Raw genomic sequence first — 144,179 nt, 5'->3', positions numbered from 1 at the left:
ACTGCCAGTGCCCTGCACACCCAACCCACAGTCACCCATCCTGTCCCCCGTGCCCTTTGCTCCTGATCTACAGCCCCCTGCATACCTGTTGTTGCTCCTTGCTTCAGACCTGCAGCCCCCTACCCCACAGCCTTACTGGTGCCACTCACTCCTGACCCATAACCCCCTGGCACTGCCAGTGTGCCACACACCCAACCCACAGTCACCCATTGCACCCCTCATGCCCCCTCACTCCTGATGTGCAGCCCCCTGCTCCCCTCCCAGCCCTGGCAGTGCCCCTCACCCCCTACCCACAGCCCCTGCCCACCCCTTCCCTGCTGGTGCCCCTCACTCCCAACCCACAGCCCCTGCCCCACAGCCCTGCCAGTGTCCTGCACTCTGGACCCACAGCCCCAGCTCCCCCAGCCCTGCCAGTGCCCCTCACTCCTGACCTGCATCCCCCTGCCCTGCCCCCCGCCCTGCTGGTACCCCTCGCTCCCAACCTGCAGGCTCCTACCCCCCCCAGCCCTGCTTCCCAAGTAGCTACCGCATTGTGTGGACGCAGGCTCACACACATGCACACACTCTCTCTCTCTTACCTGGCAGCTTGTCAGAGTCTATGAGGGGAGCCCGTGACGCCCAACAACCAATCATAGATTTATAGATTGTAAGGCTGGAAGGGACCTCGGAAGATCATCAGGATGCCCTGTGGGGTCAGGCCAACTCTCAGGATCTCAATATTGCACTGTTAGACAGGAGGGTGTGACACAATTGCATATATACAAACACACAAATCAATTAGGTGCATACACACACACACACACACTACCAGCTCAGGCGCACACACATCCAAACCAGCCTAGTTACATGCATACCTATCACCAAGCACATACACCCCAAAAGTTAGACACAGATCACTAATTCGTATATCATGTACACAATGACGTATACATATATATATACACACACACACTCACCAATTCACACACACACAACCCACCTACACATACACACAGGTAAGTTCCTAACTTGGATGGTACAGTGTGTATGTATGTGCTTGGGGTACCTGGGATACTTGGGGGAAGTTTCAGGAGAAAGACAGAGAGCGTTAAAGTATACGGAGTGAAAGTTGCCAGAACCAGTGGACTACAGAGAAGCTGGCTGAGGAACTGAGGCTTGGGTTTACTTAAGGTAGACTGTGGCTGGAAACTGAAGCAGACAGCTGAGATATTGCGGGGTGGGGGACAGATAAGTGGCGGCAAGGAGGAGACAGCCAGGAAAGAAACTGAGGCAGAAACCTGGTTGCTCAGGGGAAAAGGAAAAGGCAGTGGGAATAAGACAGTGGCAAAGAAACAGGGGGTTTGGAGGCAAAGAGGAGCTCAGGACAGGTGCTGGAGGTGGCAGTGAGCCAGAAGCAGGAGAGGGAAAAATCAAACAGAAGTTAGAGGGGTGAGGAGCAGGGCCAAACCATAGCAAAGCAAAACCCAACTTAGGGGTCCAAATAACAGTTTTATTAAACAGACAGCACACTACACAGCCCCATGAAGTTATTGGTTCACACATGCACTCACAATGGCAGCAGGAGAAAGAGATTCAGTGGAAGGGTTGCAGTCCAGGTAGGGAAGAGAAGCAGAGTCCAAATCCTTGGTTGAAGAGGGGGTGGGAGGTGATAGCTACCTATCCAGGCTGGAAAGGGGTCCTTGTCCAGTAGGTGTTATCCAGAGGGGGGTCTTTGGCAGGGCCTCTGGGTGGATAGGTGGTGTGGCACGGTGCTGGCCCAGATGGAGAGGGTGTCCCCACTGGATCTATCTTCACTGCCCCTTTTTATAGGGGCAGACCTTGTGTGACCCTAGTGACAGGAGGCATACCCAGACAAGGGTCAGCCCCTGGTATACTGAGCACATGTGCTCCATGCAGCGTTGTGCAGTTTCGGGTGTCTGTAACGGTGGGGTACAATGGTAGAGCTGCTGGTTCTGCAAGGTCCTTTGTCTTTCAAATGCTGGGTTCTTGTCTCTGTTCCTGGGTGAGATCTGTGGTTCCTGGATGAATCAATGCGAGGTAATAGCCTGGTCCTTACAGGCCATTCAGTAGAAGCCTGCTACCAATGTATTTCAATCATTCCCAATCACTCTCATTCATCCGGGAACCAATTTACATGGGAGGAGTACATGAATCATACAGTTGCAACATAGTGGATGCCCGGGCAGAGAACACAAATTGGAGGCTTGACATACAAAATGGAAACTTGACATGACTTATGCTAACTTATATATATAGGCCTAAAACAGTAATCACACAATATAAAGCAGTACAAAAATAATAATTATCACTTACAAAACAGTGGGGAGCAATATCAAAATAGCAGGGAATTCATTTGAAAAGAGGGGAGAGAAAAATAAAACTTACTCTCTAAAATAAAAGTTTATCAAAGTTAAAGTTTATCCTACATCTTAGCTTACTTATACTTATCTACAGGGAATAGGGAGGGAGAGAAAAAGTCAGAAATGGTTGGGGAAGGGGAAGGAATGCATTTTAAAATAAATAAAAAAAGAAAAACTGGGGGTTTTGCTACAATCGGGTCCAGCCCCTTACACCAACCAGGAAAAATAACTGGGAGTCAGGTGACCCCAACAAGGTAACTGTCTAGCCTCCTCTTGAAGATTTCCAAGGTAGGTGATTGCATCACATATGGAGGGAGCTTTTTCTAGTCTGAACACCCTGATTGTAAAGAAGTTTTTCCTGAAGTTGAGCCTGAATCGATCTTCCAGGAGTTTGTGGCCAATACTCCTGGTTTTCCCCTCTGGTGAACAGTTGCTCACCGAGCCCTTGAAGTACTCCCATAGTGTAGCAGTAAGCTGCTATCAGGTCCCCTCTCAGCCTTGTTTTCCTCAGGTTGAAGAATCCCATGTCCCTCAGCCTTTCCTTGTATGCCTTTCCTTTTAAGACTCTGATCATATGGGTGGCTCTTCTTTGGACACTCTCAAGCTTGTCCACATCCTTGTTAAAGTGCGGTGCCCAGAACTGGATGCAGTACTCCAGCTGCGGTCTCACCAGTGCTGATTAGAACGGAAGAATCACCTCCTTGGCTTTGCTGGAGATGCATCAATTGATGCATGCCAGAGTATTATTTGCTCTACTGGCTACAGCATCGCACTGCAGGCTCATATTCATACCGTGGTCTATAATTACTCCCAGGTCCCTTTCATTCTTAGTGCTAGACACTTTGGTGCCACCAGGCCTGTAGGTGTGTTGGGAGTTGCTTGTTCTGAAGTGGAACACATTACATTTCTCAATATTGAACTTGAGGTTCCGATCCGTCCAACTTGCCAGCCTACCTAGGTCTGCCTGTAACTGTAGCCTATCTTCACGTGTGACCACGCTGCCCCATAACTTGGTGTCATCCACGAATTTGGCCAGTGAGCACTTCACCCCACATACAAATCATTAATAAATGCTGAAAAGTACTGGACTGAGCACAGACCCCGGTGGGACACCACTGCCCACTTCTTGCCAGGATGACACAGATCTGTTCACTACAACTCTCCGGGACCTATCCTGCAGTCAGTTTCTCACCCACCTGACTGTCTTGGAGTTAAGCCCATAATCCTCCAATTTTCTCGCAAGGACATTGTAGGATACCAAATCAAAGGCCTTTTGGAAGTCTAGGTATACAATGTCAACCTGCTCTCTCATGTCCAGGTGGCAAGTTACCTGGTCATAGGAGATGAGGTTGGTACAGCAAGACCTGCCCGCGATGAAGTCACGCTGGCTGCCATTCAGAATCTTACCTTCTGCAAGCTTATCACAGATAGACTTCTTGATGAACTTTTCTAGGATGGAAGTTAGGCTGACTGGCCTGTAGTTACCAGGGTCCTCCTTCCTGCCCTGTAGTTACCAGGGTCCTCCTTCCTGCCCTTCTTGTGGATGGGCACAACATTGGCCCTCTTCCAGTCCTCAGGGACTTCTCCACAGCGCCACGAGTTGTGGAAAAGTTTTGCCAGCAGTTCCACAATGACTTCGGCCAGCTCCTTCAGCAATCGTGGATGAAGATCATCTAGTCCTGCTGATTTGTATACATCTAATTTTATTAATTGGTCATACACTAATCACATTGCCCACTGCGGGCAACAAGCCTGAAAGAGCAGAAAACCTGGACATTTGCTCTTATTTTAAAAACCTGCCCAGACGCAGCACAGGGGGCCAAAAAAGAGCACATGTCCAGGAAAACCTGGATGTATGGTAACCCTACTGAGAAAGGCAATCCAGCCATAGAGCTGCCCCGGCCCCGCTGTATGCCCAGGAGGCAGCAGAATGTGCCACAGCCAGGTGGCGCTTGGTCCAGGTGGGACCAAGGGACCCGCCACAGACTGGACAAAGCCCCTCCATGGGCTGGATCCAGCCCACAGGCTGTATTTTGCCCACCCCTGGGCAAGAGGGTACTTCAGCTACCTGCTGGCTCCTCCATAGTGAAGCACCCTTGTACCCCAACCAGCCCCTCTGCAGCATGCTGAGCCAGGTCAGAGCAACTCCAGGCAGATGGGCTGATCCCCCAGGCCTGCTGCCAGCTGGGGTTGCTCAGCTCAGCTCAACATGTTGTACTGCTTTTTTCTGGTGCGTGTTTTGTGTAAACCTACACATGTAAATGCAGAGCCTAGGAGCAATACACTCCAGCGTGATATGCACCAAAGCTTATTGCTTGGCATCCATCGCACATGTAGATGTACCCACTGGGCATCCCCACAAGTGCACACTAGCGGTTTGCAGCACCACATATCGTGCATGGCTAATTTCCAGTGTGGCAGGTTTTTTTGACACCAGGAGATCCTGGTGTCAAAAAAACCCACACCAGAAAAAAGTGGGGCAGCAGATGTGGCTGCAGATTGCACCACCCGCACCCGGAACCATGCTTTGATTGCTGGCTAGGCTCCACAGGCCCCAATCACTGCCGTTGCAGCCCCAGGGAGACCCCCGGTGAGGCTGCGGGGGCCAGCCCATATGCTGGCCACAGCCTCCCCTAACCCAACCAGGGCAACTCATCTCCTGCCAAAGCACCTGTGCAAGGCAGTTCCCAGGGGAACACCTGTCCCTGGGAAAACGCACGTTCCCACTCAAGAGAACACATCCACTGGATCCAGCGTCCAAGGGACATTTTTGAAGTTGCCATTCTGCACATTCCTCCAACTGCAGTACAGCAGGGCTGGTGAAGGCAGAGCGGCGTCCCTCACTTTAGCCAGGCAACACTAGGGTGTGCACGTCAAAATTGGGCCTGGTGGGGGTGGGGTCACTACCGTCTCTGGTAAATCAAGTTCTTGGCTTAGAGACGAAAGCCTTTACGTTGTGACGCACAACTCCCCCGAACGCCCAGGCCGCAAGCGCCTTCGGTCGCTGCCAGGTGCCAGGCTCGCTCACGCAAGCAACTGCAGTCACACACCCCGCGCATGCGCAGCCCGGCAGCGCACACGAAGCCGCACCCCTCCCCCGGCTTCGGAACCCCAGGCGGCTCCGCCCCCTCCCCCCGCCGGCGCATTTTGATTGGCCCAGCCCGCCGTCACTCCCAACACTCCCACCCGTCCTCCAATGGGCGCTAACCCCGCCTCTTCCCCTTCCGGCGGCGGGGGCCGTTGGGCGGCCGCGCGCCGCCATGGAGGCTAGCCTGACGTGCGCGGTGTGTCTGTCGCTGTTCGAGGAGCCGGTGACGCTGCCGCTCTGCTCTCATAACTTCTGCCGCGGCTGCGTGCTCGAGTGCCTGGCCTCCGCCGAGGGGCCGCCGCCGCCCGCCCGCGGCCCCGGCCCCGCGCGGGGCCAACGCTGCGCCGAGGAGGGCGCGGCGCGCGTGGCCTGCCCGCTGTGCCGCAAACTGTGCCCGCTGCCCAGGGGCGGCGCGGCCGCGCTGCCCGTCAACACCACGCTGGCCGAGGTGGTGAAGCTGTACCGGGCCGAGGCGGAGCGGGAGCCGGGGCGCGGCGAGGAGGCGGCGCGGGCGCTGGGGGGAGCCTGTCGCAAGCACCCAGCGCGGCCGCTGCAGCTGTACTGCCGCCTGTGCTGCCAGGCGGGTTGCGGGCAGTGCGTGTCTGAGCTGCACCAGGGCATCTTCCACTGCGTCAACCTGCTGGACACAGTGTATCAGGAGGAGAAAGTAAGGCCCTCCCCGAGGGGTCTGCCTGCCCAGGCACCCATTAAACTTATTGCTGTGTGATTGCCCTTGGACCCCCTGTGGGTCTGCTTTCTGGCTTCTGGCTGGGGCACTGGGACTGTGCCCAGGAGATTTGGGAAGAGCAATTCCCCACATAAGGACTAGACACCAGAGTGACTCTCTGGCTCTTCCAGCACCTGGTCTCGTAGTGGGTTTTGCCAAAGCAGCTGTCTTAACCAAAAGGAGCTATATTTTTCTTTACTCTCTAGTGTTCCTGGGCTGTGCACGCCCCACAGCTTGGAGGGAGTGCTGGTCACAGCCCTGTTGTTTTGTCAGGGATGGTCCACCTGCAGCATAGTGCCATGTGGGGTGGCACAAGCTGCATGTGTGTGTGTGGCACCTAGCAGGTCAAGAGGGAACAGAAAGGAAGGGAATAGTCTGGAGTACTGTGGCCAGTTTTGACACACCCCTCCCCTTGCAGGAGAGGTATGGACAAATGAGAGTCCAGCGGAGGACAACAAAAATGGTGAGGGAGTGGGGGACATGACTTATGAGGAAAGACTGAAGGAGCTGGGTTGATTTAGTCTAGAGGAGAAGAGGCTGAGAGGTGACTTAGTAGCCTTCAACTACCTGAAGGGTGGTTACAAAGAGGATGGAGCTGAACTGTTCTCAGTGGTAGCAGATAACAGAACAAGGAACAATGCTTTTACATTGCAGCAAGGGAAGTTTAGGTTAGATATTAGGAAGAATTTTCTCACTAGGAGTGTAATAAAGCACTGGAATAGGCTACCCTGAGGGGTTGTAGACTCTCCATCCTTGGAGGTTTTTAAGATCTGGCTAGACCAAGCCTTGTCTGGGATGATCTAGTTGGGGATGGTTCTGCTTTGAGCAGAGGGTTGGACTAGATGACCTCCTGAGGTCCTTTCCAACCCTCACTTTTTATGATTCTAGGGAGGAGAGGGCAGGGAGGAGTGTCTGTGAGGGATCAGGGCAATTTTGTGGCATGCCTGCCAAAGTGATTGACTCACTTCTTTACACACCAGTTTAAGTTCATCCACACACTATCCCTTAGGTTTGTGGTGTGGCCCGATGGAATGAGTACCTGGAGTGGCAAGAGTTTTGTGCTGGATCAAATCTAGGAATTGGTGCTGAAACTAGGGATATGCAAAAGCAGCTCACCACCTGTATACAGGAAACAAATTCATGATCTGATCATGAGGCTTTTAATTGTTTCATATGTATTGAGACTTACATGGATTGTGTTGCCTTTGACATAGTTAAAAGCCCTACTGTATGGTTAAAATACCCTATTTTAATGTAGAGTTATATCAGGTAATAACAATAACCAAGGGCATGGTCAAAAAAATTGGGTCTTCAGGAAAGTTTCAGGACCAGCACCATAGAGAAATAGACCTCTATTCCCATCAATTGGAAAAGATGGCTGAGCCAGGCCTCCCACTTCTTGCTTCAGATCATGCATTCCTTTATAAAGGTGTGCCTAATGTAACTTTTAAGTGCATCTTAGAAGTAGGGGGAAACATCCTTGCTGCTTTTCCCAATGGACCAAACAACAAACAAACAACCTTTTTCCTGGAAGAACCTCCACCTTAGCCTAATCAGGGAAATTATGGAAAACTTTTAGTATGAGTCAAAAATTGACAGGCAGTATAGTGCTTTTAAGTGTCAGTCTAACAATAACACCTCTGCCTGCCCCCAGCCCTTTTGTGTGGACCAAAGTATGCTTGTCATTGTGAAAGGTAATGCAATATAGCTATCATTGCTTGTAGCTTTCTAGCTCAGGGCCCTGGTCTAAGGTAGAAGAGATGTATCTGCTCAGATAGGTAACTTTGAAGTGCAATTTTTTAATTGATATGTTTATGCTAGCATAGCTTATTTGCTGTCTCAACCACAGTATAAGCATTTTAATTGGTATGTCTGCATCGATGAGGCATGAAGAGAGTGTTTGCCGCCTTAACTCGTATATAAAGTTACAACACTTTCAGGTGTAGAAAAGCCGAAGAAATATTATTTTTGAGAAGGAGCTACTAAATGCAAATTTCCCCTTTTTTTCTACACAGCATGCAGGGTTCTTTAAGTGATGTGTTAGAAGCTGAACAGGTGGCAAATACAGGGTTAAAGAGCATCATGTGTTTTTATTAAATTGCACAGATTAACTACATTTTTCAATTTTTATTCTGTAGTTAACCTTTTTCAGTAGTCTGAAAAAAGTAAGAGCAATTAATGAGAAGCTGGAAAAAGAAATATCAAGTCATCAAAAAGCTGCGGAGGTAAGCTAATTATAATGGTCTCTGTAGAGAGGGAGCACTGTTAATTTGCTGCTTAATTCAAGGGGGGTGTGAGAACATTAAAACTCTTGAAAAATGAATTCTGGAACTAACCATTTCACACGGTAGCTATGGCCTATGTTAATCATTTACCCCAAATTTGTAACTGTTGCTATCACCTGAAGGTGATAGTGTAGTCAATACCATAGCAAGGTTCTGGCACTAGTTCATCCAGCAAAGTGTAAAGATAGTAATCAAGGCTTTACTTTTGTAAATTGTTGTGTTTCTAGATGATGATGAACAATGAAGCAGAAATAATTACAATGGAATTTGAAGAAATTTTCAAAACTCTGGAAATGAAAAAAAAGCAATTGCTAGAAGACCTTGAAAATCAAAGAAGTAAGAGGGAGAAAGAGTTACAAATTTGGAAGAAAATGAAGGGAATTCACAAGATAACTATTGAAAATTTCCTGAAGGATTGTGAAAAGCTGGTCGATGAATGTGATCCTCAGCGTTTCTTGGAGGTGATAGCTTTTATATTAATTTTTGATAGTGGTTTTATAATGCTTTTAGAATGCCATGTATAGCTGCGATGTGTGGAGGGGGTGGAGTTTAGATTTTGCCATATTGGTTGGATTAAAGAGAACTATGTATTGTTGTTAAGTCAGTTATGTTTGCCAGTTGAAGAGTTACTATTTTTTTTCCTCCTTTTGTTGGGACAGCCCCTTGAGAAGTCTGTAGTGTGATCTACTCTTGAAAAGGATTTAAATGTTAGGACTCGGATATGTTTGAATCCCATGTTTTCTAGTATAAGATATCAAGGATCTCATTTTATTCAGCCTGTCAACTTTAAAAAACAGTTCTCATCATAACTAAACACTGGTAGATGTTTAAAGCCAGCTTGCTTTTCTTAGCCATTGGTGATGGCTGACATACCAAGAAGTGGTAAATTTAGCATAGACAGAATGGATATACACTGTTGTAGTTTTGCTGCAGTGTGTGGTGGTGTTTTTTTCCAGTCATTGCCAAATTTTTAATTCTATAATAAGCCCATTCTATATCAGATAAATATCTTTTTCACCAATCTCTAGTATTGCCAGATTCATTGTAAACAAAGCTCATTGTCTATAGAAAGAGGATGTTCCAAGTTTTGTGTTGGTTTCTGTTTGCTTTTGCTGCACCATAGCAAGGCTCCTTACTTTGTTTCTCAGAACACCTTATGTCTTTCATAATCTTTAAATTGACAGGACCTAGTCACTTTCAACAATGATGTAGTTATACCATGCCTTTATGTAATAACATAAATCGGGGCTGTCCAACTGGGCAGCTCACTATGGGCACCACTTCCCCCCCCCTGCCCAAATTGCTTTCCTGCTGCTGATACTGGCATCTGAGCTTTTTTACCCGCTTCCACTTCCTACCCGCTTGGGGCTACACAGTGCAGTCCAACATACTAAGAAAGCCCATGGCCCAGGAGACATAGGGCCGCTTCATGACACAGTGAGAGAGAAGTGTGTCTGTGGTGCTTGGAGCACATAGACCAAGCAGCGGGAGGAGGCCACATGGCCTCTCTGATGATGAGGCCACAGGCTACATCTGAAGTTTTGGGTGACACTACACATTTGCTAATTTATATCATTCTCTTTCTCTTGTTTTATTGTGTTCTTACTAACTTAGTTCTTTTTGCTGGTTTTGCTAGAACATCTCCTGAAATTCTGAAGTGTGGTCCGCTTCTTAAAAAGTTTAATTCTGGCAGGGATCTTTCAAAGGCTTGTGTGCTTCCTTCCATAACTTAAAAGAGAATGTGATTTTGAAAATATATTGTGGGGTGTGGGGAGGCTCCTTTCTTTTTGTGGTACCTCTTTTTAATGTTTTTACTTTTTGATAGACCTAGAGGGGGAGAGGGGGTATGGAGGCAGGAAAGTCATAGCCACACTGTGTAGCTCAGTTTTCTGTTACTTGGATTTGGCCTCTAGAAAGGAATCTTACTTTGGCCTAAATACAGAATGCTGCTGGATAAGCAGTTCCCTCAGACCTAGAATGCTGAATATCCCCTGTGCATACTTTTATAGGTAAGTGCTAAAAGGCTTTAATGATAATGAAAAAGTAAAGAATATAGTAAGTTAAATGGTTTACCTGTCACAGGTGTTCCAATAAAGTAATGATTTTCTTCTTCTGAATCTAAAAAACTTCCTTATCACTAATGCTTTTTTTAATTATAGGTGGCATGTGGATTAAATAAAAGGTATGATTTTCTTGTTCTTCTCGGTGTTTGTTTTATATTTTATTAAAGTAATAAGAAACAGCAAAATGATAATTATAGATATCGTGGTGGCAGATGTACACCAGGTACTACAGATGTACTACAGTATATTCATTTATCTGAGCCCTCAGTGTACTAACTAGTAACTACTGATGTTGTGTAACAAATTTGCCTCCTTAAATTTTACTGTATTAAATTTGTGTGCTGTTAAGTTTGGGATATTATCATCATGTTAATTCCTTACAACAGGCTGTGGTTTTGCTTATCTGAACAAATTAAGCTACCCAGATGACTTTTCAGACTATGCTTCCTAAATGAGTTTGGATAACTAAAGATGTTGTAATGTTTAGAAATTTGCCTTAACTGTCAGTTAAATAACAGCTCTTTAGTTGCAAAATATTAACATCATTGACAAATTCTGATATTAAAATTATGAAGTCATACTAAACCTGGACTTTTTGCAATAAGCATTAATTTCAAATTTATAGTGGTCCAATGCTTAGTTGTTTAGTCCTTACTGAAAATTGTGAACAGTGGTAATGATCTAAAATATTTTAACATGGTCATTACCTCCTAATTTTTACACTGTTTTTAGCGTTTTACTGGATTTGGTACATTAGCTTCACTCTTCTTATAACTGGTAAGAATTAAACAAATACTGCTTCAGACTTCTATAGAAATTGGGTTGCATAATTTATCAACCAATCTGGTTTGTTTTTAAGTGTTGATAATTTTATGTAACATTTGACTTTTAGGGCATGTCTGTACCCTCCAAAGGACTGTGCTAGCCAATACAGCCACACAATATATGCCACATTCCAGAACAGTTTTAACATAGCTGCCTTGGTGTGGCATTGAATGCTCACCAGTAAACTTATTTTATTGCACCAGAAAGAGAAAGTAATTACTTGCTGTCCTTGAACTGAAACACTTAACCCACATGAGCACGGCCTACCGTATCCTCTTAATATTAATACTAGTTTTCTTCTTTGTCCATGAATATCTTGTCAATACATCTCACTGCTCCATTTGAATATTTTGCAACCTGTTTCTAATTTAAAATCTGTACTTTAGCTTAGTAGATGTCAGGCTGCTCTGAGACTACAACATTTAGTTTCTGAGGGAACAGAGTGTTTTGGACCTATGTTGCCTGGTCATGCAGCCATTATCGATGAAATAACTATCAAGAACTTTGAATAAAGAAATTCTGAGATATGCAAAACAGAATTTTCTCCAATTCCATATAAAATTTACTTCAGAGCATCTAGAATTGCATATCTGGCATGCATCAATCAATGCATCTCCAGCAAAACCAAGGAAGAAAAACTTCCACTCTACTCGGCATTGGTGAGACCACAGGTGGAGTACTGCATCCAGTTTTGGGCACAGCACTTCAACAAGGACATTGAAAAGCTTAAGAGAGCCCAGAGAAGCCCATTTGATCAGAACCTTGCATAGCAAGCCATACAAGGAAAGGCTGAGTGATCTGGGACTCTTCAGCCTGAAGAAGAGACGGTTGAGAGGGGACTTGGTAGCATCTATATCGGGGGTGTACATCATGGGTTTGGTGAACAGTGGTTCACCTGGGCACCCTCGGGGAAAACCAGGTGCAATGGTCACAAACTCCTGGAAGACCATTTTCAGGCTCAGTGTTAGGAAAAACTTCTTCACATCTAGAGTGTCCAGACAGTTGAATAAGCTCCCTCCAGAGATGGTACAGTCAGTCACCTACCCTGAAAATCTTCAAGAGGAAACTGGACAGTCACCTTGCTGGGGTCACTTGATCCCAGTTGTCTTTCCTGCTTGGTGCAGGAGGGCTGACCAAGCGATTTTTTTCCGAGGTCCTTTCCAGCCTACATTCTATTAATCTATAAATTTCCTTTCACCTAATTTACTGAGCAGAGGGAGTATTTCTAGTCTTCTGGGTTATTGTTTTAATGAATTGGAACCCTGAATGTTGCAGTTCATACACATTTGTTCAATCAGTTGTAATGTATGGCATCGACAAGTTTGATGTTATGGAGTACATACAGTACCTTTGTTAATTTCAGGTTTGTATACACGCAAATACCATATAGCTCCTTAAAGTTTTGTATTAAAATGTTTGATACTTAAGAGGGTAATACATCTTTAAAAAAAAAAAGAGGTAAAAGTGAAAGTTGAAAATGGAACTGTTTACAATTCTGCTGTGATACCTTTAGCAATTACTTCTGAAGAGGTATGTGGAATTTGAGTTCAGGAACAGATTTAACTGTGCTGATTTCCTGAATTACCACTCCGAATACTGCACATTCAAAGAAAAGATATCAACTCTTTTGTTCTTGATGAATTGGTTGTTCCAGGAGAACTGAATTGTACATTCTGAGACTTGCAGTTTCTTTTTATTCATTGGTTGTATATTTAGCATTTCTCAGTAGAATGACAAGTTTCCTTGCTGTTTTGTGGTTTGGCAGAAGTAGTAATTCTAAAAAAATAACATTAAGAATAATGTAGTCTGACAGTAGGTATGTTAACCTGTTTGTGCCCAATTTCATTATGTCCCATCTTTAAGCATTGATGCATATGGTGAACAAAACTAAGTGCTTAAGTAATGAGATCATAACATTTCAAAGAAAAAAAAATCTCTCTTAGGCTGAAACTGTTGCCATGTATACAGCTAAAAGCACTAACCCTTTCAGACTCTGAAGCATGGTTTCTCTGAGGAATAGACAATCCATAACACATTATACAATCGTAGAAAACTAGGGTTGGCAGGGACCTCAGGGTGTTACGTAGTCCAGTCCCCTGCTTCGAGCAGGATTGTTCCCAAATATATCATCCTAACCAAGGCTTTCTCTATCTGGATCTGAAAAACCTCTAAAGCTTGAGACTCCATAGTTTCATAGTTTTATAGTTTCTAGGGTCGGAAGGGACCTGAGTAGATCATCTAGTCCGACCCCCTGCCATGGGAGGAAAGAGTACTGGGGTCAGACGACCCCAGCAAGGTGTACATCTAACCTCTTAAAGACCCCCAGGGTAGGAGCCAGCACCACTTCTCTTGGAAGTTGGTTCCAGATCCTAGCCGCCCTGACTGTGAAGTAGCGCCTCCTGATATCTAGCCTAAATCTACCCTCTGCCAGCTTGTGACCGTTATTCCTGGTCACTCCTGGCACTGCACGGGGGAACAGGGACTTCCCTAGTGCCTGCTGGTCCCCCCTGACTAGTTTGTAACAGGCCACTAGATTCCCCCCTCAGCCTTCTCTTTTGGAGGCTGAACAGGCTCAGGTCCCGTAGCCTCTCCTTGTAGGGCCTGCCCTGTTGCCCCCTGATCATGTGAGTGGCCCTCCTCTGGACCCTCTCCATGTTGTCCACATCCCTGTTAAAGTGTGGCGCCCAGAACTGGACACAGTACTCCAGCTGCGGCCTGACCAGTGCCTCTGAGTAGCCTGTTTCAGTGCTTTATGACTATCCTCCTCATGAGAGAGAAGTTTTTTCCTAGTAAACTTCTCCCCTGCGGCAACTTGAAATGATTGGTTCTTGTTCTATCATCTTTCATTACTGGATGCGTCTACATGTGATATTAATGCAACACAATAAACTGTGGTGTAGTTTGTGCTAGAGTTTATTGCTGCGGAGGGGCTAGCTGTGGCACAAAGGTGCTCCAGCGTGGGGCTAGCTGGCAGGCAGCCCCTGCACTGTAGTAGCCTCCTGCCCCAGCCAGCTCCAGTCACTGTCTGCATGTGTGTTGCAGTGGAGTAAATAACTCCATCCTACTTGGATCATACTTGTGTTGGGCAGTGCTATCCTACGGCAGAGTTTGTTTACTCTGGCCAAATAGGGGCGCACGTATAGACATGACACCTTTACTGCAGAGCTAATTAGTCAACTCTGCAGTAAAGTAAATGTGCCCACTGGGAACAGTCTGCCTCCATCCTCTTTGGAACCACCCTTCAGGTAATTGAAGCCCTCCAGGCTATTAAATCTCCCCATAGTCTTCTCTTACCCAGACTAAATAAGCCCTGTTCTGTCAGCCTCTCCTCACAAGTGTACCCCCTAGCCATTTTCACTGCCCTCTACTGGACTTTCCAGCCATATCCTTTATGTAGTGGGGGGCCCAAAACTGTACTTCAGTACTTCAGATATGGCCTCACCAGTGCTGAACAGAGGGAAGTAATCATTTCCCTCAATCTGCTGGCAACTCTCGTACTAATGCAGCCCACTATGCTGTTAGCCATCTTTGCAACAAGGGCACACTGTTGGATCATATTCAGCTTTTTCTCCACTAACCCCCGGGTCCTTTTTCTATAGGAAGATCTAAATTCTAAATCAAGATCTTCTCATTTATTTAGTCAACAGATCTTAAAAAAGAAATTCAGGATTTGCTTTCCATCTACAGACTGCTTCCTATTCATTTTATATTAAGTTCATATGAGCTTTTTATTTTCATTTATTTTCCAGAATGAAGACTCAGCTTGACCTGATGCACATAGCATCTAGCTATGAAAAAGAACCAGAGTATACCCAAAAGCAAATGGATATTAAATCTGTAGTTAAGGAAATACTGGCCTTGCAGCTAACTCCAGTTGAACACTGCATTGTTAAAGGTAGTCTCATTAACTGCGTTATTTTTGTATAGTGCATATTTTATCATCTTGCAGCACATATATGAGATTTCATACTAAAACAGTACTTCCTTTCATGCTGAAAAAGGAAAGTTATTTTAGTTGTCTGTCTTTGACAATTGTGTAATGAAAAATTAGCACGAATGTGCTTTATGTATCATACTGTATATTTTTTAATTGGTCTTATTTTTTCTCTACTCTTAGATGATTTTTCTTCTGGAGGAAATGAAAGCTTACCTGGGAATTTTGTATTTAAAAATAGTGTAAAACATTGGAAAGACCAGAAGACCATACACAAGACATTTTATGTAAGTTCTTGTGTACAAGATTTACAACATACTTTAATTTTAAAAGTCTTGCTGTGTTTTGGCCTTGTTTGTTAAAATGTGCTGTGTCTGTGATAAAACATTTTTACAGCCTGTAGCAGGACAAGAGGAAACATTCACTGATGGCGGTGGGATCTGTACTCGCTTGATGTCAATATCAGGAATGTTGGCGTTTCAAAATATGAGTCCTGAGGTAAGAATATACTGCTCAGTTATCAATTCCTGGGCTATTAAGCACACTGATTCAGACTTGTTCTGTGTCCATTCCACAGCCTTTTCCTGGAATGTGAAACAAGCTCCACTGCTTTTGTTCTTGTTTAATTGATCACCTAATCAATCTGTTCAGCTGCTCTTTGAAATATTAGGGATCTATTTTACTTCAGTCCACTGCCCATTACAGTTGCTCACTAGTAAAATCAAATGGCTTAATCGAGAGGGTAGTACAACTCTTTTTGTTCAGCTTTCACTTTCAAGTAATCTCAACTTAGGAAAGAAAGCCATGTTCATATGGCAGGATGAATGTATTACCTTTTAATATATTCAGATCTCTGTCTGTCTCCAGAAATATTTTTTTTAAAAAGATAAAGTTAATAGAGCATTTCTTTTTTGATGTCTTTCACTTTATGTAATCAAGGTTGTAACTCAAGCTACAGATTTTTAAACCACTGGTTCCAGTGATGGGACCATTGCATCACTTGTATAGTAGGTCAGGTATACACAGTATGCCAAGACCCAATTTCTTCTGACTGTAGTTATTTGAAAGGGTTTCTCTCAGTTGTACTCAGTTTCATCAGCTGCACTGAATTTTGGCTGATTCAAAAAGTTTTGCCCAACTTCTTTCTGTGGCGGATGGAAAAATGTTTTCCAATTTTGTTGTTCATTTGGCAAGAGATACTGCCTCTTCTGTTCCTTATTACTAAAGATTTTATTCGCCTTAAATTCCTACCCAGTAAAGAATTTATGTTGTGGATACTAATATATCCCTGCTTAACTTCATACTTCTGAGCTATCTACTTTGGCTTGCAGAATGAATGAACCTAAATGTAGATATGATCTGAAAGGTGGGTTTTGTCCCTTAATGACTTCTTCTAAATCAAATCTTTTCAGTGTGCAAGTAGAAAGGCATTTTCCAGAAACCCTATTTTACTCTCTGAATCCAGGTGTGTCTAAATCTGTCTTTTAAAATTGGTTGACATTTTATTGGCAATGTGTATGCCAGAATAAAACCAGTTCTACCCTAAAGCTGCTTATCAAAGGTATGTAAAGCACTAACTTTATTTTAGTCAGTAAAGTAGCACCTATGATGTGAGCTTCAGGGAGAGGTGTGAAGAGGGACTGGATAATGTCTAACCTGTGGCCTGCTGATTTAGAGCCAGGAGATGCAGGTTCAGACCCGCTCTCTGAACAAAGAAGCCCTAGAACTTGCGACTTCTGGGTATGTCCAGCCTTCCCCCCGCCCCCTCTCTTCTTTCCAACTGTCCTGCTAGTCATGGGCATTTACTTAGCTACAATACTGGGACTTGCCTAGAGTTGCATGTTAGACCTGAGCAAGTGAATGGGGCCATGTCTGTTCCTAGCCAGAGGACAGCCCTACTGCATGCTTAACAGCTATTTGAACACTTGCTTATTCACACATCACCTTGAATAGTGTTGTAAACTGCATGTAAATGCTAAAAATGTCTCTTGTCTGTCAGGGTAACTGTCGTGCATATAAAGTAAAATAGGATTAGCTGCTTTGGGCATCTTTACACGTGGCGGGGGACCCGGCCCTCAGGAGCTGCTCTAGGTAAAGCGTCCACAGTGTCTCGTATTCAGCATCCCATGCTTCAACATGGTGGTGGGGACACTTCAGCTAGCTTTAGTTAAAGCACCCCACTGCCATTTTGAAGCACAGGAACGCTGAAAACATGTGATGCCAAGTTGGAGTGTGCTAATTAGCATGGTCAACAGATTTGATTACTCAAGTCTGCTCTGGCACGTGCTAACTAGCAGGCGTCCAGCATGTATGAAGGTCGCCTTAGTTTTCAAACCAAGCCAACCTGGCCAGTGGTTGCGTGATTGATCAAATGAGTCTTCTGTGTGCAGTTTTGATTGTACACCTTGTTAATTTCTGAAGTGCTCCTTTCAGTTTTTGCCAAAGGTATCTCAAATAGTTCATCTAATTCTATCTACCAATATTTTAATTGCACCCATACACCCATTCTTGGGATACTTTTCTGTGGTTTCTTGATATAAAAAGGTTTTTATCAGGTAAAACATAACTTTAAAAATCGTTTGAAGCATCAAATAACAGTAAATTGGAATCAAGTTTTTCATTCACAAGTATTTTAGATTTAAGTATGCCAGAGCTTCTATTTGAAATTTATTGCGAAAATCAGAACTAGTTAGTACTTCAACTTCTGGTCAACATATTTGTATGTAGTCTCATAGTCAGGTATTTATCTTAGCTGCCCAGGACCCTATTGATCTTTATTTAGGTAGCTTAGATATTAGACTGTTTAAAAATATGGATGTCTTCTAAGCATACATTTACCTTCTGTTGCCCTTCATACACTACCATCAAAATGCTTAAAATGCTGAAAGTAGTCCTGTCCCTCTCAAAAGTGTCAAAGTATATAAACGCAATAAATTTAAAAAATAGCTGCAACATATTATTTAAAAAGTTTATAGTCTTAGCTGACTGCTTTTTCAGCATACTAAGCAATGTTATTCTTTTCTATTATTGTAGGAACTACGCTATAAACATTATATGGTCCATCGGAAAACATCAGATCAGATTAAGATGCCTACTGCACATGTGAATAAAAAGCATAAGTTTGTGATTGGCTCTTTGAAGAGTGCATCAGCAGCAGTTTCTCATTTTTGTTCATCTGCAAAAGTGAAAGATACAGAGAGAATGAAAACAGAAAAATTAGAAAGAGAAAAAGCTTTTGATAACTCTAGCGTTACCAGTTCCTGTAGTCAAGGATTCAGCATTCCACCTGTGAACAGGGATTTCCCTGTAGTATGCAGTGACTTCAAGTTACTTAATGGGACAGGATCTCAAGAAGTGAGCAAACACTCTCCACCATCAGACGAATCAACGAGCTCAGTAGCTAAAGACAAAGTACAAATGCCTCAATCATCTGAAAAGCAAACGTGTTTCAGTATTGCACATAGTTTACCACAGTTAGCAACAGCATCTGACACAATTTTAAATTCAACTGACAGACTTCAAGCTTCATCTTTTGTCCTTGGTTCAGGTGATGACTCGCTACCCAAGTTCAATAAGGCTGCAGCTACAGTGTCCTTCCAAAAGGCAAACAGTGAATCAGTTTTCCCTACTTTTTATTTGGGAAACTGTAACACCCAAGTTAAAATGGATAATCAAGAAGAAAATAAGGATACAAAGCTAAGTTTAACCAAGGCTAAAGATTCTGCTAGTTCTGCCAGTCATAACCTAGGATCAGCTGACAATGGAAAGCCATTTTTTTCATTTACCTTTGGCAATTCGGAAGACTTTTTTACAGTATCTAAACTCAACAGTTCATCAAAGGCTTCACCATTTTCTTCATGCTTTAATGAGAAGCTAGCTGAACAAAGTACAGTACTTCAGACAGGTACAGAGAAAAACAGTTCTGCAAACAAAACACTAGAACCTAAGTGGCTAAAATCACCAACATTATTTTCATGGGAACAGACTACTTTTAACACTCCAGAAGTTACCACAACTTGTATAACATCCAGTGTTGCCAGAGGGAAGAATGATGGTTCCAGGACTCCCCCTCCCTTTGATGATGATATATTTTCCTTCTCAAATAACTGTCCCCTAGAATGTAAATCTTCACCTCTCTTTACATTTGGAAGCACTGTCAAAAGTAGCCCAGATTCAGTAGCTTCTTCCTCAATGTTGTTTTTATCTCATAAGAATACAAATGAAAATGAAAAAATTAAACTGGGATCTGACAAAATGTGTCCTGTTGCAGAAGCTTCTATGCCTCCAGTATGTAAACTGGCCGTTTCTGAACTTAGTCCAAAGGGTAGCAGTACGTTTTTTTCTTTAGACATATCTGTGAAGACTGAAGAAGCAGTTGCTCAGCAAAATGCTCTGTGTAGTTCTCCTACAGCTAACCCTTTGTTTACAACAGACCTTTCTGTTAAAGGAGGCAAGACCTGTTCCACTCCAGGGGCTGCATCAGCACAATCACAAATAGAGCTGAAGGTTGCAGATGACAGCAGTGTAGTTGTTGCTAATAAATGTAAGTCACACCAAGATTTAGGAGAGATTTCTAAGAAGGAGGATGAACTTGAATCTCTTCTGCTTCAAAATGCAGCTCACCTTGACCCTGTCACAGCTCCGCTTGCAGTAGAAAAGGGAGGTGAAGCACCAAATGATGCATTCTCTGATATAGAAGAGCTAAGCCAAGCATCCATCTCCAGTGACTGTAGTAGCGCATCAGAATATTTTTCTGTTGCTGAAGACAAAGTATCTGTTAGTAGAAAGTCAGGCACATGCAACAGAGAATGAAGTACAAGAGACTTTCCTTCGAGGTAAATGATATTTAGGTATCTGTTGGTATATGATGGTATCAAGGAAATACTGCTGCTAGGATGCATAGCCAGTTAAAAAGGGGATATCCTAAGGGTTTTTAGTGCTTTTTTTCTCTGTTAATCTTACTGGAAATGGGGGTCTGTACTAAAGACACACATGCCATATTAACTAATAAATTCAAGTGAAATTATTAGTAGGGATATTGTTTTCAGGGTACGATTTAACACTACTGAATGTTAACCTTCAAGACAGTCTTCCTGTGTTTAAATATAATTAATTCCCAATGAAGACTCAATACTCTTAGGAGGCATTATCTGTACTTGAAGCTGGAATCTTGTAAAAGCATTAGACATATGGATTGTTCTCTCACTGTTGGTTCTCCATGCTATATTTAACATAAGATGTAGATAAAAACGTTTGAAGTATGTCACTGTATTTTACTGTAGTACTTACTAAAAAGAGCATTTTGACTTCTCCCAAGCCTTTCAGTAATAATGTGTCTGAATTAGTCTTTTAACATGATTCTCACTTTTGGTATATACTGGTGGAAAATATCTACTACACTCTTACAAAATGCAATCCTAAATCCACAGGAACTATTGTAGATACTGCAAGTGGAGTGTTTGATCTACATATCCTGTCAATATGTTGTCTAGAGAGAGAGAGTGGTTTTAACTGTTGTATCAAATTACTTACTGAGGCTAGAGTAATCTAATGAAATTGTAGTTAATATGATACTGGCTAGAGATAAAACCTATTACCTTCAGCTATATGCCACCTCCAAACAATTATTAACTATGAGAACCTAGAAACTTCCATACTGGGTCAAATCAGAGATCTGCTTAGCCAAGTAAATGATATCTAGTAAGGCTTATACCCAGTACTTCAAAGGAAAGATTAAGAACATTGTTGTGGGAAGATGTAGTTTAACAGCTGACTTAAGTCTTGAAACATATTCTGTCAGAATGGTTCATGTAAGCTGTCCTGAGCATTTGTTGGGAAGAACAGCACATACATTGAATAAATAAACTGTAGATATTCTTGTTATCCCTGTCTACTCCCTTTTTGAATCATGCAGAATTTCATTTTGGCCTTTGTCACTTAATACTTTTTCCACACAATACCTAATTATTACTGAGTTTAAATAAGAAATTCTAATTCTGAATTGATCATCTTTCAATCTCATTTGTTTTGTGTTCTAAGATCACAGAAATTCCCAATGCTATTTTATATATTTCTGTCATGTTCCATCCCATTCATCTCCTACTTAAAGTAAACAAACCCATTTTTTTCTCATCACTTGTTCCATTCTTACCCTTTAATCTCTCTTCTCTAAATCACTTTCTAATTCTGTGATATTATTTTGATGGGGAATGACTAGTAGTGGTCACCCCACCTGCTAGCTTTGCTTTATATAGTCATCTGTTGATTTTGCAGTCTATTTGTCAGAGATTACTGAAAGCTTCAAACTTGTTTAAAAAAAATGAAATCGCCATAGGCAGAGGAGTAATCATGGAGCTAGAGGGAGATATATGGGTACATAGAAGGAATATGTTTTAAGTTACAGAAGGAGTCAAATTGAGGTCTCTATTTCTGAGAGCTCCTTAAATCAGAATGCTAGCCTTATAATTAGAAGACTACATTCAGTTGCATCCAGCAACTGTCTTGGATTTAAACACTCATAGCAGGGAAAAATTGTAAGATGAATAACAAGTAAAATAAGGAATATAAAATATGTTTTGCATGTCTTTCTTCACAGGAGAGAATGTGAAGGCCAAAGCAGTTTATTCAGAAACCTAAATAAAGTGTTTGGTAAAAATGATCTAAGACTGGTTTTGTATTTATGATGTTTTGATAAACCATGCTATATATGGTACATGATTCTCCATTCATTTAAATAGCTATAATGACATACTTGTAATCGCTGGTTATTTTAAAACCACCAATTTGCCCCTTTCAAATTGGGATAATTTTTGCTCTGACACATTCTTTGATTCACTGCTGACAACACAGAGAGTTAGATCTGACATGCGTAGACGAGCCCTACGAATGGAAAATTCCAGAGCATGCCCAGCACGTGCCCCCTGGATGACTTGAAGGCTGTCAATCATGCCTGACCTACTTTTCTACCATACGCATGCTCAGTAGTGGCAGAGATGTGAAGCAATCTGACACGCACATGCTCAGTTCTAACCGCAGCATGACTTCATAAGACTAGAAAATTCTTCTGAGTAAGCAATCTGATTGGCCACTTGGTTGCCATAAAAGACATGGGGGCCCCTCCCAAGTGGGGGCGGTTAGCAAAAGAGAGAGTGAGCGAGAGTTTTTGGGTTCTGACAGCGGTGCTGACAGAAAAAGATTCGTCCTGAGAGCAGAGGCTGCGGCTGCAGGGACTGCTCTTTAGGAGGGCTTTAAGCCCACTGGTCTCCTGTCCAAACCTGAGAGCAGAGGCTGCTATCGCAGGGACTGCTTCTCAGGAGGGAGAACACGCTCAACCTGCAAACAGATACTGCCTTGGCAGAGACTGTCTCGCAGGGAAGAGACCCTGACCTGACCTGAGAGAAGAGGCTGCGGCTGCAGGGACTGCTCCTCAGGAGGGCTTTAAGCCCACCGGTCTTCTCACCATGTGGTTTCGCAATTCGTTTTCAACCTCGTATCGATTTTTGTATACTGATCTGGCTACCGACCCAATTTCTGTCTTCAGCCTCGACCACGATCCCAATTCTCGACCATTGGCTACGGTATCAACATCTCATCTCAGCTTTTGACCTTGGCACCGTCTTCGACCATCTCTTCTCGTTGTCCACGTTGGACTTGCGTCACAACGTTCTATGCATTACAGTTTTGTTATTCGTTCTTCCAATTAATAAGCTGTTGACCAGCCCTGGGACTATCGAGTTGGGCAGCCGCACCTATCCTTCGGGGTAGAACGCAAGGGCTCAGCTCGGGAACCCCGTGGGCCAACAGTCTCCTTTTGTTGTTCATGTTCGTTTATTGTAACTGAAGCAAGAATTCTGCCTACGCTCCAAAGCGTAAGTTAATAAATCCATCTACTTTGAAACCACACGAGTCCCATACCGCTCAGACTCCTCGCTGCTAATCCCACCTGTTCTGATCCAATACCACTCTCGGCCCACCGTGATCTTGGGGCCCTGTTCCCCAACATGGCATCACGAACAGGATCAATGGGAGGTGAGTTTGAGTCTGAGTTGCTTCAAAGCTGCCCATGGTGCAGCGAAGTCCATCCGACCAACGATCCGGACGACTTATGGGATCGCATCGTATTCTGCCAGGCCGCAGACCCGGCCGCAGGAACGATTAATGGTTACCTGTCCCTCCGAGGGATAAGCGGGAAGGAATGGGCTGTCCAGTTCACCCCGGGAGCTTTGGGTTGCATCATGCGGGACCCCCAGGCCGTCTGTCACTCAAGGGAGGAGACCGGGTCTGTATCCCTGGCCCCCATGAAACCCTCGGGCATGGTGAACTCCAGCCCGACTCAGGAGTTTGCCCAGTGTGTGAAATATGTAAAGGAGGGAGGCAAGGATACCCCTCCAGATAAGTTCAACTGTCCGAATCTCGAGGCCGGATCAAGGGGGCACAAGCTGCTGACCCAGCTCCAGAAGAAGCTGGAAAGTGATGGGAAAAAGGTAAAGTGGACAGGGCCCAAGTGGAAGAAAGGCAACATGTTAAACGTGCTCTTCTGCGAATATGTGGGCCTTCTGAGAGAGATCTCAGATATGGGAGTGCAGCTGGAAACCGCTGCCTGAGCTATGAACGAAAATTTGGCCGCCCTGCCATTACAACATGGAGCCGGCAAAGCAGCGAGCGTGCCGAAAGCCGCTCTTATGTCACGACGACTAGCTCCACCCACTCCAAGCCCACCTCCTGTCACAGCGCCACCCATGGTTCCACCCACCTGGAACCCGCCTCCCACAACAGCGCCACCCGTTGAGCATACATCACCACTCCCGTACATCAACCAGCGCCACCCGGAGGACGTACAGGAGAACAATCACGAAAGCGAGACGAGCACAACCGTAACCGACACAAAGGTATCAATGAAAACCAACGCAACCATAAGAAGAAATCCGAACAAAACCACAAGTGAAAGAAACAATACGAATGTGATAACAAACAACGAAGCCGAACTTGAACAATTGTCAATGGAACTTATAACCGCATACCCTATTGCAGTTCAGAAGCTTGTAACTGGCCCTCAAGGCCAAGGTACCCAGATTACAGTAACGACAAGAGCAAGAACCCGTTCAGAAATGAATGAGCTAAAAAAAGAAACAGGAATTCGCGACGACGTGACTCCGATCACGTGGCTTGGACGGCTTTGGCTAAGGCTGGCAATGAAATTGTCAATCAGGATGAGGCTCTGCAGTTGATTCGGAGTACAGCCTGGAGCCGAGCCGAGGTCATCGACCCAGTACCACTGCTAGCCAACTACTACTGGCCCATGCCAGTTCCAGCCCTAGCCGTTGAGGCCTTACAGCGTAAAGTACATGCTTGCCACGAGGGAGCAGTGAGCCATGCAAATGCTACCACCTTGATATATGCAGTCATTGGGGCGTCATACGCACTGTGGAACCCCACGCACTGAACCTGACACCCGTTCAGGTGCAAGGAGCGTGGCCCCACAGGTTTGCGACAACACCAGGGGATGTGCCCTGCCTTGCTGAAGCTATCGAGGCAGCGACCGAAATCTACGGCGGCAGTCAAAGTATCACCGCAAGGCTGCTGCTGAGTTCTTCTATAAACGGCCCCGCGATCCATACATTGGGGCAACTCGATCAGTTGCAGGGGGTGATGAAACCAAAGCCTCAGAAGAGTGCGTACCCCATCACTAATGGAGAACATGGAACCAAGTATGCATACCCGATTGAAAGTCCTGCCACCCATTCCCGATGGGTAGATCAAAAATCACGGAATCGAGTTTATCAACAGAAACCAACCTGGAACTCACCACCGACCACGAAACGATATCAGCCACGCAACTTGCATCCTCCGCAAATCAGGAACCGATCGAACCAAGCCAAATACTCACCACCACAAAGAACACCGCTAGAGAGAGCGATGTTTGTTTGGTTTTCTCCTAGAAAAATCTGGCCTGTCAAAAGAGAAGCTAAGACTCCTAGGAGACGAAAGTCAACGAGCCCTTGTGAAAGCCCTAGGCTTTAGCGAGAGAAGCAAGCCAAAAAACGAGTGACAGCCGTCGGTGCCAGTACGGTGACCGGCGGCGGCATGACATTCTTTACCGATAACAAACCGAGATGAAGCAGAGTGAGCCAAAACGACAGGAACCATAACGAGCCGACCCCAAACAAACTGACAAGTCACAGAGTAAAAAGAACCGAACTGAACCAAAACGAATCTGAACGAACTAAACCGAAGCAAAACGATCCAAAACAAACCGAACCAGAGCGTAATGAACCAAAACAGAATAACTTGAAACAAACCGAACTTAAGCAAAACGAAGCGAAGTGAATCGAAACCAAGTGAATTGGAACAAAACCTGAAGTGAAACAAACGAGAAACAAAACCCAAAATAATCGTACGAAACGAATTGAAACAGAACAAAGCGAACCAAAGACGAAACTTAAAGCAGCAGTAACTATTTCAACCGAAGGAGTGCAGGAGGGAGTTGGAGACAAAAGAAAAACCCGAAATACGAAAGTAATCGTAGCAACAAATGATACAAAACTCTTTGAGGACGATCTGCGACCGTACGCATCAACATCCTCAGTGTACACAGAATAAAAGCCTTAAACCTGAAGTATCGAGTTTTGGAGGCTTTGCTGATTTAACATTATCACAACCAAGGATCATCATAAACCCACGTTAAGAATCACTTCATCGCGGCGATATACACTTATTCCTACAAAGACGCACCTCCGTGAACCTTTGACGGCGTTGCTGAACTGACTGATCGACCAGAAGTCCATCACCCCAGTCCACGCAAGTAATAAATTGTCGCCAGGATGGGGAATTTCAAAACCAGGAAAACCCCATGAAGTCCGTTTTGTTGTCGATTACAGGGAAGTTAACAAAAGATGCACAACTCTTACACAAGCTTCACCTTGCACTTTTACTTCAGAGCTTTCAAGAAATGGCAGAGTACCAAGCCAAACCATGGTTAGGCACGACCTTGGATCTGAGGGACATGTTTTTCTCAATCCCCATAGATGACACCGAAGGGATTCTAAACATGTGCATAGGAGGGAGAATATACAAATGGAACATGTGTCCACAAGGATACTGTAATGCCCCGGCATTAGCCACCAACGCCATAAATGATAGCTTAAGAAAGTTCTCTGAAAACAATCTGGAGAGTGCTGCAGTACGAATATGGAGCTACATCGATAATATTGCTATTATGGGGCAAGAAAAGGACCTTGTACAACGAGTCACCCAAGACCTTGTACAGCACTTGACCAATGACGGATGGGTCTTGAATACGCAAAAGTCTAGTCTAGAGCCAGCTTCCAGCATCAACTTCTTAGGAACGACTTTCGACAAGGATACGCGGCATGGGATAACCCACGAAAAGGTCGGCATAAACACCAGGGAGAACAAAATCCCGACGACGAAAGCCGACTTTCAGTCGCTCCTAGGGAAGCTGAACTGGTTTAGGCACTATATAATGCCGGAACATCTATCAGTCCTATTGCGAATTCAATGCCAGATCCATGAGAAAACACAACAGAGAGCTCCGTGGACGTCCAGAGACGAAGGCGTTGAACAAGTTACTAGCCGCCGTGGAGAACACCTCCTTGCCGTGCCATTGACCTTGCCATGCCATTGATAGTGACAGTCGGCTTCACCAGAGAACACCTCTTTACTACCTTGAGGAATTCCGAGGGGAGCCTCGTATATATCGCACACCACACTATACAATCTGCATAACGTTGTTATGGCACAGTGGGAAAAGTTCTCCTGGCCACCCAGCTGGCCGAATCGTTGTCTGCTGGAAGAGGAAAACTGAACGCAGTAGGGGCAACCCTATTACCCCGACTCCTCCATGATCGACCAGACCCGTGCTTCCAGGGAGAACCGTCAACTTGGAGTGCCCTGATATTGAACCATCTGTACCAGTGGCACAAGTGGAAGCACGAGGACATATCACCTCCGTCAACCGTCACAGAGACATCGAAAATCGTCCTCTACAGAATGACACAACCAGCGTGGATGGCATCAGATGGCATCACCCGTGACAACGGGAAGTATGGATTTTACTGCCATCCATGCCACGTACACCAAATCCACCCTGGCTGTGAATCGGCTCAGGAGAACGAGCTTCTGGGATTTCGAGAATTAGTGTGTCACTGCTTACAACACCATAATGGGACACTTCCCGTGCCCATTATGGCAGTCGACTCACAGTACGTCTGTCGCTTCACCAATGGAGAATATTGATCTATGGCAGGAGATCTGCAACCTATTCTCTGAATTTACCACGCTGCCATTGATAAAACATACTCGATCACACAGGCTTGACACAGATCCAACCCATGAAGTAATTGATAAGCTATTAGAAGACCCTAACCGAACCGATTGTGTGTTTGCCGCTAAAGACATCAGCAATTGAAGTGTGTGTAGACCCGTAACTTGGCATGGCTTCACGAAAACTGGGGTGATCCAGGTCCTCAGGCGTGTCACCAAAAATGATGCCAGAATCAGATAACCCAAGGCATGGAACCCATACAGATTGGAAGAGGGTGATACAAGCTTGTTAGGCTCGTGCGACCAAAAAATGTCATCCAACGAGCAACTTCCGGGGCGCACTTAACCCGAAAACCTTTGAGCCCGGAAAATCATGGCAAGTTGATCTACTAGGCCCTCTACCTGGAGCTGCAGTCACGAACAAGGGGCTAATTGTGATAGATCTTGGAACCGGCCAAGTCACTGTGGTGCCTTTGCGGAAAACTCACGCGACCGCAGTGATAACTGTGTTAACAAGCGTGTTTGCAGTTTGGCAAATTCTGAAGGCTTTTTACAATCCAATGGAGGGCCACCCTTTACGTCTACGGCAATCGAACAATTTGCGCGATATAAATTGGAACCACCATCTACCATACCACCCCCAATCAAATGGAGTGGTAGAGCGAGCAGTGGGACTGTATAAAGAGGCCTTGCGCCTGAAAGGACAAGGATCCTATAAGAACTGGGTCAAAACAAATCACGAAGTGCTAACCACGTTAAACTCAGGAAAGGAATTATGGAACCAGCGGAACGTCGAACCAACAGAATCTTGGAAACAGAAGTTTAAAACGTTGGAACTTGTTTGAGTTACTTTACCGGACCCGAAAAATAGCCACCCGAAGGTCCTGAAGGGAGTGATCAGAGCAGCCGAATGATATCCATTCCTACCTACCTACCTACCTGGCGGAGCTTGTGGACAGAGCTTATTAGTCCATCATAACTCGCTGGCCAGGTGATCCATCACCAATGCTACTGAGTTAGGCCTGTAGATTAGTTTTGTATATAGTTATATCATAGAGTACGTCCTGTCTTGTTTACGTTCTGTCTTCTAGCACCGGTTAACGTTGAACAGCAGATGAAGGGGACGTGAGTCCACGCCACATCCCATTCGACTCGAGGCGACACGAAGCTCTGATCAACCTAACGAAGGAAGCCACAGACCCACCAGAACAGCATGGCAACGGAACTCAAGGACTCTAGAGTGACTTTGATCTTATGTTGTATATATTACATATGTTGCCAAATCGTCCGACAAATTAGCTGCCAAATTCATCAAATTTGGTTTTATATCTACTATAGCTCCGGGCCAATGCAACAGGGGATGACTGGACAGGTGACGGATTAACCGCCTGCCTTAAGGTTCCAATGTCTGCGGAGGACCAAATCCTCACCCCATATCTCAAACCAATTAATATCTCAGATTGGTTCGACAAGGTCACGAAAAGTCGAAATCCGTTTATAAACTTCACACAAGGCCCATTAGATGATGGTAGTTTCAGCACGACGCAATATGCTTGGAAATCCAACTTGACATTTTCTGATCTCCAGAAGGTCAAGGAGAAAAAGTGTAAAGAAAGTCTCTTGTGAGAGCCTCCATCTCATCCGGTAACCAAATTCATACCCTGTTCAAAAATCCCCTGGGAATTTAACCCAGAGAGCGGTGAGGACGACTGACGTGGGATCCCCATTCCATCATGCCTCCGTGGGTCTTATTACTTCCTCCGACCCCTGGTCCCAGGTATATAGCCTCCGTCACCCGGGTCCCACTTACAACCCCTTTACGTATAGTTAATTGGAACATTTCCTTATCTGTAAATTTAACCGAACCCGGTAATTCCTATTATCAATTTTTATTATCTCCTCCTTCGGGGAGCAGTGCTAAGCGCAGCTTGTCATGGGCTCAACAGTCCTCTGGACGATACTAGTGAACACTATCCAGAGCAGACTTTCATTCTCCCCTTGTACTTGGCCTTGGTGAGGCCGCAGCTGGAGTACTGCGTCCAGTTTTGGGCTCCACAATTCAAAAAGCATGTGGAGAAGCTTGAGAGAGTCCAGAGGAGAGCCACGCGCATGATCAGAGGTCAGGAAAACAGATCTTACGATGACAGGCTGAGAGCCATGGGACTCTTTAGCCTGGAAAAGCACAGGCTCAGGGGTGATCTGATGGCCACATATAAGTTTATCGGGGTGACCACCAGAATCTGGGGAACGTTCACCAGAGCGCCCCAAGGGATGACGAGGTCGAACGGTCACAAACTCCTGCAAGACCGTTTCAGGCTGGACGTAAGGAAGAATTTCTTTACTGTCCGAGCCCCCCAAGGTCTGGAACAGTCTGCCAGCGGAGGTGATTCAAGCACCTACATTGAACACCTTCAAGAGTAAATTGGATGCTTATCTTGCTGGGATCCTATGACCCCAGCTGACTTCCTGCCCTTTGGGCAGGGGGCTGGACTCGATCTCCCGAGGTCCCTTCCGGCCCTGATTATGAAATCCATGAAATTTGCAGGCAGCTGTTCCAAGCTAAATACGCCTGCCCCATTGGGACTTGTTTCGGCCTGTAACGATGGCCGGTTACGCACAAAAACTTCCAGCCACTCTTTCTGGGGTCCAGTGTTTTTTGAGTTCCATTTTGTTTTGTTCTCCAGTGTTAGCCTCAGCCGCGCATCCACCAAATCCCGTTGTTCTGCACCGCCACACCCGGTCCACCACTCCAGTGTGGAGTTCGCTTACCTGAGGAGAAAGAACAATCCAAGAGCTTACTCGGGCCGCTGAAAGGTTCTTTTTGTGGGGCTGTGGGATAGCCAGAGCCTGAATAGCATTGGTGGAGCTCTCAAAACAGATCAAGATCCTGGCCAACAACACAGCAGTGGGTTTCGAATTAATAAATGAGTAACTGCAGGCCACGTCAAAAATGACAATTCAAAACCAGTTAGCATCAGATGCCCTGCTGATCCAGCAAGGGGGGTTTGTGTCAATATTTGAACCTCTCTCGAGACATGTTGCATAGCCATCCCAAATGTTTTGATCCCCCTACAAAACCAGGTGACAAAGATCAGGAAAATCGCAGAGGAGCTTAATGCGGTTTCTGGTATCAGTCCAGGGTGGCTATCCCGAATATTCAAGTGGCTAGGATGGGACGCCTCGTCCTGGTTATTGAATTTTTTTAACCCCGCTAATATCGTTTTTACTTGTCCTAGTTATAGTTATTTCGTTAATTAGTTGTATATTTCACTGTTTAAGGAAGAAGTTATCGAATTTATTCGTTTTTGTGTATACCCGTATTCCCCCACATGTGAGATTCGAAGACGGAAACGAAAACGTATGCTAAGCCCGAATTCAAAACTCCTGTATTGACAGCAAGGGGGCGTGTCAGAGCAAAAATGTTGATTCACTGCTGACAACACAGAGAGTTAGATCTGACATGCGTAGACAAGCCCTACGAATAGAAAATTCCACAGCATGCCCAGCACGTGCCCCCTGGATGACCTGATGGCTTGTCAATCATGCCTGACCTACTTTTCCACCATACGCATGCTCAATACAGGCAGAGATATGAAGCAATCTGACACGCACGTGCTCAGTTCTAACCGCAGCATGACTTCATAAGACTAGAAAATTCTTCTGAGTAAGCAACCTGATTGGCCACTTGGTTGCCATAAAAGACTTGTGAGCCCAGGGGGGGAGACCGGAGAGACTGGGAAGAGACTCAGCCTGAGAGCAGAGACTGCTTTTAGCAGAGACTGTCTCGCAGGGAGAGATCAACCCGATCCTGAAAGCAGAGGCTGCGGGGACTGCTCCTCAGGAGGGCTTTAAGCCCACCGGTCTTCTCACCGTGCGGTTTTGCAATTCGTTTTCGACCTCGTATCGATTTTTCGTATACTGATCATCTGGCTACCGACCCAATTTCTGTCTTCGACCTCGACTACGATCTCAATTCTCGACCATTGGCTACGGCATCGACATTTCATCTCAGCTTTTGACCTCGGCACTGTCTTCGACCATCTCTTCTCGTTGTCCACTTTGGACTGGCGTCACGACGTTCTACATGTTACAGTTTTGTTATTCGTTCTTCCAGTTAATAAGCTGTTGACCAGCCCTGGGACTATCGAGTTGGGCAGCCGCACCTATCCTTCGGGGTAGAAAGCAAGGGCTCAGCTCGGGAACCCCGTGGGCCAACAGTCTCCTTTGTTGTTCATGTTCATTTATTGTAACTGTAACTGAAACAAGAATTCTGCCTACGCTTCAAAGCGTAAGTAAATAAATCCATCTACTTTGAAACCGCATGAGTCCCGTACCGCTCAGACTCCTCACCGCTAATCCCGCCTGTTCCAATCCGATACCACCCTCGGCCCACCGTGACCTTGGGGCCCTGTTCCCCGACAATGTAGCATGTGAATAAAATAAAAGGTGAGTAACCCAGATTTGATTATTTTCAATATATTGTCCAGTGCTAGCTTTTCCTATGTGGAGAGTTGTAGTCTTAGATGACAACTTAGTGGTGTCTTTGTATAAATTGCTTGTTTACAAAAATAAGGAAGTAATCAGGATAATTATTTTTCTGAAGTAACAATAAAGTGACACTAAATTATTAGAAATAATTTAAAATTTTCAGATTAACTACATGATCTTTATCAACCTTTTAGCAGGAAGAGAAAATTAAGGCATTGTTAAAAGTACATTATTAGTGGTGTTCTCACTATTTTTTAAAAACATGAACTTTTAGCTGCTTTGCCATGTATCACTAGTACCAAATTAAACCTCTTACTAGACATATTTATTAACATACTACACACACCTTTTCCTACAAAAATCACCCCCCAAAATTGGGGTGCGTGTTTTAAGTGGGAACACTTCTGTTTCTTAACTGTTCCTCATCTCTTCCATTTCACAGCCTTGTAAACTATTTTTAACTCTTCAAAATTGTAGATCCATCTGTAGACCCCAGTCTGCAGAAGCAGCTAATGTTTCAGTTTTTGATTAAGCAGGAAAGGGTGGATTCATCAGCTGAAGATTAGACTCTGTCCCTGTTCTCAGCAGCTGTAACTTTAGAAAAATCTTTTTTTCCTTGTTTGCCTTCCCAAAAACAAGGTGTGTGACTTATGTGGGGACATGTGATCAGTGTGAAAATACAGTATGTCTGTTTAATAAAGCATTGATCTTCATCTATAGTTTCATATATGACTAGATACAGAAGCTTCTTGAAATTTCTATAGAAACACCTGTATTTTCACTTATGTTTATACCTGATACAGACCAGATCTTGATCTGTGGTACAGCAAGTGTCCTCAGTCCATCAGATTTGGTCTGTTTTAGTATATTAGTGAAAAGTACAAGATAGAGGGGTCACACATTCTAAAAGCACTTGTATAGTTGCTATGCTCTTCCTAAAAAAAAAAACCCCCGAGTTTTGATGGATTCTTACTTCCTCTATTTAATATTAAATATATTGACTGTGTATGCCCCTTTTAGGTTGCTGTAGTGATTACTTCATTTTACAGAACTCCTTTCCTATTGTAGGAAGTTGGGAACAGCCTCTACAATGAGTAACAGTTTGGGGATATCCTGAATGACCAGAGCTGGTTGCCAGTTCTGAATTAGAGCTTCATTCATTCCCCAAAGAGTTTACTTACAACCCTCTTTTTCTTTTGGTTATTTAAACCTGGGAACCATGGTTAGGTCATCATAAAATTGGTACAGGGAAAAAGGAACAACTAATGAAGTAGTTTGAGGTGTATTTTTATTATTGAGCTGGCTTGCTGCACTTGATCTTAACATAATGCTATTTTCACTCTTCATTAATGCACTTAAACACTAGCAGAGGTTGCCAAAAGATGGAATTTTAAAATGTTCTTAATTATGATTTTAGATCCAACAGAATATGTAGAAATAACTTCCAGCAGCCAACATTACTGTTGCTCAGTAGTTATCTTACTATATTATGAGTTGGCTCTCTATACCACCACCTAAAATATTAAATACCAGAAGTCATTTGTTTTGTAACTTAAATTGGTCATTTGAACACTGTTGTCAGGACTCCTTGGGTACCACAACTGCTTTTAGTTTTAAAGAAAGACTAGTAGAGTGGTGCCCTTACCATTTCAGCTTATGGGCTGTCTGAGCAGTATCGTGTCTGTCCATGGGCAAGATCCAGTCTATGGGTCTGATCTGACACTTGACACTGGCCTGAGTGATGCAGCTGCACAGAAACAGGTTCCAGCTGGAGCCATTCCTACATGACTGCATCTCGTCCCAGTTAGATCTGGTCATGCAGGAATGGGGCCTGATCCCCTCCACATGAGGCTGGCTTACCAGGACCAATCCAGGCATGTAGGGGTTGGAATTGCCACCATTCCCCCACTGCTAAATTTCAGAACCCAGGGGAAAACCTACAGGCTGAATTAGATGGCTCTCTGGGCTGGATCTGGCCCACAGGCCAAGGGTTGAACACCCCTAGACTGGGGGGGGCAAGGGTGAGAGATTTCAAACTAAAAGTATAGGCAGTCCTTGGACTTGCAACACAATTGGTTCCTGAAAACTGCTTCTTAAGTCAAAACATTGCAACTTGGAACCAATTTTCTCATAAGAAACAAATAGGGTATCGGGCCTTGGTTCAGAAACAAATCCCCTATTTTCACTAAAAATACCCCACAATTTTGTACTTGATCAATTGTAGATTAGCAATAGCTACATTAATGTATCTATATTGTAAATACCAATCATTGTTTTGGAAGGACTTCTTTGAGATGACTTTATTGGACTTTTTGAAGGGCTCTTGGTTGGATTCTTCTCAGGAGTCTCGGCTGCAGGTTTTTCTGGAGTTTTGTCTGCTTTCTTAAAGTGTCCAAGGAAGTTTAGACAGATGATCTCCGGGGAGATGGGTGACACAGCAGACTTGTTCATGGGCATGGCATCACATCAGATCAAGCACTGTAAAGTCTAAACTGATGTCAGAAAGTTGAAATGGTGTCAATTTATGGCAGTTCTTCCTCCCTAGATGCAGCACCTTGTACTTGTCCTTATTGAATTGCATCCTGTTGCTCTCTGCCCACTTCCCCAGCCTGCCTAGGTCAGCCTGGATCTGGTTCCTCCTCTCCAGAGTGTTAGCTGTACCCCATAATTTTGTGTCTGTGAATTTGGACAGGGCACTTCCCACCCCCTCATCCAGATCACTGATGATGTTGAACAGTACTGGCCCCAGAACTGAGCTCTGAGGGACTCCACTGCCCACATCTTTCCAGGTTGACACCAACCCATCCACTACCACCTTCTGAGTGTGACCCTTGAGCCAGTTTGCTATCCAGTCTACTGTGTAATCATCCAAGGCAAATCCCCTCAGTTTATTTATAAGAATGATAAGAGATACCTTGTCAAAGGCCTTCTTGAAGTCCAGATAGATAATGTCTACCTCAACTGCTGCATCTAAACAACTGGTGGCCTTGTTGTAAAAGGAAACTAGGTTAGTCAGGCAGGATCTGCCTGCTGAAAATCCATGTTGGTTACCCTTCCGCATCACGTTAGGCAGTGGGATCCCACATATGCGCTCCTTTAACTTTTTCTAGGATTTTTCCAGAGATAAAGGTAAGGCTGACTGGTCTGTAGTTCCCCAGGTCCTCCTTCCCCCCCTTCTTAAAGACTGGGACGTCATAAGCCCTCTTCCAATCCTCTGGAACCTGACCCGAGCACCAGGAGTGCTCATGTATCCTTGCCAGTGGATAAGCTATGACCCCCGCTAATTCCTTCATTACCTGTGGGTGGAGTCCCTCCAGTCCTGGTGACTTTGAATACATCCAGTCACTCCAAGTGTCTTTCTACCGTGTCAGCACTGACTGTTGGTTGGCTGATGTTCCTTCCCTTTGTTGGTGTCCATGATGTATGTTGAGGGTTTGTCTAGATTCCCATTTAAGACGACAGAGGCAAAAAACTCATTGAAGAGCTCTGCCTTGCCCCTGCTATCCATCACTAAGCCCACCTGCCCATCCTGTATGGGCCTTATGCTACCCCACACCCTGTTTTTGCTCCCAACGTACCTAAAGAAGGACTTTTTATTGTCCCTAATCCCTGATGCTAGCCTGAGTTCGAGTTGCCTTGGTCTTCCTGGCCGACTCCCTGCAGGTGCAGGCCAAAGAAGTATACTCTTTCCTAGCTACCTCCTGCTTCCATTTCCTGTACACCTTTTTTTGCCTTTATAGTATCTTGGATGCCCCTGATTAGCCAAGGGGGCTTCCTGGCCCCTTGCCTCCTTTCCTCTGCCATGGGATTGACTCGCTCTGAGCCCAAAGAATGACTTCTTTGAGGCTTCCTGGACCCTCAATGCATCCAAGTTACTTTGAAGCCTTCATTCAGCCCCCAGAAGCTCTGCTGACTGTTGGGGACTATTGAGCCTGTCCCAGTGTTTGAAAAAAAATCACACAAGTACTGCTTGCTTAAAAGCACAGGAAGTCTACTTGCAGGAGTGCCACTGCTTCTTGTCTATACTGTCTCCAATTAAAACTAAGTGAAGAAGGTGAATCCAGTTGACTGCATGTGCTGTGCATACAGGGTGTACAGTGCAAATTAAAAACAAGCTGGAATATTATATGGGGATAAGGCACAATGCCACATTTATTGGAACATAAAACATGCAACTTGAATAAAGAACAGTAAGGTTATTTGCTTCACTCATTCCCATGCATACTTATTCAAAAGAAACAAGCACAAACACAGATAGCTAGACAGTTCTGCAAAGGTTAATGTGTTACGAAGTTCTAAGGTTACTAAGGTCAGTCTGGTGGCCAGCCAGACTGGCCAGAGTGATGGAGTCAAGTCTTGTTGGACACACCCAAAACTCCTTCTTGCAGGTGGAAAAGACCCAAAGCCTTGTCTTTGTGTTCATTCTTTATGGTGATAGTTGTCCATAAAAGCCTATGGATTCTGCTGCATCAGATGTGAAGGCCATCCTCCATATCCTGTTGGCAGGCTGGGATTTGGTAAGACGTGATCTGGCTTTGTGGCCTACAATCTTCAGGGGGGTGCTTGCTTGCAGTCTTCAGCCATCAAAGTGAAACGTGATCCAGTGTTTGGTAATCCTTGACTGCTGACTCGACATTGCTGCAGCCTTTAACCGTTAAACTGCAGAAGGTCATTTTCACCTGCTGCAAGAGGACTCTTTTCTTTCACATTGTCACATACGTACATCATTCACTCTTTCATTACCTCTTTCCACATACACCAGACGTACCGCAAATCCTTACACAAGCAATTTCCTTGTACTAAATTTAAGTTCGAAAGTCCTGAGACGATTAGGTCAAATATGTCTATTATGTCCAAGATATTAATACTAAGCAACAAGAAATTTAAAATAGATGATTAATGTCACAACAATAATAGTGACTAATAAAATTATTATAAAAAGTAGATCATAACAAGACTAACTTTTATCTTAATTGTTAAATTTTTTTTTATATAAAAAGAAAAATAACAATAACTGCTTTGGTTGCTTACAGTCACTGCAATACTACACATGCAGCTGCCACCAGGTAAGATGTAGTTGCAGGGAGGCATGGCTCCTTTGTCTTGGGTTAATTTTCAGTATTCCTAAGGATTGACCTTAAGTATCTGTTTAGATAGGCCCCAGTAGATCTCATAAGGGTACTTTGCCAAAGACTGCATATCTAAATGGCTACATAAAATATAAGATCAGGTAGAAGAAAAAGCAGTTTTAAATACAGCTGTAGCAGAGTTCAGTCAACAAACTCTGTTTAGAAAGGTATAAACCCTTGTTTATATACTCCTGAATAGGTTTAACTGATGATTCTAATCTGAATTAAGAGTTTCCACAGAAGTTTGTACCAGTTCAGATTGCTGCAACCTTTTCCAAGCATGTGTAGACAAAACCAGTATCTGCTGGCTGACATACAGCACTGTCTGTTGTAGACAATTTGTTTCATTACAGGATGTAGTTCTGCCTTCTGAAGATGCACCACATAAGTACCCCCACAGTGGTTCCTGGGACTTGGGAGGCTCTAATGACTGCAAGTGGAAGTAGCTGCCCAGAAAAATTCTCAAGTACAATGAAAACTGACTTCTTCCTGTTTGTTTTTTTAGCTGTGTCAGGATGTTTCAGAAAACTTGGTTGCCAAAACAAGCTTTTAATTTGAAAAATAGTCAACATACCTCACTATAAACAATAAGCAAACATAAGTATACTGCAGTATGGAATTTAGGACACTAAACATCGAGTCTAATGCAAACATTAACATTTTCTTACAGAGAGAAAAACAGGTTGATTTTTATAAATAAAATCCAATGTATTATAACTATTACAAAACATGGTTGAGGGGTTTTTTTAGATTTTTATCTTCTAATCACATATTAACTTAGACTACTAAAACTGATTACACAGAAAGCAGAACGTAATATGCCGTTAGTACCTTTTAGGGTATCGTATTCTTCACAATCTATGCCAGTCTTGTGACACTTAAACTTTATATAGTTTTGCTTCATAACTTTCACTCAGTTGTTGAAATGCCAGTACAACATTGTCATCTGGATTGTCACAAAGTTCACCAAGTGATACTCTGGTGAGTTAAAAAGAAAAAATGTTAAATTGATTTAAAGGCCTAAACAAAGTAAATTTAAAGATATAGAAGTATATATCATACCTGACAGATTTAATGACGAGCAAAAAATCCTTAAGCAGTTTATAAGCATCCCCTTCATGTAACCTAAAAAAAATTCTAAAGTTAGAGAAGGTTTAAGTGGGATAAATAAGTGGTATAATAACCCCAATCTTCTAGGGCAGTGGGGGCCACATTTTTCAGCAGGTATGACGCAAGTTAGCCCTGTACCCTCTGAGGGCCACTCTGATCTAGACAAACCTCTGAGTAAACAGCTCTCCAATCAGCAACCAACCAGTTCTGCAGGATCAGCATGGGGAAATATTTCAGTGCTGTAAACTCAGATCTAAAAGTGTGTTTTGCTATACAGATGGTAAGGCACATGCTTACAGAATGATTCTAAACCTATTGAAATATTCAAAGCTGTCACACTGTGAGAATGTAAATATGCTTTTTATGGGGAAAGCAATTAATATATTTGTGAACTTCAGCTCTTGAGACAGGTTGCTTTATTTCTGCATGACAGACTATAATGGAGAATAAACTGTAGACCAAGCTGTTGAGTTAATTAAGAATAGGATAGACCCAAAACTTGGCTATGTTCATTTGCCTATAAATAATGCCCTAATTTCTTCAGAAAAGGTCCTCCAGGTACAGTGCATTGGGCTGCCCATTTTGCAACAGTTCCTGTTTTTAGTCTGAAGTATGGAACAGGCCTTATGGAAAGTAATTATTATAATAAAAAAAAGTTCATGCTTCAGAATTTTTTATAGAAAATATTTGTTTATGACAGTGTTCACAGAATACTAGGTCCTTAAGGGTGTTTATACACGTGCTCTAGGGTGGAGGTTAAGAGGCACTTTAACTAGAGCAGCTCCAAGAGCCACTCTAATTAAAAGCACCCGGAACATCTTGTGTATCAGTGCCCCTGCACTTCAAAATGGTGGCATGGGGTGCTTTATCTAAATCTCAAAGAAATTTTAGATAAAGCACCCCCCACCGCCATTTTGAAGTGTGGGGATGCTGATACGTGAGGTGCTGGATTGCAGGAATTACCACGCTCCAATAGACTTGATTAATCAAGTCTGCTCATCTATAGGTGCCCTCAGAATTAAGAAAGGAATGGCCTTAAGAATCTACAATTTTACAAGGAAGACAGACAAATAGGCACAAGTTAGTGGAAAGGGAAGAAATACAGAATTTTTATACAAATTTCAACTAAATTCATCATAAGCTGCAGGAAGGAAGATTTTTTTTCTTCTAAGATGTAGTTTAAGTATGAGCAGTTAGGGATCATAAGTGAGATCAAACTCAATGGGACAAATGTACCTAAATGAGCTGACAGCATAAGAAGTAGTGCCTAGTCATAAGCCTCAGAAAAGACAACACAGGAGATGATACTACTGAGGACAGTAGATGGACATAGAAGAGCAATATTAATTCTAAAAAAAATCTAATTATGCCAATTCAGGTGTCATGTCTTGCTCAGATATTGTCTGCAGCCACAAGAAATCAACACATTATCTATGCATAGTGTTTAAGATGGACGTTTATTTGTGACCATAAAGGCTAGAAACATTGTTTATTAAAGGAAATTAACATAGGGCATAATATTGCGACCATATGTGGCACCACAAATACTGTGGCTGTAGAACTGAAAATATTTAAGTCCTAACTTATTTCCACAAACAACTATAACAAAACAATGACATTAAACAAAAGTGCATACCAGTTGTCTTTTACCAGAGCAACCAAGGAGCCATGCTTATAGAAATCAAGTGCATAAGCATTGAGTGGCATTCTTCTTCCTTGATAGTCAAGCTTCTCCCGCCAAAGCAAAGGAGCATTTCCAATATTAACACCAGCTGTACGTAAAACAGCCTAAGACAGAACACAGATTGTTGCACTGTTCAGTTTTAGACGCACCATTTTAGACAGTCTGAAAACATTTGAATATTCTAATATTATATATATAAAAGCCTTAGTCTGTTTGTTTGTCTATAATGCTTTATTTGCGTTCCGATTGGCTGTCTTGGGAGCCAACTGGAGTGCTCTACACAGACAGAGACAGATGGTGGAGTGCGGCAATGACAGTGGGGACTGAGTGGGGGGTGGGCAATGAGGCCACCTGGCTTCACCTCGCCTCGCCTCCCCTCCCCTCCCCTGCTTGAAGGCATTCCTCAAAGGGGGCCTTCATCAAAGGTCTTTATGGCTGCTGTTTAAATTAAAGCAAAGAAGCCAGAGAAAATGCACCACCACCATAAAATCCAGACCTGGAATCTGGTTTGAACCCCTCTACAAAAAAATTAACTTACTCTGTTAACCTTTTCAGCAGCAAATAAATCCTGATCAGTCATTCCAGATAGCCACATGAAAGGAGAGACTGCAGTTGCACTTTTTGTGCTGCTCGTCAAATAAGAAGCCAGTTTGGAGTGACCATATTCTTTTTGTGTAAAATCTAATGAAAACAAGCATTGAGTGGAATAAAAATAATTGTGCCCTTTGATCAATTAACCAAAAAGATACAGTCAATTTTTGGTTTGATATGGGGATCTTGGTGACTTTTATGGTTTTGAATTGGCAGAAGGGGAGGAAGTGTAGCAGTTAGTTCCACCCCATAGTTTATACCATTTTACTAAATATAATCTACAAAACAGTGTAATCTGTTTGCATGAATGCTACTAAATGCATCATTTGTTTCACTTCATAACACACTCAATCCCCATTCTGTGTCTGTTTGTTTACATTGTAACATACTCAGTTTATCAGTATGTCAGTTAAGTGCATAAACCATGTTAGTGCATCTTCTTTCAGCCTGTCTACTTTGTAACCTAATAGGACTGGACTTAACTGCATGTTAATTATAATAGTAGTCCCCTGTCTGCCCCAGATAGCACCCCTTTGACAACTGCTTCACTCTATTAGAATACAGTTTTGAGGCTGCTAATACAACAGTACTGACAGTGCTGTAAGCTCCCTAAGTACAGAGCAGTTTTGGTGCTATGGTATTAGCACCCTAGAAACTGGCTAGCACTCTCACTTTCAAGGCTATACATGAAAGCATGGAAACTGGGGGAGTTAGTCAGTTTTGAGTTTACTAATACCATAGTCCCAATAGTGCTGTATACTTAAGAAACCTTGTTTACAAGGGACTTTGAATAAGCACAAAAAAGGCTATATCCTGCTTTAGCTTTTTTTTGTTTTAAAGCTACAGTTAAACAGAGTGAACTGTACATCTCCTGTAAAAAAAAAGAAAAAAGACAAATGGAACTTATTAGCATAGCTGAATTCACAAGCCTTAAATGACAAATTGCTTGTTTCAATTAGTCAATCTATCAGGCATTCACAACACAACTTGTGTTCACAACAGATTAAAGTATAATATGCATAAGCAAATAATTAGTGATTAAAATGTATAGGTGTTCCCAGTGCTTACCTATCTTTGACAAAGGGAGTTTATATTCCTGTTCTGTGTCAGCCAGCTTAGCAACTGTTAGAAGAAAGCAAGCAAAATTTTTTTCTACTTTGCTGTTGTATTCATCAACTGCTGCAGCGAAGTCTTCTGGGAGATCTTCTAGAAACACCTGCAGTAGCATACAACATATTTAACTAAGCATTGATTTAGCTATTACCCTGGCATATCTAAAGAGGCCTTAGTCCAGGGGTGGGCAAAATCTGGCCAGCTGACTATTCAACCTGCAAGCAGGCGCCCACCAATTAATTGTATATGGCGTGGACCACTGCATTCCACATGGGGCTGATCCCCACCTGCTCCCGCTCGGGGCATCCTTACCTGCTGGAGGTCCCTAGCTTGAGCCCCAGCTACAGCCAGCGCATGTAACTTCTGGGCAGTGGTGATACTGCTGTTGAGCAGCAGCCACTCAGTGAGCTGCCTGGCTCCCCCTGCCTCCAGTGACCCCTCCTGTCCCTACTGCAGTACTGGGGAGCAGGTAGGGTAGGGAAGGAGCAGTGGGTGGGAGGGCGGTGGCAGCTGGGAGCACAGGGCCAGAGCTGGCAGGAGTGCAGGGTGGGAGCTGGGGAAGTGGCGGTGAACAGAGGGGGATGGATGAAGGGAAAGTGGCAGCAGCCCCTCAGGGTGCTTGTGGCCCACCAGAAGCCATGTGTGATGGAGCCCAGCTGTCTTGGCTTCACTCCCTGCCAGCACATGCAAGTCCTGGGACTCAGCCAAGGGGCTGTGCCTGTTGTGGGCCAAGAGCACTAGGGATGCTACCTGCTGCTGCCCCCAGTGGCAGTGCGGGCTGTGTGCCATAAGCTGGAGGCGGCCCCAATTCTGGTGGTGGGACTGGAGAGTGTCAGGTAAAGAGGGCAAGGGATGCCTGAATCCCTTTCTCCTGGGGAAGCAGTGCAGCAGGGGAAGCTGGGGAAATAGTGGCAAGCAGCCTGGGGCTCCTGGCCCAGCATACAGGGCTCTAGTTTCCAGCTCCCTTCCACCCACTCTGCCTGCCCAGCATGATCAACAGCCACCTGCATGCAGCCAAGTGGAAGGCAGCCCTGCCAACAAGCTGTGCGCCCTAGCTGGGGCCAGGGCCAGGGTCAGGGCCCGGGCAGTTGCAGGCTGGAGCATGGAGCAGAAGCACAGGCTAGCTGCAGGTGGGAATATGGGATGGACTGCTCTAGGTGGGGGGCAGGGGGGTTTCTCAGCCCCATGAACACCAGAAAGCAGTCACAGGCTGGGCTGTGGGGGGCAGACTGTACCTGCACCTCCCAGGCAAGCTCTGCTGCACGGGTGCACTGCACTTCCCTTCCTCCACCCCCCGCCCAAGCCACACACCCATCCCCCAACCACACACTCCCCCATGTACAGCCTCCTACCCCCACCATTTATGCACATAATATACAAGAGTAATACTTTATCTACTTCCTTAAAACTATCTCTTCTGAAAAATGTTGTGTGTGTGACCCTTGACTTTGTTGGTTTCGTGCTGTTCTTGGGGAATTCTGATGCCCCTGGAACCCCCACTGATTTGTCAAGGGTGGTGGAGAAGGTTGTTAGAGAGGTCACAACCCTCACTACTTGATATATTGTGCCTGTGCCTTGTGGCCTCGAGGGCAGAACTTCTGGGGCCTTAGGGGCAGGCCCTGTGGAGGGGCAGCGTTTCCCAGTCATGGGGTGGACCTTCTAATGTTGTGGCTCATGTGATGAAAGTAAGGGATTCCGAGACCAATGTGGCAGCAAGCCTGAGGCGAAGTTTGGTGTCAAGTGGGTGGACCTTCTTATGCCATGGACTGTGTGACAGGGCCAGACTTCCTGTTCCAAAATGACCTCCCCCCACCTCCAGGAGTAATGGGGCATGGGGAGGGATTTGTAGTGGCAAAGATCACAAAAATATTTCTTTATCAGTAGCACAACTGGATGGGATGGAGGGTATGCATGACCAGTGAAGCAGTCCTGGGCATTGTCTTAGGGTGGTGATTGCTGATGGGAACTAAACATATGAAAATGGCTGTTGCTGTACCTGGCTGTGGCTGTCTGCTCTGCAGTTGGTGATGTCCTATGGGCCAAAGCTTCTAGGGCATAGAGCTGCCCTATTACACCTTTTTTCCTAACTGTCTACATGCAGAGAATTCAACGAATCTATTTGGCAGGATTCAGGCTGGTGCAAAGAGGAGTTAGGTACTGAGTTTACAGAGTCCTAGAATCCACAGGGAACTCCAGTCATGCATATATATGACCCTCCACAGTTGTCCTATCACCCTGATGAGTGTTGGTCACAGTTTTTCAACATGCCCCCATGTGGGGGCTTGGGGATCCTGAGATATTAGAAACTGGTCAGAAAGCTAGAGCAGCTGCTCTGTATTTTTCTCACACCTGAGTTTGCCCCTAACTAAATGGGAATTGTCTGTGTGGAAGAGCTGCCAATGACTGTTATAAAGTTGTCACAAACTTACCCCCAAAGTAATAGTATTTTAAGGTGCCCATGAGATGTTAGGCATATATATTTTCATAAAGGAAGTTTACTAATCTATTTGGTTTCTATTTCTAGCTAATGTTAAGCTGCATTTAATTTTATCATTTTCATGTTTGTATGAACCATGATAGTTGATGTAAGTGTATTTATTCTGTTTTATAAGGCACTTGTATTACCTGGTCAAGTGGTTGGTGATTAGGCATCAAGACGGACAAAGGCTATTGCCGCTTAAGAGAAGCAGTAGCCTAGTTGGCTGAAGTATCATAGTGCTTAGCGTCGGAAGGGACCTAAGCAGATCATCAGGTCCAACCCCCTGCCCCAGGGCAGGAACAAGTGCCAGGGTCATATTACCCCAGCCAAATATCTGTCCAGCCTCCTCCTGAAGACCCCCAAGGTAGGAGAGTACCACCTCACTTGGGAGCCCATTCCAGAGCCTGGCAGCCCTAACTGTAAAATAATGCCTCCTGATGTCCAGCCTGAACCTTCTCTCTAACAATTTGTGGCCATTACTCCTAGTAACCCTGGGTGGTGTTCAAGGGAACAGAGCCTCCCCCAAATCCTGCTGTCTCCCCTGGTGAGTTTGTCAATGGCCACCAGATCCCCACTTAGCCTTCTCTTGTGGAAGCTGAATAGGTTCAGGCCCTTTAGCCTCTCTTTGTAGGGCCTGCCCCACTGCCCCTTGACCATACGAGTGACCCTCACCTGGACCCTCTCAATGCTAGCCACATCCCTCTTGAAGTGCAGTGCCCAGAACTGGACACAGTACTCTAACTGCAGCCTGACCAATACTGCACAGAGGGGAAAGATCACCTCCCTGGACCTGCTTGTGATGCATCTGTAGATGCATGACAAGGTGCGGTTAGCCTTACCTGACCTCTTCCTTGCATTGGTGGTTCATAGTTTCATAGTTTCTAGGGTCGGAAGGGACCTGAGTAGATCATTTACTCTGACCCCCTGCCATAGCAGGAAAGCGTACTGGGGTCAAATGACCCCATCAAGGTGTTCATCTAGCCTCCTCTTAAACACCCCCAGGGTAGGAGCCAGCACCACTTCTCTTGGAAGTTGGTTCCAGATCCTAGCTGCCCTGACAGTGAAGTAGCACCTCCTGATATCTAGCCTAAATCTACCCTCTGCCAGCTTGTGACTGTTATTCCTGGTCACTCCTGGTAGTGCATGGGGGAACAGAGACTCCCCCAGTGCCTGCTGCTTCCCCTCTGACTAGTTTGTAAGAGGCAACTAGATCCCTCCTCAGCCTTCTCTTGTGGAGGCTGAACAGGTTCAGGTCCCATAGCCTCTCCTCGTAGGGCCTGCCCTGCTGCCCCCTGATCATGCGAGTTGCCCTCCTCTGGACCCTCTCCATGTTGTCCAAGATCCCTTGCTGCCACTGTGTTAACAAGAAGCGTGTTCCCTAGCCTATAGGTGTGTTGCCAATTCTTTCTCCCTAGATATACAGTACCCTGCACCTGTCTGTATTGAATTTCATCCTATTCTCATCCACCCACCTCTGCAATTTGTCTAGATCTAGCTGGATTCTGTCCCTCTAGAAGGGAAACAGTTCCTGAGAATTCACGTGCAAGATGGCTACACACATTAGCCTGCCAAATGGTCAGGGTACATACATGACCTCACACCCATCTTCAGATTGACAATGATGGTGTATAGTTCTAACAGGAAGGCTATAGCAAGGCTTGTCAGATATTTAATCCAGGACTTTTTGTATCCAGTAGATTTAGGAAGCAAAGTTTGAATGCTCATCTACAAAAGGTGTTTTGTAAACTCCCTTTGAGGATTAGAACTGAGAAACTGGACAGAGAGCTTGTCTTGTGAGAAGTGTGCACCCACAGGTAATTGTACACTTTCGTCTTTGATAGATTTTCAGCGCGTGTTAATTTTGGTACAGTGTTGTTTGGTTTCTCCTCTGTATTTTCCATCAGGGCATTTAGTGCACTGGATAAAATGTAATACGTTTTTGGAGGTGCAGGTGTAAGATCCAGGAGTGGCGATGGTTCTGTTGTGGGGTGTAGTAGTGCATGGGCTGGCTTTACTTTTCTTGTCCTAGCATAGTGTGGATCAGTTCAGTGAGCTTTGGGCCATGGGAAGTTTGCCCAAAGTCTGCTTCTTATGATGAGGTTGGCAAGGTTCAGTGTTTGTTTAAAGCAGGGGTGGGCAAAATGTGGCCCATGGGCTGGATGTGGCCCACTAGGCCATTCTATCTGGCCTGCAGTGCCCCTGAACAATTTAGAAAATTAATGTACATCTGCCCCGACTGCCTGTCATGCAGTCCTCAATGGCTTGCCAAAGTTCAGTAAGCAGCCCTCCACCCAAAATAATTGCCCACCCCTGGTTTAAAGGCTAGGATGGATGATTCTGGAAACCTCTTTTTAAGAAGGGTCTTCTACTTTGGGTTGCAATTGCTTGACAATTTTCTATATGGGTTCCAGGGCAGGATGCTATGTTGTAACTAATAGTGTGCAATTCGTGGGGATTTTCTTTTTCTACCCAGCAATTCCTCATGTGGTATACATGGACTAAATATAAACATTGGATTTATGGCACATTGCCCTCCAATAATGCCAGGTAACCTCCCTCTATTTTACCAGCTACATTCTAACATCAGGAGATTGCACTTTAAAAGAGAAAGGTGGAAGCACTTTTAAACTTGGGGTAGGGATAAAGGAATAATGTTTAGAACCTCTTAGCCAAGAACTATTTATCAAATAAAAAAAAAAATTAAACAGGAGCTTACTAAGAATTATGTAAGCAGCCATGTTGTCTCTGTAATAAGTGCAGATAAGGTAATTTTTCACATAACATGGTCCTCAGGTATTTTAGTAGTAATGATTAGTACTTTCTGGCAGAGACCATCTTTTCATTATATGCATGTTCAGCACTTAAAACAATGAAATTTGAACCATAATTGGGACCTCTCTGCAACTGCAATACATATAATAGAAAAGAAAGTTGTTGCTTACCTTTGACTGACAAAACTTCTTCCTAAACTTCATAGTGCAAGCTGGTAAGTATGTCCTTCCAAACAGGTTTGCTAACACTAACACTAATTCTTCCATCACACTTTCAGAGAAAACGGTTGAACCTATTCAAACAAAGTACACTGATCAAATATGCAAAACAAGAAAAGGAGTACTTAAAACATAGTTCCAACTTGAAGCTGGTCATTTAAAAAAAAAGAAGCAGTTTCGGACTCTGTACACCTGCAAATTTTTTATGCCTTCTCAGTCATCCAATTTTTAAAGAAAGGTTTTGTTTTTTTTATTTCTGCAAGCAAGGCCTCCACAAGCAGTAAAGGAAACTGAATCAATTGTTATATACAAAATTCTGTGTTACTAGAATACCAAAATTAAGTCAAGATCCCATAGTTAGGAAATGACAGAAACATATAAGCAACCTTAATTTTTCTCCCTTGTGCATATGTATTACAATACAGTCCTCAACTACATGATCGTAAACTATATTTTCTGACCCCTACTTCAGTCAGCTCCCAAAATAAAGAATGCTCCTCTAATGATCAGATGGAAAACAAAAGATCTGACTTCTTTCAGTGTGTGGCCCTATACCTTATTGATGTGCACAATTCAAATCATGCTTTGAAAATGGACTTATTAATTTCCTCATAGGCTTCTTTCTTTAACACTTAGCACTTTTTCAGACTTGGTGCTTCCCAAGCAAGAATGTTTTGCTTCATGGCACCATTGTGAGATCAGGAAATTGTATCATCTCCACTTTGCATATGGGGAACAGACACAGGGAGCTTAAAATCAAAGTTAGCTACTTATTTCAGGTGTCTAATCCAAGGTACCCAGCACCTGATATCTTCAAGCACAGGTCCCAAGATTTCAGTTAAAGTATGGAGTGCTTGTCACATCTGCAAATCAAGTCTCAAATCAGATTTCCTGGCTGTAAGGTTTTAAACACTACAGCCTCCTTTGCAGGGGACACTCAAGCAGACTGTAGCAACTTGTAGCTCTGCTTCTTGCTTCCCCTGCCCCAACAGGGATAGAACGGGAGAGCTGAAAACCCAAAGAGGATCGGTTAAGGGAGATGGCAGAGGCTCCTAGACCTTCCAGCTGAGAGCCTGACGCTGCAGCTTCAGACCCTCCTACCTCTCCTTTCTCTGACTCAGCTAAGTAGGTAGAGGGGCATGGGGCTGGAGTGTCTGGCTGCAACAGTAGCAGGGGACCCAGAAGTCAGCAAGAGTCTGGTAGGGGGTAAGCCCAGCTGCAGGTCTGCCAGGGATGGAGATACAGGCTGTGAGGTTTGAGTCAGGAACTGACCGTGCCACAGGGACTTGAAGGGGGAATCTGGTGGCTGGCTCGCAAGCAAGCTAGCCACCCCAATCTCCCTCCCTGCAGGACACTGATTCTGTACAGATGTAACCAAAAGTGAAATGGTCAAAAATATTACTTAATTTAAAGTAGAACTATTTCAGAGCATTTCAGCTACTTTTACAGAACATTTTTTAAAAGTTGTATGTTTGTACAGTTGGCCCCCTGAATCATTCCAAAGGTGTTTTAAATGTTTCACCTGTTATATCTGTTCATACCCTTGGTTTTAGTCCACCAGGCAGGTACTACTAATAGTCCAGAAACCACCATTCAGATGCTGCTTATTTCCATAGGTGCCCAAGTGTCCTTCAGAGGACACTTGCAAAGCCATTTAAGTCCTGATACTGCCCCACAGCTACCAAGCTGCTCAAAATCCTGATCTATGTTAAACCATGAAGGTGCTTCCCTTATCAATTGTCACCAGGAGTCATAAGCATGCCCATGACAAAAGACAGTTGGCAGGCACCACTACATGGTAGTCTCCCTTGGTGGCTAGAACATTTTCCCTGGTATTGGATGTAGTTTTGTGAGTGTGAGAAGTGAGGAATCAAAATGAACTTATAATGGAACTCTGTTACAATCCATAGTGCACTAGAACTATGGCTACTCCACCACTACAGTATAATTTTATTTTTCTTACAATTTTTGTTAACTGTAGTGGGGCATCGGGCTAGCCTAGCACCACCAGGCTCAAATCAGTCCTTGAATCCTTGATCTAACTCCCATAATCTGGTCCCAACCAGTCTTTCTCTGCACTTAACAACACAGGCAATAATGCCCTGGGTTCTTCTGCACTACAGAGCTCAGCAGAAAATTTAAACAGCCCAACATAAGCTTCAAGTCCTGGGTTAATCCACACCACAGAGCTCAACAGAAAATACAAACAATCCACAATGAACACCCACAAGCATGGGTTAGTTCTCACCCTTTACTCTCCTTTCTTCTTTAGAGAGACCTGCCACTCCACACAAACAAGCCTACTTCCAGGTCCTCTCTCCCACTTCCTCTTCCAGGCCCCTTTTATTTCTGGATCAGCCAGCCAACTTTCCCTCATTTGCTAAGAGACTGATCCAGCTGCAGTCCCTTAGGTGGGCAGCCTGCTACTGGCTGGCTAAATGGTCCAGGCTGCAAGCCTGCACCCTGTCGCAACACTGATATCAGAAGTTATTCACTTGAAGCCAGCTTATATTTTCACTATCTGGACACATCTACACATACAATTAATGTGCATGAATAAACTCAGGCTTACTGCTCTTGAGTTTTTTGCTCCCAGGTGTGCCATTTGAACATGCACCCAGGAGCAAAACACTCCAGAATATATTGCTCCAGAGTTTATTTGTGTGCAGCACATTGAGCTCAGTCAGAGCAGCCTCAACTGGTAGTAACCCAGGCCTGCTCTGACCAGGCTGAACACACTGTGCAGTGGCTGGCTGGGGCATGACCAGGTTCCAGTGTGGGGCTAGCCAGCAGGCAGCCCCTGCACTGAAGCACCGTCGTGCCCCAGCCAGCCAGGTCAACATCTACACATGCTCTGGTGCACATGAAAAAACTCCAGAGTAGGTTAGAACTTTTATTTATTTTTATGAGCTTATTAGTTTTGTGCACCCTAGTAGGGCCACATGTAGACGCAAAGACATTTACTGCAGAGCTAATTAGGCAGCTCTGCAGTAAATGTCTCATGTAGGCGCACCCACTGGAATGGAACATGCAACTGTGTCACTCTTGAAACTTTATGAATACACAGCTGTTATTAATATTCTATTAATTGTATGTGTGCTGCATGTTCTATACTTGTACTAAGGCAACTATAGGTCACTTAAAACTCATAATCATCTGCAAGTGCAGTTTAATTAAGTGTATGGGAAATTAACTTACCTTTAATTGGCTGGCACAATTTGTGGAATAATCCTTTGACAAGAAAGCTGACTAGGACAAAATTTGAAGGCTCATGATAATGTAAATGGCATACAAGTCCAGCAAAGCCCATGGGGTTACATTCTTGATCCAGATATCCCTAGTTATTAAAATATTTTGTTAGCATCACATTTACATGAACTAAACTAAGTGCTGTTCTTGTGAAATCCCTTGTAAGGTGCAAAGAGGTATTTCACTTCACTGGGATAAACATCACAAAGCCATTACAGCTGTTTCCCACTGCCCATAGTTGTGGGATGCTGGCCAGGGCTGAAATTAACAACAGAATTCAGGAGATGCTGCCAAAATGGAAACGTTAGCATGCAGAGGTACACAACTCTTCTGTAGCCATTCCTCTTTAGTCCTTAACAGTTGTATTCTGGATTTTGCTACTATTGTAATTTTAATAACCTGTTATTTTCATAGTTCTTTCCATTTTCAGAAGGTTCAGAAACTCACCTTTTATGTGTGCACTTTTAGCAAGTCACAGGGGCAGATACCATATCTGATATTTTGCCTTGTATAACATTCTTGATCAGACCTATTACATATACAATAAGGTTACTACCTTTTTTTAAAAAAATTGAACAAACTTAATGTAAATTTAGGGATTTGGTAAACCACTGTGTTTTAAGGGCTATTTTCCTCTCTTCTCATCTTCATTTTTTTTAACTAGTGCCTGAATGCTGTTGCGGTGGAACATAAAATAAGTGGTACTATAATGACCTGAGTGGAACAGTACAGCTTGTAAGATTTCTGGGTTTATCACTATTACTGTTTAATAAAACAAGATAACTGAGTGTTATTCTAGTTCTTCTCTCTTAACCAAACAGAATGAAAGCTTACCTCTTTGAGAAGAAACTGCACAGAAAAGATGAAGTATATTTTTAACATTTTATTACAACTCTGTTGTTTGAATGATATCAATGGATGCTTCAACACTGACAGCACCTGTGGAAAAAGAAAAGAAAAATTAAAAATTGCAGGTTGGGGAGGGGGAGATTAGGGCACATTTATACCACAGGGACACAGCAGTGAACAGGAGTGCCTAAATTGCATTGTTCCAGGTTGTAGCACACATGGAGTAGGTATACCCTGATTGAATATGGCATTCCCTTGGCATGGTGCTTTGATGCTGCCAATGTGCCTTTAGGGCACAGCTCTTCTGGAATACTGTTTTCTTCTTTAATTGGGAATTGGGTACTGATTGGGTACTGTGCCTCACTACAGGTACCAACTTCCTTTAGGCGCTTTTGAAAATTTGACCTCACAGGCTGATCTTGCAAAGACTTGTGTGTACCTTGCTTATAGTTGCATATATTTGTCTGTCTGCAGGCTTAAGGCCTAAATATGTATTTGAATATTTAAACTGAACATTGTTTTAAAACTGAACATATTGCACACATTGCTAAGGGAACATCATGTTTAATGTCTTTAATAAGTATATTTACATTATTATTTTAAATAGTAGATTCAAGTTTCCTTTGAAAGGAAGAAAATGTCACCTTTATTAGTCTGAAGTTGGGCAGAAGGCAGGACAGGCTGGGGCTGTAGACACTAACTAGTTCAGAGCGGTTGCCTATGAAAGCTTTTGCTTCTTTGAACCAGTGCCACCCTGCCATGCCTTTTGAAAGGAAATTAATCTGTTTTTTTCCAATTTTAAGCCTTTAAAATTGTAGGATTTAACATTCACCATTCACTCTAATATAAAAACAAGCTCAATTAGAGACATGTCTGACAGTTCAATGTGCTGAAATTCAACTAAGGGTAACAAGCAACACTTGGCAGTCCATAACTAGCATGGCCATGGGTCATTTACATAAACACTGACAGCCAGAGATACTGGTCCCATGACGATCCTTCATCCCTGAGAGCTGTTCTGTTAAATAGCTTTGAGTGGGACATAGACTTGGATCAGCATAATACTTTTATTTTAAAAGACTAATTGCATTTTCTCATTGTTGAGTAAGGTAGTGCTTTATCTGTCTCGGCAGTTCATATACCATAAAACTTCCCATCTTCACTTCTGCTCATGCCATTTCCTCAGTTGTACCTGAAATCCTAAATCAAATCATACCAAATTGTTCCCATTAAATAAAATTAACATTAACAATAAGGAACAATAGGCAAAATAAACATGCAGCAATTCCCAATGCAGCTTGTACCAGGCAACTTAGTTCAAGCTTCCTAAGTAAAAAGCAATCTCAGAAGCATGGAAGTCTGTCTTAAGATCTTAAGATGGCTCCAGGGGCAGTAGCTGCACCCCACTGCTCATTCAGTACCCCTAGGCATTGAGGGTGTCATCCAACAATGGCCTGTGCGGTTTATATCCTGGACATTCTCCTTTGTTCTTAAGCCAGTATAATTCCTCCCCGCTCCCTGCCAGGTTTGTTCTGCATACCCTTAGTCCTTCCCACCACTTTTCCTTCCCTACCATCCTTACTACTTTGCCCCACAATAGTCTTCTTCCTTGCCTCCCTTTTGCTTCTTCACTTCTTCCTCACCTCCATTAAAAGTACAGTAACATGAAAACACAGAAAACTGTTGAGCTAATACTTTCCTAACCATCATTCTGCTATGTCTGTTTTCTTGCACATTTTGCCTGTGCTCCCTATTAATGCTGTAAACCCAGCACAGGGCTAGTTTGAATGGCTAGGGACATTCAAAAAGCCTGAGTTGATTCAATCTGGGACAAACAAGTTTGACCCAAATCAGTTGTCTGATATTCAACCAAGTTTATCTTAAACCATTTTGAAACTGGTTTATGTGCGCTGAACTTCTGTTCTGTTACAAGTTTAAATCAGTTTCTGATCACTTAAACCAGTTTGTGTGCAACTTCTGGCCCTAGCCAATAGGGCTATAACCTTAGTTGAGACCTCTGATGCCAAGATACAAAGTGATGGGACAAAAAAAGAGAAAGAAAATAGAATCAGCTGAAAAAGAGGACAAAACCCAAAGCAGGGACTGTTAAAAATACAGGAAAAATACATTTGAACTCTAAAATCTTTTCTACCAGTAACTTCCCTTTGCTTTTGGTCCAATCCCTACATTTTTTTTTTATTTGAAAGAAAAAACATCTAGTCATCTTGTTACCAGTGTCTTTTCTCCTACCAATGAGATTTTTTAACTTTATGGCAAAGGAACTTTAAAAGCTTTTCTGTGGGGGAACAAAATAGCAGTATTAGCACAGTGCTACATCTGGTCTTAACTGTCCTGACTGGGTGCGTCTATATGATGACACAGCTACAGCACTGTGCTCTAGTATTGCCCCTTGGAAGTACTAAAACAGTGCAATACATGCTGTTACTGTGCCATGCAGGCAGCACATGCTTAGTTTTTGCAGTTGCATTGCCATAGCAGCACACTATAGCTGGGGAGTGTGCTGCTACAGCAACGTAGCTGGTGATCATGTGTAGACATACGTGATTGCTACATCACTGTACAGTGACCTGTAGATGCACCCAGTGAGTAGTGTTTGTTTAGACCAGCCATGTAGCTATACCCTAAGGCTAAGTACAGACAGTCAAAAAGCCCTAGCAGAATTGATGCAATCTTTGCAGGTTTCCCTAAGCTGTATAGATTGAACTGATAAGGAACTGAACTGACATCCAATTTTCAGTTTGGAAAAGCAGGCAGAAGCCTGCACTAACCCAGGTCAGAAAGCAGAAGGTGCTGGACTATACTTCCCAACCTGCAGGCCAAGCTGAGGCTAGCTAAGCACATGCCCTCAACCCTCTGCTTCCTGCCCCCTCCTCCCCCACCACAGGGAGAGGAAGTAGCCCTGGTCCAGGTAAAAAGCCAGGCTCTGCCCCACTCTCCTGCCAGCCTCACAGAAGTATAGGGCTGAAAGGGACCTTGTGAGATCATTGGGTCCAGCCCCCCTGCCCTGGGAAGGAAAGACTGCTGAGGTCAAATAACCCCAGCAAGGTGTGCATCCAGTGCCTCCACTGCTGCTGGCTACTGTCTGAGCCAGATGAGCAGACCCAAGCTAGGGTGACTACCTGTCCCTAACTGGACAAGACAGTCCCACAATGGGAACATCAAATCCTGGTCCAGGGCTGTGTGACTCCAGGACAGCATTTGTCCTGGATTCCCAGCCTTGTGCAGGAATCTGTGAGAAACAGTGGGTTTCCCTTTGCAGACTGACAGCATTCCAGCCTGCAAGGGGCTGCTGGGAGTGAGATACAGGGGGCACTACATACATGTGCATGCCCACGCACATGGCCAGGAAATGGCAGTGGCTGGGATGTGTGGAGAGTAGCTCCCTGCAGGTAAGTCTATGGGAGGGAGGGGATTTAAGGGGACAGAAGTGGGGACAGATCAAGGTCCCCACAGTGAGGAAGGGAGTGGGGCAGGGGCTGGTCATGTCTAGCCAGGACAGTGCATGGGGCTGGGGAAGGGTGCAGAAAGGAGCTGTGGGCAGCTCATCTGGGGGGCTCGTGCCTCCCCAGATTTGTGCACAGGGTGGGGACAGATGCAGGCTGCCTGTTGTGAGCTTTGGATTCCCTGACCTGCAGGACCTGCTGCCTTGCTCCTGGGGGTCCTGCACTAGCTACATCCCCATGGCAAGGTACCCCCAGTCTGCCCAGCAGCAGCGGCGGCAGCGTGGAGTTGTGTCCCCTGCTGCTGCCAGGCAGGCAGGAGGTGCATGTCTGGAGCAGAAAGCTTTGGCCAAGGCTAACCTGCATGGTGTGGGTTTGCGGGGGAGGTGCAAAGCATCCTGGCATGCTGGGGGACTGTGAATTAACTTAAATCTGGAGGGGATCTAGGACAGAGGTGTGATAAACCAATTTAACCTAAATCAGTTAAATCTGATACTACAATCATCAAGGTTTACCTTAAACCAGTTTGTGCCATTTTGAAACTGGTTTATGTTCACTGAACTTCTATTCTATTACTGCAGAGGTTGGCAACCCCCAGCTCACATGCCAAGCATGGCACATGAGGCCATTTTGCTAGGCAAACCACAGCCAGCCCTGGCTCTGGGTAGCTGCTGCCAGCAACAGAGCCCAGGCTGCTCCCAGCAGGGCTTGCAGCATCCCAGCTGCCTGCTACTAACAGTAGTAGCAGCAGCCCAAATTAGCTGGGCTCAACAGCTCCAGCATCAGCTCCATGCTGGCAGTAACTGCTTTCTTTTGCACATGTGCACCTCGGAGAAGACAGTGGGGCAGCGCAGCCCATCCTAAGGTGCCCATGCAGTCACCGCCAGCATGGACCTGATGCTGGAGCTGTGGAGCCCAGTAAGCAGGCTGCACCAAGCTCTGGAACCCTGCCATCACCTCCGTGCCAGGAGCAGGGTAGAGAGCAGGGCTGCACTGCCTCAGGCCCTCCCCCCGCCTTCTCCGACATGCAGGTGCATGCGCCAGTACAGAGCCTCCTGGCTGTAGCCGGCCCTGGCTCTGGGTAGCTGCTGCCAGACAGGAGCCCAGGCAGCTCCCAGCAGGCAGCTGGGCTGCTGCAAACCCTGCTGGGAGCAGCCCAGGCTCTAGCAGCTACCCAGAGCCTAGGCTGGGGGGCAGGGGCAGCAGGCCTGGGGGGTCAGGGCACAAGCAGGGCATCCTGCCATGTACTCCTTGCCCTCATTTTGTTTTTCTGGCATGTGTGCACTCTGGCACCTTCCAAGGTAGATATTGTGGTGTTTTTCAGCACTCTGGCCAAAAAACATTGCCTACCCCTGTTAACAGGTTTAAATCGGTTTCCAGTCACTTATACCAGTTTATGTGCAACTTCTGTCCCTAGCTTAAGAGTCTCCATTTGAGGGAATATATATTTCATTTGGCATCAGACTGTGTTCACAACATACAGCTAATTAATTTTAATTGTGTCTGAGAGAGAACAGAGATTTAATGAAATTGGTACAAATATTTAGAACACGATTTCCCATACCTTTGCTTTGGCATCCTCTTTGTCATCTGCTTTTGCTGCCAATAGCATGAGTCTTAGCACCAGGGAAATACTGAAAGGGAAATTGCCTTTCAGTTGAGGCACATTGGATTTTATAAGTTTTTCAACCTTGGGCATCGGGATATCATAGAAGAATACATTTCCTATCAAATCTTGTCCACGTCTTCCAGCACGGCCAGACATCTAAAAAGGGTTTATTGGTAAAAATCTGAATATTGATAGTTCACAAACATTTAATTCTATTTTTTAAAGTTTTTATATAGTCCTTTCTATGGTATCTTTGGCTCAAAAGTACTTATACAGAGTTATGATATACAACCCAAGTTTTTAAAAAGATCTTGAGAAGACTACAATCAGGTAATACGAATGTCTATAATGCCAATTTCCTTGCCACCCAAACAATAATTACACAAAGTATTTTCCCCCTACAGTCACTTAAACATGTCTCATTATGATTATGAGATTACTTTGTACCTCTCCTGCCAAAGGATCCCAGAATATTTTATAAATGTAAAGTATGTTTGTTTTTTTAAAGGTCATCATGGGATATACCATTTCTTGTTGCTAAATAAATGTAAACAAATATAAACAGGTTATGTGATCTTTTTTCTTTAACATCAGTCTTTCAAACTAAATCTAACTGGACTTTTTCTTTTGCACATGCCACAACTTTTAATAAAGCTTCTCCAGGACAAATTATATTTTAATTTAGAACTGATCACCTCTGTCAGTTATGTCTGTACTCCCTCAGTGTACCTAAACAATCTTCCATTGGTTTGCACAGGTGTGCTGAGGACACACACAAATTCAACTAATCTTATAATTTGGGAACAGTGACAATATTACATTGCTAATGAAAGAACCAAATAGTAAACATCATTAACCATCAGGTGGCTCAGAGTATAGAGAAATACATCTGAAAAAGAAAATACTTTTTGCCCTTGCATGTAATGAAAAGCATGGGTTTACTAAACATACTGTACAAAGGATATATGGTATATTTTTATACCTGTCTGTAATTTAGTGCATCTAAATAGACAGAATTTTCAGAGAAGACAACAGATTTACATGGCATATTGATGCCTAAGGCCAATGTTGAAGTAGCTGTGACCACCTAGAAAAAAGGCAAATGCAAGTACATTGGTTATAAGTTGACAGTAGCAAGATGTTTTTCTTTTTAATTTTGAAAACTTGGTTAATCTTACATAAAAAGTAATCTTTAAAAACCAAGTTACACTGAAGTCAATGGGAGTTCAGATTGCTATAAAGGTTCTATAGCAATCAATTTACTGATATTGATTGGCTATGAACAGGGAGCCAGCAAACGGGGGACTGCAAACAGGGGAAGCAGTTTGCAGGTAGTTGCTGAAGGCAAGAGGACTACATCCTGCCCAGGAGAGATAAGTGATCCAGCTGCCTGTACCTTTGCTTTTGCTGAGTGTTTGTTTGGTGGGCTGTGTGTGTTTGGGAGGGGGTGTGCTCTGAGAAGCTGGGAGTGATTGCTGGCTGCTTTGTAACTGCTGATTGTTGTGGGATCACTGACTGGTCCTGACAGAAACCCTAACAAAGGGACTGAGTCAGCCCAGGCCCAGAACAGTATAAAAGGAAACTCCCCAGGCAACAAGGGAGACTGTGATCAAGGAGTTAGTGAACAGGGACTGCAAACAGGGGAAGCAGTTTGCAAGCAGTTCCTAGGCCAGTTCATGGATAGTAGCATAGCTTATTACCATACAATGGTGGGGACCGCCTTGGCCTCAACTGGTGCTCCCTTCCCTTGCACCACGGAGGCTTACACCGAGATGGAGCCCCTGGCACCAGGTTGTAGCAGCTGCCGGACATGGCTGCCAGCAACTGGATATAGGAGCAAGCCCCCCTCACCCCACCCCCTCCGCCATGTGTGGTGTATGTTCCTTAGTGAGGTCCCTGTAGTCCCAGGAGACTGACTTCATGCCATCAGGGCCCATGAGCAGGAGATTGATTACTACAGTCAGGGTCTTCTCCTGAAGAAGGAAGAAGAGAAGGTAGAGGAGAAGGTGGCCAACAAGAAGGCTAGATGAAAAGACCCAACCAAAGCTACTTGGAAGACAGTCGTTTCAGGCTCCAAGACATGCAGAGCTAGGGCTGCCCCTCTCCTGGCATTGCACAACAGGTATGCTCCCCTCACCACACATGATGAGGCTCTGAAGGAGACACCAGAGAAGGTGGGTAGTCAGTGAACTGCCACCCCCAAGAGGAGATGCAGGGTGGTGGGGGGGGAGACTCCCTTCTGCAGGGCACTGGGACCCAGACCCTCTAGCCCATGAGGTCTGATGCCTCCCTGGGGCCGGCTTCCATGATGTCACAGAGAGGATCCTCAGGCTTGTCCAGGCCTCCAACCACTACCCCATGCTCCTCATACACATGGGCATGAATGACATTGCCAGAAGTAATCTGGTCCTGGTCATGACTGACTACAGAGCTCTGGGTGCTGGGCTCAATGGTTCAGGGCCACAGGCAGTCTTTTCCTCTGTGCTCCTGGTTCTAGGCCACAAACCTAGGAGGGAAGGATGTGTCGAAGAATTGAACCAATTACTCCGGCGGTGGTGCTACCGAGAGGGCTTCGGTTTCTTTGACCACAGTGCACACTTCAGGGAGAATGGACTCCTGGGAAGGGACAGCAACTACCTCACGTGGAGGGATAAGTCCCTGTTCTCAGCCAGGATTTTCTTGATACGGCTTTAAACTAAGATTGCTAGGGGACGGGGAAACACTGACTGGAGCATACCTGGGGACTGGCGCACGAGAAAACTCCAACATTAGGGACACTAGGAGAGCCATTTTCACAAAAGCTAAGGAAATTGAGGGTCTCAGTTGGACCTGTACACTACTGTCAGGACTCAGGTGCTTGTACACTAACATCAGGAGCATGGGGAACAAGCAGGAGGAGCTAGCCCTCCTACTCTCCAGTAGGCAGTACGATCTATTAGGGATTACAGAGACCTGGTGGGACTCCTCACATGATTGGAACATAACCATAGAGAGCTACACCCTGCACAGAAGGGACCAAGTAGGAAAGAAAGGTGAAGGTGTAGCTCTCTCTGAGGGAGCAGTACACCTCCTTGGAGACTGACATCAGCTCCAAAGAAGAGTGGCTCAAAACCCTTTGGGTCAAACTATGGGGGGGAGCGGGGAGGAGGCACAGTGAGAGAGACCTTATTGTAGGTATATACTACAGACTTCAAAATCAGGGGGAGAAGCTTGATCTGGAGTTCTCTCAAACTGACAGAGGGCACGCACGCATGGGACATGGTTATCATGGTGACTTCAATTACCCAGACATCTCTTGGGAGGAACACTCAGCTAAGTTGGATCAGCCGCGCTGCTTCCTGACCTGTATCGAATAGCTCTACCCAATTTAGGAAGTGCACAGGCCAACCAGAGGTAACGCTCTCCTAAACTTGGTCTTGGCCAAATGAGATGATCTGGTGAGCAAATGGATATAGAAGATAGCCTGGGAAGCAGCAACCATGAAACCAACATGTTCACAAGCCATCAAAAGGCAGGTAATCAGCAGGATTGAAGTTTTGGACTTCAGAAAAGTGAATTTCAGCAGGCTTGGAGCAATGGTAGGGGAAGTGCTCCGGGACCAGGGACCAGAACTGAAAGGAAGTGCATAAAGAGTGGTCATCCCTCAAGTACATGCTCCTCGAAGCATAAAATAAGTCTATTTCCATGCAGACGAAAGGTGGCAGAATGGCTGGTAATCCCTCTTGTCTTAATAGGGATATGGTCCTCTTGAAAAAGAAGTGAAGCAAATAAACAATGGAAGCTTGGGACGATCCCCAAGGAGGACTATATAACAACAGCCCACACTTGTAGGGACCAAATTAGAAAGACTAAGGTGGCGACTGAACTTAAACTAGCTGCAGAAATCAAGGACAACAAGAAGTCCTACTTTAGGTATGTGGGGAATAGGAGGAAAACAAATGGAAGCATGGGGCCAGTGCTTAACTCAGAACAGCTGGTTATCAACACTCAGGAGAAAACCGAACTCCTGAATGACTACTTTGTTTTGGTATTTCACCGGACTAAGGAGAAAATCATACTAGCTAAGTTTCAGAATGGGCATGGCGGGAATGACCGCCTTCCTACTGTTGACATGCTGGTACATGATCAGTTAGAAAAGTTAGGCCTTTATAAGTCAGCATGACCAAATGAACTTCATCCAAGAGTCATAGAATCATAGAAGTAGGGTTGGAAGGGACCTTGTAGATCTTCAAGTCCGACCCCCCACCTGGGCGGGAGAAAAGACTGGACTCAAATGAGTCCAGCCAGGTAGTCATCAAGCCTCTTCTTAAAGATCCCCAGAGTAGGAGCCAGCACCACTTCCCCAGGAAGTTGGTTCCAGCTCCTAGCCGCCCTGACTGTGAAGCAGTTCTTGCAGATGTCTAATCTAAATCTACTTTCTAATAACTTGTGTCCATTGTTCCTTGTCATGCCAGGGGGCACTAGGGGAAACAGTGTCTCCCCTAAACCCTTCTGGTCCCCACTAGTGAGTTTATAGATGGTCACCAGGTCCCCCCTCAGCCTTCTCTTATGAAGGCTGAACAGGTTTAGGTCCCACAGTCTTTCTATGTAGGGTCTCCCTGTAGTCCCCTGATCATGCGGGTGGCCCTCCTCTGGACCCTTTCAATGTTGTCCACATCCCTCCTGAAATGGGGCGCACAGAACTGGACGCAGTACTCCAGCTGTGGTCTGACCAGCATCACATAGAGGGCGAGGATCACCTCCCTGGCTCTACCTGAGATGCACCTGTGGATGTACGACAAGGTCCGGTTAGCCCAGCCAACCGTGACCTCGCATTGTCGGCCCATGTTCATCTTGGAATCAATAATGACTCCAAGATCCCTTTCTGCCTCCGTGCTCTCAAGAAGGGAGTTTCCTATTTTATAAGTGTGCTGCTGGTTTCTACTGCCTAAGTGCAGCACCCTGCACTTTTCAGTATTGAAACGCATCCTGTTTATGTCAGCCCACTTCTGTAACCTATCCAGGTCTTGTTGCAGTCTTTCCCTCCCTACTACCATGCTCACCTCACCCCAAATTTGGTATCATCAGCGAATTTAAACAGGTTGCAATTCACCCCGTTGTCCAAATTGCTGATGAAGAAATTGAACAGCGCAGGCCCCAGGACCGAACCCTGGGAGACTCCGCTGCCCACTTCCCCCCAGGTCGAATATGACCCGTCCACCACCACCCTCTAGTATGACCCTTGAGCCAATCTGCAATCCATCTGATTGTGTAGGCATCAATACCACAGTCGCCTAGTTTTTTAATGAGTATGGGGTGGGAGACGGTGTCAAAGGCCTTGCTGAAGTCTAGAAAGACTACGTCCACGGTGACACCTGCTGCATCCATTGCCTTTGTGACCTGATCATAAAAGGCAATCAGGTTGGTCTGACATGACCTGCCCCTAATGAAACCATGCTGGTTGCCCTTGAGCATCATCCCTGAAGCCGGCCCATCACAGATGTGCTCCTTGAGGATCTTCTCAAAGGGTTTCCCAAGGACAAAGGTAAGACTGACAGGCCTATAGTTGCCCGGGTCCTCTCTCTTCCCTTTTTTGAAGATGGGGACCACGTTAGCTATCTTCCAGTCATCCAGCACCTGGCCGGAGCACCATGAGTGCTCGTAAAGCCATGCCAAGGGCCCTGCAATAACCCCAGCTAGCTCCCTCAACACCCTGGGGTGGAGAGCATCTGGACCCGCTGACTTGAACACGTCCAGCCCCTTCAGAAGCTCTCTAACCTGGTCCTCCCCAACCTGAGGTCTGGAGGCGTTCCCCTCGAGTCCATCTGGCATCACAGCAGGGAAGTCCGATGCCAGAGTGCTGAAGGAGCTGGCCAAAGTCATTGAAGGACCTCCACCAAAACTATTCCAAAACTTGTGGCACTCAGGGGAGGTCCCTGAATACTGGAAGAGGGCCAATGTTGTGCCCATCTTCAAGAAGGAGAGGAGAGGACCTGGGCAACTATAGGCCAGTTAGCCTAACTTCTGTCCCAGGGAAAATCCTGGAAAAGTTCATCAAGGAGTTAACGTGCAGTACACTTGCAGAAGGTAGGATTCTGAATGACAGTCAGCATGGCTTCATCACAGGCAGGTCTTGTCTTACCAACCTCATCTCCTTCTATGACCAGGAGGAGCCTGCAATCCTCCAATTTTCCTATGAGAACATCATGGGATACCAGATCAAGGCCTTTTGGAAGTCTAGGTATACAACATCAACCTGTGCTTTCGTGTCCAGGTGGCGAATCAACCTGTGCTTTCGTGTCCAGCCAATGTGTCTTGTATGCATACCAGCCCAGCCTCTGGCTTCTTTACTTTTCATCCCATCCAGGAAGAGCACACACCAACTGCTGAAGCTTCCTTAGCCTGACAGGGTTTTTGAACCCAAAAGCTTGCTTAATAATTGTTTTCCAACTATTTAAGTTGGTCTAATAAAAGATACCAGATTCACACAAAGAACCTTGTCTTCTTTACCATGGCATTTTATATTTTATACTTTTAAACCCTTAAGGAATGTACTTCCTATAGAATAAAATTATACCTTGGGCCACTATTAAAGACTGCATTGAAATTGTAACTTAAAGTGGTAAAATCTGCTATATTGGGCTGCACTCTTGAGTGAATACAAGCACATACAAGCCAGTAGGACAAAGCAAGAGCCTTTGGCTATTGATTGACAATAGCCTAGCCAGAAAAAACTTACCACTGCAAAACTCTATTCTACAAGCCATTTTAAGCTAATCAAGCCAAAGAATGGATTCCTGAAACCTGCAAGGACACAGTCATTGAATCAATCACGTCAAGGGTGGACTCCCAAAAATACATCATTGGGCGAAAACCCCAGGGACTGTGACTAACAGCTGTCATGAGCTACTCAAGACCCATGTGGGACAGCGACCTCCAGATTGGGCAGCCAAGATGATGCTGGGGGATCATGGAAGTCTGCCAAAAAGGCATAAGAAGCAGTGAAGCGTGACCCTCAGGGGTGCCCTCTCATCCAACACCTGACCTACCGAGACAGAAGGACAAGCAGGAGACCCTCTGCTGAATAAGACATTGCCTTGAAGGAAGCTTACCATTGACAACATACTCCAGGGCTTTGGACAAGTAGATATACTGACACCAGTGCTCTCACCATCACTACAGCAGCTACTATACTACATGGGTTTAAATGACATGGGTTTGAATGAGTGAGTGCGCTAAGGTGACCGGTACCCTTCATAACTCAAAGTTTGCATTTATGATTTTATTGGTAACTTCACATTCCATACTATATATTAGAATTTATTATGATCCTATGAGTTGGTTCTTTGTAGCCAACAATTCTGCCATTTCACTCAGCATTGGTGAGACCACAGCTGGAGTACTGTATCCAGTTCTGGGCACCACACTTCAACAAGCATGTGGAAAAGCTCAAAAAAGTTCAAAGAAGAGCCACTTGTATGATCAGAGACTTGCAAGGCAAGCCATACAAGGAAGGGCTGAGGGACTTGGGTCTCTTCAGCCTAAAATAGAGAAGGCTGAGAGGGGACTTAGTAGCAGCTTACCACTATATCAGGGGAATACATCAAGGTCTCAGTGAACAACTGTTCACCAGAGCCCCCTTGGGAAAACCAGGAGTAATGGCCACAAACTCCTGGAAGGCTGTTTCAGGCTTAACACTACGAAAAACTTCACAATTAGGGTGTCCAGACTGTGGAATAAACTCCCTCCAGAGGTGATACAATCACCTACCCGAGAAATCTTCAAGAGGAGACTTGACGGTCACCTCGCTGGGGTCACCTGACCCTAGTAGACTTTCCTGCCTAGTGCAGGGGGGCTGGACCTGATGATCTTGCAAGGTCCCTTCCAACCACTTGCAAGCCATGAATCTATTATATTTTTTTTTCCAATTCAGGATCTATCAAATTAATGTTGGGAAATCAAGTACAATATATTCTATTATAAAAACTGAAAATAATTTCATACTAAAAAATATGAATGAATGTCAAGCTGTGATTAAAACAGATATCATTAAAAATAAAATGTTCACTTGTTAAAAAAAATATTGGCCATAATGATGGCCATTATTCACTAACCTGGATATATCCCATCCTGAACAGCATTTCCACAAATTGTTTTTGTTTGGCAGTCATAGAAGCATGATGATATCCAATACCACGGTTTGCCAACAGTCTCTGACGAGAAGCGTGTCTCTGCCACCTTAGTCGTAAAAAGATATCCTTCAAGGTCTAGAAACATACAAAAAAGTTTAATATTTATCACAGTCATTTAAGCACTGCAGGTAAAAATAAGAAATCTATAACCTGATCATTTCTGCTGCACATTTTTTCTCCTTATTTTTCACTAATGTGCAGTACGTTTCATCCATATAATTCAAAAGTAGTCCAAAACTGCTGCTACAGGCTCAGGGACAAAAAGCTGGACACTCCAGCACCTAACTTTTAGGCACCTGCCCCCTGCAATTAATCAACCAAAATAAACTGGCTAGCTAATAACTGGTAGTAGGTAGGATAACAAGTTTCCAAAAACTCATGCATCTCAGCACTATGGGTGTCTGATGTTGTGTGCTATTGTTACAGTTCTTAAATGAACTCAACACAAGTAAACTGTCATCCTGAAATTTTGTCACTATTGTTGGCCATCTCAGAACTGTGGGACTATCTTTTCCCATCAGTCACTTTAATGCCTCAAGTCCAGAAATATTTCCTGAAGTGAAGCTATCCAAGAAAAAAGTTTAGTCACATGAGAATTATTTTCTTGTCTTGTATATAAAGTAGATCAACTCCTTATTGCTAGAGTAACTCCCACCCAAAACTCAGCAGGAGTGGCCCACCTTAAAAATAAAGTCACCTAGAACTTACGTATAAAGTTTATGAAAACAGAATATTTCCTGAAAAGTTAATCACAGAATTATGATTCTCAGGCACATCAATCCTACATTAAAAGCATCTACAACACTGATTCTCAAAAGGAGTGGCATAGTACCCCAGAGTGCCATGAGATTCTTTCAAGGGTGCCATTGTGCCCAGCTATCTGTGGACTTCTGTTCCTGCCACCTTATCCCCAGGTAGCCCCTGCAATTGTTGCCCCATGCTCTAAGCAGCATGTTCCACCCCACCCTTGCCTCTTCCCATGCTCTCAAAGCCAGCTCCTGAGCCAATCAGGACTCAGGACTGATTCAAATGGGCACATGCTCCTTGGCCTGTCCCTCCCCCTCTCCCAGACCTGTGTGTCCAGTTGCCTACCCACAGTGCCCCTCTGATCCCCTAAGTGCCACCCACATAGCAGCTCCTTGTCACTGCTAGCTGGTTGTCCCCAGACTGTCCAGTACAGTGGAGTTCGGGGGAGACTAAGGGCAAAAACTGGCCCAACCAAAGCCACATGTGCTGCTCAGAATGCAGGGTGGTTGACATGGGGGTGGATAAGGGAGAGGGGCAGTGACGACCTGGAGCCATTGACAGGGAGCCAATGTGATGGGGCTAGGCAGAGCTGGCCAACAGCCTGAAAGGGTGAATATTCTGTCCTTTTCTCTATTCATTACTATATATTATTCATATTCTATTCTTAACTATATATTATCAGTTATATAATTACGTTTCCATTATAATATTAATACTAAATTTATGTTTGTTTTTGAAATGTGATACCACTGAATTCTGAAAAGTTATGGAGGGTTGCCTTTAGGCTGAAATGGTTGAGAACCACTGGTCTAAATCAAAAGCCAGCTATGTTTTTAGACAGCAATTATTACTCACTTGTTCATCCACAGCTTGAGAATTAGCATAAGTATACTTCGGAGGGATTTTAGTAATGATTCCAAATCTCTTCTTTATTTGTTCCTTTTCCTCCAAGGCAATTAACATACTTTCTGCTTTCCTGGTGGTAGCCTGCCTTGCAGATTTACTGTATGGAATAAACATACAAAATTACTTAAAATTGTAATTCCAGTAGAGTTCTTAATTTACAATACTCTTGGGGCCAGATTATGTTCCAGTTATTTGGTGCACATTGGTCCAGACTTAGACTCCTGACTTCCATTCTATTCTACCATACTTGGGTAGGTCCTACCTTGCAGCTTTTGTCCATAGAAAAATAGAAAAGTAGGGTGGGTAGGAAGGGACCTTTGGTCATCTAGTTCAATTCCCCGCTACAGGTAGGATCATCCCTATCCAAACAATCCTATACAAATCGAATGTCTAGCCTATTAGTAAAACTACACAATCAACCCAGATTAAATCAGAAAACTTAATATGCTAACCCATCACAAGTAAAACAAGAGGACAGTAGCCAACAAGGGCTATTAAAATATGTTTGAGAGATCCAAGGAAGAGGGTCATGCTTCCCACAACAGAGGAAGGCAAACCCCCTCTCAGTCAGTACCAATCTGACCATGGGTAAAACCCTCTGGACAGGAACCTTTGAGTCAACAGGAGCATTAACATACAGAAAATCGCCAGCCTTGGCTGCAGCCAACCTCCAATGATTGTGAGGAAGGCAAGAAAACAAAAAACCAAACAAAAAACCCCCCAAAAATCCAAAAACCCTGACATGGCAATAAGGGGGGAAAAAATCCTTCCTAGCCCTATGTGGCAACCAGCAAAATCCAGAAGCTTGGGAAATACCCATAGCTACTCCTAGATTATTCCTGACTAATGCTTGCCCAACCTTTTCTTGAACACCTCCAGTGATGGAGTTTCTACAACTTTCCTAGGCAGCTTGTTGTACTGCCTTACTGTTCTAATAGTAAAGAAACTTTTCCTGACACCCAGTCTGAACCTACTTTGCTGCAGCTTCAACCATCCTGCTCTCTACAGCAAGAGAGAAAAGGAGGTCTTCTCACTTCTTTATGGCAGCCCTTCAGACATTTGAAGACTGCTATCATATCCCCTTGAGTGCCTTTTCCACAAACTGAACATATCTAACTCCTTTAACCTCTCCTCATACAGCTGACTCCAGGCTTTTTGTCATTTTTGTCACCCACTTCTGGACCCTCTCTAACTTCTGCATATCTTTTCTGAAATATGAAGCCCAAAACTGCACACAATACTCTAGATGAGGCCTAACTATTGCCAAGTAAAGATGCACTATCTCCTCACATCTCACACCTCATGCTTCTATTACTGCAGCCCAAAACCATTTGCCTTTTGTACAGCTATGTCATACTACAGACTCATGTTGAGTCAGTATACAATCCACCAGCTCTATGATCCAGTGTTGTCATCTAGCCTGGTGTCATCCATTTTGTAGTTGTGTTTTTGATTATTCTTCCTGAGGTGTAGCACCGTGTATTTCTCAGCCCTGAACTTCATCCTGTTAGCTCCACTTCAGCTTTCCAACAGTCCTTCTGAATTGCAGTCCTAGCCTCCAATATGTCTGCGATCCTTCCCAGCTTAGTGTCATCTGCAAATTTATTCAAGAAGCACTCCATTCCAGCATCCAAGTTATTAATAAACACACTGAACAGCACAGGACTGGTCAGATCCCCATGGAACTCCACTTGAAGCCTCCTGCCATTCTGATTTGGATCCATTTAGAATTACCCTTTGCTTGTGGTTATCAAGCCACTTTAGTCTGAAATCCACCTTTTTGAAATCTAGTGACTTCATGTTTTCCCAGTTCAAGATCAAGAATTCTATCATATTGTGATCACTTCCTTCCAAGTTTCCCATCACCTTCACATCCTCCATCACTTCTTCTTCCTTGGTCAGGACACAGTCCAAGATATAGGTATCCTCAACCTTCTGGAACAGAAAGTTGTCTCCACACAAGTTAGGAACTTGCTTGACATTTTACTAATGTTTTTTCAGCAGATGTCTGGAATACTGAAGTCTCCAATCAGTACCATATCATAACTTTAGGATAATACTGAAACTTCCATAAAGAGTATCTTATCCACTTCTTCTTGACTTCGTGGCCTATAACAAATCTCCACCATTGTATTGGTGCTATATCCTTACCTTTTATTTTCACCCAAATATATTCTGATCAGCTACCTTCTTCCTTCTGAACCAGGGAACAAGTGTGTGCATTTTTGACACACAAGGCAATGCTACTACCTTTTCTCCCAACCCTGTGTAAGGCAATGTTATGTGTTGGTGCCAGGCCTGTTAATTTTCAAGAGACTCAAGCCCAAACTACAGGATTGTAGCTAAAAGCAAAAGGTCTCAAAAAGCCTGCATCTGAGTGACTGTAGCATAGACCCTTGCAGATGCAATAGCTGGGTTAGCCCAGCAAAGAAAGCCATCTATATTCTTAATTAGGCACAATCAAACAGAGCACAAGGCCTAAACAGAAACACTATAAGGAAGAACTATATATTGAGTATTTGGATTATTTGATATTGTAGCTTCATATTAAAATAATTTGAAGTTGTAATCACTTTAATCAAATATATTGAGTGTAATTTTTTCTATAACAAATGTATTTTTGTTAAAATGCTTAGGTAAGTTGTAAAAACAAAGCATGTGACTACTCGCATGTAACAACGTAAAAGTCAAACCATAAACTAAAGAGGAGAGGTAACAGACAAGTGTTACCAGTATTCTACAATAGAAAGGAAAAGGAAATAAGGAATCCTCCCTGCTTTCCCAAGGATTTAAATCTCAACTAACTGACACTTCCAGGCAGGGCTAGATTAATGCATAAGCAAACCAAACACATGTGTAGGGCCCTAAGTGAAGAAGGGACCCAGTTGTGCTTATTTTACATATTATAATTACCGAGTAAAAAAAGTAATGTACATATTAAGTAGGGGTCCATGAGTTTATTTGCCTAGAGCCCACTATAGAGTTAATCTGGCCCTGCTTCCAGGTCTGCAAGGAATCTAGTTAAATCCAGTTCTTAAAGCTTCTGTAAAACAAAGAAATTTAAATAGAACTAATCAAGATTTAGTTATTAGAATACTGAACTGTGACTACCAGGCACCCATAATACCATGGCGGGGGGGGAGGGTTGGAGACCTCTACATGTTACCTGCTGAATCATTTGACAAAGCCCTTGCTGACAGTGACTGAAAGCCTGGCCGGCTTCACTTTGTGGCAATCAAGACCAGTCCCATAAGATTATGCTTTGCTATTACTCTTGCTTTGTCAATTAATCAATAAACATCTCACATTGGTTAGAATGAGTTTGAGTTTTTCACCTGCCCATCCTGTTTAAAGTTTAAACCTGTCTTTTCAAAACAAGGATGTAGCCCTCAGTGTTGACGTTCCAACTGTAAGCATGTCTCACCAGGTCTCTGTGATACTATCAGATTATAGTTCTTTTCATAGGCTGTGACTTCTAGCTCATCTTGTTTGTTCCCCATACTTATTACATTTGTATATAAACATTGGATGTATTTTGCCTTCCAACCCACTTGTTCCCCTTTTGCATCACTTTTTGCTGTCCTGTGGTTCTCTGGCCCTTTCCCAGAGTTGAGCTGCTTCTTCCAGTCCTTTCTCCTCTAGACTGTTTGTTATGTTGCTGAAGGGTTTTGTTCACCCTGTGGAAACTAGTTTAAATCCCTCCTTACTAGGTTGGCCAGACAATGTCCAAAGATCTCTTTCTGGTACTGGTTAGGTAAGAGGTGTCAAAACTATCTGGTCCTGCAGGCCAGATGAGCAGCACAGAACCAATCCACAGGCTGGAGGAATGGTGCACGAGTCTGTCCCAAAGGCAGAATCATGCCCACAGACCCCTCTGTCCCTGCCCCCCCACACACACATAGGATCTAGCACCCACTCCAGCTGGTTCAGAACTGTGACGAGAGTGGGTGGTGTCCAGTCCGGCTGGATCAGAATGTGAGCCAAGTCAGAGCTCACTACCCCACTATCCCTCTCCATGTACTGAATCAAGCACCCACTCTGGTCAATCTTGGACTGCACCACATACAGTGCCTGATCCAGGGCAAGCACTGTACACAGTGCCCACCCTGAAACAGCTGGAGCAGGCATATGTGGCTCAGGTGCCAGGACTGCCAGAGTGGGGGCCATATGGCTCACATCCTGGGTCTGACAATGCCCCAGGCTCGCCAGAGCAAACACCATGCACAGTGCAGTCCCAGGCCAGCCAGAGCAGGCACCACAGGCACTGGATCCAGCATGCAGGGAGAGAGGTCCTGGACTAGCCCTGCATGGGTGCTACATGCAGCACAGGTCCCAGCCCTGAGTCTGGTCAGGTGCCCACTACATGCTGCCAGCCCCTCCCCCCAGCAGCCCAGGGCCTGCCCTGCCTGCCGGCAGTTCACCCTCTCCTCCCCACCACCGAAGAGGCAGGTAAGACACAGGAGTACATGACATGGGAGTTTACTTAGCCCTAAATTGAAGCACTGTTTTTAAAAACTCACCCTTCAATTTAGGACCCCTGTTTCATCTACACACCCCCACTGTTCTCTTCCTTCTTGATGTAACGGTTTTAGAGTCCCTATCCCTAGGGCCCTGCGTTTCCTGCTCTCTAGACTCTGTAGCCCTGCACTTCCTGATGAGTCTTTTTGATATTACCTGATAATGTTTTTACCTCTGCTTTTCCTCTGATGTTCTACCATGGAGTGCCTGAAAGTAGCTACTGACTTCAATCTGTTCCTCTTGAATTATGGGGACTGTCCTTCTAATGGTCATAAGCTGCCACTTCTCTTTTTTCCTTTTAGCATCTCCAGTGCCAGCCTCTCATGACCCTTATCCAGAAAGCCTTCATTTGTCTTGATGCCATGCGGTATGGATACACAAGCTTCCCAGCATTCAATCTCCAAGATAGGCACCAGCTTACACTTGGTACAGATTACATGGTCTTGACCAAGAGCGCTCAACCTTTAGCCTGCAAGGCAGATCTGGCCTGTAGAACCATGTGATCCAGCCTGCAGACCTCTACACTGTACCACAGTGTTCTGGCATTGGGTGCCCCTCCACCAAGCTCCAAGGCTGTCTTCACTGTGCTACTGCATGTTTGTGTGGAACAGATTAGCTTCTGCCTTTGGGAAAACTCTTTTCAGCAGATCTCAGCTACTCCAGCTGCAGACCAGACCTTGAAGCTCCAGCAAAAGAAACCTTACTGCTTATGGGATGTGTACACACTTCCATCTGCAAAGTATCCTCTCATTTACAGAATAGAAATGCCCATGATTAGCAATTCCTCTGAAAAATCACCTTTCCACAAGCCAGCAAGGCATATAAAACAATCAAACAAAAGATTTATTACACAAGGAAGATAGAGCATGCAGATAAATGTAACTATAATAGAGGAAAAATGCAGGAAATAAACACAAAAAATATTTCTCTGTGTTTCTGTATCTTGAAACAACTTTTGAGACAGCACCTGCATACAGCAGTTTTTTTCAGACATTTCCCTCAGAGAGCAGCCCTGCTAACCCAACAGGTTAACCTGGGTTTCCCAGGCTGGGGGTTTAGATGAGCTTCCTAAGCCAAAGGATTGCTAGACAATGAGCCTTATCAAAAGATATCACTTATATACCTTATCTTTCTATTCAGCCCTTGGGGAGCATGTGTATTATGCAGATGATTTTCCTTCTCCAGAGAGGCCTCTCCATCTGTCATGTTAGATGAGAGGCAAGGGCTAGGGACAAAAGTTACACATAAACTAGCTTAAGTGATCAGAAACTGTCTTAAACCTATAACAGAACAGAAGTTTGTGCACATAAGCCAATTTCAAAATGGCCAAAATATCTCAAAGTTTGAGATAAACCTGGTGGAATATAGTATCAGATTTGACTGATTGAGATCAAACTGATTTATGGAACTTCTGTCCCTGTCCACTTCCTGGTTTAAGTTAGAGTCCCTCAGCATCCCAGCATGCTCTGCAGCCCTGAGCTGGGCTGTGCTATATGCTCTAGTGGAGCAGGACTGGCCCCCCTCCTCTGCTCTCTAGCTGAAGCAGGGTGGGGGCATGGCCAGATACTGCCCCCGCTAATGCAAAGGGGGCAGAGAAGAGGTTTATTCCCCCCTCCCTCCCCTGTCCCACCAGCATGGATCCCAGCTGAGGTCTTCCAGGCAGGGAGGCAGCAGCCCGTCAGGCATTTTGCCCCACTTGCTGCTCCAATGCCAGGGGCCATGACCAGCCCTGGCAGCAGCCCCAAGCAAATAAGGGATGGGGGGGTGTTAATGGCCCCTTTCCTCCCATGTTCCACTGGCATGAAGGCACAAACCCCAGCCAGGGTCTGCCTGGCTGGCAGGGACATAGCAACCTGTGTCAGGGCCACCCCTCCCCACCAGCCTTGCTGCTGCAGCAGCAGGAGTAGGGGAATAGCCAGACACCAGCCAGGCATGGCTTCTGAGATGAAGGGGGCAGGAAGGAGGTTTATTCCCCCCCCCATCCCCTTTCCCACCTGGGGGACCCCAGCAGGGGTCTGCCTGGTGAGGCAGAGCAGCCCCTGTCAGGCATTCCCCACCCCGCCACTGTCACCCAAGTGACGTGTCATGGCCAGCCCCAAAAGTAGCCTCAAGCAAACGGGGCGGGGGGGATGGGGATGGGGATGGAGAAGGATTTGATTCCTCCCTTCCTCCCCTGTCCTACTGGCAGGACCCAAGCTGGGGTCTGCCTGGCTGGAGTGCAGTAACCTGTGTCGGGGCACCCCCCACTGTGCTGCTGCAATAGCAGGGGAAGAAGTATAGCCAGATGCCAGCTTGGCATGGCCCCCTGAGGGGAAGGAGGCAAGGAAAGGGTTTATTCCTTACTTCATCCCCACTTCACTTCAGGGGACCATACTGGCCAGCATCTGGCCACACCCTCACCCCTGATGCTGAACCAGTGAAGGGGAGGGACACTGATGGTGCAGCAGCCCCTGTCATGGTGTCCCAGGGAACACAAAACTCTTCCTGGTCGGGGGGCTGTGCTGCAGGTGGCAGCAGGGTGGGCAGAACTGCCACAGCCTGTGTGGAGTAAGCAGCAACAGGGCTCAGAGGTGTGGCTATGGGGGGCTAAGTCACATTTTGGGGTGGCCATAGCCCTGCAAGACCTCCCTAGTACCACCACTGCTAGTGGCCCTGCACAGGCTATAGCAGCTCCTCCCATCCTGCTCCTGCCCACAGCACAGCCCCCAGACTGAGAAGAAGCTTGTGCTCTCCAGAACACCATAACAAGGGCTGCTGCCCCATCAGGCTCCTTCCACACCCCTGCAGCAGCAGGAGTGGGGTCATGACCAGGCTTCATCTGACATGGCCTCCTAAAGCAAAGTGGGTGGGGAGGTGATATATTCCCCGCTCCATCTCCTCCCAGGAAACCACAGCCAGGATCTGCCTGGCCAGGTGCGAGCAGTGAAGGGAGCAGCTGGGTGCTGGCAGACCCCAGCTGTAGTTCCCCATAGCGAGAGGGGACAGAGGGAGGAATAAACCCCCCCCTCTGCCCCCTTTGCATCAGGGACCCATGCAAGGCTGGCATCTGGCCACATCCCTGCCCCCACCAGTGCAGCAGTGAGTGGCGGGGGAAGATCCTGACAAGGGCAGATCCTAGCTGGGGTCCATGCCAGTGGGACAGGGGAAGGAGGGGAGGGGGCGAGTTAAACCCCACTCTGTCCCTGTTCACTTGAGCCTGCTGCTCCTGCCACTTGAGTGGCGAGGGAGGAGGGTGGGAAATGCCTAGCAGAGGCTGATTCCCCCTTCCCCCTCCAGCTGTACCTTGACTGGGGACTGTACAGGCCAGGTTTAAACCCCTTCCCAGTCATACTTAGCCTGCCAGGGCCTAGCCACACACCCCAGCTCAGTTTGCCCACCAGCTGAGGGCTCGCTCTAGCACCCTCTAGCTTCTGGCCTGAGCCACTGCAAGCATGTGCCTGCATTTCCAGAATCAAAAGTGAATGTCTGTTCACTTGCTTGTTGTTCAATCTATGCAGTTTAAACTAGCCTTCAAAGATTGATTTGATTCAGGCTTGGGCTTTTTGAATGTCTGTACTTAGCCAAGTACTTCCTTGGCTAATTCTTTTATTTAACTAACTGTATATAAAGGGTTACAGATAATGAGGCCCCTTAGGATGTTTCCTGCACAGGCTTAGGAAAAAAGTACTGCTCTGTAGTCTAGCTCCTTTTTTCTATAGGTTGTGAATTTTCCATTTTAAGCAACAGATCTGTCTATCTTCCATGTTATGGTAATGTGAGAGTAATGTTGTAGCCATAATATTCAAAAAATTATGCAAGGGGCAAGGATTTCTTAGGGTGAATAAATCCTCTTAGAGTGAACCTCTATTCTAGAAAAGAATAGAAAAAATGGCAAATGAACAAACTTTTCTCATATATATATTTGGAGCAAAGAAGAACATTTCTGAAAGAACATCACATCAGTGAAGATAGCCTGTCAGCATTGCAGAAGTTACCCCGAGTGTCATATGACTATAGCACTGCTGTAGTCCTACCCCATCTGATGAGCTAGCTTAACACTCCAGCTCACAAAAGGCTCCTTGCCACATCCATTCTTTCAGATCCTTCTTCCCAGGCACCATTTATTCATACAGACCAAATTTCACAATTGATATAGGCTGCAAAAAATAACTATATTTTGCTCTCTCTACTCCAGAATTTTCCACCAAAACCAACCAGCCTCCCTCCTATATCATACCACAGGGGTTTTCAACCTTTTTAAAATAAGTATACCCCTGGCAGCCCACCTTTTTGTAAGTGTAGCCCTGCGGGGTGGCAAGCAGCCAGATGCAGAGTGGGGGTATGTGCCAAGTGGCAACAGCTCAGCATCTATGCAGCCCTGCTATCTCCCCACCCCAGCCCTGCTCCTGAGGGAGCAGCATGGGGTGGTGGCACTCCATCCCTGCCCACCCCGCGTATCCCCAGTTGACAACCCCTGTCATACCACATCTCTTAAAAAAACAAAAACAAACAAACAAGCAAACAAGACCACAACCTTTTTCTGTCCTTTTTAGCTCCTGACCCAGAAGACAGCTGCACTAGGAGGGACTTAGAGTAGTTGCCAGTTTTTTTAGCTCTTTCCACCTTTTTTATGCCCCATGAATTCTGCTGGAATGTACTGTGCTAGGGTTTGCAAGGAAGTGTTTGAAAAGCAGCCTTTTGACTATCAGCAATAATGTGTGCACTAAAAGAATTCCTCATGGTTATCCAAAGCTTTCATAGCCTCTTTGTGCTACCTGGGTCATTTTATATGGTATAAAGGAGCCAAATCAAGGATGAGCATCTCATATTTGGAGTGTACAATTTTTTGATTGGACATTAAGTTAATGGAATTTATAGTATAATAAAACACAGCATTTCCCATTATCTGAATTTGAATAGTTTGGTGCTGATTTGAAAGACTCAAACAGGAATTGCTTGGGCATGCCTGGATTTCTCATCACACAAATTAGCCAGTACTACTGATAGGCTAGTGGTTAAACAGTGACAAGTCAAGTCATCTGGTTACCATAAGTATTTCAAAGATATAAACAACCAGGTTTAATATACTATGTAGAGAGTCTCCTGAAGGAAATGGTGGACGCCATCACAGCTTGGGGCATGCTATAAATCTAATAAATAAAGCATGGAAAAGCCCTTAAGGACAAAATGTAGAGAATAACCCCACATTTGATGAGCACTGGATAGTTTAACAGTTCTTCATTTTTTACATATGAAATTAAAACTTTACTCTTAGTGCTGTTGGTCTTTTCTCTGTTTATGTAATATATTTGAAAAGTTTTCAATGTCTTTTAATTAAGGGCACAAAATAGTCTGTTTGTTACATCCATTTGTTATGCCTGCTCTTAAAATTATGAATTCTTTGAAGCAGGTAGTATTTCATTTTCTGTGTAAATAGCATCTTAGTACAATAATGTCTGGATCCTACCTGGGGTCTCTGAGCACTAACACTTTACTTAATATATATTAATAATACTCACGTGGGTTTGCAATTCTCCAAGATTTTATTCATTTTTTTCTGTTTATTTCTTAAATTTTCTATTTCTTTCTCAGTATTTGGATCTTGATTCCTCCTGTTCTGTCTTACCAAATTTACATATATTTTCATGGCCTGTTGTTCTACTGAACGAATGTTAAACCTTAAAATAAATACATTTTATTAATATCTATTAAGATTTGTAAACTCTAACAGATACATATTAAAACAGGATACTCATGTTTACTTTTAAAAAGTTCAACTTTTCAATATTATTGTAATTTTAGTTAATTTTAGTCTTTAGAAGTACATCGCTATTACACAAAACACTTAAGCCTATACTTAACTATAAGCATATGAACAGTTTCATAGTTTCATAGTTTCTAGGGTCAGAAGGGACCCAAGTAGATCATCTAGTCGACCCCCTGCCATAGCAGGAAAGAGTACTGGGGTCAAACAACCCCAGCAAGGTGTTCATCTAACCTCCTCTTAAACACCCCCAGGGTAGGAGCCTGCACCACTTCTCTTGGAAGTTGGTTCCAGATCCTAGCCGCCTTGACTGTGAAATAGCGCCTCCTGATATCTAGCCTAAATCTACCCTCTGCCAGCTTGTGACCATTATTCCTGGTCACTCCTGGCAGTGCTCAGGGGAACGGGGACTCCCCCAGTGCCTGCTGATCCCCCTTGACTAGTTTATAACAGGCTACTAGATCCCTCCTCAGCCTTCTTTTTTGGAAGCTGAACAGGTTCAGGTCCCATAGCCTCTCCTCATAGGGCCTGCCCTGCTGTCCCCTGATCATGCAAGTGACCCTCCTCTGGACCCTCTCCATGCTGTCCACATCCCTCTTGAAGTGCGGCACCCAGAACTGGACACAGTACTCCAACTGTGGCCTGACCAGTACCGCATAGAGGGGGAGGATCACCTCTTTGGTCCTGCTCGAGATGCATCTGTGGATGCATGACAAGGTACAGTTGGCCTTCCTGACTGCCTCCCCACACTCCCGGCCCATGTTCATCTTGGACTCCAAGATCCTTTTCCACCTCCGTGCTGACAAGAGGGGAGTTCCCCAACCTGTAGGTATGGTGCCAGTTGTTCCTCCCCAGGTGCATCACCTTGCATTTGTCTGTGTTGAATCCCATCCTGTTCTCATCTGCCCACCCTTGTAACCTGTCTAGGTCCGACTGTAGTCTGTTGCTTCCTTCTAGTGTGTCCACATCCCCCGACATCTTAGTGTTGTCAGCAAATTTGAACAGGGTGCTTTTTACCCCCTCGTCCAAGTCACTGATGAAGATGTTGAACAGTGCGGGCCCGAGGACCAAGCCCTGTGGAGCCCCACTGCCCACGTCCTTCCAGGTGGAGAAGGACCCATCCACTACCACCCTCTGGGTGTGGCCCTCCAGCCAGTTGGCGACCCATTTGACTGTGTGTGTGTCGACACCACAGTACCCCAGCTTCTTAATGAGAACAGGGTGAGAGACAGTGTTGAAAGCCTTCCGAAAGTCCAGGAAGACTATGTCCACTGCTACCCCTGCATCTAATGATTTGGTGATCTGCTCATAAAAGGCCACCAGGTTGATCTAACAGGACCTGCCACTGATGAACCCATGTTGGTTGCCCCTAAGCATGCAGTCCCCTGCTGGTCCCTCGTGGATGTGTGCCAGAATAATTTTCTCAAACAGCTTGCCTAGGATCGAGGTAAGACTAACTGGCCTATAGTTTCCCGGGTCCTCCTTCTTCCCCTCTTTGAAGATGGGAACCACGTTGGCCCTCTTCCAGTCCTCCAGCATGACACCAGAGCACCACGAGTGCTCATAAAGCCGTGCCAGGGGTCCTGCAATGACCTGGGTCAATTCCTTTAGAACTCTAGGGTGGAGATTGTCCGAGCCGGCTGACTTGAATACGTCCAGTCCCTCCAGAAGCTCCCTAACTAGTTCCTCACTAACCCTTGGCCCAGATGTGCCTCCCCTGGGGCCCGAGGGGGGCCCAGCAGGGAGGTGACTGTTCTGGTCCATACTTAGGAAGACAGAGGCAAAGAAATCGTTAAACATGTTAGCTTTGTCGTCTGGTGTGATGACCAAATTTTCCAACGCATCCTGCAGGGGCCCCACATTACCTGGAACCTTCTTTTTACCCCCATTGTCAGTAAGCAGTACTGACAATGAGATTACTTATATGATTGAAGTGTATCATCTACTTAGTGCTTAGACTACATACCTTAGCAAAATGAATACACAAGTAGTTTTCAATCTGTTACATGCAGATGTAAGTGACAGCATAAGATGAACTCAGCCAAGAATTAGACCTCATTTTTCAATTTGGTTCACTGTGTTAAATTTTAACTTTCCTTTAACCTTTTTGATTCTTGCACGATTAACTCTGACTTTTCAGACGATAACAAAATGGTTCCAATTTACCTCAATTGGACTTTTTAACATCTTGTAGGAGTGAAGGAAGGAAGGAGCTGGTAAGACACTGTACTTTTTGCTGAGTCATATCAGTACTTATCACCAGTACCTATCATTTTAACTCTGACAGCAATATGTATTACCACATATTGAATCTACACACTTACATAAAAAATATGGCAGGCAGTTTATCCATGGCTTTTAATTTTTCAACAAAACGACCAAATTTGATCTGCTTTTCATTTTCTGGACAATCAGTGGGGTGAGGTTTAAGACACTCCAGAAGCTCCTGCACCTGGCCAAGTACAAAGATGGTTAGCTAGATTAGTTAGGCAGAAGGTAGGGCACAGTAACACCTTAGGACACTTTTATACATACTCTGGTGGTGGGGTGGAAAGCGCTTTAATTAGAGTGTCTCTGACAGCCACTCTAATTAATGTGCTGCAGTGTCTCATGCATCAGCATCCTCATGCTTAAAAGTGGCAGCAGAGGCACTTGAACTAAAGTTTGCTCAATAACCTTCAGTTCCAGCACTCCTTCCACCATTTTTAAGTGTGGGGATGCTGATCCATGAAACAGAGAAGGCTCCTGGAGTGTGGCAACTGCAGCAGTTAATTGAATCTGCTTGGATGCGCTGGAATTCCAGCACACCGGAGCAGCCGCACTGCTTGTGTACAGGCAGCCTTAGAATCTAAGTAGTTCAGAAGCATGAGCTGGGCAACATGCTATTTCATCAAATTCCTAGCATCTAATGAGTTAGGTTGTTCCCTATAAAAAAAACTCATGCCTCTCTGAACCACTTAGGCTGACTGGATTAGCAAACAGGGTGGCATAAAACAGTGGTCTCTAGCAGGTTAGTATTAAAGGAGTGTGTCACGGCGTGGGGTCCCCAGGGATGACCATAATGCCGGAGGGCTCAGTGACTTGCCCAATGGGAACACTTTTCCTCACCTACCATGTCTTGCTGGTAATTATAATAAATAGGGAGGCTGCCCTCAAGTTTGTTTGAACACAGTCCTGAAGGACCCCACTGAACCCTGTGGGTTCTTGGACCCTTTTTTGGGTCCTGCTCAAAATGGATGACACATGGGACATTATCAGCCTTATGGGTTAAATGCGTGGCTCCAAAACCACCCCTTTACCATGCCCCAAGCCTTGCAGATGGTATTTAAATGTTGTTCCCCCGAGGCCTTAGTCTATTTTGGCCCCCTGTCATTGCTGGGCTCTCCACAGCACCTTTGTCACAGCACCCCCCTGCTGGCACTGGGGTCTCCACACTGTAGTGTGGCCCCAACAAGGCCGCCTCCTCTTCCTCCTCAGTAGCCTCGATCCAGTCCACCAGTTTATAAACAGCAACCAAAATGAGCCCCTGAGCTATAACATAATACAACCAGTCTAGGGTACGCTCTATCCCTCTAAAAGATACAAACTTTCCCCCAAGCATTAAGTGCCTTGTAGCCCAGGGTTCCTAGTGAGCTCCGGGAGCCCCATTAGTTCTATAGGCAGCCACAGCATGTCTGGGTGATTCTTTTCTGCAGACTCCTTCCGCTGGCTGCTGCCAGAGAACTAACTCCTGCTAGCCTCAGCCCTGAGGTGTATATGTGCCCAGGGCCCTGTCTCCTTATCAGTCATCTGACTGAGTGCAGGTGCAGGCTAATTCCCCTGTCAGTCAGCTGCCATAGTAACCTACACCTCTGGGGTTTCTGCCTGGCTCCTCGGGCTCTCTCCCTAGGCAGTTTCTCGTCTTAAAGGAGCAGGCACTTTAGTGCCCTGCGACAGAGTGAAAATACAAAATCTAAGAACACCTGAAGAAATATCAAAATTTGCATAATAACAGCTTTGGGGTGGATCCAAATAGGGAATGGATCCCATCCCGATCTAACATGGGACAGGCAGACATTAGGTCCCTAAATGCAGAAAAACCACTCTGTGGGTTCATCTACACATGCACTTACCTGCACACTAGGCTAATTTGCTGTGGTGTAAAGCATCACAGTTTACACATAAAACACTATTAAACAGCAGTAAACTAATTTGCACCACCATAGGGTAGTACTGTCAGGGACAGTACTATCTTACAGCAACAAAAATAATTGTGCCTAAATGCAAGAGTAAATGCTGACCTGGGCATATATTGTGCCCAGTCAGCCCAGGTGGTAGGAGGCCAGACTCCTGCCTGCTTCCTAGCCATAGGGCTCCACAAGCTGGGTCAGGCCCTCCAACCAGCCTCTGGCTGACCCCCCCATGGTCCCCTGCCACCCTGGGGCTGCTCCACACTGGTTCAAACTGCTGAAGTGCCAGGTCAGCATCTGCACATGTCCCTTGAATCACAGCAGTTTGAACATCTACATGTGCTATTAAGGTGCCATGATAAACTCCAGTGCAAACTGCACCAGAGTTTATGATGTCGCCTTAATGGCACGTGTAGATGCACCCAGTGATTGCTTAAGCCTGGAGATGCCTAAATTTATTAGTGCACCCCTATATGACCTGTAAGTTCTCCAGATGCCTTCAGTTCTGCTTCTGTACATGTCCCAAACTGTCCCAGCCTAAGTTCAGTCAGGATCCAGGAACCCAGCACTCCTCTGCTTGAGTCTGCTAAAGGACCCAGTTCAGGGGGCAACTCAGAACAGACCTAAATCACATATGCAGAATCAAGACCCTCAGAAAAAGGACTTGTTTCCAATTTCTTCTTGGACCAAAGCTGGAAGAAAAAGTGGTACTCACCTTTTTATACAAAATTCTAGTGGTTAGAAAAAGTAGCATAACTTGAGAAAGTGACAAGAGCACTAGCCTCAGGCACAGATTCAGGGGGGAAGCCCCTAAGGATAGCTCACACTAGTGCAGCAACCTATGCCACTGTATTGCCACCACTGGCCCTGTATGGAGGAAAGAAGCACCCGCTAGCTCCTGCCACCACTGCCTTCTAACACCTCCACAACACCCAGGGTGCCAATAATGTACAGTTACGCTTCTGGATAGAACACTTGCCCAGGAAGCAGGTTCAATGCCTTTCTCTCCCTGAGTGTGGTCCATAGATTTAAGGATGTGTTTAAGCTGATGCTGGCTCAATTAAGCCAGGGTCAACAGCTATAATATGTTACATTTTGGCATAGGCGTTGAGTATATGGGGGCCAAAGGCCCAGGCTCCCCTTGGGAAGAGGGATGTCAGAGTCCAAACCTGAGGAAAAGTATGTAATATTTCTTAGGAACGATGATTGAGGCCAGGGATCTGGGTGTTCCATTCATGGAGAAAAAACAGGGATTGTCTCCTTTAATGGAGAAAAACACAGGAAATGGTGAGGTTCCCCTTGCAGGTTGGCAGCATTCAGGGCTGAGGGAAGCGAGGAAGGCGATTGGAATCAGGGGGTACCTCCCATAGCTCCCTCCAAGTAAGTTTATGGGGGGAGGATGTGCGATGTGGCAGAGAGGGGCAAGGGCCCAAGGCAACACAGCAAAGAGGTCAAGTGGCCCTCAAGATTCCTACACTCACATGTGGTGCAGGGCTGGACTAGCTCCAGGCAGGAGCCGCCTCTGCGGTCCAGCAGGTAGGACTTGATGTGTGAAGGAACACCATGCTGCCATGGCCACCAAGGTGAGGTGCAGCAGTGATAGCAGCAGCAGCAGTGCAGAGTTGTCCCTCTCACTGCTGCCAGGTGGGCAGGGGCACCTCACCTTGGCAGCCATGGCAGTGCAGCACTCCTGCCTGCTGGTCTGCAGAGGGGGGCCCCTGCAGCCCCACCTGCCACTGTGGGCCCAGGAATCTCGGGAGCCATGAGCCCTCCTACCTCCCCGTCCATCACCTGTGCCCACACCCTGCTTCCCTCTACACTGGGAGTGGAGGGTACATGTCCATCATCTTAACCACCCCCCCCGGCAAAAATAAGAGTTAGCGCCTATGCACTGCAGTATCCACTCACAGGAAAATTGGAAGCATAGAAAGCCTTTTGGTTCTTCTGTACATACAAATGTTACCCATTTGGTTCACAAGTTATGCTCATGCCTATTTTCAATTTTGCTCCCATAGAGGGTGGTAAATGCTATTCAAAAAATCCTGGAACTGAGACTAGTTTAGACAAGTATCCTGGAACTGAGACTAGTTTGGACACACTCAGAGCCATGTTCTGATACCTAGGTGTAGGCAAATACAAACTAGTAAAATCTGTCAAGCTTAAAAAAGGCTGTTTTTTCTGGAGTGGGGTTTGGGGGGGGGCGGGATTTAACGTGAGATGCCCGGCTGGAGGTAGGGGGCAGGGACTATGGAGGCAGGCAGGTTTATTGGTGAACAGGTGCCTCCTGCTGTAACTCATTAGGAAAGACATTAAGGGGGGTAAATTGGTATTTGGCTCCCCCGCTGCAATTTGCGGGGAATTACACACGGGACTTAATTCATTTGAAAGCCTATGGCAGGCAAACACAAACGCGATGCACCAAAATAAGCTGGGTTAAATTTTTTTAGGCTCATTAAATTAACAAGGATCAAATGCCCCTCTTTTTCAAATGAAGTCAAATTTCAAACCTACCTTTGCCTGCATTAAACAAAAATTTCAGAAAAATCTAAGTAAGCATGTGGTATATAGAACACTTAAAAATGGGTCTATATACAGAAAGGGATTCTCAACAATAACTGTGCCACAGCTGGCATTCCAGTTTAACAAAATATATATGATGCTTGCAGACATGGGGAAAAAAAAACAGTTTACTGGAAGAAGCAGCATGTTACTTTGACCTGGCTCTGCAGCGGCTGTATAGGTCAGACACTTCAGTGGGGCTTTTTGACTCTTATCTAAAGCTGATTCAACGTGCTGCCTCTTCTGGGCATGTGCTGGGCTTGGCATGAGAGTGCACCAAATTTAAAGTATAGCGTGGTTTTTTTGTTTTGTTTTGAGCAGCCATAAAAAACAATCACACAAGGCTACTAGAAAATGTTTTCTAATTATAATAAAAGAAATGAAAAATACTGACATTTTTTAATTAATGGCATAGCAATTTTACTGCATTAATATTGTATTTACACCCCACAAGGGGATAAGTTTTAAGATTTTTCATTACCTTATCCTTTTGACCACGTGCAATCCAGTTAGTTAGTTCCTTCTTCAGTTCATGTTCATAGTTCCTTGCATCTGCCTTTTTTATTACTATTTTATTCTTGAAAGAGAGAAACTCCTCAGGATCCAAGTCCTAAAAAACACCAGAAATAAAATTGTGGCAAACTGCTCTACCAATTTTTAAAAAAACCAGCAGTCCCCAGCTAATTTTTACACACACCTGTGCTCTTGGCCACTTCCGCCAGACTTTTACCATTGTGTCATATAGCTGAAGGCTCTCCCTGGGAGATAAGGCAAGATCTGAAGGAATACCATATTTCTCAATCTACAGGTATATGAAGAAAAAAGATTCAGCAGAATAATTTATTTGTGTTTACTCTGGCTAATATAACTGATATAACCATTTTGGTCTTGATATTACACTTACATGATCCACTGTTAGGGCAGCACATGGGTGATAGTGCTCAATGACAAAATCATCATCCTTAACAGAACACACATACTTTTCTAGATCATTGTATCTTTCTCCATGCAGCACTGTTATTAGGAGAACAAACATTATTTACAAATTAAACCCATGATTGTTTCTTTTAATGATTAAGGTCCCAGTCCTGCAAAGACTTTTTACTCCAATGAGACTATTCACAGTACTTAAAATAAAGTCTTTGTATGGCTGGAGCCAAATGCTGATTTGTATATTTAAAAATGTTCTGATACAAACCTAATCTAACTCTATGTGATTTTTTGGGGTTTTGTAGCTTTGGCGTCCTTGCATGTTTCATGGCAGATGTAGACATTTCTTCTTTCATTCTACCCTCAGCTTCCTGCCAGTATCTTTTTACTGATTGAAGCCACCTACAGTATTAGAACACAGTAAAGGCACTGGAGCTGTAAAATACCTTAAAGAAAATACTTGTGTGCATTTGTACCAGGAAAAAGACAAATTATGTGCATCTGCATCTATGTTATTAAAGTTTGAACCTCAGCTAAATTCAGTGAGTTTGTACAAATAAACAGACTTTAACCAAATAACTCCCTTAAACAAACTTTCTTGAACCTTACAAGAAAAGCTACGATTTGAGTTTGGTTCTAGAAATAATGCAAAGTTTAGCAATTCAAAGCATTCTTATTTCAACCAAACTGAATGTAGCTATGACTAGATTTGGAAAAGAAAAGAACACCAAAAAATGATGACTGCCACTATAAATAAGTTGTGGGCTGGGGCAGGTGTATGTGTGTTTTGTGAGCAGGTGTACAAGTCAACTTTTGGCACTTTACCAGACCACAATTAACTGAATGAGGAAGGCAACCTAGTGAAAGGTAATGTGGAAAAGGCTCTGTCTTCACAGGTAAGGTCAGCTCCTATACTACTGCACCTGGGTGGGAGGTGAGCAGCCCTTAGTGAAAGAACAAGTTAGGAACTATTTAGAAAAGCTGGATGTGTACAAGTACATGGGGCCAGGAGTAATACACCCAAAGGTGCCGAGGTCATTGGCTGATGCGATTGCTGAGCCTCTGGCCATTATCTTTGAAAACTCATGGCAATTAGGAGAGGCCCCAGACAATTGGAAAAGAGCAAATATAGTGCCTATATTTTACAAAGAGAAGAAAGAGAATCCAGGGCACTAGAGACCACCCAGTCTTACCTCAGTCCTGGAAAATTCATGGAGCAGGTCCTCAAGGAATCCATTCCTAAGCACTTGGAGGAGGAGAAGGTGACTAGAAACAGTCAGCATGGATTCACCAAGGGCAAGTCATGCCTGACCAACCTGATTGCCGTCTATAACGCAATTAGGAGGCTGGCTTTGTGGATGCAGGGAGACCAATGGACATAATATACCATGACATTAGCAAGGTTTTTGATACAGTCTCCCACAACATTCTTGCAAACAAGCTAAGGAAGTCTAGATTAGATGAATGAATTGTAGGGTAGATAGAAAATTGGATGCATCATCAGGCTCAAAAGATAGTAATCAATGGCTCAATGGCAGCTGGTATCAAATGGTCAGTCCTGGGGCCAGTTTTGTTCAACAATCTGGAAGATGGGATGGAGTACACCCTCAACAGTTGCAGATGACACCAGGCTGAGGGGAGTAGTAGATAGATACACCGGAGGATAGGGATAAGACTCAGAGAGACCTTGACAAATTGGAAGATTGGACCAAAAGAAGAGATGCAATAAGGAGAAGTGCAAAGTCCTGCACTTAGGATGGAACAATCCCATTCCCCGTTACAGGCTGGGGACCAACTGGCTATGCAGCAGTTTTGCAGAAAAAGCCCTGGGAGTTACAATGGACAATAAGCTGAACATGAGCCAACAGCATGCCCATATTGCAAAGAAAGCTAACAGCAGATTAGGCTTCATTAGTAGAAGCACTGTCATCAGATCAAGGGAAGTGATTCTTCCCCTCTATTCAGTACTGGTTAAGCCACATCTGGAGTACTGTGTCCAGTTTTGCACCTCTCCCCCACTACAGAAAATATGTGGACAAATTGTGGAGTCCAGGGGAGGGAAATAAAAATGGTTAGGAGGCTGGGCCACACAAGTTGTGAGGAGAGGCTGAGGGATTTGGGCTTATTTAGTCTGGAGAAGAGAAAACTGAGGGGGGATTTCATAGCAGCCTTCAGCTACCTGAAGGGTGGTTACAAAGAGGATGGAATTAGACTGTCCTCAGTGGTGGCAGATGAGAGAACAAGGAGCAATGGTTTCAAGTAGCTGGAAGGGAAGTTTGGGTTAGATATTAGGAAAAATGTCCTCACTAGGAGGGTAGTAAAGCGTTGTCTAGCTGAAACAGACTACCCAGAAAAGTTGTGGAATCGCCATCCTTGGAGGTTTTTAAGACCCAGCTAGACAAGGCCTTGGCTGGAATGATCTAGTTGTGAGTGGTCATGATTTGAGTAGGGGATTGGATTAGAGGACCTCCAACCCTAATTTTCCATGATTCTAATTCAAAGCTAAGAAGACAGATGCTAGGGAGTTGATAAACCAACCACTTCCTTGCTGCCTCTTCCCAGATGCTCACTTGCTCTCTGCTTTTCCCCATCGCAGTAGGAATCAAAATCGGATTAGGGACAACTAAGGAAGTGAGGAAAGTCAAAGGTTGCTCTTGGCAAGAAAAAGATATTTTTACGTAAAAAGGAACGTTTTCACCTGTTTCACATTTTACCCTCCAAAGTAATTTTCTCATACTATATTTAAATAATTCACATGCTCTTAAAAATAAGAAAACTTCAGGCTTACTCAGTAAGATAGTCTGGATTACTGATAGTTGCAGACAGAGCCAGAAATGGACACTGAATCATAACCAAAAGGTGCTCCCAAACTTCAGCTCCAATTTCTCCACCTAGACAATGTACCTATATTGGAAAAGATACACAGCCAAAAATATGGAAACACATATTAATGAGGAAATAGTTTAAATGTTCTTACATGTAGTATACCCTTCATCTGTAAACTCGGCCAGACTAACCCTTTAATGGACCCTAGGCAAACTCATGGTCCCTGGGCCAGTCAAGACCCCCACTCCCACCTCGGCGCTGCCGCCAGCAGGGAGCAGGACTCAGAGCTGCTGCTAGGAAGCAGCCACCACTGCGGCAGGCTGGCAGAGGGGAGGGAAAGGAAGAGAGAGTGACTGGGCCATTTGCGCTGCTGCCATGGAGGGAAGGACTGGGACCCCCACAACTCAGGGTCCTAGGCATGTGCCTACTTGGACTATGTGTTAATCCAGCATGATTCCCACCAACTTATTTAATACAGACAGCTTTTCTGTGACTGATTTGTTCCCATGGAATCTGCTATGGAGAAACCTGACAACAGAATCAATACGGAATTTTAAAGGATTTATCTACACTTTGACAGTGTTGTGTCCTGGCCAGGACAGGCCAGAACACACACTATCCACACCCCATTCATCCACACCTGTACTATATCAAGGCCCCCTCACTGACCACTATCAGGCATACTTGAAACTAAGCACTGGAAAGTACCCTTCAGCAGGGAACTTCTGGATTTGGGGTGTACTTGCAGGCGTAGTTGGGCAAGGAATGCTCAGGCTTATCTCATAATGCCTGAGATGAGGAAAATCTTGCTGGCAAAAAAAAAACATTTTGTGACACATCATTTGCAGTATCTGTCGCCAAAAGCAGAATTACTCTGTCTTGTATTATAATATCCCCTGTTATTATAACAGCCCCCATATTAAAACAGCCCCAGCAACAGCAACACATTTTTTCATTATAAGGATGAAGCAAACCGACTAACCCTAATACAGAAAAATGGGTGCTTTTAATTAATTTTTATCTCGGTACCATGGGGGTTTCTTATAAGGGGGTTATACTACATACAAATTTTGCAAACATAGCTCATTTCACAAAATGCCTGCCAATAATTGAGACATGGTTACATATGCCATCAAGTCCCCATTGATTTCAGTAAATATTGGATCAACCTATAAAGGCTCAATACTACATTTATACGCAGGTTCCTGTTGACAACACTAGCAGCTTAGCTGAAGAAGAAAGATAACAGAGTCCTATTTCATTTTATGTGACAACATAGCATATTACATGGATCCAAATGAATCCCAAATCCAGTTATTGGCACTTTACAGTTTCAAATTATATCTCGCCCGCCTGCATTTTAGAAGGCAATAGCCCAGAGGTTATGGCACTTGGCCAGGGAGCAGGAGAACTTGGTTCTAACCTCACAGAGAGGACTTGAATGTGAAGCTCCAGGTTCCCAACAAAATGCCCTTACCCCTAAGCTAGAGGTTAGGCATTATCTAAACCCTTGATTTACTATTCATTGGATATGGGTAGTCCTCAGACTTACAAAACAACTGGTTCCTGAAAACCGCACCTTAAGTCGAAAGGTTGTAACTCGGAACCAATTTTCTTACAAGAAGCAATGTTATAAATGGGGGATTGGTTCCTGAACCAAGGCCCAATACCCTATTTTCACCAAAAATACCCCAGCATTTTGTACTTGATCAATTATAGATGAGTAATATAGGTACATTAATGTATTTATATTGTAAATAGCAATCATATTGATTTGGAAGGACTTATTTGAGGTGACTTTGCTGGACTTTTTGAAAGGCTCTTGGTTGGACTTTTTGAAGGGTTCTTAGCTGGAGTCTTCTCAGGAGTCTTGGCTGCAGGTTTTCCTGGAGTCTTGTCTGCTTTCTTAAAGATAGTGTCCAAGGAATTTTGGACAGATGTTCTCCAGGGAGATGAGCAACACAGCAAACTTGTTTGCTGGCATGGTGTCACATTGGGTCAAGTGTTGTAAAGTCGAAACTAACGTCGTAAAGTTGAAACAGGGTGTCAATTTCTAAAAGTTGTAAGTATGAAACTTTGTAACTCAAAATGTTATAAGTCGAGGACTGCCTGTAATAAGTATTGGGGAAGTTTCTGCCCCACTAAGAAGAGGATCATAAGATAGATCCCAGAGCCTGCAGGGGAGCATCCATTTTACAGAGTCTTGTGACTTGTGTAAGACTATCCACTGGCTTGTGTAGGAATCATGCTGTACTACAGGGCTGTCCAACGTCTGGGCTGCTGGGAGCCACAAGCTGTGTGGGCCACAGACCCAGGGGCCGTAGGTGTCATGTACTGCTCACCATATAGGCTGTCTTCCCCAGCCCCATCTCCCAATCATGTGGGCAGCTCAGTCCCATCTGCCACAAACAGGGCATATCTATATATGGCTCTTTTAAGCAGGCTTAGCTAAAATTGCCGTTTTTAAGGCGCATTAAGGGCACGTGCCTACATGTGTACACCCATAATGTGCCTTTAAAATGGTGATTCAAGGCTACATAAGCCTAAATTTGATACCTGCATAGAGCAGCTATCAAATTTAGGTGCGAATAGCTAAGTCGCATTAGCACACATGCAGATGCACTAGTGCACATTAACACAGTGTGCATCAATGGATACATGCCGCATTAATGAACATTAGGATGTCTGCATGTGCACTAATGCAACTTAGCTATTTGCACCTCAATTTAATGCACTTTAGCACATAAATGTGTAGACACATGCCTAAATCACCTTAATGTGCCTTAAGCAAAGGCACATTAAGTTTAGGCATACTATATCTAAATGCATGTATCAACATGCTCACAATGCAGGTAGCCTGGCTCCCTCACTCCACCATGTGCACAGACAACCCCACACCCTAGTGCAAACAACCCTACTCCACCTAGTGCAAACCTAGTGCAACCTAGTCCACCTAGTGCAAACAACCCAGCTCCTTTTCTTGCCATACATGTAGCACTCACAGCACAAAACCACCAGAGTCTACACTGTGCAGCACAGGCACCCTGAAGCCCCTGCCAAGAATATAGCATGGGTAGCCCAGCCCCCTCCTACTGCACTGCCCTATCCCCAAGAACATAGACAGGAAGTGGAAGCTGGAGGAGAGAAGGGGAGCCCAAGGAACCCAGCCACCACCTCAGCTTGAGCAAGTGGGGAAGCAGCAGCTGGACAGTAGCCAGGGTGGCCATCATAGAGAACATCCAGTTTTCTGCTACTCTGTCCTCTATTGATATGTGTCACAGGGCACTGAAGTGCCTTGCTCCTATAAAGAGGTACAGGTGCTGGTTGCTGGGGCAACCACAGTTGGTCAGCTGACCGGAAGGGGGCAGGGCCTGACATATATAAATACAATCCAGGCTGAGGCCAGGGAGGCAGTTCTCCACTAGTAGCCACGGAAGAAGGAGCTCTGCTGGAGTAAGCAGAGTAGAGAAGCCTGATGGCCTGAGCAGCTTCTGTATGAGGATACCGGGTAGAGGAAGCTAGTCAGATGGCTTAGAGTTTACATTGTAGCCCAGGGGCTTGAGTTTTCTGTTTATAGTTTTATAAGACCAGAGGACTGGGTGAGGCTATTGGGGTTGGAGGAGGCCTCATAGGGGCTCAGCTGTAGTGTGGGGACCCCGGTGCCAGAGAGGGTACAACATTCAGGGGTGCACTGACCCCAGCCCTGAGAAGGGGCACAGAGGATTGGGGGCCAGGCAAGGCTGAGCCCCACAGGAACTTTTAGACCTGAGGAGGGGATTTGGGGGCCAGGCATGGCTAAGGCCACCTGAGCCCCAATTGTGAAAAGCCCCAGTGCAGGCGGGTGCGAGGAAAGCTCCAAGCGAGAGTGGGCACAGGGGAGAAGCCCCAGAGTGGGCACAGGCGAGAAGCCCCAGAGTGGGCACAGTCGTGGACAAAGCCCCAGTGTGCATCTGCAAGGGCATGGGTCATTGTGAGACAAGCCCAGGGAACCCATGGGGGTGCAGGCAATTGTGGAAAAGCCAGGGGGCGCCCATGAGGGTGCAGGCAATTGCAAGATGAGCCAAGGGGCGCCCATGAGGGCGCCGAGAGGAGAATTGACCAGACAACATCTGGTACATCTGCGAGGCTTGAGGCATGGTATAGGGGTGGTTGGAGCCACGCGTAGCCCCTAAGGCTTTAGTGCACTGAGTCACCTAAGACACAGCACAGACCTGGATACATCAGGGCACCATGTCAAAGAAGACAAAAAGGCATCCTCCCTTAAACAATACTAACATCAAAGACGTGGCAGGTAAGATGGTGAGGGCGCGTTGACACCAGCTTGACATGGTAGGGGGCACTAGGGGAGTTCACGGCTGTTCCTAGGACCCCACCTATGAAATCTGACAATATGAAATCTGATGCCTTTATGTCCTCTATTTTTCTTTTGAAGACAAAAATACAGGACATAAAGGCATCTGGTTTCCTATTGATAGCGGACAGAGGGCAACTGTACTGTCTTCTATGATGGTCACCCTAGCAGTTGCCCACTGACCACATGCTAACCTCTGGTGGACTAGTTAGACAGCCCTGCCATTGTATATTAAGGAGTTAACATACAATTATTATATAACAGGTGATGGTATGTATGAATATATTGTTATTGTTCACCTTCAGCATGGATCAGACCTCCAGGAATCCATGGTTTAAACAAAGAAAAAGACACAGGGGCCCTTAGAAGATGTTGTGTCCTTCAAGAAACAGGAAATGTTGCTCAGTGGAAATGTCCATGTGTCCTGCTTCACGTTCACAGGGCAAGGTACCTGGGGGGTGGGGGGAAGTGCCCTAGGATTTTGCTCTGCTAGCACCTGCCAGCAAAGGGAGTTAAAGAGCTATTGGAAAGAGTTATTGCCCCTCACCCTTCCCCAGCTTCTGCTGTGCTGCTAATGAAAAGTAAGCTCTGAGTTTACCTGTTTATCAGCTGGGCTTCCCCTGGGTAAAGCAGCTGCACAAAGCAGGGGAGACTGGTGCAAAAGTGGGGAACAAGAACTGTGTAGCTCACTCTCTCACAAGACACCTTATGAGGTGCTTTTGGGTAAGTTCTTTTCTTCTTTCCCCACCTTGCCCTGCTCACAGTTTTCCAAACAGATTTCCTCCCCCATCTCCTCCCCTCTCTCAAATTCCTTCTGTGTGAAAGTAAAACATGTCAAGTTGTTTGCTTACATACTGGCTCTCTTAAACAAGCAGCCTTGAAAACTAGTTGAAGAAAGGGAGTCATTAGTCTCCTGCTGCTGCATCTTGGGGCAAGGGAGTTCAGCATGAGTCACAGAGTCCTTTTGCAGGAAGGAAGCGGGAGAGAAAACAGTCCACCCTCGGACGCTGGAGGACCTGGCCAAAGGCTAACCCTATGTGTAATATGCCACATGTTCAAATTTAAAGCACTATACAAACAAGGAGCCAGAGAGAGGACAGTCAAAATGCTAAAATTGTCCAGGTGGAAAGGGCTAACAAATAAAAGAAAGGAGCTATTATTGGTATGTCAACATAAAAAGAAAGGTGGCAGACAAACGAAGAGATTGGAATATGAACCATTTGGATATAGTGCATCTAAGAATGGACTGAAGAGGAACAAGGGATGCAGAAGGCATTGTGTTTTGTTAATAATAGGGTAGGCATTTATGGATATTTGACACATTTCTGGAACTGTAAAGAAGATGAAACAATGAGAAATCTAAGGAGATAAAATAGAGGTAGAAAGATCAGTTCTTTGCTAATGTGAGCTAATCTGCTAGTGCTAACCAGCAGAGGACAGTTAGCACCTCCATTGCTCAATCAGTTCTACCTAGTATGATCAAATGCTTGTAACTCTAAGTACTATGTGGGTGTAGTTGGTAATATTTATTTTAACACTGCCATCTAATACTGTATTAATATGCATGCTACACATACCTTTTTCCACCAAATCATTTCTCCAAATTGGGGTACCTGTTTTAAGCAGTTAAGCTGATTTTTTTCTGTGCTGGAATGGAGGAGTGGAAGCATGGATGAAAGTCCTAATTCTCTCACTGCCAGCCATAAAAGAGAAGAGTGGAGTTCACTGTCCAGGGTCACAGTGACACTGCTGTTAGATTGGCAGTGCAGTGTTGAGCCAAGAGCTGCTGTCAGTTCAGCAAGGGATGCAAAATGGCTAAAACTAGCTCTTACGGATGCTGCAAACTTCACTCTGTTTCTGTAGTCAGGACTGAGCCATGACTAGAAAAATCATTTTTTCTTTCATCTGCCTTCCCAAAACAACATGTGTGTCTTATTTGGGGGCATGCTGTTTGCAAGAAAATATGGTAAAAGGTATGTTGTGATAATGTCTTATAATGTTCATTTCAAGTAGTTATGGCCACTATTGGCCTTCAGATTTAATAAAGAAAGTTTAACAGCTTGCTTGCTTCCATTTATATCCCTTCCCTTTGCTTCCTAAAGGGTCAGCTTCAAGAAGGATGGAGAGGGTTTTGAAGAATGGCTAACTTGTGGTCTAGTGTTTAAAGCACTTTCTGGAAAGTAGGAGGTTCAGTTTCAAGCCCCATCTGAGTCAATGCATGAAACCTGGGGCTTCTGCACCATAAGCAAGTACCCTAACCACTATGTAACTGGGCTAACCCATGAGATGATCTTTTTCCTCCAGTATTTAACACTCACTAATCATGTCCCCACCCCACAACACTTAAAATTCCAGCATGTGTTGCTGCATACCTACCCATCTAGAGCACAGCATGCTCAGTGGGTGGACGTACACTTGTGTGGCAAGAGTTGAATTGCAAACTGTATATAACTATAAAAATGGCACATGTGCCACTTAGGCACTTAAAACACACCTGGAAGTGAAACCGACAGAGTCTAACACTAAATTTTATTTTAGAAGTCAACTTTGGGAGTTGACATGGCTTTTTTTTTTTTTTTTTTTTTACAATTTTTGGTAAATTTCTATATTCTGAAATGTTTGCAATTAAAAGCCTAAAATTTCTTCATAATCCACTTCCTTCACTGGAGACTAAAGACAATACACTTTTTAAGGGATCACTTAAAAGGCAAAAAGAAAGTTAAATTCTATTAACTTTGCTCCAACTTTTCTATTAACTTTGCTCCGACTTTGCTCCAACTGCACATAAGTGTCTGCGATAGAGTGCCACTGCAGACACTTAGGTTTTCTTGCCAGGATATAAGGACTATGGGAGTTGAGGACAAAAATGGAAACATTTTCCTCGGACAATAAATGACAACTATATCCTTTAAGATTGGCACCTGCTTGTGACAATGAATATTTTGAAAAGTTCAATCTGTGACTCATTTGCTTGCTTGCTTGTTGTTAAAAGACATCCTTGGGGGGGGAGAGTGGGGTGAATTGGGGCAACTGCCCCAGGCCCTGCACTTTGGGGGGTTCCACAGAGCTGGGCAGAGAGGCTACAGCTGCTATTTAGCACCACCCCCCCACCAGTGAGTCAGTCATCCTTTTGCCTGTTCCAGCCAAAAGTTCCAGCCACCACCTCTCCCGCCATGTCCCGTGTGCCAGGGCTTTCACTCCTTGGCATAAATGTGCCACGGGATGGGGAGGGGAGCCCTGAACAGGCTACTTAGCCCAAGGCCCTGCTGGGATCATCTCTGGTACGTACCTCATCAAATATAACGTATCTTATCCTTTTCACCCATTTCTGGCAATGTGGAGACAACAACAAGATTTCCAAACATTGAGGCACTGTCACTAGTACCTGAAAAGAAATTGTTGTGACCTCTTACTTTCAAGCTATGTAACAAAACCCGATCTCCCCTAGGATGACCCCAGAGCACCAGATCTTCTCCCCAGTGCCCTGTTGCATGCCTCAAGGCTCTGACCAAATTTTGCTCAAGGAAGACTCCTCTCCCCATGAGCAAACACCTGAAGTGGCTTCCTGATGTTAAGAGCTTGACAAATATCAGTTTTAGTTCATTGCATAGGTACCAGAGTTTCTAAATCTCTAAGTCATGGCAATACTATAGTACAACTATATATTTAGGAAGCTTAGCCTTACTTATCTGACAGTTTTATACCCCATCATCATTGCGTCTGAACTCCTTCCATGTAAAGTCAATAGCAAAGTCTCTACTAGACTTTATAGCCCCTAGAACTTTTCTTTCATGGTAAGCACACTGCTTGGGGTTAAGGGCTCTTTATTTATATAAGCTGAATCTTGGCTTGTAGTTTAAGGTAGCTACTGCAAGAAAAGGACTCACCCGAGTCCCTTTTAGTTCCTTGCCAGGATATATACCAACTTCCTCCAATTTGTACTCTTAGTCTACATATTACTTGACTGCTGCTGGGGGTGGGCGGTGGGCCATTTCACTTGCGCAGTGCTCTTATGACTTTTTACCCTCTTGAAACATCTCAGCCTTGAGCTCAGCACTGCACAGGAGACAATGGAATTGAAGGAAGTTAAAAATAGTATTAGATTTAGGTTCCATTGCTGAGGACGTGTTGGAGGGAAGGAGATGAGAGTCCCTTTTATTCACTGCCCTTGCACTATTGCATGCACAAAGGCCGTTGATTGATTTCTTTTCAACTTGCAGGTGCCCCTCATGACCACCATAAATTTTGCAGGTGACAGTATTTCTGGTAGGCAAGTCTATTTATAATTCTTTTGAACCTTATATATCCATGCCACGTTTATAATCAGAACTACACTCTGATTATAAGGTAGAGGTGTCAAGTAGCTGACCCAATAAGCCTGATCATCCAGCCTGCAGACTTTTGCCACATGGCAGCATTTCCCACCGATGCAGCCAGCATCCCAATAAGAACTCCGGTCTCTGGTCACAGTGACTGCTAGCACCTCTAGCGCTGAAGTGAGAGCCTAGGGGCACCAGTTGCCACCATGGGAAGCCCCAAATACAAAACTCACTATTAACATAACACACAACAATACATCTCAAGCAACATACCTGACAGTTCATGACATCATGGCGATAATCCCTTGTGAAAACTCCACATATTGTTATTCCATGAGGCAGTGTCTTGGTGAATCGATTATATATAGTTGCCACTACTTGGTTAACAAGGGCCTAGTCATTATTAGTGAAAGCAGGACATTAATAAAGTAAGCAGGAAACATACATATAAATTTATACAGTACTTGGAGATAAGCAGAGGCTTTGTGTCTTTTGACACCAATATTAATTTAAACTACCAACCAATGTTATAACACCAAAATTGCACGGTATGTTTTAATTCCATTTACTTTGAAGAAACTTGATGTTGTGTGAACTGGTATGTATAATATTAATTCTGAATTTTATCCTTTTTCTTGGAATACCAAAGACTATGTATCATATTTTATATTATGTGTCATAATTTTCTATCAAGCAGAAGCTCAAATGCAGGCAAAATATTTGAAGTAGAATCATTCCTAATTTATGCACATACATGCTTTATTTGCAAATGAAAATGTCATTTAGATCCTTAACCTGAGCAAAATGTGACTGTAAATAAAGGAAAAACTACCTGTATGTTTTACATATATAATTACATATGCATCATATATCTATTCCTGTATTTCTGTGTTTTAGTATCCAGAATTATAAGAATGAATACTAATATATAGTTTTGAAAGAAATATAAAAACCCATAAGCTAATAGCTGCCTATTAGATTAAACCTTTATACAAACACTTTTCCCCACATCTATCTAGTATGGAGATTCAGGCATCTTTCTCAAATATCTGGTGCCACTGCTGGACACTAGATATTTGTGTAGATGGGCCAAAAGTTGATCTAGTATGGCACTTCCTATGGTCCTATACTTCTGATACTTTGACCATTTATCTAATATGCTACTTTCATCTTTGACATATTAGACATTTAGTACTGTCCATTTGGTGAATAATTATTAAAACAAACAACATTTTGTATATCAAACGGGATCCTTAAAAGATCTTTCTAAACCAGGAGTCAGCAACCTCCAGCCTGTGGGCCAGATGCAGCCTGCAAAATTTTTTTTCAAGTCCACCAAGTAGGGCCCAGTGCCTGCTTACTGCTTTGCTCTGCCCCAGGACTCTGCCACTGCAGAGCACTGCAAACCCCCAATCCTAACCCACCCCCATCCAGAGACAGTTGCATGATGGGAAGGGACAGAGCACACAGGAAAAAACTGAGTGTATGCCATATACTCACAATATGACAAGCTACAAGATTATACACAAAAATTTAGAATGTTTACTCTGTAAGAATAATATGTTTATGCTGGAGTAAAATAATCAGTCAAAGGTTTCTGTTTTGCATGTTTACATGCACCAGTTCCCAAAATATAAAATAATTCTGCCAAACAGAATAGTTGATCATCTAAGTTTTGTTGATTCAAGAAAAAAAACTGAAGAGAATCCTATGATTTTTGAACAACAGGTAGTTTAAGAGGTGATATGAAAAATACCTCTTAAGCCAACCAAGTATCAAATTCCACCGGGATCTAGTCTGTATGAGTATCTGGAAATTGCTAATTAATAGATGACAAATTAGTGTAAAAATCAATGGGGCTCTTATTAGTTAGTGCACCACAGCAATGTACTATTTAGTGACTAATCAAGCAGAGATCATTATATTAGAAAACAGTGTAGTAAGTATGTAAAATGAACATCATACGTAGCCATACCTTTGTTGGAGAAACATACACAACTACTCCTTCATTACTTTCTTTCAGAACTTTCTCCATGCAATAGTATGATGCATAGGTTTTCCCAGATGAAGTAGGAGCAACTATCACTGCAGACTCATTATTGTCCACAACATCAAGAAGTTCTCGCTAAACATAAAGAATGTTTAGGTCAAAACATCTCATATTTTATGTGTGGATTTTAGGTTATACAAGTTGTGACAGAATGCCACCTCTGTCTCTCCCCAAAAACTCTGCTATGTGACAATTTGGTTAACATGGTCACTGTAAAGGGCAGACATCTCATAACCCTGAGTTGTAACCTGAATAGGATACCTTCCTGAGGGAGGTGGGAAACCTGTTCCCTCTGCCTATGTGAGTGGCACCACAAACCGGGTTGAGGGGCTTGGGCTCCCTATTGTTCTGAGCAGTCTGCCCGACAACCAGTGATGCCTTTCAAATTGGTTGGCTGGCAGCCAACATGTGCTGGTCTCCATCGGACCAGGTAAATGAGGTCATAAGGGCCATATAAGTTAAGGACTGCCCAGGAGGAGGAGTAGTAACCATGGTGAAAACTCAGAGAGAGAAGAGCTGGACCATCTGAAACTTGCTCTCTCTCTTGAAACTCATGATCACTGAACTGCATGCCTCCAGAGGGAATCTCTACCTGCCACTGGATGATACTCATGAGTAAGCTACCTGAGATCTAAGTAGATTATATATAGCTTGCAATAACTCAGATGCATGATCAAAGGCTACCCAGCCACCCTGGTTGCTCTATGGAATTTCTCTGATATTGCTCTACCCTGTACCCTATTCCAAACCTACTCCTTGTAACCAATAAAGTTCTCCTTTGTACCTAGTGTGGGAGACTTATTGGGAGAGGGGCTAGATTATGCCTTGGGGTTCCCTTGGTTCAGCTGACTAAGGGAGACCACTATTTGTGCTTCAGACTGAGGGAAGCACTCCAAGTTCTTGAAGTTGATCGAGTACCCTCAAGGACTACTAGGCCTCTGTTTCCCAGGCGGCACAGAGCCACAATCACTCCAGACCCTGGGTGGTGGCAGCACTACCCCAAGGCTAGCAAGTGTGCTCCAGGAAGGGGGTCGGCTAGACATGAGGCAGCCCCAAGGATGCAGTCAGAGCCTGGAAGGTGGTTGGGTCTAGTGAGGTGGCTGGCTCAGTGCAGGAGCACCCCCTACTGGCCCGCCACACAAGTAATGTTAAGTATGCTTATTAAAGTTCTAATATAACAATCTTCTCTCCTAACTAGTGTAGTAGTTGTGATATCACACTTTAATTTTTAATTATAAATTGTCTTGGCCTTGAAACTGCATGAGTATGAAGTCAGTTAACCTGCGTATCACTTAGAAATAAATAATTCTCCATTTTCTGTAATGTAGTAATTTATTCTTGTGTTACAATGATTACAATAGCATTGCTCAGCTCCAGACCTGTCTCCTACTTTCAGGTACCAGCATTAATTTTCCTCTCCCCTTTCGTATCCCCCAGTTGCCAGAATTTAATTATTCTTCCCTTTTTCCCCCAGCACACATTTCTAGGAGCTGTTTAGAAGAAGGAATAGGGGTAGCACTAGCATCTTCCTGCTCCCCCAGCATATCTACCAATTCAAACAAGTGACATTTTTTACAGATGTAAATGTGTCAAATGGGAAAGCTATTTTGGATTCAGCCTGTTTCCCCAGTCTAATTATTACAGGGTAAGAGTGAGAACTACATTAGCTAAGTGAACATTTCTCAGCTAGGCCTCTTTTCTGGCTGAAGTTGTGATCTGGTGACCAAAAGGCTGGCAGTGCCTAAAATGAGACAACTGGCTGGTGGATGTGGGAAGACCAGTGGAAGAGGTGTACGTTGATTTTTTAGCAAGGCTTTGAATATGGTATCCCACAACATTTTTGCAGGCAAGCTAAGGAAGTATGGGCTGGATGAATGGACTGTGAAGTGGACAGAAAACTGGCTGGAGTATCGGGCTCAAAGAGTAGCAATCAAGGGCTCGATTTCTAGTTAGTAGATGGTATCAAGTGGAGTGCCCCAGGGATCGGTTCACTGTCTTCATCAACAACCTAGAAGATGGCACAGAGTGCACCCTCAGTAAGTTTACAGATGACACCAAGCTGGTAGGAGTAGTAGATACGCTGGAAGGTAGGGATAGGATTCAGAGTGATGTAGACAAATTGAAGGATTGGGCCAAAAGGAATCTCATGAGTTCAACAAGAACAAGTGCAAAGTCCTGAACTTAGGACAGAACAATCCCATGCACCAGTACAAGCTGAGGCTGACTGGCTGGGCAGCAGCTCGGCAGGAAAGGACCTGAGGGGTTCAGTGGACAAGGAGCTGAATTTGAGCCAGCAGTATGCCCTTCTTGCCAAACAAACTAATAGCATACTGGGCTGCATTGGTAGGTGTGTTGCCAGTAGGTCAAGGGAAGTGATTATCCCCTCTATTCAGCATTGGTGAGGCCACATCTAGAGTACTGTGTTCAGTTTTGGGTCCCACACTACAGAAAGGATGTGGACAAATTGGAGAGAGTCCAGCAGAGGGCAACAAAAATGATGAGGGGGGCTGATACATGACTTATGAGGAAAGACTAAGGGAACTGGGTTTATTTAGTCTAGAAAAGAGGAAAGTGAGAGGGGACTTAACAGCAACGTTCAGTTACCTGAAGGTAGGTTCAAAAAAGGATGGAGATAGATTGTTCTCAGTGGTAGCAGATGACAGAAAAAGGAGCAATGGTCTCAAGCTGCAACACGGGAAGTTTAGGTTAGATATTAGGAGAAATTTTCACACTAGGAGGGTGGTAAAACAGTGGAACAGGTTACCCAGAGAGGTGGTGGAAGCTCCAACCTTGGAGGTTTTCAAAACCTGGCTAGACAAAGCCTTTGCTGGGTTGATCTAGTTGAGGATGGTCATGCTTTGAGCAGGAGGTTGAACTAGATGACCTCCTAAGGTCCCTTCCAACCCTAACTTTCTATGATTCTATGATAAAGCAGTTTGGGTCAATTTTTTCCTAAACACGGGGGAATAGGGAATAGTAGACAATCAAGAAGGTACTTCTCCAGGCTAGAGATTTTCTCCATAAAAACTAGTAATTTCCAGTGAAAAGCCTGAGATTGGGCAGGATCTTGTCCTGAACTCCTATGTCCAGTGGAAGTTTTATGGACATAAGGATAATAAGATTGTGTCTTGGACAAATCAATGAAATGGCAACATTTAAAAAGCCCTTATGCACATTATTGATATTACAATGAAATGAAGTATTTACACTGAATGTAATTAAACTATTACTCTCTACCCTCATATAACAAAAATAGCTAGCACTTTATTAGCATATTCCTCTTAATTAATAAGTATCTTTAAAATTATATTCAGATTATGTGTAAGTACATCATATTATTATTACTATTACTATTATTATAATTATCTGTGAGGGATGCCATAATTGTGCTTCCTACTTGACAAACAGAAATAACAGGTTAATCTCCTGAGCAAAGTACTTTTAAGGGCCAAATCTCACATAACTCTCTGCTGGTCTGACCACCTATTTCCATACAAAGTTTCACTTCCTTCAACAGAACATTGCTACTGTGTCTTCAGAAGGAGAGGCTACTGTCTTGGACCCTTGATGCTAACCTGTCTCAGGCAAGAGTCGGACCTAGAGTAGGTATAATGCATAAAAGAATGGAAGAATAAAGAATGGAAAGGGATAAATGAAAGGATATGACCTACAATAGTGACAGAGAATGAAATACGCTTTTTGTTATTCTTGAATCTCGTTCGTTGTAAAATTTGAAAGAAAATCTTAACAAATAATTTGTAGCAGCAGTATATAAAAACTGTCAATGTGCCATTACCTGCCATGAGTCTGGTATAAAATTGTGTACTCTGGGATCTGGATCACGCCTCTCATCTCTGAACAAGAAAGAACCCATATACTGTAGTTGAAAACGAGATGCTCCTACTTCAGTAGCATATTTGGCAATTTTCTCATTATTTCTTTCTGTGATCTAAAAGGTCAAATTAAAATTCAAGTCAGTTTCAAAACTGGAGACAGATGTGCTGCAAACAAGGACGAGACTTTTCTCAACTATGAAACATGGTGCAAGTTTCCCAAACAAATCTGTTGAGCATAAAATAACTTAGATGACTTTGAGTACTTGTATTCACAAGCCTATACAGTAAATACAGTCTTGACCAATGACTGAACTCAGATATCCATGGGAATACTATATGCAGAGTGCACAATCTGACCTCAAATTCTGAATGTATATGGTGCATGCATTTATAAGCAAGGTCTGTGTATTTCATGGTAAGCTGATTACAAATTTCATTGATAAGTCTGTTAACTTTAGTGTGGCAGCTTCATCTAAATAGTAAAAAATAGTTATTAGCCAACAATAACTATGTTTTGCAGGTTTTTTCCCCAAGATATTGTCCATATCAATTGCCATTGGGATGCCTAGTCACATAAGGATTCCTCTGAAGAGCAATATTAGCAGATGCCAATCCTGTGTCCTGACAGCCTTCATGACCACCACAGTTGAGAGTGAAGCAGATTCACCTGCCTCTCAGTTCCGTTACCAAAAAAACTCCCAATGAAAAGAACTCTACATTTTTCAAGTAGCACTGACTCAGGGTGGACCATGGAATTGCATGGACAACATGCCTCAATGAAACACAGTCACTGTAAAGCGGGATGTCAAAGATCTGGCCCATATCCAGCCTTAAAGAGTCATATAAATTGGCTCCTGGTGATGCCCCTGGGTCAGGAGTTGACTCATGTAAAGTGCACCAAACCACCCTTATGCACAAGGCCAGGGACATGTGCCATACATGGTGCCTGCTCCAGCCAGCCTGGGACATGTGCAGCATGCAGAGCATGCCACAATTGGTCCAGGATGCATGATCCAGGCATGGCACTAGCTCCAACCAGTCCAAGACCCATGCTGGACATGGGTCCCAGCTACTCTGGGGTTCCATGTGTGGCACACTTCTAGAATGACCAAAGTGAGCACCACGTGCGCTGGATCCAGCATGTGGGGAGGCAGGGGTCCATGGGCCCAATCCAGCCCACAGGGCTGACCACATTCCATTCAAATAGCCTGTAGGGCCAAATAAGTTGGTGAGTTTGACGCACCTGCTGTAAAGTAGGTAACATTTTTCTACTCTGAGTGATTTCTCCCAGTAATTAGTAAGTGTATTTTCCCCTACTGACCAGTAAGATTTCTGATTTCACATTTACAGACGTCCCCTTAGGCTAGGGACAGAAATTCAAAAAGCCTGAGCCTAAATTGATTCAAACTTTGCATGTTAGTTTAACTTGGTTAAGCTGAACTGATTTCCAAGCATACAGACATTCCCTCTGGACTGAGGAAATTCAGGAAGATGCCTGCAGTGGCTCAGGCTGGAAGCTGGAGGGCACTACAGCAGCCTTCCCTGCAAGCCAGGGGGTGAGGGGGATGATAATAGTGTCACCCCTATCTCAATGTTTATCACCCCATTAAGAAAACAGAGGGACATTACCAGCTACCTGTTGATTCTGTCTGTTGATTCAGCATGGACCCAGCATGTGGTCTGCTAGCTAATACACAGATACCTTCTCCGCGAGGCAGAGGGGAGGGGGGAATTTCTGCTTAGCAGGGAGTGGTGAGGGAAAGTGGGGGAATGAACAGCTCTTCAACAGCTTTTCCAAGGAAGGACATTAAGCTACCTGTTGAATAGATCCAAAAAGCCTGCCTGCCTCAGTCTCTCCCTCAGCACAAACTGTAGCCAGTGTGTGGTCTGCTAGCCAATGCTGAGGTGTCTGTGAGGGATGGGGGAATGCCTGCTTAGCACAGAGTGGGGAAGGGAGAAGGGGAGCAGAAGAGGGACTCTGGTTTATCTTAAACCATCAAGGGGTATGGGACACATATTGCATAAACTGGTTTAAGCCAGATCAGTTAAGTCTGATACTACATTCAACTAGGTTTATCTCAAACCGGTTTCAGCCATTTTCAAACTGGTTTATGTGCACTGAACATCTGTTCTCTTACAGGTTTAAACCAGTTTCTGATCACTTAAATTGGTTTATGTGTAATGTTTGTCCCTAGCCTTAGTAACTAATAAGCAGTTTTATATTCTTGGAAGTGGGTGCATATGTCCTATTTGAATCCTGATTAAAGGAAAACCAACTGCATTTTAGGCTGTCTAGAGGCCTACATCAGGTTACAGTAGGCAAAAGTATGGACTTAACACCATATTGTTGCAGTGCATATCTTATTCAATGGAACGTCATCCAAAGAGAGAAGGGAAGCCTCCCAGGCTCAAGCTAATTGATATTTCATGCGTCAAAGGGAGCTTTTTTGCTAATATAAGGCAGGATTATATGCAGTTTGAAAAATCATTGCACAGTCTCAAGTTATACAGATTCCTGAGGACCAGTCTTCAAGATTATCAGTTTTCCTTGCTTTTATTTGCAACACTTTCAATGAAACTCTAACTGATCTGATTTTGTCCCAAGAAAAGATAATGCTCAAACTGCAACACAGAAAATTAGGGTTGGAAGGGACCTCAGGAAGTCATTTAGTGCAACCCCCTGCTCAAAGCAGGACCATTCCCAACTAGATCATGCCAACCAAGGCTTTGTCGAGCTGGGTCTTAAAAACCTCCAAGGATGGAGTCCCCAACCTCTCTTCGTAACCTGTTCCAGTGTTTTACTACCCCCCAGTGAGAAAATGCTTCCTCATATCTAACCTAAACTTCCCTTGACACAACTTAAGATTGTTGCTCCTTGTTCTGTCATCTGCCACCACTGAGAACAGTCTATCTCCATCCTCTTTCAAACCCCACTTTAGGTAGTTGAAGACTGCTATTAAATCCCCTTCTCTTTTCCAGACTAAATAAGCCCAGTTCCCTCAGCCTCTTCTCATGAGCCCTGGCACCTAAACCATTGAGCTCCAGCTCCTGTTGATGAAGATATTGAACAAAACCGACCCCTGGGGTACTCCACTTGATACTAGATGCCAACTAGACATCAAGCCATTTATTACTAACCTCTGAGCCCAATTCTTCAGCCAGTTTTCTATCAGCCCAGTCCATTCTTCCAGCCCATACTTCCCTAGCACCTTTGGCACTTTTCCCCATTTTCTCATCATTTACATTAGGGTCAGGCAAAATACGGTCCACAGGCTGCATCCGACCCACCAAGCACTTTCATTTGGCCCACAGCACTCACTAGTGAATTTTGCCCTACTCAGCCCTTTCACCCACAAGGGTATATACGGGTATATACGGGTCGTTTTCGACCTGGAGGGACATGGGCAGTGAGGTCCCCCAGGGCTCAGTCCTCGGGCCTGCACTGTTCAATATCTTCACCAGCGACTTGGATGAGGGGGTGAAAAGCACCTTGTTCAAGTTCGCAGATGACACTAAGATGTGGGGAGAAGTGAGCAGGCTAGAAGAGAGGGACAGGCTACGACTAGATCTGGACAGGTTACAGAGGTGGGCGGATGAGAATAGGATGGGTTTCAGTACAGATAAGTGCAAGTATTGCACCTGGGGGGGAATACCTACAGCATCAGCACAGAGGTAGAAAAGGATCTTGAAGTCACTACTGATTCCAGGATGAACATGGGCTGCCAATGTGGGTATGCAGTCAGGAGGGCTAACTGCACCTTGCTATGCATCACAAGCAGGTCCAAGGAGGTGATCCTCCCGCTCTATGCGACATTGGTCAGGCTGCAGTTGAAGTACTGCATCCAGTTCTGGGCACCACACTTCAGGAGGGACGTGGATAGCATTGAGAAGGTCCAGAGGAGGGCCACTTGCATGATCAGGGGCAACAGGAGAGGCTATAGGACCTGAACCTGTTCAGCCTCCACAAAAAAAGACTGAGAGGGGATCTGGTAACCGCCTACAAACTTTCCAAGGGGGACCAGCAGGTCCCTGCTCCCCCAAGCACTACTGGGAGTAACAAGGAATAACAGCCATAAACTGACTGAGAGTAGATTCAGGCTGGACATCAGGAGGCACTACTTCACAGTCAGGGTGTCTAGGAGCTGGAACCAACTTCCAAGGGAGGTAGTGCTCACCCCTACCCTGGGTGTCTTCAAAAAGAGGCTAGACAATCATCTAGCCGGGGTCGTTTGACCCCAGCATCCTTTCTTGCCCATGGCAGGGGGTCGGACTTGATGATCTCCTCAGGTCCCTTCCAACCCTACCAACCATGAAACTATGAGTGAGGGACCCGTGTGTACACACCCCCCAAACATATCCTATTGTGCCTAATGGGCTTCCCACCTGTGTCATGCAGCCCTGTGGAGAAAGCAGCTGGCTCCAGTGTGTGGGCTTCCCTCCCATGCTGTGTGAGTGCAGGGGCTGTGAGTGGATGGTGGGTAGTGCCTACAATAGAGACTGCCCAGTGGGGGCTGCACCCCAAGCCATAATGTGCAGCACTGGCCCAAGCTGCACCCCACCAAAGGACCAGTGCCTGCACCTGGCATAAGCATCCAGAGTTGTCCCACCTGCTGCTGCTGCACCATGGGGGCAGTGTGTAGGGGGAGCCCACACCCCCCTCACCCACACCCCCCTCACCCTCCCTCACATCCCACAAATGCTACACACCCATACCCTGCTCCCACATACCCCCACATATACAAAACCCCTCCAGCCCAAGCTCTTCCCAGCACGTGGGTGGAGGTGGGGCATTGAGGTGGGTCTGCACCAGATGGTTGATGGCAGCAACACTGGGAGCAGAGCAACAGAGAAATTTGGGGTGGATGCAACATCCTTCCAGCTCCACCAGCACCTGCTCCAGGCCCAGCCCCTGAGAAGAGCCCCACGCAGCCCCAACTGCAGCCCACCCTGCCCCGTATAGGTCCAGTGGGGACCCCTGTGCCCTCCCAGGTTGCAAGCAGTGGCAGGAGCTGCTTCCCTCTCTGCACAAGCCACCACTCCACCCCCCCTGCCCTGCCTGGGCAGTCTCTGCCCCTGCCCCCTCCCTCAACCTAGGGGGCATTGATCTGTCCCCCCAAGCTCCTTCCCTCCCCCTTCCCCTTCCACTACACTGGAGGTAGCTGTATTGGAAATTGGATCGGTATCAGCCAATATGCCTCCTTAAATATTGGCTGTTGGTATCGGCCCCCAAAAATCTCTATCAGTGCACCCCAAATTGCCTGCCCCTGATTTACACCCACCGGATCTGCATGTAGTCTTTTCTAAATCAACTTCCCACTGTACTGCTTTACACTGTTGTTTACCTCATCATGACACATTGCCTATGTAGCATGTGACAAGAAAATATATTTCCAAAATTTGTAGCATGATATCAAATAAATAATCTCAAAAAAAGGCATTTATAAATGTTATTCATGCCCTCATAAAATGGGAGTAACATGTAATTACTTAAGCAGTTGGGGCAAATTCATTGCATTCTTTAAAATTACCTGGCTGGATAAAGAGCATGCCAAATTCTCAAATCCAAGGTAGTTCAGACACTTGGCCAACATTTGTTGATGTGATTTCTGTAATAGGTCTTCATATTTTTCAAGAAGCTCGTGAACTCTTCTCATCACTTGAACAGCTATACTTAGATCTTTGGACTTTTCACCTTTAAAAAAATAAAGCAGTTGATATATGACCAAATCAGCAGGGACTTTTCCATATTTAGTTTGTTTTGGGAGGACCCAGTCCAACCAACCAAGAACGTGGCTTTCAGAATCCCACAGGTGAGGCCATGGATCTTTTCTTTGCTTGAGTTACATGACAGAAGTTACTGAAGAACACTACTTCTTGCTGCCCAAGCAGCCCCAGTCATAGAAGTGGAGGAAATCATGAACATGTAACAGTATTACACCTACACAAACAACAAGTGAACACTTACTAACTACTCTTCCAACCTCATTATTTCTGTATTCTCTGCTGCACAAATAAGCTTTGGGTATATTTAAACTACATACTGGGTGTGTCTACACATGCATTTACTGAGTAGTAACTTACTGTGCAGTAATTTACTGTGCAGTAAGCAGCTTTTAGACCAGCATTTACAGATGTAGGCGTTACTGTGCAGTAACACTGTGTGTGCTCTATTTTAGGAGCAAAGTTACTCCCAAGTCAGAGCATACATACAATACTGCTGTGCAGTAAGGTGTCTACGTGTGCCTTACTGTGCAGTCACTAAGTGGGCGTAACTGTGCTACCTGCATTATGCAGGCAGCAAATTAATGCCCAACTTGGCATAAGTCGCCATAGTTAATGTGCAGTACTGTGCACGTGTAGACATGCACAGTAATTTTCAGTAACCTAAATTACAGCACAGTAACTGTGCATATGTAGATGCACCCACTGCAGCATAGTGTACATATATCTAAGCTTACTCTAAATGAGCTAGCAAGTGTACTAGGAACAGTTTAGTCACAGTAGTGCACCTGAGATGGCATGGTGTAGGATGCCATGGCTCAGAATGCACTCTTATCTCATACCTTGCTTTCCACAGTGTTCTTTCCAAACTTCAAAACACACATGCAATCCTGCCATCTCTGCTGCAAATTTCACAGATTGAGACTGACATTTCTTGAGGAAATTCTCCAGTCTGTCTATTCCGAAGGCAACATTTTTTTTAATTTCCTTTTCAATTAACATAGACAAGGCCTCCCATTGTTCCTGTTCTTTCTTTTCCTGCTTAGCTTTTATCCGCTTCTGGTTTTCTTCTGCAATTATTTCTGCTTTACTTTTCTACCAAAAAAATGAATAAAAATGTTTTAAAACACAATAAAAACAAAAGGTGTACTAGCTGATCCCAATCCTTGGGAGTAAATGGGAGTATTGCCCAAGTCAAGTTGAAGTAATGATTATAGGACTTTACTTCATGTCCTTGTGTTTTGTTAGGAATTTTATTTAAAATAGTACAGAATGCTGTGCAAATTGTATTTGTAAACACTACTACATCTTCTACAAAATAGGCTCACTCAGTACCTCATACTAAATGTAAATGAAAAAACCTTTATTTATGTAAGAATGCTAGAGACATGCAAAATGAATAAGTGGGAGGTCTGAGTCTTAACTCGCAGGGATTTATTTTTAAGTCTGAAAAATTACCTTGTTTCTCAGTAAATTGAAAATAATATGGGACCTAATCCAATGCTCCATAAAGGATTCTTGTGAACTACAGTGGACATTTGATCTGGACTTGATCTGTAATCTATATATCCTGGGAAGTCAGAAACTGCATGTAGTCACCCTTTTAATAGGGGATAATACTGGCAGGATCAGATCAAAGTAGACTATCTTTATTACTAATATAGGAAAATCAAAAAGTACTATTTCTAAAGCAAAGAACTTTTAGAATTTGGAGTATTTAGTGATATTTTCTCAAAACAAAAACAAACTACTGTTTCATAGTTAGTAGGGTTGGAAGGGACCTGAGCAGAACATCAAGTCTGACCCCCTACAATGGCAGGAAAGAGTACTGGGGTCAAACGACCCCAGCAAGGTGACTGTCAAGCCTTGTCTTAAAGACCCCCTGCGTGGGAGCCAGCACCACTTTGCTTGGAAGTTGGTTTCAGATCCTAGCCACCCTGACAGTGAAGTAACACTTCCTGATGTCTAGTCTGAATCTACCCTCTGGCAGCTTGTGACTGTTATTTCTAGTCACTCCTGGTAGTGCTCGGGGAAACAGGGACTCCCCCAATGCCTGCTGGTCCCCTCTGACTAGTTTGTAACAGGCCACTAGATCCCCCTCAGCCTTCTCTTGTGGAGGCTGAACAGGTTCAGGTCTTGTAGCCTTTCCTCGTAGAGCTCTCCTCTGGACCCTCTCCATGTTGTCCACATCCCTCCTGAAGTGCAGTACTCCACAGTACTCCAGCTGCGGCCTGACCAGTGCCGCATAGAGGGAGAGTGTCACCTCCCTGGACCTGCTTGAGATGCATCTGTGGATGCATGACAAGGTGCAGCTGGTCTTCCTGACTGCATCCCCACACTACCTGCCTAAATTCATCTTGGCATCAATGATGACTCTAAGATCCTTTTCCGCCTCTGCACTGACAAGAAGGGAGTTCCCCAGCCTGTAGGTATGGTGCTGGTTCTTCCTCCACAGGTGCATCACCTTACACTTGTCAGTGTTGAATCCCATCCTATTCTCATCTGCCCACCCCTGTAACCTGTCTAGGTCCTATTGTAACCTATTCCTTCCTTCTAATGTGCTCACATCCTCCCACATCGTAGTGTCATCAGCAAATTTGAACAGGGTGCTTTTTACCCCCTTGTCCAAGTCACTGATGAAGATGTTTAACAGTCCAGGCCCAAGGACCAAGCCCTGTGGAACCCAACTGCCGCCATCCCTCCAAGTCGAAAATGACCCATCCACCACCACTCTCTCGGTGCAGCCCTCCAGCTAGTTGGCGACCCATTTGACTGTGTGGGTGTCAACACCACAGTCCCCCAGGTTTTTAATGAGAACGGGGTGAGAGACAGTGTCTAAGGCCTTCTGAAAGTCCAGAAAGACTATGTCGACTGCTACCCCTGCATCTAAGGATTTGGTGACCTGGTCGTAGAAGGCCACCAGTTTGGTGTGACAGGACCTGCCTCTAATGAACCCATGTTGGTTACCCCTAAGCATAATCTCCCTCGCTGGCCCCTCATGGACATGTGCCAGAATAATTCTCTCAAACAGCTTACCCAGGATTGAGGGAAGACTAACTGGCCTATAGTTCCCCAGGTCCTCCTTTCTCCCTTTTTTGAAGGTGGGAACCACATTGACCCTCTTCCAGTCCTCTGGCACCACACCAGAGCAACACGAGTGCTCATAAAGCCATGCCAGAGGTCTCGCAATGACCTCAGCTAATTCCCTCAGCACTCTGGGGCAGAGATCGTCCAGACCAGGTAATTTAAATACATCCAGTCCCTCCAGAAGTTCCCTGACTAGATCCTCCCTGACCCTTGGCATGGGTACGGCTCCCCTGGGGCCTGAGGGGGCCCGGTGAGGGGGCTGATCTGGTCCCTGCTCAAGAAAATGGAGGCAAAGAAGATGTTAAATAAGTTAGCTTTGTCGTCTGGTGTGCAGACCAAATTTTCTAGTGTGTTTTGCAGGGGCCCCACGTTACCCGGTACCTTCTTTTTGCCCCCTATGTATTTAAAAAAGGACTTCTTGTTGTCCTTGATCCAGGAAGCTAGTCCCAGTTCCATCTCCGTCTTGGCCTTCCTGACTGCCCCCCTGCATCCCTGAGCAACCACAATATTGCACTCCCTGGTGATGGCTCCTCTCTTCCATTGGGTGTGCGCCTCCCTTTTAGCTAGAAGACATTCCCGGATGGTTTTGGTGAGCCATGGGGGCTTTTGTGCCCTCCTGCTCCCTTTTGATCCGTGTTGGGATTACCTCCCTTTGGGCTTGGAGGATCATCTCTTTAAGGAGCAACCACTCTTCTTGGACACCTGGCTCCCCTCCCCTCCGAGACCTCAGTGCTTCCCTGACTATTCTCCTTAGCTCAATGAAGTCTGCCCTCCTGAAATCTAGGGCTACTGCCTTGCTGCACACCTTTGCCACCTTGCGCTGGATGGTAAACTCCAGCAGGCGATGATCACTGTCACCCAGGTGGTTGAGCACCTGCAGCTCCCTCACCCGGTTGTCACTCGTGGCCAGCACCAGGTCCAACAAGACGTCTTCCCTGGTGGGGCTGTGCACCTCCTGGGTTAGATGGAGGTCCTGTGTTTGGGCTAGGAACCTATGTAAGCAGTCAGACCTGGCTGACTGCTCTTCCCAGCAGATGTCTGGAAAGTTCGTCACTCATGATGACCACGTCCTTTGACCTAACTACCTCCGTGAGCTGACTTAAGAATTCCTGGTCTAGCTCTTCCCCTTGGCTGGGTGGTCTGTAGTAGACCCCCACCGTTAAGTCCCTTTCCCCTTGACTGCCTTGTATTCTAACCCAGAGCACTTCCGTGTGCCCCTCCTCTGACTCTGTGCTACCTGGTGAGGATGTGTATTCCTCCTTAATGTAGACTGCCACACCCCCGCCTTTCGTCCCTGTCCTGTCCCTCCTGTACAGCCTTTAGACCCTTGATATTCACTGCTCAGTCATGCGTTGGGTCCCACCACATTTCAGTGAGCCCCACTATGTCTGGGTTGGTGTCAACTAGCAGGGGAGTAAATTCCTCCTGCTTGTTTCCCATACTATGAGCGTTTGTGTAGAGGCATTTGAGGCCTCCTGTGGATGTGTGCACTGGCCTCCTAATCACAGCATTGCCCTGGCCCCTGTTGCTTACCTGTGTATATGTTCTGCTCATCAGTCTAGGCTGGGCTGTATTTGTGAGTGGTGGGCTGTACTTCTGAGTGTTCCCTTTTGCTTTCTCAAATCTTAGTCTAATCAGCAATGTATCCAAATCACAGCATAAGACTGAACGTGCAAAAATATTGCCAAGAGCCACAACATGATATTCAAATATATCATACTGACATAAATTTCATCTACAAACACTTCAGCCAAAAATACAAACATGTCACACTCCTGTATTTTTCAGGTCTTTAATCTTCATATAGGACTCTTACCTTTTCTACATGATTTTTGTGACTATGTTTGATGTAGATGGGGTCAATACAGTTTAAAATAGCATATTTACCCAAACTGAAAATCAACAGCAAACAAAGAAAATTAACATCAAAATCCTCATTCAATTTTCCAAGTGTTTTTTTATGAAAGAGTTCTATCAAAAAGCTAACCATCCCTTAAATTTATTTTTGATACTCATTCAAATACTTATTTTAAAAGCCACTTTTGTTGTTACACACTTCTCTTACCTTTTACTCCTTCAATTTCAAACTCATGTAGTTATTTACATTCCTAGACAATGATAAAAGTGGGTTTATAACAGTAACAAGTTAAATGTAGATGCAACTATGGTTTCATACTTTCAATAAGAATCACTTATGAATGAAAATAAGAAAATTCCAGGAAGTACTTTTTTGCCCAAAGCATCAGCAACCAAAATAAAAACCTTAGCATAGACAGCAAGAAAGAACAGATACAGCAGAAAGCAATTCAAACATACTTACATGTGATTTTTTCTTTTTTCTGACAGCTGCAGTAGTGCTTGTTGGCACCAATGGCACATCTGTCTGGGTCACAACTGTCTTGGAAATGTTCCCTTCCAGCGATCTTCCATAAAGTCTATAAAAACACTGTAGTTTCTGTATACCTCTTATTTCCAATGGGTCTTTGGATTTTGCTACAACAAATAAAATTATGCTTTTTTCTACAACCACTGAAAGCGACAAAGTTGGGTTTTGGAGAAGCACTCCAAAAATATACAGGTGACTTACATTGTGGACAGAGGGTGCAGACAGAAGTGATACTTTTCACCTGATCTGGCCCCAGAAAGGGGTCTACAGCCATGACCAAACAGAAGTGAATGGCTAAATACCACTTTAAAAGGGTCCAATCCTGTGAAAATCTAAACCCACATTTTATAAGGGTTCAGATGAATTTGCTCCAAAACAGAGTGTGTTCTGTAACTTGCGACTGTGGAGCTCCCAGCCTGTCACTGTTTTCAGAATGGAAGTGGGGGAAGGGAGTGTAGGGAGTTTGGTCTGGGATTTTTTCAGCCAGCACTGGAGGGTGGGGTGAGTGAATTGGAGGGGCCCCCCACACACACATTGGCACCGATCCTACCCTCCAGCACCAGCTGGGAAACCCTAAGAACAAGTTCCATCTGCTCCCTTTTCCCCTTCCCATTCTGAAAACAGAGTCCAGGCTGGAGGGGAGAGTGGCATTGCTACCAAGATCAGGGTGCAGACTCGCAGCAATAAGCTGGAAACCCTGACTCCCAGACCCAACAGTGAACTTCTGTTGGGATTATTGCAATTCATAGTGCTTCCTGCAAAGCACTACAAGTTGCAAGGGAGAGCTGCTCTTCTGCAACCAGATATGCATTTGTAGCACTATAAATGTAGCAGGACATGTAGTAGTACTGGAAAAACATAGTGCTATGAGGGCTTTACACATGTTCACACATCCCTAGCTAGAGTGCTAAAAAGTCACTAGACAGGCATGCTCTCCATTTGATTTGGCTTCAGTTGATATTCTTGTAGCTGCCCTGTGGACTGGGGCAACAGTGGCTCTCCTCTCCAATTTCCCCAATCTATATGATAGACATGCTCAAAGCATTTAACATATGCCTACAGAATTCAGCTCTGCATGAGATACAAGTGTCATGGCTAGTCTCATTCAAAAACATGACCGGAGAAATAGAATGCTATTTAAATGGCAAAATGTGGCCTTGCATCTTTGCACAGAAAACAGAATATTTGCATAGCATAATATAAAGTTACCCAATCTCCATGTGTACATTCCAAATTGTGTGGAAATTTGTACAAGTGGATTGTGTGCAACTTTGTACCTGTGCAAAACCTGCATAGCTATAAAAGGGGCCTCATTAAAAATTTCTTGAAGCTTTGATTTTGTTATAATTATTCCAAGTAGATTAATGTAATCATGCAAAATATATTTAATATAAATAGACTAATCAATGTAATAACTTCCATTTGACACAAATTTATACAGTGTTTGAATAATTCTCTCAAAATGTTTTTTCCCTTAAGCCATGACAATCTTGACAACTTGACAACACTCAAGTTCTATCAAACTAGACAAATAGTTTTTGTTTTCTTTACCATCATGGTTGCATGGTGTTCTGTCATAATCATCACTGAGGGGTTTGCCTGAATGCCAATGCCGAAGTTCATCAAATTCTTTTTCTTTAATAAGTGAAATAACTGCAGGATCATCACTGAAAAATACATACAGTATATATGTATATATGTGATATTTATTACTATTTTTTGGTTTTCTAGTTCCTCCTATGTAACTAACATTATGCTCACTGTAATAGTCCTATCCCAGTTACTCAAGTAGAGACATTCAGCCTTCACTTTAAGGCTGAAAATTGCAGAGCTCCAGACTTCTGATGATGGAATAAAGAATCCCTGTGCCCTGGTAGGAGACAGAGAGGTGAGGTAACTGGAAGGGGTGGAGCTTTGGACTATGTAAATTTGACTCTTAGGCTTAGGAATCAGTTTGACCTAGACTATAGCAAACAGAGTAGCTCTCTGAGGGAAGACTATAGGATGGTGACTCGAAACTGCAAATTGCAGTTAGTAATATAACCCTGAGGGACTGTTTGGGACAACCAGCCAGTAGTGGTGGGGTTTTACTTGGGTTGTACATGTATTGTGAGTGGGGGTTAGTCATTGCATTGATGCTTTTCTTTATATTCAGCTGCAATGCATGAGATGACTTTAATGAGGAGTAGGGAAGCCACTGTGGGTGCCTGGAGAAGGCACTGAATGTTTGGTTCAGTTGACTTATGACAGGAAACTACAAGCCCAAGAGAGAGGCCTGAGTGTGAAGGTGATGACTGAGAGCCCTGGCTAAGGGCTGCTTACTGGGGGAGAGTAAGAGAGTCCTGTCTATGGAGAAAGTGTGTCAATCCAAGGTAGAGATGTTCTGTTTAAAGGTGGTATCAGTTAAAGATTGAGTCAGACAAAGGTGGCCCAGTGATGAGCAGGGTTGAGTAAGGCACTTTAGATGTTCCTCTGTGAGAGAGAGGGCTGCTTCTCAAATTTATATGACCAAAATCGAGGCATACCAGGCAAAGACAGGGTAGTGTTGGGTTAAACATGAGAGGGTGCTATAGTTGCCTATAGAGGTAGAGTTTGTTGTACCACCTAATTATAAAATAGACCCTTACTGAAATAGTGAATGCTGACTAGAAGAGTAGTAAGAATACTGCAGAGAGCATTTTCATAGAATCATAGAGAAGCAGGGCTGGAAGGAACCTCCATGGATCATCTAGTCCAACCCCCTACCTGAGGAAGGATCATCCTATACAAATCCCTTGCCTAACGTCTGAGAAAACTACATAGTCAACCCTGACACAACACAAGACTTAGCACTCTAACATACCACAGGTAAAGCATGGGGACCATGGTGGCCAATGTAATGACTGTGAATATACAGTCAAAATATTCCCAACTGTATATTTTTCTTAACTTTTCTGCAGCATGTACCTCATTTTCCATTACTTCATTCTGCTCTAAGAGTTGGATATCCCCGTTGTTTCAATAAGAATTACTAATGAATTACATAAAACCCCATCCCTTAATTCCTTTCAATTCAGTGAAGAGTTGCTTACTGTTTTGTATATACATAAATTATAGAAACACTCTGTAATAGATGTACATCCATATTATCTGAGTGCTTGAAGTCATGTTATTTGGCACCTGTTGTATTCCTGTACAATGGGCATATCCAGTGAAAACAACAAGATTCCATTGGATAATTTAATGGGAGAAAAAGGCTAGATTTTGGGGTTCATGACAGGAGTAGTGCACTCTGAATGGCATTGAACACACCTGTATGGGAATTCAGGTGGCTGAGTCCAGCCAAGGAAAAAGCAAGACAGAATCTACTGTCACAGGGGTCTTCCATTTAGACAATTTCTTTGAAGATAAAACAGCTACTTCATACACTGAGTTGAGGTAGCTTCCCTGCATGGAGTAACTTTGCAATCCATCTTTGCTTTGGGTGGAGATTTGTGTGGAGATGTACTCCATAGAAAACCATTTGTATGGTTAAAGTATTCCATCCAAAAACATGTAGACTACCTCTAATTTTATTCAATGTATTTTTAAATAATGTATACAGCATAAATGTGCATTTCCACTGAAGTCAATTAGAGTTTTACAATTTACTTTCAATGGATAAGGACTGGTCCCTCCAAAAACAAACTGTATAGGCTCAGCAACTACAAAATGAATACACCATGGAGTCGGAATGAAGCTGTTTACCCTTGACCTGCATATCCTGTTAATAGTTATACCAAAGTTAGTTGATGTAAAATGTTCCACAACCAGAACGATAGCTAGAGATGGTTAGCCATATTAGTCAGAAGTCAGGCAGAAGGTGCTTTGTCAGATGATGTAGCAATGATGTACTTTGTCAGCTCTGATATGCTCACTTGACATAAATATAAATGATGAAACCAGGTGCAAGGTGCTGAAGAAAAATCCCCTTAATTCCAGACAGATTTAAATAATGTACCTGTTTAAAAAAGGCAAGTCTTCCAAGACAGCTCCAGCATAATCTTTGACAACATCAGATTTCAGTGGGATAAGCCCTATGTTGGGAATTTCTTCCTTAGAGTCTTTGGAGAAAATGTAAAGAAAAGTCAATGAAAAGTTGTACACATATTCTGTGAATTTCTTTCAAATGTTTGTTATGAGTATTATATCTCAATTTGTAACAAGTAATATAGAATTTGTCCAATTAAGAGTGTTTAATATGATGGCAGCATGACACTAATTTTATGAGCCTGAATATGAAAGGCCATACATGTATTCCCTAACTGGGGTAAACAAGAGTCTTTTTTCCTATTGTGTCTCCCCATGACACTAGATGCAAGTGACTATTCTTTGCTAGCAACTTAGAAGAAGAAAGGTGTGACAAAAGCCCTGACAGAGGAGCTCTGCAATAAAAGAATAGAGGCAAACATTTCCCCATAATGCTAACCATAAGGTCAGTGAAATCAAATGACTTCAATGGGATTTTGTTTTGGCTTTTATTCCACTTCCTGAAAACATTTATATTTATATTTCAAAATGTTAGGTAAAAATCTATGCAATTCTTGCTATCAATAAGGTAGTTCAAATAAAATGTCTTTAAGCCAACCATGTATCCCCAGTTGTGGGTGTCATGGTCCCTGTGTAAATCACAAAGCCAAAGAGTTATGTTTAAATTACCATCACTCATGATGGTTACCCTATGGCCATAACACAGCATGAAATCTTCACAGCACTATATACCATAGCTCCCCTTGGCATATTCCCCTGGTCCACCTCCACCCTCTTACAGCCCTATGCTAAGGCTTGTGACAGGATCTTCAAGTGACATGTTTATTGTTGTCTATCACAGTGCCTACACAAAGGTAAGGATGTTGCTCCATCCCTTTTACTGAGCATAAATAGCCAGTTCTGGGCTAAAAATCAAACACATAAGATAAAATCCTAGTCTCACTGAGGTCAGTGGCAAAACTTGAACTGACTTAAATAAGGCCAGGATATGCTTGCGTACTGATCACATACTGTTTAGCATCAGATGGGAGTTTCATCACCAATACCAGTGAGAGCAAAAAAGATCCACAAATTGGGGCTTCAATTTGAAGGAGCAGAATATAGCAGAACCAATTAGCTTATAATTGCACAGCACTCGAATATACAGAGTATTTTATAAACACCAGTTATTGCAAGTTTGCTTTTAGTGCTTGTGTTTTTAGAGTTACTAGTACCTTTCACTTCGTGTTTCTCTTCAAGGAATGGCTGTGAAGTGTGTCGCACTGGGAAAGCATCTCCAAAATTACACTTGGCAGCTAGTGTGGTCACAGTGTCCCAGAGATATTGGTATTCAGTCTTCAGGTCCTTACCCAATTCCAAATCTAAGCCTGTGCATAAAAAAAACAAAAACTAAGATTTTACAATGAAACAAAATTATCTGAGACAGAAATTGCATCACCATAGACAGCAACTAGAATCCCGAGGCTTAATCTTGACATGTCTTTATATTACAAGAACAAGAGGTACACTACAATTTTTTATCGCTTTGGATATATATGTAAGATAGCTAAATGTAGCATGGAAAACATATTGGTCAGTACACAGAAAACAGATGCAGGGCCTAGTCTTACAGCTGAAGACCAGGACCAGAAAGCATGAGCACAACTTCTTTTTACTCCCGAAGAACAATGGATGGTATCATAACAAGCCAATAATTTTCAATTTTCCCAGTACTTTTGATTCACATTTGCTTGCTTAAGTTGCATGCAAGAAGATTGAAGTTTTTGACTGGATACAGAAAGGGAGTGATTCTACTAATGAAATAGCTTTCACGGGCCCAAATTGACCGGTAAAAGAGGGCGTGGAACTCTATGAGGAATGCTTGCTACAAATACGTATTCTTAGCCTGAAGAATGACTATTGCCATTTAACTCTAAGACTTATGATCACTGATGTTAGGCTTAAATCCTCAACTCCCAGATCCCTGTTATTACATAACAATCACAGCTTCAATATTTTAAGATGTTTCCAGTCCTCTGATTTATTCTTACCAAAATTGCCATGGAATATTTCATACTAGTATAGAACAAACAGAAGTCACATTTTAAAGAGACAAATAAACAATACAACCTGCTAAGATTTAACCTACAGTTCTGATGGCCATTACATCAAAACCTGACTACTATTCCACTTGCTTTGTACTATTCTGACAAAACAAGACATGTGCAGAGCCACCCCCACCCCTCAACTTAAAACAATCACCAGTTAGAAGAGAGACTTCATTGCCTATATCACTATCTTCCCCTCTGCACATCCATAGGGGTATGTCAGCATATGGCAAGAGGAACTGGGTCTGGGCAGTCTTGAGTGGCTGGACTCACAGCTGTTTTTCCATATATTAGCTCTACTATTGTATCTAATACTATAGCAAAACTACTGCCATAGTACTTTTTTTTGACAACAGCCTAATAATAATAATCAGACATTTAAAAAAGCAAATGATTCAAAAAAGATAAATACCTGTACAGTATTCTGTTTCATAGTAATATGCAAGATTCTTCAATAGTGATGTATCCCTTAAATCAGGCAGATAAGTTAAATTTAATTTCCAGTCACTTTTCTCAGTTAGTTGCTTCAGAACAAAATATGCACATTGCTGTTGCTATTAAAAACAAAATAGTGAATTCTTACATAAAACATTTCATCTGCAGAGCTTAAAGCATTTTATAAAAGAAGTTATGGCTAGACACTTTTCACAGTTAGTTAAGTTATATACCATGAGGTGAACTAATTCTCAAAGGTCACATAGCAAGTCAGAGGCAGAATTTAAAATATAACCCTGGTTTTACACACCTGCCCCCAGCCCCCTATGCCCCAGACCACTCTACTTCAATAAACTACTCAAACAGTATGTGACTTTAAAAGATGTAAAGAATTTCCAACATATTACTGTAACACATATCATAAACAGGTGTAGTTTGATGAAGAAAAGGAAGAATGAGGCACAGTCATCAACGGTACCTAATGCTAAAAAAGGCAAGCAAAAACTACACCTACCATATTTATAAATGGTAAAACCTGTTGAGTCCAATGGGAATGGGCAGTCCTAATATGAGCTCGTTGTGAAAGAGACAAATGAAAAAGAAAGGCCACACTAAGGCACTGCATCCTGCACAGGTCAGCTGCATCTTCCAGTGTTAATGCTCCAGTCTTCTCCTATTGGGACATGACCAACATGAGGTGTTGTATACTTCAGAAAAAATAACTATTATTGTTACTTTTTCGACAATATAATTCATGACTTTTACTTTGTTAATGAAACCAATAACTTTCATTGTTATACAATGTGTACATGTAGTTCATAACACACATTACTGTTGTGTTAAATAGCCAAAGATTAATTACCACTTCCAGCATAAATCTCTTTCCCAAAAGGAAGCACATGGCCACTAAAATCAAGATTCAATTTAAGAAACCAATTGTCAAATTATCTGGATAATAATTAAATCATTTTAAGATGGCCTTTCTGCTGTCTACATTGGACAGTCAGGACAACCCCCGTGAGACAAAATGAAAGGACACTTATCTAACATCAGTCCAGTAATACACAAAAACTTGTGGCAAAACACTTCAGCCTCCCTGAACATTACATCACTAACCTCAGAATAGGTGCTCTTAAACAAGGGAATTATAAAAATCAATTTGAATGTAAAACTCAGCACTGCCCTCTGTCCTTCTTTCCTCCCTTTCCCACCCTCCTTCCCCACCTTTTGTATTTAAATCACTCCTCCTATTCGATAACCAGCTACTCTTCATATGACCTTTTACAGAATATGATAGTGAGCTATTGCTCACAAAAGCTTATGCATCTCTGATTCAGTTAGTCTATAAGGTGCACTTCCATCCTGCTATCTAGCTAGTGTTTAGTTAGAGGGCTGCAGGCTTTCTACATTTATATGGTAAACATTCTGAGTATAAATTTGTGTTGTATAAGCAATACCAATTAATTTAGAGATACTGAAAAAGTAATTGCAATCATACAAGATTGCATCTCTACATGTATGTAATTACCTTGCTTCCATATTGAACTAAATACAAAAAGGATATGAAGAAGTGTCTGTATTTAAAATGAAGGGATCTAGACCTTACCCCCATCTTGAAAACAGCTAATATGAAAAAATATATATTCCATCTACAATGGTTATTGTTCAACTGTGTATTAGGAACAGGAGAAGATAATAATGACCACATGGCCTCCTCCTCATAAAAGTTCTCATGGATGCACCCATGGCATTCGCTTATAAACCCCACGTATTTCATAGGGATTCTGGGAGCTGCATTAGGGGGCCTAGTGCAATCCACTTGCAGACCTTGTTTCTTTGCATATGCTATGGCTTACAGAAGCTCCCTAGACCGGTGGATGGTCTGGAACAATGGATGACCGGGTCCTTCTCCAGCAAGAAAACTAGATTGGAGGCACAATCATCTCCAACAGGACAGGACCAAAACATGATAAAAAGTTATAAAGAAATTTTACCTCCTGAGGGAAGTGTTCTGTTTTTCCTTTCTTTTCTTTTGCAGAAGCATTTGCATTTTCTAACATGCGGCTGTACATTTTTAGTCCCACTGCACATGTAAGAACACAGAGAACTTGTCTAATGTTAGATCCTTCTGGCCATATACGCTTCAACAGCAGGACAGTCTGGCGTACCTACGGTGATAATGTGATATAATATATCCATTTATTGCTCGAGTGAAAACAGAAAGATTATAAAGAAAATTTCTTTGATATAATTTAGTTAGTAAAGAAAAACAGCAACTAAAAATGCACAGAAGCGAAAATCCTACAAATGTTTAAAAACAGAATAAGAATGTTAAAAAATAGACCACTTTTTGCTTTGGACACCTAGGCTTTCGCACTTAGGCATAATCTATGATTCTCCTCCACAGGTAGTGTGTACGTGTAAGCATCCACAAAACTACTGAGCATGCTCAGTAGATTCTGCAGTAGCCAGGTACCTACACTGGCATATGTTAGGGGAAGAAGGAGGGTCCCATGTTGCAGCTCCCATAGCTGAGTGATTAGAATACTCCCAGGAAACAGAAGAGCAGGCCTCTCCACCCCTCACCTAAAGGGGTCTGAACCTGCATCTTTCTGACTTTGGATCATAGGATACTAGGAAAGTAGGGCTGGAAATGACCTCATGAGATGATCTAATCTAGTCCCCTGCTAAAGAGAGGATCATCCCAGCCAAGCGCTCATCTAATCTGTTCTGTAAAATATCCAGGGATGGAGATGCCACAACTTCTCTAGGTAGCTTTTTTTAATGCTTGTCCACTCCCACAGTCAGAAAGTTCTTCCTATATCTCCAATTTAAATTTCCTCTGATGCAGCTTGAAGCTACTGCTCCTAGCTCTGTCTATCTCCATCCTCTTCATAACCACCCTTCAGGTATTTGAAGACTGTTATAAAATTCCCCCTCAGTCTTCTCTTGATATAACAGTTCTCAAACCACACGGCTATAGGTTAGGTGTTCATCTGACTCTTCTCCAGTGTTTCTTTTGAAGATGGACCTTTAAATAATGAGGAGCAGAATTAACATAGTTCGGTTACAGGGCAGTGGCCTGAAGGAATGAGTTGTATGAAATTTTGAAAAACAAAAAAAAGGATGAAATATAATTTGCATACTTTCCCTTCATTCTTATTTGGCATTCACTACAGTCAGTGTGAGCAGTAGCAAGAGTCTGGATGTAGGTATTCATGTTGCTTAAAGCCTGATGCAAGTAATAATCAATCAATCTTGACTGTAATTTACACTTAATTAATATAATTTTTTAGAAAGTGTTCACAGATGTAAGTGCTTCCAGAAACTGTTTTCATGCCAGCATCAACACTCTTTAAACTTGAATGGCCCTTGCTTTGTAAGTCTTTCAATATATCGCTTTTGAAAATCTACCAGTCCCATTTAATACATTTCAATGTCAAATTCAAATGGGTTTTGGAAAAGACAATAATCTTATGGAATACTTATGGAAAGCCTTAAACGTTTCCTGGAATTCAAAGCCTCAATAAACCTGCCCTGTGAAATTGATTCCATCTTCACTCAATATAATTTTGCAACTAGGAAGATGTGACAAGTTTTTTTCAGTGATGTTTCATCAAACCATTCAGTTTTATCTTAAATGCTTTCAAATCAGTGAACATTTCAAGCAATAGTTTTCACTTCCCCTGGAGTCTCACATTCAGATCATTCAGCAATTCTGTTATGTCCACTAAAAATGCTAAGTTCCAAATCCACGCAGAATCAGATATTTCAGGTTTCTGCTTCCCTTTCCCTGTTATAAATATATCTCATTTCACATCTGGAAGAAATGTTTGAAAACCTCACCCTGACTGAGATTTCTCACTTCTGCAGGATACAAGCTATCTCTGTCTTGTGTTTCAACATCAGCAAGGAACTGTTGGATTGGCAAGGATTTAAGCCATGGCCCAGGATGAAATTCACACTTGAAACAAAATTGCCTTTGAGTGATTCCTAACATAATACCTTGCTGCACAATGACTGCTGGAGTATGATGTAGTGAAGCTGCATAGCAGGATCAGTATTCAATTTTTACATTTCATTGTTGATTTATCCTACTACCCCAGCCTTGCACATTTTCATTATCTAAATTCTACTGCCACAGCGAACACACTTTAACAGGAGAAATAATAGAAAAATAATTTTTACCTCTTCTTGCAGATTTTTCAAGCTCAGCTTTAAATGTTTATAAAACCACGATGTTGTACCCTGGGAGTTTTGCGAGTATTTGACCAGGGTCTTCAAAGCACTTTGAAAATCTTTCTGAAGCTAAACAAGAAGTAGGTAAGTCATAAAGTTATATGTTGAAATACAAAGATGACATTTTCAAAATTATATCCAGTTTATTAGTTTTTAACACTGGTGAAAATGAGTGAAGACAGACATTCATGCTTAGTCAGCAGATTACACCACTTCTGAAGAAAATTCCTTTGTTACAACAGAGGAACACCACAATCTTGGTCCTAAATTCTAGTGTTATCAGTTACTGCCTTTAACCAAAATATGGACCTGATCTAAGGCTACCAAAGTAAATGGAGAGGTACTGAAGTCACTGAGCTTTGAATCTCCTCTGCTTTGGAACACAGAAAGTTAGTCAGAGGTCCCTGAGGCTGCTTTATAAACTACATTTCAACAGGTGCTTTAAAAGTCCAGACCATGAGGAACCTATGAATAACAAGTAATATGAGCTATAGTGCATGACCTATGTTTCTTCCAAGACACATTCTTTGAATACAGGCATTAGGGAAGAAGAAATTGTTCCTGTTAAAGTTGAGGTTTAGGATTCAGAAAGTCTGAGATCTATTTCTGGTCCTACCACTAATTTATTGGGTTAGCTTGGGAAAGTTCTGTGCTTTGGAAATTACATAACCTGAGTACTTAACTCTACTATAACTTACAAGGGAATTAGCCCCACTGACTTTGGTGGAGCTCTCTAGAAAATACTGTACTTCCTAGCAGATATATGGGCAGCAGGACTGGACCATGCATTAATATGGACCAAATCCACAGCCCAACCTGATTAGTTGGACTAGATTACTTTTGGCTACAGCAACACTTTGGTCTCTTGTCTCTAGTCCCCCTCCCCATTCTCCCATGGCAATGAACAATGGATGATCCACATAGTACTAAGTCCTATGGAGCATCCGAAGCATGTTCTTAGAGAAGGAGGATTAGGAATTTTCCTTTTTTCAGCTCTTTAAAATCCTCCTATGAAAGGTGAGCCAAATATTATACTTGCTTTACACTGAAATTATTCCAATTAAATTAATAATACCATATAGAAATGCTACATTTTTCGACTATAAACCCAAACTGGAGGTGTAGTGTAATTTACCTGCTGAAAAAATGTCCTGTGCTTATACATGCTCTGGACATGATATCCATGAACTCTAAGAGTATCAGACTCCTGTCCTGAAGTGAGCACAACATTTATTTTCTTTGACAAGGTGTGACTGATAAGTATTTGTAAATAGTCTGTTTGGAGAGAGGTCAGTCCTGTGTCAGATATTATCATGAAGTACGGATAACTTTCCTTGAGAAAAATCTGCCATTCTGGTGACAAACAATTGAAGAACTCTGTATGACTGTCAATGTCAGTGTTCTGCTTCAGGTGTTGTATTAGTGTAGTACGTAGGAAAAGGATATGAGGATAATTTTGATACAGTTGTTCTGCATCCTGTAAAAAATTGAACACAATATAGAGATTATTATTTAATATTTATGCTCCCCACACACAAGATATGCCTCTGACAGCTTAAAATTTAAGACTGCTAAAATATTATACTTTTGCATATTACTGATGTGTGCTTGTACATTGTTAGTAATGTTGTACAAAACGATATGGTTGTTCTTTTTGTAGGAAAATTTCATAGGACAAATTGCACTATTGTATTAATCAAATACAAAGTGAGGTCTTTCTCTGCAATCAGCATGAGGAACAAAGCCTCTCATCTTAAATTTTCATACAAAGAAATAGCATTAAATACAGTGCCTATATTTGAACTGCTGCTCAAAGCAGTATGTGCTCAGTAATGGGAACCAACTGTGAAGATACTTAAATGCAGCCATCATTGAGTATGACTGTAAGGTACATGGTTTGTATTGGGAAAATATTCTGATAGGAACCTACCAGATGGACAGGTTAGTATAACCCATCTGAATAAGATATATGGTAGTGCCCATTGAATTCAGTCCTGTTAAGAACCGACTCATTTTCAGTTCATGGTGAGCCACTATATCACATATATTTCAACTTTCTCTTTACTCTTATAGCTGGGCTGTGCCTTTCTTTCTCATTTCCAGTGATTCCTGTTTGTTCACTTGCCCTAAATGTCTGGCAAACATCAGCAAACAGGGTCCCAAACAGTTCAACCAGAATCTTTCTGTTGGCCTCTCTTTTTCAGCCTGTCACATACAATTAGTGTGGCCCCACACTCCATGAGGTCAAGCCAGACCAGGTTGTCCTATGCCTCATATGCAAATACATTTTTGGAGGATCACAAGACTTATGAAAAGAACGCCTGGCTCCAGTCATGAGTGAAAGGCTAATTAGTACATGGGTTCCTTGTAGGAGGTCTCTGGAATACACACATATACTGAACAGTGCTGAGCTGTGAAATCACCATGGCATGAATGCTGTTGACTCTGGTGGGGCCCACCCCAGTGAACTATATGGTAAACCATGGGCCTTTTGGCTTTGGACTAATATAATACATAGCTCCTAGCCTTTTGGCCCAGATCAACCTGCACTGGTCTGTTGCCCAGGCCAAGGTAGATTTGAATAGTATTGTGTAGTAGAGGGTGTACTCCTATATAATGTATTGTAGACAGGGCACCCTACATGTCTTGGAATTAGCTCCCCAGTGGCCAGCTTCTAGTAGGTGGCTCTCAGCTTCATGCCTGCTTTACAGAAATTGGGGACTCCTCCCTAGCTATTTCCTGTGGCCATTGGCTAAGAGCAAGTTAGACTTGGGGATATCCAAACCCCAAGTCCTCCATGCGTGGGTCTTCATGTAGGATGCTTGCCAGTGGATTTGGGAGTATTTTCAGCCTTGGGCTGAAAAGTCGGGGGTGGAAGATACTTGCTGGTTGTAGTGCCACATATGGTGTTTGATCAGTTGAGTTTTGCTCGATCAAGAGGATTCAGAACTGATTTGGCTAATCAGACCTGGAATAAAAAAATTCCAAGAACCCCCGCCCCCCAAAATTGTATTATATGTAAGTACATGCCACAGTGTTACTTAAGAGTATGTTTCTGGATCATCTCTGCTAAAAGTTACAGCTGGATGAACTAAGTCCGTGGGTACTATATGCTAATAATTACAGCCTTAATAATTACAGCCAGGTCATTTTTTTTTCAAATTTGTTCTTCACTTCCATATGTTCAGAGAGAGCAGGATCTAACAGTAAGAAAGGAGCAAAGGGGCTACAGAGGGAAGAAGTTCAGGAGGCACAGGGCAAAGGGGCTACCTGACCCCACAGATTTATTTTCCCCGCTGTAGCAGCGGAAAGGGAACAAACGCAAGACAAACTTTTAATAATTAAATTCCATATCTGGAAAATTATATCAAATCTATAATTTTTCTGTATATAGAATATAATTATTGGGGAGTTGTCTTCTGATCAGGGTCATCTTATATTTAAGTAAATGCAGTATTTACCAAAGAAAAATCTTCATATAGCTAAAGATGTGACTGATATATCACATCAAAAAAATAATTATGTTTAAAGTAATTTCAGGTTGCGAAGTCAAGCACCCAGGAGTTAAGAAATGCCAGAATTAAGCTTCCCTGAACAATCTTAATTCATCTCTTTTGTGTACATGCATTTTGGTACAGTTTAATTACATAAATACATTATATTTCTTCACTTGAAAATGAAGTCTTGTAAGGGGAAGTGTCAAGCAATTGTGAGCAGAGGCAAGTTTAATCTACAAATAATATACTCCCAATATGTCAGTTAAAGAAGACAGAATACCCTTTTTCTTCTTCCTTAATCCACTTTGCTAATCTGCAAAAATCCTTCTAGAGGAATGCTGTAGGCCAGGATTCCAAACCCTGTGCACATGTGTCGGGGATAGATGGAGCCAGGGTATACAACATGCGTCTTTGGGACACAGAGCAATTGTATATATCTATATATAATTATTCTAGGAAGTATCACTCTATGGCTTTTACTCTCCCTGAAGAGGAAGGAAATGCAAACCAATAAGAAAGTAAGGCTCATTTTGGCCCGTAGCTGGAAAAGGTTGCCTAACCCTGGTCTAGAAGAGGGTTTGCTGGCTGACTGGAGTTGATGGTGCATAGCTGGGTCCTTAATTAATCCAGATTAAGAGAAAAAAAACCTAGACATGAAATTCCTTCATTACAATCAAACAATTACTCTTGAAACTGTCCAGTGTTTTAAAATATATTTAAATAATGTGTTGTTTTAGTACCTTGAAGAAGACAATTGTATATTTTCCTCCTTTTTGAGTGAAATCAAGCAGAAAGCGTTCAACTAGATAAAAGAAGGGTAGATATTCTTTCTCGTTGTATAACCACATGAGAAGTAAAGAATCCCCATCAATCACAAACAATTCAGACTCAACAAAGTCATTTAGTAAGCTGACATGCCTGCATGAAAAGAAAAACAGTATATATGTAATCAACTAGCATGTACATAATCCTGTACAAATAAAAATTGTTGGGGAGAGGGGAAGGGGAGAAAATTTGACTACTACTAGATTTAACTGATCAAAAAATATTTAAATTATTTAAAATCTACCAAAATTAATTGCTCAGGCTGATTCAGAACTAAACTATCTTCCTTGGATCTAAAATTAGGCATAAGCTGTTTGCATGCTTATGCATTCATTCATTCACTCACTCATCATACTGAACAGTTTTGTCAGTATTCGACATCATGCTATCTAAACCAAATCAACTTTCACAGTCATTGGGCATGTCTCCATGTCCACTTCAATGCATTAGCCTATTTGAATGTGCATTAAAGCATAACAAAAACTGTGCTCTTTAACTAATTCACATTAAAATAAGCTAATGTGCCTTTTTTCTTGTACCTCACCAGGGAGGTACTAGATTTAATTCGCATTACCTGAAGTGCATTAATGAACATTTAGTTGTGCCCAGTATCAATATACCTGCTGTTGCTGTTTCTCAAAAGGTTGCAACCACAATGTCTGTTTTGTGCACCCCCTTCCTTGATTCCTAGTCATTATACACAACAGTTCAGTTCATCATGATTGATTTCACGGTAGACCTCTGGGAGTTCTTTTAACATTTTAGACAAGGAATTTGCAACCTTTGAGCTGTTGTGTGCTAAATTAGACTGAAGCTTGATCTAAGGCTGCCTACTCCCTGTGACATGGCTGCTGCCAATTCACCCTGCTCTCAATTTTCCTCACTGCTGAATGGCTCTGCTGTCCCAGCTCACACCATCCCTTCTCAGGCCAGATATGGCTCAGGAGCCATAGGTTGCCAACCCCTGTATTAGACAAATGGGTTTCTTTGGCTAATGATGAATTTTATAAGAAGAAAAAATAGTGACCATTACCTACACTCTCAACACCACATACAGTTGGGAGAAATAATGGGTTGGGAGAAGCATCCTACTACCAAGAAGTGGCCAGTCATGATGGACTGAGAATCTCTTAGGTACCTGCTTGACATGTCTTATTCACATGCTTGAGGTTAAAAAGATTTGGTGTCAGGCAGATATTTCCCCCAGGTAAAACTGAGAAGGACAACTTTTTTTTTGCCTTCTTTTCTAATATGGCGCAAAGTTTACTTCCTGGATTATGTGGATGTATTTTACCTAACAGACTCCCTGCCACTGCAGGAGGCCATGCTGCTGCTGGTGTCTTTGGTCTCTTCTGTTTGCTGTCTTTGGCACAATGTTGTTTTTTTAAAACTTGAGATTCTTTGTATTAAAGAGTCTAAGTTTTAAAATATACAGGAATGTTTTCTGTCTGTGAGATACTGGGAGGGGAGATCAGGATGAGTGGTTGCTCCTCAAGGGACTGATCCTGGATGCACAGGCAAAGTCTATCCCATCATGGAGGAAAGGCAGCAAAAGGGCACAGCAGCCCCCTTGGCTCTGCAGGGAACTAGCATACCTCTTGCATCTAAAAAAAAAGGCCTACAAAGGAGGGAGGACTGGATCCACCTCCAAGGAGGAATACTCTGCACTGGTCTGGACCTGCAGGGAGCGTTAGAGTAAAGTGTCCACACCTGAGGACAGGAGGGTGATCCAGGCTGACCTTGACAGGCTCAGAAAATGGGAAGACAAGAACCATATGGTGTTTAACACTGAAAAATGCAAGGTTCTCCACCTTGGGAAGAAAGACCTGCAGCATGCTTATAGGCTCAGCAGTGCTACGCTGGCTAGCACTATGGACGAAAGGGACTTGGAGGTCATGACTGACCACAAGATGAACATGAGCCATCAATGTGACACTACAGCTAGTAAAGCAAGCAAAACATTGGCTTGCATCCATAGATGCTTCTCAAGCAAATCCCAGGACCTCATTCTCCCATTGTACTTGGCCTTGGTAAGGCCGCAGCTGGAGTACTGTGTCCAGTTTTGCTCTCCACAATTCAAAAGAGATGTGGAGAAGCTTGAGAGAGTCTAGAGGAGAGCCACATGAATGATCGGAGGTCAGGAAAACAGACCTTATGATGAGAATCTGAGAGCTATGGGACTCTTCAGCCTGGAAAAGCACAGGCTCAGGGGTGATCTGGTGGCCACCCAGAAGTTTATCAGGGGTGCTCACCAGGATCTAGGGGAATGTCTGTTCACCAGAGCACCCCAAGGAATGACAAGATTGAATGGTCACAATCTCCTCCATGACCATTTCAGGCTGGACATAAGGAAGAACTTCTCTACTGTCCGAGCCCCCCAAGTTTGAAATAGACTGCCGCCAAAGGTGGTTCAAGCACCTACTTTGTCTTCAAGAGACATTTGGATGTTTATCTTGCTGGGATCCTATGACCCCTGCTGACTTCCTGCCCTGGGGCAGGCGGCAGGACTCGATGATTGCCCAAGGTCCCTTCCAGTCCTAATGTCTATGGAATCTATGAAATCCCTTCATCCTATTCCCATTAAGAAGACTTGGGGAACCAGTCTCAGGTGCTGATTTAGGTGTGCCAAAATAACAGTGCAAAATCCCATGGCAACAGTAGTGGGTTAGAATACTGTACTGTACTGTGGCAGCAGCCGCCAGAGAGGGTTCCAGGAACTAGCACAACAATGGCAGCAGAAGCCTAGGTGTTGGGATCAGATAAGACTCCCATCTTTGGCCAGAACACAAAAGTCACTAGTTACACCTCTGCTATTTACCTAATAGTATGAGATTTGTTTTAGCTTAACCACCAATCACTTAGACCCAATCATTTTTGTACTGGGGGGGAAGCATGTCAACACATGCAATTAATGCACCTGAATTTTCTGCACACGCATATGAATGTGCGGCGGTCAGAAGCAAAATTCAGTTTAGGGCTGCTCCTGATCTGCTCTGCCCTCCTGCAGCAGCCAGGGGGAGCACAAGGGTCCCCCAGGTGCCAGTCCCAGGCTGGCAGGGGAAACAAGGGTTAGTTCTGATCTCTGCAGGGTTGGGGAGAGCTATCCAGCAGCCAGGACAGCTCTTCCAGCCACATGGGTATCAGGATGGGTCCCAATCTCCACATGGCTGGGAGGCAGCATCCCACTGACCCGGGTCAGCTCTCCCCACCCCCTGTGGCTCCCTGTTGCCTAGGTGTCTACACATGTGCTTTAGCACATTAGTTTAATGCACTGGTTTCTAGTACCTATATCTACAGGTACTAGAAAATGGCTCATTAGACTAATCTAGACTAGATTAGTAGTACATGTGAAGCAATTACTGTGCACAGTAATTGCTGCACATGTGTAGATGCTTTACTGTGCATTAGATTAGTCTAATGTGCATTAGTCTAATGTGCAGTAAAGCATCTCGTGAAGACACACCCAGGATGAAAGAAATAAGACTCAAGCATTTCTAAAGATCCTGCTAGGATCAATAATGCAAAGACATGGTATGAGATAATTTCACTATGCTGACAATGCCATGTACTGGATTTAATGAAAACATTTTCCTAACAAACTAATTCATCGTAAATCTCTCAATACTTACTTAGCTTGTGATATAGATTTCCAAATATATAAGGACAATTTCTTCAGAAATACAAGACATTTTCTTAGTTCTAAAATAAATATATGGCAATAGTTACTCATCAATAAATTATGAGAGAGGAATGTAATAAAACATAATATTGGAATTATAGAAATCAACATGAGCTAGAAATTCTCACCAGGATTTTGGGAACCACATTTGTCCAAGAGTTTTCTGGAATCTTTTCTTTCACTTTCCAAAACCTGCCACAATTCTCCTTCGGTTCTCAGCACACCAGAACTTCTGTTTTCTCCTTCCTTTTCTTTTTCTTCTTCTTCTTCACTTTCCTCTACTTCATATGATGAAAATGTGTCTTCCATACAACTATCCATTAATTTAGTCTCATCATCCTCATTGCTGTCCCTTTCACTCCCACTCTCATCACTAACATCTTCCTCAAAAACAGTTTCTGCAGAAGCCATCCCAGACTCTTTCTGAGATCTAAAAAGGAAACTGTATGTCATCACCAGTACATTTTCAAACAGTATGATGTGTTCTTAGTTTTGGTTCATTAAATGATACAGCTTATCTACATTTTTTTCCATTTTCCTACCAATTCTACTCAATGCTATTTATATTTTGCAATAATTCTCAGAATTGTGTAATGAACATAAATACAGATGTGGAAGCAAAGCCATGTATTATACATATTTGTCACTGAAGTCTACCATAGACCTATAATTCCACTGCATTGAATTTTTTAAATAAAAAAGTCCTATATGCTTTATATGTTTAAATTAAATTAATAAATAAGCAAACTTAAATCAATTAAAATCCTAATTCCACTAGCTTCTATAATTTTAAATAAACTAACTGCAGTGGAATTATCTATTCAAGAACATAGAGTCAAATAAGTTAATTAACAATAATATGGAATAGCATCAACAATTATTCAGGTCATTAGAGGCATACAAATAACATTAAAATCACAAAGTTATATAATATATGACAGATTTCTACCAAAAAAAACTAACTCCAGGAACCTAGTAAGAGATGTGGCAAGCGTCTGGGCCATTCTAAATTACCATTTACTGTGTGACTAATGCAGTGAAAACTTGTTCCACCTAAGTACTTTCAATTTCCTTTTTCCAGCAGATTAGTTTTAGGCAAACACACTTTTGAAACTTAGAAATACATGGCAATTTTAGCTATTTTTTTGCTAGATATCTGGATACGTTAATGCTATCACCTAAATTCTCCATACACATTCATTCATCAGTAAAAAAAAAGTCATAGAAAATCAATATTAAATAGGGAGACATCCCTACTGGGAAAAAAGATACCAAGGGATAAAAAAATAATTCTTTGGCTACAAATTAATGCGTACATCTAGTTGAGACACTTTATTGTGCAGTAGTGTAGTTTACTGTACAGTAAGCATGTGTGTCTACACATGCACATGCTTAATGCACAGTAAACTGTGCTACTCATGAGTAAATGTACTACCTGCAAATGAAAGTAGCAAATTTACTCACATGTATTTACAGTAGCACATGTATAAATGCCAACTGGGAGCAAATCTGTTCTGTCAGCACTGCCACTAGGGGGCCAGCATCAGGCTAGCCCCAGAGCCCTGGGGATAGGATCCTCTCCTGCCCCAGGGCTCAGCAGAATCTATGCCTGTCCCACCTCCAGGCCCTTAAAAGTCTGCAAGCAGTCTGACCCCTGAGGCATATGTGCAGGGAGCCTGCGGTGACTCCTGGGCACTGCTCCCCCTGCACAGGCTGCAGGCCAGCTGTGCCAGACTGCCTGCACCCCAGTGCCACTCCCTGGCACCATTGTGCTGCACAGATACCAGGGCTGCACTGTCCAGCCCCACAGGGTGCAGCAGACTCCTGCAAGGCCTTTCAGTACCTGGGTCCAGCTGCAGCCAGGTCCTGGCCACTGGAGCCAGCTCCATTTGGCTTCATCCAAACACCAGCAGCCTGCCTGGACCCTGCAGGTACTGCACAGCTGCTACTCCCATGCAGCTGCTAGTCACCTTGCTGCACAGCTGCTAGTCCCACTCCATGCCCCTGCACTGCCCAGAGAGCCAGCATGGGAGCCAGAACAGAATCATTGCCAATGCTACACACCACCTCCCAGGACCCCAAATGGCCAGTGGAGGAGACTGGTGACCTCATGGCAGTGTGGAGTGAAGCGGAGGTGCAAAGGCAGTTCGTGTGGGGTGGGCAAGCCATCACACATGTTTATGAGAGGCTGTCAGGCCACATGCAGGAGAACGAGCACGACTGTTGACACAGCAGTGCCACACAGAGGTCAAGGACTTGTGGGCACAGTGAGTCACCATGACCAACCACATCCATCTGTCAGGGAGTACTCTCAAGTCCATTCCCTTTATGCGACAACTAGATGCTATCCTCACACTTCAGGAGCCAGGCCACAGCCATGCTGCATACTGCAGCATGGGAAGCCTGCCTGCATCCCCGCTCAGCCTGCCACCTGCAGTGATGTGTCACCGGGCGGGGGGGCCATGGACAGCCAGCAGCCCATCCTGCTGAGCTGCCCACCCCCAGCCTCCTCCAGCAGCTCAAGGAGCCCAGGCCAGCACCTGCTTTGACAGCTCTGCCATCAAACCTCAGGATCCCATGCCAGGTGGACAGGTGCACCCAGGGCACCATGGCCATCAGCTCCAAGTCCCAGCTGTCTGGGAGCCCCACACCCCCGAGTCTGGGTGTTGTGGACTTGGCAGCAACACAGGACACAGGCTGGCCTGCAGGAGAAGCAGGGGGATTGGCTCTGGAGCCACAGCAGCACGTGCTGCCAGATGCCTGGCCAGTCCTGGGCTAGGAATGGAGTCAGGGAGGTAGGCTGCCTGCAGTCAGTACCCAGAAGGCTGCCAATCCCTGGGAAGCAAGCAGGTACAGGGGGCTCAGCTGGCAGCCACATGGGCCCAAGCCTGCCCAGGTGACCTACTGTGGGGACCAGCTCAGCTCCACAGGAGGAGGACCCAGGACTGGATCCTCCTTCTGGACCAGCTAGACACAGCCTCAGAAGACTGGCTGATGGTCACACGGGTGTGGTGGGTGGAGGATGTTGTTCACCAGGACAGGTGGCAGGCAGAGGATGTCACCTGTGAGGACATCCAGGACTGGTGCAAGGAGGCGTGGGATCAGGCAGACCAGGAGCTTACAGAGCAGCTCCTGGCCCTAGAGGAGCAGTATGTGAAGTCCCTGCAGTAGCAGGCTGCACTTGTGGCCAGGGCAATGGAGGCCATGGAAGAGGGACGCCAGGTACTAGACACCACCCTGGCCCTGGCGGTTGCCTTCAAGCCACCTGCTACCCTGCCCCCAACCATAGCCCCACCTGGTCCCTGGCAGATGCCCACTGCCCAGCAGCAGGCCCGCCTGTGGGCTTGAGCAGAGGTCCAATGCCATCTACACAGGCCAGGAGACCCTTACCCAGCCCCCACTCTGGGTCCCCCACCACCCAGCCCCTCCATCCTGGGCCCAGCCCCGCATCTCACCCCAGTTCCACATGGCCACAAAGCAGGTCCTGCCTGCTGTATGGCCAGGTCCACATGCCAGCCAAGTTGGCCCTGGCCTGTGGCTGCCATCACCCCTGGGTGAGCCCCCCACCCACCAGGCTCAGGGGAAAGGCCAGAGCCAGCATGTGAGCAAGCATGAGGGCATGTGGGCTTCCTGTCCCCGAGCTCTGCCTCAAGATTGTAAACAGTTCACACAGGAAATAGAGTGTTTTATCGGTGGTGGGTGGGTGGGATGAGTGGATGAGGAGCACTGTTGTTGGGGAGGGAGAGAAGACAGACTCTGGTGTTGGGGAGACTGGGGAGGGGGAGGTCTGTTTGTGTGATGGCAATAAAGTGTTTTTTCTGAGAACTGTATGAAGTGAGCATGGTGCTGGGGATGGGCAGTGGGGTGGGGGTCCATGCTGTCCAGACGGGCTACAGCAGGGAGTGCAGGAGGAGGTAGTTGGCCAGCACCTATCACACCTGGTGCCCTAGCCCCTGCTGGTGGGTGTGTGGCTCACCCGGGCCTCAGCACGGGAAGCCCGCTTCTGTCACTGTTGCCACAGCTGGTGCTCCTGCTGTCAGGTGTCCTTGCCCGCTGTGTCTCCTCTATCCAGGCCCTATAAAAGAGCTCCTCCCACACCTCTGCAGATGTCATGCAGCATTCAGGCAGCGATAATGACCTAGGGGATGCTGGCCTCAGTGAATTCAAGGTGGGAAGTGAGGATGCACTCCACGAGGCTGCGGGTCCAGGCCAGACACCTGTTGAATTGGGCCCGGCAGGGGTCCAGGTGGCTGGTGGAGGGCCGCATGAGCCCAGGGAGGAGCAGGGGCAGGACCACCACAGCATACAACTGGAGGTCCAGCACCCCCAGTGCGAAGCACCCACTCTGCACCAGGCCTGGCGGGGTAGAGTTCTGGAAGATGTGGGCATTGCGGGCACTGCCCAGCCAGCACTCATGCTGGTGAAAACACCATGGTGGTTGACAGTGTCCTGGAACACAATGGAGTGGAAGCCCCATCAGCTGTAGTAGGGGTTGTTGCCTCAGAGTAGGCAGGTGATGGGAATGTGGGTCCCGTCCAGGGCTCCGATACATTGGGGAAACACCAGGGCAAAGAATCCTGCTGCCATCACCAGGGGGGTCATACACATGGAGCACACTGTGCCCCAGTACATCCTGGAGGGCACTGCATACCTCCAGGACAGCCTCCCCAGTGATAGAACTGCTCATGCCAAAGAGGTGGCCAACATAGGAGAGGCTGGTGGGCATGGCCAGCTTGAGCAAAGCAATGGCCAGCCAGGTGTCGACAGGGAGGGCTGCCACATCGTGGTGTCCTGCTGCTCCAAGTGCAGGTGGAGCTGTTCCAGACGTTCCTGGAAGGTGCACCAGGTACTGTGGAATGCCTCCAGGCTCTCCTCATCATCCCAGATGGCCTGGATGATGTGCAGCCACCAGTTCCACCTGGCCTGGTAGGCCCAGAGGCGATGAGGCTGGAGACACAGCTGGGCATGGTCAGCCCCAGTGATCGTGTCCAGAAGCATGATATTGGCATGTTAAAGAGGTTCTTTGAGAGACATAGTGGGCATGTCTATATGTGCAATTAATGCACATGCAAAAACTCCAGTGCATATTGCACCAGAGTTTATTGCTCCTAGGCACCACATTTGAACATGCACCTGGGGCTACAATACATTGAGCCACGTCAGAGTAGACCCGGCTGGCAGGGGGCAAGGGGTCAGCCTGCCAGCCGGGGTCTGCTCCCACCAGTTCAACATGCCGTGAAGGGGTTGGCTTGGATGCAAGGGTGCTTCAGTGCACACCCACCTGGCTAGTCAGCAGGCAGACCCCCCACTGACACATCCTCATGCCCCAGCCAGCCATGGTGTGGTGCAGCACCTTTGATGCCCACCACTTTAAGGGGCTTGAGCAGGCTGTGGAGCAGCCAGCAGATGCAGTCAGGCCCAATTAGGCAGTCACACAACCACAAGGGAGTCACTGGATTGGAGGAGAGCTGGGCAGCCTCTGTATAAACCCAGGCCGGGGGGCATGACCAGAAGCATGTTATTGGTGTCCCTGCCAGGGTTGGGCCAGCAAGACAGGGTCCAGGTCATAGCTGTGCAATGGCAGCAGTCCTGGGATGGCATGTTGAGGCTGGCCAGGTCTTCACTGCACATGGGGGAGCTGGAAGGGCCCAGATGGCTGTAGGTCAGATGGCAGTCTCTGTGGTGGGTGGGCCAGCATGGCCAGCACAGTGGCTAGCAGGAGCCCGGGGTGCTGGGCATTATTGCTGGGGCAGGGGCTGGAGCAGCCATGGCGAGGGGAAGCAGAGACTGTGCCACATGCTGCCCCCGTGCTATGCACACTGCTCCTGGCCAAGCAAGTGGCTGGACATGGAACAGGGAAAAGGACTGGCTTTTCAAGATGGCCTCCAGCCTGGGGGTGGCAGGGGCCTGCTGCAGGGCCCCAGGAAGCAGAAGCAGTTTGCTGCTAGGAGAAGCAAATCTGCTCCCACTTCCCTACACGTCTAGATGCCTGGCTGGGAGCGTTTACTTGTGAGTAGTTTACATGTAAGTAAACTGCTCCCAGATCAAATGCATGTGTAAATGCACCCAATATTGATTAAACTGTTTAGCTGAGTCTCTAGAACAGGGGTCAGCAACCCCTGGCATGCATGCCGGGCGTGGTACATGAGGCCATTTTGCTTGGCACACCACGGCACAGCTGTTTGGAGCCTTCTGGCTGCAGCAGGCCTCAGCTCCGAGTAGCTGCTGCCAGTGACAGAGCCCGGGCTGCTCCCAGCAGGGCTTGCAGCATCCCAGCTGCCTGCTGGGAGCAGCCCAGGATCCCGGCTGGCAGCAGCTCCCCAGAGCTGGGGCTGGCTGCAGCCAGGAGGATCCAAACAGCTGTGCTGGGCTCCAGGCAGCTCCGACATCAGCTCCACACCGGCATGTGCAGGCACATCTCGGAGCGCGTACTGGGGTAGGGGCCTGAGGCAGTGCAGCCCCAGTCTCTCCCTAGCTCCCGGCACAGAGGTGATGAGCCCAGAGCAGCTGTTTGGAGCCAGCCTGGGCTCTAGGCAGCTGCAGCAAGCAGCGGGCAAAGTGCAAACAGCTCTGCTGGGCTGCACAGCTCCAGCATCAGCTCCGTGCTGGCAGCAACTGTGTGTGCACCTTGGGGCGGACAGTGGGGTAGTGCAGCACACCCCGAGGTGCCCGTGCAATCACCACCAGCACGAAGCTGATGTTGAAGCTGTGCAGCCTAGTGGAGCTGTTTGCACTTTGCCCACTGCTTGCTGTACTTGCCCAGAGCCCGGGCTGGCTCCAAACAGCCGTGCCGGGCTCATCACCTCCATGCCTGGAGCTGGGGAGAGACTGGGGCTGTGCTGCCTCAGGCCCCTCCCCCACTGCCCACCCCACCCAGGTGTGGAGCTGATGCCGGAGCTGCCCAGAGCCCAGCACAGCTGTTTGGATCCTCCTACCTGCAGCCAGCCCCGGCTCTGGGGAGCTGCTGCCAGCTGGGATCCTGGGTTGCTCCCAGCAGGCAGCCCTAATATTAGCATTATCAAAGCAGTCATTTCTAGTACACGTAAAAGATTAAAGGAAACAAAACAGATTGTATGCACCAGTGGCGATGCGTAGGGGTGACGTGTAGGGTAGGTATGTGCACCCCAACAGTGCTGGTGCACCCCATCAGGCCGCGCTCCCTGTTTAGGCAACGGACAGGGGGGCAAGCAGGACTTCCGGTCGAACGCCGGCCAGGGAGCGGGGCTGCCAGCAAAAGCAGCCATGTCTCTTCCAGAAGTGGCTGCAGGATTTCCAGAAGTGGTGTGGCTGCTCTTTGGTCAGTGAGATCAGCTGTGGCCTCCCTCTCTCCCCCCACAGTCACTGAGTGGTGTTGGGGGGGGGGGGGCACCAGTAGCCCATGGTATACACTATTTGTAGTGTTACACATAGTTTAAAAATATGCAGAAGTCACATACTACTACATTGATCTGGTGTTCCTCACAGCTTTAAATCTGAAATGCAATCCCTATCACCTTTAAATACACAAAGTTAATTCCAAAAGAGTTTCAACTACATTTTTGTATGTATTTGGTCATGATAAAAGGCAGAAAAAAGAAAGTGAAAAACTGATTGTTTTTGGTTTTTCACTGAAGTGGAAACACTGTTTTGAATTATTTAGCCATTGCTCTGGGGCTTGATCCTGCATATTTTGCATATGCAGAATCCCATTAACTTCCAAGGAACAACTTTGCCCCAGTTAAGCAAAGTACGCGAGCAAATGCAATTCCCACTAACTTCAGAAAGATAAAACATTTCACTGAATGAGGCCAATACAAAATACCAACTCTTTGACAAAGACATAGGCTGAGGCTAACAACATTAAGTCCCAACCCTCCAAGGGCATTCAGCACTTACGGCAGTGCAAAATAATAATCACTCTGCCTCTATGACAACTCCCCATGCAGACCCATTATTGTCATACATATCAACTGCGTACACATGTTCCTTGTGTGCATGTGCCTTTGGCCTGTAAGGCCACCTACACCCGACTCAGAAAACCTTCTCGTTGGCTTCACTGGCAGTCAAATTTTGCCTGAAGACAGGCAGGACCGAGGCAGTACCAGATCTTCAGCACAGTGACCCTTCCTTAAGTGCCCTGTACTTGCCATTCTGGGCAAATGAAAATTCACAGAGGTCAGGGTGGCTTTCTACATTTTTAGACACAAGACACTATTGCAATCATAAAGAAGCAGGGCTGGAAAGGACTTCCAGAGGTCATCTAATCCAGTGTTTCTCAACCCATGAGTCACAACGCAAAAGTAGGTCATAAGAACATTGTAAAGGGTTGTAGGGAGGTCCCAGGGAATCATGTGGCGTCCCTGTGCAGGCTGCAACACTAGCCTCCTGCATGGAGTGGGCAGCCAGCTGGGGGGCTTGGCGAGCATCCAGCATTGTGAAAGCAGCCCCATGTGCTGGAGAGGGAGGGAGGGGACCAGATGCAGCAGCTGGAGAGGAGGGAGGAGAGGATGGGAGAGAGAGAGAGAGACTGTGTGGGTCAGGGCCAGGGGGCTGTGTGCTGTGGGTCAGGGCAAGCTGATAATTAATCACTGATCTAGTCGAACCCCCTGCCTGAGACAGCATCAAGCCTATCCAAACCATTCCGTACAATCCATAATATAAACTCTACATAAGACTACAGTCAACCCTGACACACCAGACGTAACACCCTAACCTGCCACAAGTAAAGCAAGGGGAGCCACAGCAGCCAGCATCCTGCTTCTATGCAATAGTGTCAATACATGCTCAAGAGGTCTGAGAATACATGCCCCCACTACAGAACAAGGCAAAAAACCCCACAGTCCCCCCCAGATGTGACCATAAGGTAAAATTCTTTCCTGACCCCAAATCCAGAGACTAGTCTGACCCTGAGCAGAGAGTCCAAGCCAGGAACCTCCAACTTTAGTCCCAACAGGAGTACTGGCACACCCCAGTCAAAGTCCACAGCTCTGGCTGTAGCCAACACCCAATGCCTCAGATGAAGGCTTAAAAACACCCTACTCATTCCATCTAGAAAGAGCACACACCACACTTGAGCACTTCCTCAGCCTGACAAAGGGTATTTAAACCTGAAAGCTTGCTAAGAAGAATTTTTCCAACTACTTGAGTTGGTCTAATAAAAGATATCAAGGAACCTTGTCTGCCTATGTCCTTAAACCAACACGGTGACAACCTAACCCCCTAAAAACACCCTGACACCGAGCAGAAAGGGGAGGCAGAGGCAGATGGATGGGAAACACCCATAGCAGGACATAGGCATTGCCACACCTAGATCAGGGGTTCCCAGCATGTATGTGCCCAAGGGCACATCCGAATTAAAAAAAAAAAGCAGTGGGTGCCAATATGAATATTAAAGTATTTTGATCAATAGCATGGGCAATTGGTGCCTCATGAGTCAGGGGAGCACTTGCCTCCCACAGCAGACAGTCAGCGACTGATCCCCCAGGCTGGGGGGAGGTCCCCCCTACGGCAAATCCTGCTGACCAGGGGGGTCCCCCCACAGCCGATCCCGCCAGCCTGCAACTGGCAGTGGCACGTTGCTGGCACTTACAAACATACTGCTGGCACTTCCAGGGCAGCAGGATCAGCCACAGGGGGACCGCTTCTCCTGGCGTACTCCCCAGCGCTCTCAGGGGGGACACATGCACCCCCATGCACACCCTACATGTTGCCACCGATAAATAGATATCAAAGTATTTAGATCGATATTATCAATCCCACGCAATAAAGCTCAGGTGGGGGCGTCATGGTGCCCGCGGGCACTGCGTTAGGAACCGGTGGCCTCGATCACCGCGACCGGTGGCTGTGCAACCTGTTCTCCAACACCTCCAGGGATGCAGAGTCCACCCCTTCCTAGGCCACCTTTGCCATTGCCTGAACTCTTCAAACAGCCAAGTCTTCCCTGCTATCCAACCTCAACCTGCTTGGCCCAACCCCTCTCCCTTGGCAAAGGCAGCTCCTACCTGGCCCCCTGGCCCGCAGAGAGGGACACCGGGGCTCCCGGGGCCCAAGCCGGGGGTGAAACCTCAGGGAGGACGAGGGCTGGAAGTGGACCCTGCCCACTGCAGCATCCCGCCAGTGAGAGGTGCCCCATCCCCTGGCGCCCAGAGCGAGGGCTCGGCGGAGCGACGCGCCGGCCGGTTCCCCTTCCCTCCCCTTCCCGCGGCCCGCCTCACCCGCGCGCGTCGGCTGCTCCCCGCGGCCGCACTGCCTCCCGCACCGCCGCCCCGGCGTTTTATAGGCTCTGCCTGCTTCCACTTTCCTTTCTCGCCTCCGCGACCAGTTTCGTTTTCCGGCCCGATGACTTCGGCCTCACCCGCTGCCACGCGAACTACGGGTGTGGAGCCTCGCTCCTAACAGCAGCCCGAGGTCCAGGTCCTCCTGGGCGGGTTTGGACCCTCTTGGGTCCAAACGCCCGTGTCAGCCACAGGCGGGGCCGGCCCGGGAGGCTTACATTTGGCCAGGAAGCATCCCGAAGCCCTGTGGTAATGCTGGGCGACTCTGAGCAGCCCTGAACGTACCTCAGGATCCGTTCAGGGGTCCGCGCAAAGTTAGCGCCTGTGGCATGCCAACAGGAGTGGCCAGGGAAACACGGAGGTGGCGAGTAGGAACATGCTGCCCTGTCGTGTCTTTCTGAGTTCTGTGCAACGGAAGAAATTGCTCTGCCGTCTGTCTGTAGGGGGGAAACTAAGAGGGGCATATTCCATGCAGCACCCTTCACAAGGAGACTGGACAGTCACCTCGCTGGGATCACTTGCCCCCAGTTGTCTGCCTGCCTAGAGCGGGGGTGAGGGCTGGACCCGATGATCTGCAAGGTCCCTTCCAGCCCCGTACAATCTATGAATCAGAGGTGGTATGTATACTCGGTGCCACACTCTACTGAGGGGTGCCTCAAATCAGGTGTCCCTGCTCCAAAAAAGCTGAGGATGACTGCAAGCGATAGACGGGATTTTTGCAGCTGCCCTGCTTTTCCAAAATAGGCCGGAACACCACTCCGAATCCTGCTTTGTGGCACATCGGTTATTTAGAATCTGAACTTTGCAGGCTGAAACCATTTCTGTCAGCCAACATTTGAAATGTGGAGATGAGGATAATCAGGGAAGGCGGGGGGGGGGGGGGAGCACGTGTTCTTTAGTTTCATTGAAAGCAAAGGAGAACTTCCCAAGGATAGAGTGGGGAAGTATTTTTATTTTCCATGGGTGTTGTCACTCCTAAGTGCAGTAGCAATTGCTGGCATGCTGACTTACTGGGAAAATGCATGTCTGTGTAGGATGTATCTTCCATATATCTAAACTTGTAGTCTGATGCTCTCGGGATAGCCTGGTAGCTCCAGAGAAAATCAGGCAGAGAGGCATATCAGTCACTCAACCCACGTCTTGGTAGATCTTAAATAGAGATACTGCTAAATTCTGCATTCATTTCTTTGCATTATGAGTCAGATCCAGCTATGCTTCCTCAATCTATGTAGCATCTTCCTACAAATGGAATCTCATTATGGGATAACTTATGGCATAAAATTTAAAAAAAACTAACCATATAAGAGTATCACAGATGTGGTCATACAGAAATAAGGACAAACAACATTCAAATCTAGACTCAGCTTGATTATAGTTTTTGTTTTTTTAAACACCCTCTGCTGTCTTCTTTGGACTCTGTACTAGGATACAGCATAGTGAAAACTGTGGGTTATAGATGCCTTGTTATACAGACAAAAGTACTGCAGATTGTGTGGTAAAATGTCATGACCTTGAGTTAGAAATCCGCCCTTTTTCACAGCTTTTACTTTGTGACCAAGGTTTATTATTACCACAACAGAGGTTATGGCTACAGTAAGAAGGAAGACATTAACACATGACACTAACACAAAAAAATCCTAGTGCAGCAAAACTCAAGTAGTAATTTTAAATTGATTTAGCTAGTTAGGATGAACTCTAACTCCATATTAACAACCCTTTATCTTGATGTAGCCTGGGCTTTAGAAAACTTGAGAAACAGAACTCAGTCTCCCCATTGGCCAAAAAAATGATTGGAAAGGGAAAGGATTTTTAAACAGACTCATTTAATCTGTTTTTTAAATTGTTCTCATGACTCCTTAACCAGATTGACTAATTTACTTCTAAGTAAAGGAAGCCTTTACTTAAGAGTCATCATCATACTTTCAATTAAGGCATTCAGAGTATAGAAAAATATATAGGTCATTCAATAAAACAAAGGCAGACTAGACTTTATATTTTTATTATTTCAAAGTTGAAAAACAAGTAAGAGACATCTTCACAAAAAACCCTTGTATATAAAGGCTTATATAAAGAAAAGAAAGGGCAGATCTTAGTATTTTTATAGGTTAGCTCCAACTGGTGACTTAGGTATGTGAAAGTTAGGTATTACAGTGACTAACTTTTGTGTCTCTCCCAGAATGAAATCTAGAAACATGAATGATGTTCACACACTCCCTTTACATGCTTAAATAGCATTAAGCACCTCAGAATGGGATTCCAGCCATCATGACAAACAGGGACACTTGAAATCCACACATTAAGCTTGCTGCTTCCTAGAACTTTCTTTTAGGGAAATGCTAAGGCAAGCTTGAGTCTGTAATCATGTTTCTCTAAATCTATGGCACTTTCTGGATTTGAGGCACCACTTATTGGACTGAAGGCACATCTCCATAACACTTGTGAATTGAGTGGTAGCCAGTTGCAAAAACTAGTGCCTATATTGCAGTCTTTACCTCCTTGCAGAGAGGCCAGGCAGAGGGGT

The 144,179-nt window shown here is 44.7% G+C and overlaps 2 protein-coding genes across 2 annotated transcripts; one reads left to right on the top strand and one right to left on the bottom strand.

The window, feature by feature from the left end:
• Window positions 1–5,597: 5,597 nt before the first annotated feature.
• Window positions 5,598–21,940, top strand: LOC149870439 (uncharacterized). The gene is made up of 8 exons (XM_090036236.1): window positions 5,598–6,115; window positions 8,314–8,400; window positions 8,688–8,921; window positions 10,620–10,642; window positions 15,098–15,243; window positions 15,466–15,569; window positions 15,679–15,780; window positions 18,316–21,940. Exons 1-8 carry the CDS (start codon window positions 5,621–5,623, stop codon window positions 20,092–20,094), a joined length of 2,970 nt encoding a protein of 989 aa, XP_089892362.1. The 5' UTR covers window positions 5,598–5,620; the 3' UTR covers window positions 20,095–21,940.
• Window positions 21,941–36,175: 14,235 nt separating this feature from the next.
• Window positions 36,176–131,816, bottom strand: DDX60 (DExD/H-box helicase 60). The gene is made up of 37 exons (XM_090034511.1): window positions 131,534–131,816; window positions 131,356–131,425; window positions 127,642–127,819; window positions 124,540–124,881; window positions 123,354–123,473; window positions 121,160–121,333; window positions 119,680–119,835; window positions 119,143–119,284; window positions 117,865–118,010; window positions 116,615–116,709; window positions 114,187–114,302; window positions 112,570–112,742; window positions 108,005–108,257; window positions 106,970–107,133; window positions 101,402–101,554; window positions 97,531–97,680; window positions 95,829–95,948; window positions 94,526–94,621; window positions 86,848–86,963; window positions 84,328–84,461; window positions 84,034–84,143; window positions 83,827–83,931; window positions 83,611–83,739; window positions 78,726–78,853; window positions 76,157–76,315; window positions 66,090–66,237; window positions 64,410–64,562; window positions 57,299–57,403; window positions 56,272–56,472; window positions 51,232–51,336; window positions 50,347–50,485; window positions 47,101–47,222; window positions 41,635–41,782; window positions 40,514–40,656; window positions 39,928–40,079; window positions 38,244–38,306; window positions 36,176–38,159 (listed from the first exon to the last, which is right to left on the bottom strand). The coding sequence occupies exons 1-37, from the start codon at window positions 131,814–131,816 to the stop codon at window positions 38,060–38,062; spliced, it is 5,391 nt and encodes a 1,796-aa protein (XP_089890637.1). The 3' UTR covers window positions 36,176–38,059.
• Window positions 131,817–144,179: the final 12,363 nt, after the last annotated feature.

Source organism: Crocodylus siamensis, chromosome 2 (genome assembly GCF_052110815.1).
Source record: "Crocodylus siamensis isolate JL-2025a chromosome 2, ASM5211081v1, whole genome shotgun sequence".
Taxonomy (NCBI): Eukaryota; Metazoa; Chordata; order Crocodylia; family Crocodylidae; genus Crocodylus; species Crocodylus siamensis.
The sequence above is the reverse complement of the archived record's forward strand: the minus strand, read 5'-3'. Positions and strand labels throughout refer to the sequence as shown.

What these genes read in the sequence shown, in the direction of transcription:
- LOC149870439 (XM_090036236.1), top strand. Translation starts at nt 5,621, where the DNA reads ATGGAGGCTAGCCTGACGTGCGCGGTGTGTCTGTCGCTGTTCGAGGAG. An exon ending in TGAACACTGCATTGTTAAAG is followed by an intron (nt 15,244 to 15,465) that starts GTAGTCTCATTA and finishes CTCTACTCTTAG; the next exon opens with ATGATTTTTCTTCTGGAGGA. An exon ending in TTCAAAATATGAGTCCTGAG is followed by an intron (nt 15,781 to 18,315) that starts GTAAGAATATAC and finishes CTATTATTGTAG; the next exon opens with GAACTACGCTATAAACATTA.
- DDX60 (XM_090034511.1), bottom strand. Translation starts at nt 131,816, where the DNA reads ATGGCTTCTGCAGAAACTGTTTTTGAGGAAGATGTTAGTGATGAGAGT. An exon ending in TTTTACCATTTATAAATATG is followed by an intron (nt 119,285 to 119,679) that starts GTAGGTGTAGTT and finishes TGTTTTTAATAG; the next exon opens with CAACAGCAATGTGCATATTT. An exon ending in ACTCCCTTTGTCAAAGATAG is followed by an intron (nt 40,657 to 41,634) that starts GTAAGCACTGGG and finishes TGTTTTCATTAG; the next exon opens with ATTTTACACAAAAAGAATAT.